The sequence below is a fragment of the Marmota monax genome, unplaced genomic scaffold (genome assembly GCF_021218885.2).
Source record: "Marmota monax isolate L192 unplaced genomic scaffold, Marmota_monax_Labrador192_F-V1.1 WCK01_AAM20220418_F8-fsc00047, whole genome shotgun sequence".
Lineage (NCBI taxonomy): Eukaryota > Metazoa > Chordata > Mammalia > Rodentia > Sciuridae > Marmota > Marmota monax.
Genome location: NW_026692072.1, coordinates 10,623,174 through 10,763,351, shown reverse-complemented (window position 1 = coordinate 10,763,351; position 140,178 = coordinate 10,623,174). Strand labels below are relative to the sequence as shown.

Here is a 140,178-nt window from a genome sequence, read left to right as displayed (position 1 = left end):
GGCGGGCGGCGGCCGGGACCTGGGGTGGTGCGAGGCGGCGGGACCGAGCAGGCACCATGGTGCTGTCGGTGCCTGTGATCGCGCTGGGCGCCACGCTGGGCACCGCCACCAGCATCCTCGCGCTGTGCGGGGTCACCTGCCTGTGCCGGCACATGCACCCCAAGAAGGGGCTGCTGCCGCGGGACCGAGAGCCGGACCCCGAGAAGGCGAGGCCGGGGGTGCTCCAGCCCGCCCAACAGGTGAGCGGCGCCTGGCCCTCCCGCGAGGCGGGGTCGCCGGGCTGCGGCGGGGACCTGGGGGCGCGGGCGGGGGCGCCGCGGCCGCGATGCTCCCTTCGCTCCCGCACTTGGCTGGGAGGGGGCCGCGGGCGTGCCCCAGGGGTCGGGGAGGCCTGGGGGGGATCGGAGGGAGCTGAAGGGCAACTGGGGGTGAGGGGTGCAGAGAGGCACGGAGAGGGATGGGGTGCCGCAGCGAGGGCTGAAGGGGAGGACAGGGGAAGGGGCCCGGGTAGCATTGGGGACCCAGGGGAGCGTAGGGACTTGGGGGCTGCGGGGGCTGCGGGGTAATGGCACTCGGAAGAGGACGTGGGAGGGAGGGGGCCGGGAGCCTGGCTGCAGGAACCGGAGGCTGAGAGGGACAGTGGGGAAGCGACAGGATGGGGACAGGAGTGGGGTCTGCGGAGGGAGGAGGGAGCTGGGCGGCCGCGGACCTGGCGCAGAAGAAAACCCAAAGGGAGCTGCGCCCCCCGCCCGCGCCTCCTCCTCCAGCGGGGACTGGGGGTGGGACAGGGCGACACCAGGAGGGGCTTCCTGTCCTCAGCTCTGCCAGCCAGGGGTCGCCGCGGCCTCCGCAGCGGTCTCTGAAGGTCCCTGGAGCAGGAGGGTGGTCCCCTGGCATCTGCTCGGTCCAGAGCTCCTTGGGGCAGGAAATGGGCTGCAGTCCCAGGGTGCCCTGCGGCAGCCGGGGGCCGGGAGGGGTCTAGTCCCCAGCCGGCTGTGACCTCCAGGGACGGAAGAGGGACGGTGACCGTCCAGGGACGGTGCCAGATGTTCCCTGGAGGACCCCAGGAGGTGCCTTGTCAGAGTGCTTTGAGGAAGGCTGGCCCTGTGCTGGGGGGTGTCTTAAATGACCTCCCAAGTCCCTCTAGATTCCTTCCGGAGCTCACAGGGCTCTGGAGTGGCACTCAACCTGGTGGCTTCCATCCTCCTTTTTCCAATCAATTATTCCAAAGCCACCGGGTCCAGGTGTGCGGAGCCTGTGCCAGTCACCATACAGTCACCGTGGAAGGGAAAGTGGTTTGAGTTCTTACAACTGAAGGAAAGTGGCATTGACTCTGGCTGAATAGGAGCTGCAGGACAGTGGGACGTCAGGCTGGAATGATCTAGAAGTGGGAGTAGCGGCTGCCCCTCAAGCTCCTCTCCTGCCCAGGGCACCTAGGGACGGCCACTGTGCTGCCTTTCAGGGGTGGCTCTCTGGGCACTGTGTCCTCCCTTCCCCGAGAGGACCCCTGGAGAAGCAGTGGGTTTAAGTGACCTCCAGGACCCCTCCAGTGCTTTGTCCTATTGACAACCAGTAGCTGGCTCCAGGGCTGATCATCTGCTAAAGACAAGGCAGGAAGTCTCAGCCCCGCCTAAGATTGTCCACACATCTCATTAGATAAGTCACAGCAAACCATGGCACAGGCTGTGTGCCAGGCACTCTTATGAGTGCTTTACATTATTAATGCATTTAACAACCCGTCAAAAGATTAGGAAACAGAGGTTCAGAGAGGGTAAGTAACTTGCCCAAGGTCACACAGAGAAATTTTAGAGCCTAGCTGTCCAGAACTGGTCTGACTTTGGAGTCCATACCTGCAGCTGCTCCACGGTGCTCCCTCGCCTGCCTGATCCAGAGTGGCTCTCTCTACAGCCCGGCTCAGGCCAGTGTCCTCTTCTTTTGCAGTCTCCGCCTCCCTGGTTTTATGATTATTCTTATAGGACACTGAGCTCTGTCCTCCCCTCTCTTCTAGCTTTTCACACAGATGGCTTCTTCTGACCCTTTAGGTTTCTTTTGTGTTTCAGTGTCACCGAGTCAGGGAGGAGAATGCCTACTGTCATGTGAAACAAGGCATCTCCACGTTACCCTCTCCCATACCATTGCTTCCAGATTCTTCCACAGCACTTGTGACAGTGCAGTGGGGTCTTTGGTTCTCGCCTCCGTGCGTAATACTTATTCCCAGCACAGAGTAGGTTCAGTGTCTGGAAACCACCTGGCGTCCAAGAAAAAAACTGTCACACACAACTGCATCCCAGGAGCCAGTTGGGGGTAGCTCTGTTAGTGCCTCCCAGGTGGGTGCATCCGCCTTGTGCTGGCTCTAGAGGGACACAATAAGCCTTTATTGACACATGACACCTGCCCATCCACAGTCCCCTTAATGGTTCCCTGGGGGACATGGGATGGGGCCACCTGGGGCTCCGTCTATAGAGTGTGGCAGGCTGAGGTCTCACAATGGCTTGGTGGCAGCCTCCTTCAGCCGCTGACCCAGATAAAGTAAATAGAGGAAAGGCCCAGGGGATTTCAAAGAAAGTCAGGCGTACGGTGTCTGCAGGGTGGCAGGTGACGTGATCTAAGTGGCAGATGTGGACAAAGAAGACACGGCCAGTGGTGCTCTCTGAAGATGCGCCTTAGAGAGAAAGGGCTGGGGGGAGGGGAACGGCGTCCGACTCCTGCCGCCTGGCAGAGGGGTGTGAGGTTGGGAAAGTCCCCCTCCCCCCTCCCCGAGAACTGGGCCGTCTGCAGGGACAGAGACGCCCCCATCCTGTTGGGGAACCCCTGGGGTTTGCAGGCCGGGCCTGGGAACCGGATTTCTGGCCCTGGAGGGCTACGTGAAGGTGAAGGTTCTTGAGATTCTGAAGAGAACTTTGACGTCTCCCAGGGGTTTTGAACCTGCTGATGGGCCCGAGGACAGAGTTTCCAGGGTCATGGGCTTGGATAGGAAGATAGAAGTGACATCTTTATTTTCATCTGCCTCCAACGGGAACAGCATCTTCTGTAAGAAGAAATAAAAACAAACCGCAGTCGTCTCACCAATCCAGGGAAAGTCATGGATGATTCCAGACACAGGTTCTTCACCACGGGACACACGCATCCCTAATTCGGAGTGTGGGACCCGCCCAGGCTCCTGCCAGTCCCTGTTGGTCAACGCATCGACAAGGAAGCGCCCGGCGTCCCTTCCACCGCCCTGCGTTCTCGGCTGTTCCCCTGAACCCCGCAGTCTTCTATTTTCTGCTTTTTCAAACATTCTTAGGATGTGTCCCTGGGCTTCTGGGGACAGCTCCAGGAATCCTAGAGGTCAGCAAGCCCTACTCAGGGGAGGGGACAGAGGGTGGAAGCGCTTGGTCACGGGTCCCCTGTAGTGCCTCCAGCCAGCCCCGGGCCACAGTTCTTCGTGGCTCTTAAACGCACGCTCTGGACCTCTCTCTTGTCCTTGTCCTCGCTCACGGCGACCGTCGGGGGATCCAAGGAATTCCGTCTCACCACTTGCTTGCTCTTGGTCTGGCAGGACCCCTGGGACCTTCCTGTCACCAGCCCAGGCTGGGAAGCTTGGTTATTATGGGTGCCGGTGGCCTGAGCAGGGAGCCCTTGGGGAGGCAGAGCTGGGACAAGGACCTCCTTCTTGCTTCCGAATGCACTTGCTGGTGGCAACGGACCCTGGTTGTCTCTGCCTCTTGTCTGTGCGGGCTGCCCCTGGGCGGCCCTGGGTCCTCTCAGAGGAAGTCCTCTGCCCTGCCTACCAACTGGAGAGCCAGCGGAGCTGCCCCTTCCCGTCACACAGGATTCAGTCCTGTCTTCAGAGAGCCTTGTCTTGGGGTCCCCTTAGCCCTTACCTTGTTGTGACCTTAAGTGGCTTTCTCAAATGCTGGAGAGGCCCTCAGGGGACCCTGATGCTGTCCCCTCAAAGCCAATGTGCAGTGGAAGGCTCAGTAAGATTACTCGGCCTCAGCAGCGGTCACTACGTAGGCCTCTTGTGTCCACACTGCCCGTTTCCCACTATCAAACTGAAAAGTCCATCCTTCCAGGGAGGCAGAGCCCGGAGGGGCTTTCTATGGACGCTAGAATATCAATTCCAAGATTTGAGGAAATAAGTGACAAATTTATATCAAACAAACAATGTGTGTACAGTGCCCCCCTTCCCCAGGCCAGGAGCGTGTCCTTCATTATTTATTTGTTTGTTTGGTATCCCTTACAACATCTGCTTGAAGTTAGGCACGTGATGAGGTATCTTTTGAACTCAGTCACCATATTGCTGTAGGAATGAACAGGACAGGGTGGTCACCGAGGGGGTGCCATCAGGGAGGCATTGACAGGAAATCTGAAGCTGGCCCTACTTATTGGTGGGGCTCCCCTGGGGGAGTGGGGCCGTGTCCAGCCTTTGGCTGCTGCCCTGCTTGGTGACATGTGCTGGTCACACAGTGTGGTCACTCTGTGACAACGTGCCCAACCCAATGCATATGACGTGTGAGCTTCTCGCTACGTCGTGAGACATTGATTTTTAATATGTCATATTAAAAACTGCCATGGAGTCACGTGACGGGTGTTTATATTAATTTAATATTTTTATGATCAGGAGGACTTTGGGGCTATACTTGAGAGGACCCTGTCTGTGGTCTGTTATAAGCTGCCTCCCAGGCCCTGTCTGCCGTTGTCCTGTGGCAGAGAGACGGCCCCTTGGCCCTGGGCCTCGGCACCATCCGTGGGCAGTGGTGCCCCTCCCACCCCTCCCTCTCCTGGCCGTAGACCCTGGGCAGCCCCCCACCCTCACCTTCCTTACCCTGGCAGAGCCCGGCGGCGGGCACAGGTGCTGCCTTTCGTGTTAATGAGCTCACTCATGGGGCAGTGGGCACTGGCGGGCACTGGCGGGCACTGGTGGGCACTGGTGGGCACTGGTGGGCAAAGGCTGCTGCAGAGCAAATACAGCCCTGCTCCTCCGGATGAGCAGGGCGGGAGAGGACGACGGGTGGGCGGTGGCCGTGACGGCGTTCTAGTGCTGCCTGGTGCACCCTTCAGGGAGCCCGGGAAAGCCTCCGCCCACACAGAGCTTCCCGCAGCTTGGGGTGATGGCCTCCCACGCGCGCCTGCCCGCCATGACCACAGGCGGCCCAGGAACTGTGACCCCACCCCGGGAACTGACTGGCCGCACACGGCTGTGAGGCCACCTCTGTGGGTCCCCGCCCTTCAGCTTTTACTTGTTTGTTATGGCTGTTTTTTGTTTGTTTTGTGTACTTTGCTTCTTGTGGCTGGAACCCAGGCAGATCGCGCGCGTCCTCCCGCTGAGCTACTCCTGTGGTTTAAAGGGTCCATTCTGAGCTCACTGTGAGCCCACGTCCTGACTGATGACCCCCTCGTCCCCACAAACACCACCAACAGCAAGAGATCCGCTCCCATAGAGCCATCCTGGTGTGAATCAGGCTTTGCCTGTGCCGGTCACTGTGCGGGTCACTGTGCGGGTCACTGTTCTAAGCACTTGGACCATATGGATGCGGACCTTCCCATTAGCACTGTGAAATGAGCGTATTTTTGTTTGCACTTTACAGATGGGAAAGTGAAACACAGAAAGCTTAGGGGCTCTTTTCAGTGGGGAGCTGGAATGGGGTCGAGGGCTCTGTCTCAGGCCCCACTTGGGATCACCTGGCTGCAGCTCAGGAGAAAAAACACACTCGGGATCTTATCTGAGCCACTGCGTCTCTGCGGACCTGTGGGCCCGGCTCTCCGCACAGCCCCAGCAGGGCAGGCTCGGGCCTTCCCCGTGGAGAGCTTTGCCTCCTGTGCGTCCCTGTGCTCCAGGCGCTGGGTGTAGCTCAGGACCCTCCAGAGACGCTGGACGCAGTGGACATGTTTGGGCTGGTTGCTTAGCAACAGGAAGACAGTATGCATTTTTCAGCAGGAAATTAGCCTTGATGGTTGCAGGGAGAGGTGCACACCCACGGAGACGGCAGGCCTTCCAGACACCCAGGCCGGGGACTCTGGGTCTGTGTCCCTCAGCCCTGTTCCCGTGGGGGCTTCCCCTTGGTGCAGCATAGAGGCCACTCAGGTGCGCGCCTCTCTCCTCGTGGAGGCCCGTTGTTCAGTCAGGCAGGACCTGGGCTTCCGATAAGGCCCAGGTCACTGTCGACTCCTGGGCGGCAGGAAGGGGGATCCAGAGGCCGCCAGACGCAGCGAGGGGCAGACCTGAGGAGAATCACATGGGGCCTAAGCAGATGGGGAGGAAGAGAAGAAACCCACCGACGGGCGAGAATCGGAGCCAGGGAGGAGGGGCCACGGCAGACACCCACCCTCAAGTCAGAGCGTGGGGGGAGTCGGTGGAGAGGAGCCCTTTCCTGTCCAATTCCCAGTGACCACCTCACTGCACCCAGTGCCCCTGGGGACCCTGCTTTGAGGACGGAGGAGGTCAGTTTCATAAGGACGTTTCCAGAGCCACGGGCTCGTATTTTGCGTATCGGAATCAACACACCCGAGCACAGAAAGGCCCCTACAGCCAACTTGATGAGAAATAATGTGTTAAGGGAACTCAAAAGGAAAACAATGAAAGGGCCATGTGCCCCCCCGCTCCTCTCCTCCCTCTTCCCCCCTCCTCCCCTTCCTCCTTGATCATGTTTATTGAGCACCTACTGCATACCAGATACAGTGCTGGAGTTGGGAATACAATGGTACCCAACAACGCAGTGACCTAGTGTCAGTTCTCATGGAACTAAAGATGTAATGGGGGAGACCAGAGTCCAAATAAGTGAAAGTGTACCACGGGGGTAAGTGATCCGAAGAGACGGTGCTGGTGCTAGGAGGGTGCAAGGTGGAAATGACCCAATCAGGGAGGTCAGGGGAGGCTTTCTTGGAGAGAGCAACGGCCTAGCTAAGAGCTGGAATTGGAGCACAGGTTAACCAGGGCCATAGGGATGGGTGTTGGGAGCACCAAAAAGAGGATTGAGCCTGTGCAAGGGTCCTGAGGCAGAGGGTCCTAGCACCGAGGAGGGCCTGGGGATGGTGGTGCACATGAAGAGTGGCCAGTGTGTGATGGGGCAGGCAGGGCCTTGTGAACCTCAGACAGCCAGCTCAGGCAGGCAGGACTCAATCATTCACTAACATCCCTACAAGGCCACTGAGCCTGTCCTGATGGTACGAAGGTCACAGTTACTTTCAAAGCTCTTTTTTCTTTTGCATTGCAGTAGAATCCATGAAAAATTAACCATTTTTAAAACATTCGAATAAGAGACAGTGGTCAGTTCACTGTTGAAAACACCACCTCCGCCTGTCCCAGGACCTTTTCATCACCCCCAAAGCAAGCCCTACCACCAGGCAGTCCCCTGCCCTCTCCCCTCCCCAGCCCCCGGTAACCGCTCCTGTTTCCGGTCTCTGTGGCTCTGCCTGTTCTGGACGTTTCCTAGGAACGGATGCAGGCCGTGTGTGTCCCTCTGTCTCTGGCTTCTTGCGCTCAGCACCCTGCGGCGCGGTCCTAACTGGGCATCGGGCTGGTCGTCACTCTTGGCCGTGTGCGTCCGCTTCAGTATCCGTGTGAGCACCGCTGTCGGCTGCTCGAGGTCCACAGCTAGGACCGACTTGCAGATCCTCCTGGAACCCTGTGTGGGACTCCTGAGGGGTGGCCCTCAGGGGCAGGTCATCGGGCTTCCACCAGCAGGATCCAGGCCCACCCACCCCCCACGCCCGCCCCCAGCGGTCCTTTCCATTCTTTTCCAGGCACAGCTGCCCTGGTGTGGCCTCTTCTAAGATTTTCATATATATATAAAATTCAAAGCCTTTTCCAAAGTTATCTTTATAGGTTTATTCTGATTTATACTCCTGATGTATTTCTTAGAAAGTCGTTATTGGAAAACTTAGCAAGTACATGAGCATATAAACAAAGATGACGTAGCAGTTAGATTCCGGATCAGCTGAATAATTGTTGATCTGTGGCATTCTCTGTAGGAGGTGGGAATTTCTTTTTCTTTTTGATCTTTTTTTTTTTTTGTATCAGGGATTGAATCCAGAGGCACTTAACCACTGAGCCACATCCCTGGTCCTTTTCTGTATTTTATTTTGAGACAGGGTCTCACTGAGTTGCTCAGAGTCTCATGACTTGCTGAGGCTGACATTTGAATCCGAGATCCTCCTTCCTCGGCCTCCCAAGTCACTGGGATTATAGGTGTGTGCCACTGTGCCCAGCCTGTTTCAACTGGAACAATAATTGTATTTATGGGCTCCCATGTGATTTCTGATCCGTGAGCACATTCTGGAGTGATCAGATGGGGGGAGCGTGCCCGTCTCTGTGCCCTCTCTCCCTCCCTCTGTGGTGGGGCACCCACAAACCTCTCTCAAGCTCTTTTGAGATTTGCACTGTTGTTGACTCTAGTGGCCCTCCTGTGCCGCCGGCCACCGGAACCAGCCGACTACAGCTTGGTCCCATTGACCAGCCTCTCCTTGTCCCCTCCCTCTCCTCGGCCTCTGTGACCGCCGTCCCACGCCGCTTCTCTTCTGTGAAGGTAGCTTTCCAGATTCCGCGTGGGAGTGACGCTGGGCGCTGTTTGTCCTCATGAATCTGGGTTGTCCACCGAGGGTGATGCCTTCCGGGTCCATCCATCCTGTCACGCAGGGCGGGCTGTCATCTGTTGGAGTGACGCTGGAGAGAGTTGCATGGTGAATCTTTTCCACACTTTTCATCCACCGTCTGTGACGGGGCCTCGGGTCGAGTCTACATTTTGCTCGTGGGAACAGGGCTGCCGTGAATGTGGGGTGCGGGTCTCAGCGTGTTCTGTCCTGTCCTGTGGCTGCACCCCCAGCACCGGGACTACCAGCTCATACGGGAGTTCCCCTTTTTATTTCTGGAGGAACTTCAAAAACATAATGGCCAAAGTGACTTAAATTCCCATCAACCATGGGTAAGGGTTCTCTTTGCCACATTCTCACCAACACTTGTTATTTTTTTTCCATTTCTTTTCGTCCTGGGGAATTAACCCAGGGGGTGCGTTGCCACGGACCACATCCCCAGCCCTTTCTATTTATTTATTTTAGTTTGAGACAGAGTCTCACCAAGTTGTCGAGGCTGGCCTCGAATTTGTGGTCCTCTTGCCTCAGCCTCCCAAGCCACTGGGATTACAGACACGTGACACAATGTCTGGCCCTTTCTCTTTCTGATAGTGGCCATCCAGCTGGAGTGAGACGAGGCCTCGCTGGGGTTTGATGTGCGTCTGCTCTAGTGGCCGGTGATGCTGAGCACGTCCTCACCTCCTGTTGGCTGTTTGTGTGTCTTCTCAATATCTAGGTGTTCTGCCCATTTTCAAATAGGATCATTGGGGTTTTGCTATTGAGTGCAAACTCTCATTTTAGAAAGATTCCTCTGTCACCGGCGAGTCTTTAGCAGCCTTTTGCTCTTGTCTAGGTGGGCACACCTGGTGGCTCCTGAGTCCCAGGGGGAAGAGGAGTGCACAGCAGTCCTGGCCCCTCTCTCAGCACACTGGCACCCGCCCTGTTCCTCAAATATGTTGCCTGTTATGTCCCCGTCACCTTCCCTGTCCCTCCCCTCACAGCTTTGGGCCCTCAGGGGTCCCAATATGCTGCATCCAGCAGGTGAAGGCTCTCGGGTCCCTAGTCCCACTGGGTGGTGTGTGCACCTTTCAACCCCCCTGCCTTTCTAATCGATGTCGCCCACTGGGCCAGGCGAGGGGGTTCGGAGCATTCTCCACGGGGCTGGTGCAATGCTCACCAGGAGCTACCTTCTACACCAGGAGCGTCTCCAGGTGCTAACTCACTAGGTAAAATGTGCTTTCATTGCTTTATATGATAAGAAAACCACGGTGTTGAAGGGCACTGCAATGATATCTTGGGACATTGATCAGGACTTTGGGTGGCCTTGGAATGCGTTATAGTTTTTCCCGTTAAAATACTGCACCAGCACTGCCTGCCTTCTGGAATGGACAGCCAGCACGTTCCCAGGAAATGGCAGAGCCCATAAGGGGTTCTTGCATCTGTGCGTATGCATTTTAAAAGCGGGGAGAAGGACCCTCCGGGAATTCTGTGCACTTGAGTCTTGTCCACCTGGCAGAGACCTTAGGACACGGTGACACATTTCCTTGACTCCTCCACCCTCACCACCTTTCCTTCCTCGAGGTAACAGGAAGCCAGGGGGAGGAGTGCATGGCAGAGAGGCCTGGTGACCAGAGGGGCAGGCGGAGGAGGAGGGGACTGTGGGACTTGGGCCAAAATTCACGTCGCAGGCTCGGAGCAGCAGGAGCGGGCACTGTGTCCCCTGGAGAAGCTCCGAGCCCACCAGGGAATGGGGGAGTTGAGGGGAGGGGGTGCGGGCAGCGTCCCTGTCCTTGGCTCCTCCCCCAGGTCCCTGTTCTCTTGGTTGACATTGGACAGAGTTTCCCAGATCGTCAGCTGCCAGCTGATGGGAGGACACCCACACTTCACTGGGAACAGCGGGGGACTTGCTGCCGAGGTGGCGTCAGGGGGAGCGGTGGACCATGAGGCAGCTGCACAGTCTGCTGCTCGGATGGGGGGCTGCTCGGGAGGAAGTGGGGTCGGGGAAGGGCTCATGGAAACAGCCACAGGCCCCCACCGCCCTGGGCAGCCCTGGGCACTGCCGCCTTCGGAAGGCTCCTCCTCTCCGTGGGCACTGCCCAGCTCCCTGCCACCCACCTTCCTCCCCACCACGGTGACTTCATGCAGAAGAAAGGGCAAGGCCACCAGGGAAGGTGTGGTGGCTTCAAGAGAAACACAGCAGGACCCGCCGGCCCCGTTGTCCATTCTCTCAAGGGCATCACCTAACGAGCTCGTCACAGGCAACAGGAGGGATCCTAGGAGCAGCAAGTGACTGTCACCCTCTGTGCCACAGCCACAGTGCAGAACCTAGAGAGGCCATCAGGGGTCCCGGCCCCAGCTGCCGGAGGGCGTTCGACTTGGGGTCCCCGGGAGTATCCGTTTTAAGTACCAGCCTGCTGCCGCGGTGGACATGCTCTGAGGGTGTCTGCCGAGGGCTTACGTGTTGGAAGCTTGGTCCCCAGAGAGGCAATGTTTAGAGGTGGTGGACCTTTAAGAGGTGGAGCCTAATAGGAAATCATTAGGTCATTAGGACATGGCCCGCCCCTAGGGGATTAATACCGTTTCATGGAACCTGTGGTTAGTTATAAAAGAGTGAGCCTGCCCCTGAATCACTCTCTGACCTCCTGTCTTGCTGTGATTTCTCCCTCTCTCACTTGCTCCCACCATAAGACCATCCACCACGAGGCCCTCACCACAGCTGGTGCTATTTGAACTTTCAGCCTCTTTTCTTTATACGTTACCCAGCCTCGGGCATCTCATTACAGTGATGGAAATGGACAAATATGCTTCCCAATAGAGAAAATTGTCTCTCAGAATGAAAATATTCATTTTATGATGAAGATGCTGAGCTATCAATCATAGGAAGCAAGTGAGACACAGAATCTTGAACTTGAATTTAGACTCCTCCATGACCTTGGCCATGCTGAATCTCACTTTTCTCATAGATGAACTGGAAATGGATAGTAATAAGGTTCTCTAAGGCAAGGTTTAGGATGGAATGAGATGACTCTCGTGAAGGCACCAGAAGCCTCGGCCCTGGCTACTCCTCAAAGCTCAGTTTAGGTGTCTCTGAATCATTTTCTTCTTTTTCCTTTGCCAAAGCAGTGGCTTGTCTCCAGGCAGGGGGAGAGACTATATTAAAAGTGTCCCAGATGTGAAAGATGAAATTCTCCTGCTGGTTTGGGGAGGGGAGCAGGAACCTCCACTTCTAGGACATTCCTTCATCCCATATGGATTTCTTGACCACCTACTGTGTGCAAGGCCCTGACTAAGCAAGCATTGGACACCACAGTCACAAAGTGAACCACATCCCTGACTCTGTGCAGTTCATGTTCCAGGGGGAGAGATGCTCGTCTTGCAGACACATCGTGGAAGTGGACAGCTGTGGAGGGTGTGGTGAGGGAGTTCAGGGGCTCCCAAGCAGTAGTTGTTGATCAGTGCTCTGACCTGCAACTGTCTTGGAGACCCCTTCATTAAAAACATTTGGGGCATATATGCCTCATATGTGCATATTTAATTCTTTGTGAAGCACGTGAATATTGATATATGTGCCCTATTATACTAATACATCATGCACATAATGAAGCACATGTAAAATAGACCTTTTTAAAAAAAATTATAGGCCAGATGCAAGTGATGCATACCTGTAATCCCAGCTACTCCAGAGGCTGAGGCAGGAGAATTGCAAATTTGAGGCCAATCGCAGCAACTTAGCAAGACCCTGACTAGAAATCAAAGGGGCTAGGATGCAGCTCAGGGTAGAGCACCTCTGGTTCCAGAGTCAGCTCCAAAAATACACTTAAAAATATGCAAACAAATAATTGCACAAAAAATGCTGTTACCTCCGTCCCGTATTCCCAGTGGACTTCCCTGCAAGGCTCTGGTACAGTGAGTGGCATTTAGTAGGTAAAGGCCTTGGGATGAGGGCCAAGATATCCCAGGGACGAGGCCCACGCAGGGGCCCCGGGGAAGAAGCAGGGTGGTTAGAAAGGACAGAGGGAGGCCGTGGAGACAGCACAGGGCAGACTGGCGGGAAGGGAGGGACAGGCCAGGCCAGCCAGGGCCATTCAGGACCTTGGGGCCACCATAGGTGCATAGCTCTTTGTCCCAGGAGCTCTGGGAACTATGGAAAGGTCTCTCTCTGGAGGTCTGACTGGTCGGCTTCGGCGGTGCACTGACCCTAACCCCCTGGTCACTGGGTGCAGAGCAGGCTGGCTGGGGAGCCCGGAAGTGAGAACCGGGGAGCGCCCTGGGTCAGACGATGGTGGCCTGCCAGGAGGTGAACTGGTTTGGAGAGATGGCACCAGGAAGAGAGGAGGAGGGCTGACCCTGAGCCTCTGCCCCTCCTGCTGGGTGGCGGCGGCACTCGGTGGGTCAGGGAGCACCGGGTCAGCCGAGGCCAGAGTTCCCTGTTGTGCAGGGGACGAGGGTCTCCGGGGTCACCGTGCCCGCTGTGCTCTAGTTCTGGAACTGGCTAGCTGGCTGGAGATGACCTGGGGGTCTTGTGCAGGGGGTGCCATCGCAGCCAGGAGCACCCTGAGAAAGAGAGGTGAGCGAGAAGGAAGACGCCCAGGGACCGTGTCTGCGGACACTGATGTTGAAGGGCAGGCACTGAGCGGCTAAGGGACGCGGGAGGGGGCAAGAGAGAACTCGGGGACGGGAGTGTCAAAAAGGACAAGGAAACATGCCTTCCAAGGGAAGGGCCATCCCAGCCAGAGACCAGTGCTGGAGGTCCTCTGTGGGACGTAGACCACGAAGGTCATCCGTGACCTTGGAGACCAATAGGGACCTCCCGCGGCTGATGGGGCCTCTGGGAATGGGCCGAGGAGTGGGCAGTCCAGGTGGTTCTGTGGCTGTGAGGGGCGGGGAGGGGGAAGGTGGTGGCTGTGTAGGGGACAGGTGGTCACTGGAATTTCAAGCACAGAGGGAAACGGTGAAGACAGAGGGAGAGAGACGGAGGGAAGTAGCCGAGGCTCCAAGGGGCTGGGTGCGCGCTCCGGTGCGGGGAGGACACTCCTGCCGCGCAGCCGGGCAGACAGGGCACAGACTGTGCGGGAGGGTGGCGGTTCCCGGTCTCCAGCAGGAGCTGAAGAGCCTCCATTCTGTGGGCTGCCTTTTTTTCTGCGGACGAAATCTGAGGGCAGAGAAAGAGAAATGCAAAATGTGGGCTCGAGGGAGGATTTTGGCAAACAGTAGGACTGCCAGGCAGGCAGAGAGCCTACTTGAGCTTGGCGACGGTGGACGCCTCTGCCCTGGTGGGTGACTGAGCACAAAGCAGGCATCAGGGTGTCCCGATGGATCCCGGCTGGAGTCCTGCAGATGGTGTTAGGGGAGGGCGCGGGCAAGGCGCTCCTTAGACTCTGAAGGGGTGGAAACCAAGCCGGAAACTGGAAAGCCAAGCAGTAGAGGGTCCTGGTGGTCTTAGTGGTGAGGGGCGAGGTCTAGTAGCGAGGGGCGTGGCCTGGTGGTGAGGGGCGTGGCCTGGTGGTGAGGGGCGTGGCCAGCTGGCTGCAACAGGGCAGATTGTGGAGGAGGGCTCCTTGCTCCTTGATGCCCTGAGCGCAATATGCCCCCCAGGTCAGAAATGCCAGAACCTTCCTTCAGCTCCCTAACAAAGCAGGTAGGGCCTGGGGGAGGGCAGGGTTGGAGTGAAGCTTGACTTCCTTACAGTTAACTCTAAGAGGAGGCCACAACAGGCAATGATGAGTCAGCAGCCTGGGAGGCCGGCTGTCCAGGTGCCAGGTGGTGCTCCTGGATCACTTTGTGTGTGTGTGGTGTTGCTGGGGATTGAACCCACGGCCTGGGCGTGTGAGGCAGCACTCTACCAACTGAGCTATACACACCCCCTTAGCAAAGCACAGCATTCCCTCTGATGAGGGAGCCCCTGGTGTCCGCGGCCCCTGAAATCCGTAGGAGGATTTCCCAACCGGCAGCTGGTGACAGGCTGTCCTGGTGGCTCAGAGTCTGGAAAAGTGGGTTGAGACCACTGCCAGGCATCTAGGCCACATCCCAGACTCCAGCGACTGTCCCTGGGCCGGGGGTCCTCACGTCCTGTGCAGGAAAAAGAAGGGTGGCTCTGGCTGCAGCTGCCATCTTTGGAAACCCAGCTCTGGGACCCCAGTGGCCTCCGTAGGGAGGCTGTGCTAATTGCAACCGTGAATGAAAGGCAATTTGACTAATAAATAGTATCAGTAATTAGTATTAGTGATTACGCTGTCATTAAAGGAGGAGGTAAAGTGATTCGACTTTACGCTCCACATGCGCAGGGAGGTGGGAGGCACCTAGGCTCTGGGCTGCAGCTCTGATGGCCCTTCTTCCACATGTGACCCCGGCTAGTGACACAACCTCTCCACACTCAGTCTGGAGTGTGTGCGAGGTCATGTTGTCATCACTGAACTGTTGTGGGAATTAAATGAGATAATACACCAAGCATCGTGCCCAGAGCACAGTAAGTGCTGGGCCTACCCTTTGTGCCCCCAAAGCCACGCTGAATCCTCCCACCTCAGCCTCAGCCTCCCCCTGCTCCCCCAACATCAGCCCTGTTGTCTGGCCCCAGTAAGTCCTGGCCCCGGAAAGCCCCCTCCTGTCAGCTGCACTGACAGACTCCCTTACCCTTTGGCATCAGGCAGAACTGGCCCAAGGGAACCCCCGAGGGAGACCTGCCTAATGACATCAGGAGAGTGGTGGGCATTTACCCCCTCTCCCTCCCTGCCAGGTTGCTAGGGGACTGCAGTGTCCCTCACCTGAAGGGCTGAGTTCCTGCCTCCTTTACCCAGCTGGTTCTGGTGACTTGCCTGCTTCTTCAGGCCTAGAGAAGTGCCCAGCTATTCCTGGCCCTGGGGCACCCACTGACTCTTGCTGGCCTCCTTAGCCCTCCACATGGTGGTGTATGTCTGTCATCCCAGCGGCTCAGGAGGCTGAGGCAGGAGGATAGTGAGTTCAAAGCCAGCCTCAGCTACTTAGCAAGCCTCTAGGCAACTCAAGAGAGACCCTGTCTCAAAATAAAATATAAAAAAAGGGCTGGGGATGTGGTTCCATGGGTAAGCCCCCGGGTTCAATCCCCAGCATGAAATAAATAAATAATCCATCTGCTCCCTGAAGCCCGCCTCCTTGCTCAGAGTGAAAGTGCCGTCTGTTCCCGCCCCTGCTCTTATCAATAGTGTGTTCAGTCCCTTCTGAGGATCCTCACCAGCCCAGCCATCGATGAGAAGAAAGGGATAGAGACAGTATGCCCACGAACACTGTCACTCAACTGGCAAAGATCAGGAGTGCAGTGACAAGACCCTCAATCTGCAGGTTGGATCTTTTAGAAGCCACTTTTATTTTCCCATTTGATCCAGCATCTGGCAGGGCACTGGGCACATTTCACACCTTTTGATAAGTTTCCCCAGAGGGACCCCCCGGGCTGGGAAGTCTGGGGCTGCTAATCTCGTCTCAGGAGCTGGCGATGAGCAAGGAGATGCCCCCCCACTGCGTGGTGAGGGAGCCCGTGCTCTAGATGCGACTGACCTGCTGTCGATCGAATCTTATTTTCGTGACAGCATTTTGCAGACTGCCCAGGGCTGGCCCGTGTGAGGTGCAGGGGAATCTGGGGGGTTTGCATCTCACTTAAAGGGATGAGCAGCCCACCTGATGGCACCGATCTGCCTTGAATCTGCCACAGTGGCGGCTGGGAGGGGAGGGGCAGAAGCAGCCTCGTCACTGGCTGTCCCCAAAGCCTCTTCCTTGTTGACTAGATGTTCAAGTCATGCAAGGAACCCATCTGCTGCAAACCCTGCTGTGGCTGCAGATGTCTGGTGATGCTTGGCCGTCTTCTCCTTGGAAAGGGAAGCCGAGAAGCCCATTCGGAAGTGCTGTGTCCTTGGTCTGCTCTCAAATCCCTCATAGGGGTGGCCTGGGTCACCCCTATCCGTCACCTGTTCCTTGGAGAAGTCCCGAGCACCGCCACTTTCTGGTTTCATCCAACCTGGTCCCTTGCTCCCTCCCCCTGCACTGGCAGCTGACAGTCCCCCAGCTTGAGATGCCTCTGTGTCCCCCATCAGTCACCTTGAATCCTGGGCAGAAGCCCCTCCTCCAGGAACCTTCTCTGATCACACCGATGGTGAAAGGCTCCTCCTTCTGTAGCACACAGTCCAGACCTTGGTCTCTTTGGACAGCTTTGGGGCTGTGGCTCAGTGGTAGAGCGAATATCTAGTATTTATGAGGCTCTGGGTTGGTCCCCAGCACTGCAAAAAAAGTAAAAAGACCACTCTTAGTACTTACTTATCTTTTTCTAAGTCTGCATCAGGAATAACCAATAGCTTCCATCTTGCATGTCCCTTCTTATCCACTGACAATGACTTTCTGGAGCCATGAGTTGAGCACACTGTGTCTGAGCTCAGCAGGAAAGTATGCTTTCATCAATTAGCTATGTCTGCCATGTGCACAGGAGAGCTGTAGTAGATCATGGAATATCTGGACCCCCACATGAGCACTGTGCTTCCCAAGGGCAGGGACTGTATCTTCCATGGGATAGAAGCTGGGTAAATACGCAAGTAGTGGGCAGCGCGTGTGAGCTGGTTTCCGTCTGACGGATTGCAATCTGATGTTTTACTACAGCTCCCCTGACTGTGCTCATGGCAGACATGACTAATCAATCAAAGTATTCTTTCCTGCTGAGCTCAGACATAGTGTTCTCAGCTCATGGCTCCAGGAAGTCGTGGATTTGGGTTTAAAGTTGAAATGTAAGGAAAATTCAGTAATAGTCCATGTCCTATTCAGAAGCCATGCTTTACAACTTGGATTTTTTTTGGGGGGGGGGTTCCTGGGTATTGGACCCAGGGGTGCTTAATCACTGAGCCTTACCCACCAATCTTTTTATCTTTTTACTTTGAGAGAGGGTCTCACTGAGTTGCTTAGGGCCTCACTAAGGTTGCCGAGGCTGGCTTTGAATTTGCAATCCTCCTGCTTCAGCCTCTCAAGCTGCTGGGATTACAGGTGTGCGGTCACCATGCCCAGCACAGCTCGGCTATTTTTGAAGCCTTCATGGTAGAAACTGACACGCTTTCCCAGTGTCTGTGCTAAGTGGATGGACGTCTTAGGTTAGTGATTCTCTGCACTTTCCTACACTGAATCGCCGTTGATGGACAATTATTACATGCTTGAAGGGTTCTGAACAATTCACCTCCTCTCTCTCCCATTAAGAAAAGCTTCTGATAATGAAAATGTGTAAAAGAAGTATGGTTACAAGCATAACCTTGAATGTACTTGAGTCAATCTTTAAACGATCAAAAATGACCAAGTTTCAGTCCTTTAACTATCATTTGCAATAAACAGGCACAATAACAGGCTTTAAGACTGTTGTCTTAGTGGATCCATCCATGACCCATCACTGCTCCGGTCCAAGATCCCAAGTGCAATGTCAAGGAACCTGACATCTCACCACGTTTTTCAGCTTTTAATATCAAAACAACTTTCTTTGGAAAAACAAATATTAAAAACATGGCTGCCACAAATGGAAGGATGAAAACGCTGTTGGGCAGACCCAGAGACCCAGGAGTCCCATGTCACAGATGTCAGCCAGGCCGTCAGCTCCTCCCCACGTCCACCAGGCAGTTGGGCCAGGAGGATTTGAGTCCCTAGGAAAGCAATATGGTGAGTGGGGGAGGGGTCCTGGTGGGAATTTCAGAAGCCAAAGTCTGGCAATGAGACCCTCACTCAGGAGGGAGGCGAGTAGCCACCAGCCCAGCTGTGGCCGCTGATGACAAGCTGGAGGCTGGGGGAGGGGGCTGTGTTTGAGACCCACAGTAGTAACGTGAGGGTTCTTAGACTATCCCAGCTTGTGACGAGGGTCTCCAGTGGCCTTGACATTGTCTTGCGCAGGTCACAAGTGAAACATGTTCTGCACAAAGACTGTCAAACCCAAATTCGGAACAGAATAGTACCCAAGCCGATGCCCAATCGTCCAGGCAGTTCCGTCAACCCCCTGCTGATGGCTGGGGAAGGAGGGCAGGTGGGGAGGAGCCTAATGACTTGGCACCAGCTGGAAAATCAGAAGCAGTGATTTGGACGTTTCTAGGCGTGGTGGTCAGTAACCAGGGCCACGGCCCCAGGGACCCACACAGGGTAGTGCAGTGGTCAGCACTGGCTCAGGGTGGACTTGGATTCCAAGCTCAGCTTGGTCACGGTAGTTGTGTGACCTTAGGCAATTTCCATTTCTCTCTCTGAGCCTCAATTTCTTCCTGTGTAGAGAAAATGATGACATTTTTTTTTTTGATTGCTGTTAGGATATGGAGAACAGAGAAGTAGTCCGCACTTACCTATAGGGGTTGGGTAAAGGTTAAAGGCGGTGACCTTGGTGTTGTGCTCTCTGTGTCCTGTGCATGGGGAGGGTCCAGCCTCTGGGGCATTGTGACGCGGCAATTCGAATCAATGCAGGCCCCACCTCTCTTGGGTCTTCAGTCCCACGAAGTCTTTTTAAAATTCTATTTTAAATTCTATTTGCTCCAGAAATATCGGGGCCCTGGCAACACTAGTACTTTTCTCTGTGGGCTGCAGACCCCTGTCCTCTGAACCCCTGCACATTTTCAGGGTGCCGTCTTGGCCTGCTGGTCTACCCCAACCTCGACACCTGTCAGACTGCAGCCAGGCTCCGGGGCGCCCAGCACAAAGTCAGGGTCCCTGTGGCTCTCCCTGTACTCCCGCTCTTGCCACCCGCCCTCCCTCTCCCAGGCAATGCTGGCTTGGATCTTACTGACCTGTCTGGCTTTCCCCTGGTCTCCATTACAGCTGTCATATTACAGGGTCCCCCACCTGCCTCTCTCCCCACCCACCACATGGTGCAGACCCTGCCCGCTGAGGGGCTGCTGTCACAGAAAACGTTCTTAACATTGAATGCTGATTGGTTGGAGGCGTGAGTGACGTCTGGGCTGGGCAGGTGGAGGTGGGCCCTCCTCCTCTTGCCCAGCGGGCTCCTCCTTCCATCTGCCTGACCCCTGAGAAGAACTGACCACTGCTTCATTGGGTTCTTGCTCCAGGTCAGGCAGAGAAGCCTACGGCCAAATTGTTGAGAACTCAGGCTCCACAGGCACCTGCCCGGGTTCCAATCCCGCTCTGCGTCTTATTAACCGCCTTAGACTTAACTCCTCTGAGCGTCAGTTCCTCTTAAGTGAAGTCAGGATGACAGTGACGTCTTCCTCGTGAAGTTGTGAGTTTTGAATGAAACTCGTGTACACCAGTAACTGACACGTGGCTAATGCCAGATGCGATATATATTGATTTTTTTTTTTCCAAATGGAAGCTTAGGGAGCCTTACCTGACACTCAGATGCTTAGGACACCACTTCTCTTCCTCTCATTCCCGCGCCCTCGGCCCTGATCTTAACAGTATTTATTCCTACCCCGAATCGCTTGCTTGGCTCTCCTGGTAGATTATTGAACTGCTGTTTCTCCATGGTGCCAGCATCTGGAGCCTGAACAATGCTAAGTGAACGGCTGAATGGTGACTAACAGCAGAGAGAGGGGCAGGTGTCACTCCTGGTTGTGTGCGGTTCTGCGTTGGGAGAGGTGCACTGACCCAGCCGACAGCTGGGCTGACCCACCCAGAGTCCCCCGTCTGTCACGTTGGGTGCCAGCCAAGGGGAGGGGTGCACCGCAGAAGTTTTTTTGTACATTTTAAAATAACTAGGAATGGAGGAGAGAATAGGAAGAGGAGAGCCCTAAGCCAAGGACTCAGGAGCGGACCGGGCAGGGGAGGGGTTGGGCCTGGACTTGGGATTCACAGAAGGGCAGCTGGTGCCGGGAGGGTTGCCTTGGAAACACTGCTTCCTGTCTGACCCAAGGACAAGCCGCTTCTTCAGAGTGAGGTTCGACCTTGAAGTAAACCCTGCCCCCCTCTGACCCCACTCTGGGATTCGCCCATAAGCGGCCGGCAGCGGAGGGGCCTGGCATTGACCGCTCCTAAGATACATGTCGGTGGGAAGCCAGAGCCCCCACCTGAGAGGCGGGCGGTGCCTGTGAGCAGTCACCCCCTCACCAGGGCACCTTTACCTGGGTGTCTGCCTCCTCCCCACCCAGGGGGGCCTCAGGTGAGGGGACCACCCACATCATGGTCCCCCCCAGCTCCCAGGCTCCACCAGACCCCCGCTGAGTCACACCTGGGGGCCTGAGAATGTGACTCGTGCCTCCCCAGGTGAGGCCAGTCCAACCTGGGAACCGCCCCGATGGACGAGTAGCAGGCCCCTGACACACCTCAGGCCCCTGTCCTCCCGACTCTCCAGGAACGGCTTTCCTGTACCTGGAAGGACAGCTTGACAGGCTTCTAGACGGACTTCCAGGGCCGGGAGGGCTGTTCCCGCTCCCAGACTCGCCTCCGAGCCCGTCCCTCCCTGGGAGCAAAGGGGTTTTCTCAGCCAGTCCAGCTTGGCCTCTGCACCTCAGGCTGCCGCCCCGCCTTAGGAGGGTGTGGGAGTGTGTGAGTGTGTGTGAGTGTGTGCGAGTGTGGATGTGTGTGTGTGAGTGTGGGTGCGTGGGTGTGTGAGTGTGTGATTGTGTGGGTGTGTGAGTGTGTGATTGTGTGGGTGTGTGAGTGTGTGTGGGTATGTGTGAGTGTGTGCGTGTGTGGGTGTGTGCGTGTGTGGGTGTGTGCGTGTGTGTGTGAGTGTGGGTGTGTGAGTGTGTGAGTGTGTGGGTGTGTGTGAGCGTTTGAGTGTGTGTGTGAGTGTGGGAGTGTGTGTGTGTGAGTGTGGGAGTGTGTGTGGGTGTGTGAATGTGTGGGTGTGTGTGCATGTGGGAGTGTGTGTGGGTGTGAGCATTTGAGTGTGTGAGTGTGTGGGTGTGTGTGTGCATGTGGGAGTGTGTGTGTGAGTGTGTATCTATCTCTCCAGATTCTTCCTGGGTACCACTTGCACACAGTGAACTACACACACCCCACAGTTACAGCCAAACCAGTTTTGACAGGACTTGTCCCCCAGGAGTGACCCACACATCTTCCCAGTCCTCCCCAGAAGCCATGGCCGTGCTGGTACCTGTCACCGCCGGTCACTTTCCGGGTTCTGAACGCCATATGAATCAGGGTTCCTCAACCTGAGCGTGGTGGACCTTCTGGGTTGGTGAGTCTTTGTTGTGGGGATTTGGGGAACAACTGTTCCTGTGTTGAAATCCTAACTCCCAGTGTGACACTGTGAGACGGTGTGAGACGGTGTGAGACGGGGGGGGGGGGGGGGGGGGGGCTCTGGGATGTGGTTAGGTCAGGAGGGTGGAGCCCTCCGAATGGGATTAGCAGCCTGATAAGAAGAGGCACAAGAGATGCTCTCTGTCCTCCACTGTGTGAGGACATGGTGAGAGGACAGCTGTCTGCGAACCAGGAAGTGGGCCCTCACCAGACCCTGGACCTGCCGGATCCTTGACCTTGACCTCCAGCCTCCAGAACTGTGAGAATTCAGCGCTGTTGTATAGGCCACCAGCCTGAGGTCATCTGTCACAGCAGCCTGAGGTGTGTCGGGGGCTTTTCTGTCCATCGCAGGACGTTTAATATCCCTGGCCTCTAACTGTGACAGCTCCTGTCCCTTACTGTGACAATAACCAATAGCATCACACCCCCCATGACAACCAAAAATGTCTCCAGACACTGCCAATGTCCCTGAGGGGCAGAATCGCCCCTGGTCGAGGTGTGACTGGTGAGTCACCTGAACTCCACCGCGTCCTGCTGGGGAGGACGACTCCGTCATAAGAACACGCCACAATGTCCTTTTCCATCCTTCTGCTGATGGGCACCTGGGCTGCCTTCTGTTAGGGACAAGTGTGATGAAGTTGCTGTCGGTGGTCACCTCTACGTCTTTCTGTGGATTCGTGTGTCATTTCTCTTGGATCAATAAGTACCACGCAGTGAAACCGCCGGTCCTGGGGCCGATGTGTGTCTAACTCTTGGAAACTTGTTTGCTGTGGCCACTTCCTCTGGACCAGCCGCGGGGAGCGCTCTGGAGGGCCTGGTCTTGGCCACTTCCAGGGTGAGTCCTCTCAATTCCAGCCATTCCCGTGGATGGAAGGTCCATTTTCGAATGTTATTGAATGATTCTGACAAGCCACTTTATCAGCTGGGTATTGCCGTGGAACAAATCAAATTTAGTGGCTTAACACAACTGATATCATCTCCTGGTGTTGAGGGTCAGGAGCCCGTCACCGCTGGGCGGGGTCCCCGGCGTGGGGACTCACAGGCTGCAGCTGAGATGCTGTGGTGGCTGTGGTCATCTCAGGCTGCCCTGGGGAAAGCTCTGCGTCTGAGCCCCCTCGTGTGCTCGCCGACGAGATCCAGGTCCTCACTCGGGCCCTCCTCGGTCCCTTGCCACGTGGTGCTGTCTCCAGGGCAGCCTCGGCCTCGTGACCTGGGTCAGCAGAAGGAACAGGTGACAGGGAACAAGGGAGGAGGAACCCTACTGGGCAGGCTGACCTCCGACGTGACGTGGGCCACGTGTGCCCACCTGATGTTGGAGCAAGGTCCAGCCACGCTCTGGGGCAGCTTGAGGGTGCGGAGGCCCCGAGAGAGGACCCTGGGGATCCCACGGCAGCCCCGCCAACCCCCACAGCCCGGGAGTGAGAACCCTGGGTCGAGACAGAGTGTCTCCACCCTCCAGTGACACGGGAACCGATTTCGTTTGGTTCTATTTTGATACACACACTCCGTGTCTCCATGTATTTCATCAAAACAAGCAAAAAATAGTTTATCAACTGGTCCAATGAGTGAGCCCCACCTTGCATAGCCCAGGCAACAGGGGCCAACCAATATCTCCAGTAGTGGACTCTGCCAGCCTCTGTGCCACACCCGCTCGACCTGGGTTGTCATATCTAACCCTCAATCCAGCCCCCGAGATGGATGGTGTTGTCAGATTCCCCTGGTTTTACAGATGAAGAAACCAGGCCCAGAGAGGTTAATTAATCAGACCCTAGATCACACAGCATGGAACTGGCAGAGCCTGAACTCCAAGCAAGACATCTGCTTTTACACCTTCAGTACCTGACCAGCAGGTACTTCAAACTCAAATTCTTACACCAGTTTAGAGGTGTGCATAATTTCCGTATTAGAGCCCAGAGTGACATCCCTTTCCCCAGGCCCAGTGTCCCCTCCGAGGGGGCTCAGCTGTGCTCCAGACCCAAGCAGCAGCAGCAGTGGCCTGTGGTTAGCACCATGTGAATTCTTTAGGCCCACATCTGTCCACTCTGCCGCCCCCTACATGGTCAAGTACAAGGGTCAAGGCTACGCCCTTTCCTGGCCAGGTCTGCTTCCCCACCTGCACTTCCTGGGTGCTGCTCTGCGACTTTGAGAGGTTGTCCCAGCACAAAACCCCAAATTAATAAACAGTGTTTAGGTGAGAAATTAATCATGTCACCAAAGAGGCTGCCCAGAGTCTCTGGTAGGGCCAAGAGTTGTTCACAGATCATTAACCACATCATTAATTTCTGCTTTCCCAACACCAGTCCTGGAGGCCCGCAGCCGCCTGGCGCTCTCCAGCGCCCCCAGCCTGGCCCCAGCCCGTGGAACCTCCGTAAATATTTGCTCATTAGATGCAGCTCGGTTCACCTGCCTGCCCAGGGCCATCTGTCTCACCTGATGGCAGAGGCACAGCCTGAGGTTTCGGGGCTGCTCTTCCTGAGGATGGAGGTCGAGGGGCCAGGGGAGGTGGGGCAGCTGCAGGAGGGAGGGGGGAGCACTAGGGCACAGTCCTGAGGGCCGCGCCACCAGCCGCTGGGTGACAGCTGGGTCTCCAGGAGTCACCTTCTGGAGACACTGGGGAAGAGCCTTTCAGGGGAAGGAGAGGAATGCGCACCTGACTTTCTGCCCGCAGGGGTCAACACCTCCCAGGGAGTTTTTGAATCAGAAGTGGGGTTTTTGTTTTTTTTTAATTATAGTAAGACACACATCACAGTCTGCCATCTGCCATCCTGGCCCAGGTGTACAGCTCGGTGGTGCCGAATCCATATAATGCTGCACAGACACACCCACCGCCAATCTCCATGGAGCTTTTGTGTTATAAAACTGAAGCTCTGTGCCCATTAAAAATTAAACTCTGTACCCAGCCCTGGCAACCACCATGCCATTTCCGGCTCTGCGATGTTGACCACTCGACACATCATCTCCCAGAGGTGGGAGCCTGTGATGTCTTCTTACAGTTAGCGGTAGCTCCCCCAGGCTCATCCATGTGGCCACAGGTGTCAGAATCCCCGCCCTTTTAGGGCTGAGTAATATTCCAGTGTATATGCCACATACTCCCAATTCAGTCATCTGTGGATAGACACCTGGATAGCTTGCACCTTTCAGTTTTTGTGAATGATGTTGCTAGGAACATGGGTGTCCAGGTATCTCCGATGTCCCTGTTTCCTGGGTACATACCAAGGAGTGAATGATCCTATGGTAATTCTATTTTTAATTTTTAAAGAAGTAGTCACACTGTTTCCTGTAGCAGCTGCACCTCTTTGATTCCCACCAGAGGCATACAGGACTCTAATTTCTCCTCATCTTCACCAACACTGGTCACTTTCTCTTTTGCTATGATAGCCATCCCGATCCTATGGAGTGGCACCGATTATGCCACTGTCATATGCAGCTTTGCCCTGATTTCCCTGATGACCACTGAGCGTCTTTTCACGGGCTCAGAGGGCACTTGTGCTTCCTCTCTGGAGAAACGTCCATTCGAGTCCTGGACTCATTTTGAGTCTCTCTGGTCGTTGCTTCCCCCAGGAAGCCCTGACTCTTTGCACACCGGGATTGCCTTTGGGTGGACGGTGTCCCTGGTGCCTCTCACCTTAGCAGCCACGGGGAAGCCCCAGGACGAGAAGCGTGACTGGGAGGCGCATGGGTGGGCCTGTCGGGCACTGTGCTGGGCCACCTGAAACTGCTCCGTGCAGAGCTGGCCACGGTGGGGGGAGCCAGTGGCCAGAGGCCCCAGAGACAGGAGAGGCTGGGGACCCCAGGGAGGCCTGCGAGGGGGCCTGCACCACGGGAGGACGCGCTTCGCCCGGCTGCTGTGGGAGCACTTGCTCAAGGCCAGTCCTTGCTGGAAACCTTCCCTGTCTTTCTGCATCCGTTTCCCAGGTCCTCTTCCCTGGGCTCAGGACAGGCGGACTCGGAATCCCTGGTCCGAAGCCCGCCTGCCCCTCCTTCACCCACAGCCAGGCTCCACAGGCTCTTTCTCTGGGGCCCTGCTCCCCGCCCCCTTCCCTCCAGATGTCCTTCCCCCAGCTACCACCCTCTCCCGGCTCTCCCTCGGCTTCCAAACCTCTGCTTCTTGGATACTGCAGCTATTTAAGGTGCATTTGAGGATGCGGTGGAATCAGGGCTTGGAAAAGCAATAAATAAGACTCCAAGAGAAGGAGCGAGAGAGGTAATCAGCTGGTGCTTTTGATCCTTGAACAGATTCATGTCACTGTGAGCAGCCCTGCTCCTGGCCTGGGCAGGGGCTGTGTGTCATCTTCAGCTGAGGGCAGCCATTGCCGCAGGAGAACATAAACAGCGAGTGAGGAGGCCTCGCCTGGAGGCAGAGAGACTCCGGAGAGGACGGAGGACCCCCAGGCTAGTTTACGCAGGGTCACGGTCTCCGTGATACTTGTCAGAATGCAATGCATGCTTGGGGGCCTGGGGCACACCTGGAATCCCAGAGGCTCAGGAGGCTGAGGCAGGAGGATCACAGGTTTGAACCCGGCCTCAGCAACTTAGTGAGGCCCTAAGCAACACAGCAAGACCCTGTCTCTAGATAAATTGGAAAAAGGGCCGAGGATGTGGCCCAGGGGTTAAGGGCCCCGGGTTCACTCGCTGGTGGAAAAGCACAGCATCCATCTAGAATGTACTTGGGCTACAAGGCACAGAACTCAGACCAGCTCAACCAACAAGAAGGACGCTGCTCACGTGACTTGAAGGGCAGGGGAGGCCCCATGAGGTCACGCTGGGGATGAAGTTCGTTCCGTCTCTGCACACGGCTGGCTACCATGCTGCCTTGGGCTAAGGCCAACTCGCCTTACAGTCCCAAGACAGAGCCCCGCGCTTCTGCCAGTTCCTCTAGGCCGCGGAATGCGTGTCCTTGGTCCTTACATTCCATGTGGGTGGGCTTCCCCAGGACAGGTGCCTCCCCACAGGCCAGAAAAAGCCACCAAGATCATGCCAAGAGCTGACAGGATCAGAACAGACAAAACTCACCCCAGGAGCTGGGGGTGGGCGGAGCCTAGACCACCCAGTGATGGTGTGGGGGAGGGGGACACAGTGGACATTATGGGCCACCGAAAAGCACCTGTCTTTTGCTCCAGGGCTGCACTCTAAGCCCCTGTAGCAGGCTTCTGAGGTTATCAGGGACACAGGAATTGAGGCCCCCTGAGGAGGAGGAAGGCAGACCCTGGGTCTCTAAAGCCTGGAGTGAACCTCACCCTGAACCGAGCCCAGCTGTGAGCGCCCCACTGAAAATGCAGGCCCAGCCCCAGGGGGTCAAGCTGGGGGTGAAGGCCAGCCCTGCCCCAAAGCCACAGGGAAGAAATAAAGACCAAACACAAAACCGCTTCCCAGACCTCCCTAAGGGCCCTCATGTGGTCCCAACAAGTGACAGGGTGACTCTGAGGCAGCAGCACAGCGGCCCAGCAGCCTCTGCGGCCCTTTCACACTGTTGAACAGTGGGGAGTGGCCTGGCTGGGACCCCCGGGTGCTGCGAGTGCCTCTTAGTTCCCAGGACTGGAGGTCCGCAGGGAAGTGACATGAAATCTGGTCACGCCATCTGGAGGCTCCATCGTCCCCAGCACTAGCAGCTGGATGACCCTGGGCGTCCCCGGGCCTCAGTTTCCCTGCTGTGAAGTGTTATAATAAATGGAAGTCAGACTTTGGTGAGATGTCCGAGGCAGACGTGACTGTGGAGGGTAAAGGACCTGGGAGCATTAGGCCTTGCTCTGGTGTCCCCTGGGGCCCTGGCTGCCTGGTGTCAGGGCACAGCCCTCCCCACCCCTCTGCCTTCCAGCTCCCTCTCCTTCAAGGTCTAGCCCCCTGGGCCCTTGCCGATGCCGCAGCCCTGACCGGCCTCCCAGGGACGGGCTGCCCTGCAGCGATGCACTCCTGCCCTCTCTCTCTGTGGTCACCTACACATGTCCCGCTGGCCCGCTGCTCTACTGTGGTCCTGAATGGCCAGAAAGACTTGGTATTTACTTCTGTCGCTTCTGATCGGTTCCCTGACTCACTTGTAAGTGGGGCGACGCGGGACGGGTACTTCGTGCATCTTTCCAGCCTGAAGAAGTGGCTCAGAACGAGGAGCGAGATAAGCAGGAAAATCACCAGTCACTTAAGTGACAGCCCAGAAAGGCAAACTGACCTGCCCAGACTGACCCAGCTCCCGTGGAGGGGTCAGGAGCCTGGCAAGGCATGGTCCCTATGCTCCCGGAATTCACATGCTGGTGCGAGAGACCCACCGACCGCTGCCCGCGACCAACACGGAGTGGGGAGGGCACAAAGCTGTGGACCAAAGGGCGGGGTGTGGTGGGGAGGGCCGCAGGCCTGAGGGCGTGGTTTACACCGGAGGGGCGTGATTTAGGCAGGAGGGGCGTGGTTAGACTGGAGGGCGTGGTTTAGACTGGAGGGGCGTGGTTTACACCGGAGGGGCGTGGTTTAGATCTGAGGACCAGGCTTCAGGTAGGAGATGGAGCCGGTGGAAGTGCAGGTAGCCAGTTTGGGGAACAAGACCCGGGACGGAAGCCTGACCAGGAGGAGGTCCATCCTGTTTGAAGAGCAGGGAGCTCGTGGCTGGAGTGAGCCAAGGTCGGGGTGGGCACGGTCCAGGCAAGCTCTTGTGGTCTCAGGGAGGAGCCCGGGTTTGTTCTGGGTGGTGGGAGCCTGCACATTCCTGAGCTACGGGGTGGGAAGGGGAGGAACGGAAGAATAAGGTAGAGATGGAGGGAGAGAGCGGGAGGCCAGGGGCACAGGCGAGAGGAGCAGAGGGAGGACCCCAGAAGGGGCCTGAGAGCACCAGGGGCAGAGCCACAGACCCACAGGCAGCCGATGGGCGGGGAAGGGGCGGATGATCCGAGCCCACATCTCAGTGGACCCTGGCGTGACCAGCGGCCTGTGGGCTCCGGTGGTATGATTTTGCAGGCTGTGCTCTTGGGAGTAGAGGGATTCCAAATCTCTCCCTGGCTCCTGTAAAGGGTCGGGTCACCACTACTTTCTTCCATGGGTGGACGCCAGGCCAGTCCCCCTGCTGGCTAACCAGAGTGATTTGTGCTGCAGTTCAACGTTAAAAAATCCACGGAGCCGGTCCAGCCTCGCCCTCTTCTCAAGTTCCCAGACATCTATGGCCCCAGGCCTGCGGTGACAGCTCCGGAAGTCATCAACTACGCAGACTACACACTGGGGACCACAGAGGAGCCTGCTGTGCCTGCCAGTCCCCCTGCCCCCAGTGACAGTCGCCTCAAGAGGCAGGTCACGGAGGAGCTGTTCATCCTTCCTCAGAATGGTAGGGATCCCCAGCCCCGCTATGTGGGCAGCGGGCAGTGGAGTCTGTCACCGGCTCTGTGGATGCCGGGCATGGCCTGCCTGTCCAAAAGCCCCAGTGTTGCTGTACTTGACAGTGGGCACAGGGCCTCTGAGTTGGCCTTTGATTCCTGCTGAATGCCTCTGTGCTATTTCCCCACAGCCTCCAGCTCTGCACTGGGAAACAGAGCGTCCCTTTCAAGTCACATGTGGGCAACTATGGAGAGGGGATAAAGAATCACAGTTAAAACCACTGGCTTCAAAGTCATGGCTTGAATCCTCTGTCCTTTTATATACTTGCTGTGTGGCATTGATCATGCTGCTAACCTCTCTGGGCCTCAGTTTCCTCCTCTATGAAAATGAGATGATATTATTTTCTTCCTGTTAGGCTGTTGTCAAGTGTGAATATGATAATGCCTCTCAGACGCTTTAATCAGGGCCTCTGCACAAAGACAGAATCGAAACACCGTTTCTGTTCCTCTTTCTGTTCTCCTTTTCATTTGTCAACATCAAGAACACAATATCTGAAGGTGGCTGTGGCTGGCACGGGCCCTGGGGTGACATATGAAGCAGAGGCCAGTCCCCATCCCAAGGGAGAGCGGAAGCTTTTTAGGGAGGAGAAGCTAAAACCAGGGGATGGCTGTCACACATGGCCTGAGTTTTGCTCTGTGAGGTCAGTGCGGGAGGTGGCGGAAGAAGAAGCAGCCTAAAGCCTTTGACACTGACCCCACCCTGATTCAACTGGACCCACACTGGCCAGTGGACAGGTGCCCCTTCCTGGCCCACCCAGAAGCACAGTGAGGAACCAGCCTGGCGTTTCAGGATCGGATCCCCGCAGCGCCCGCAGTGTGGACAGGCTATCCTGGCTGGCCTAAGCCTCCAGGGGCTAAAAGCAGACCTGCTGCAGCCTTGAGACCTCAAGGTGGGGGCGGGAGAGATTTGCAGGAAGACTCTTGGGGTGATCGGTGTAGTCATAGCCCCCTCTCCTGGGAGCCTCTGATTGCTCAAAGCTTGGATGAAGCCAGGACTGGACACTCCGCCCACGAGAGAGGGAGAGCCAAGCCAGGCCTTACTTTGCAGAATTCAGGATTCATTCATTCATTCTGCCTCCTCTTGGCTGCCCCCGAAGGCACAGCTTAGTTATGTTGCACAGAAACCTACTGAGACTCGGCTGATTGGGCAGACATTGACCAGAGGTGAAGGAGCATAGCGGGGCCACCAGATCTTTCAGCCACTGTCCCCATGATGTGCTGAGCCTATTGACTCCACCAGCCAGGCCACCCATCACCCACTGTAGAGCTCAAAGTCTCACTTCTTGAAGCCGAGTCCCCATCTGCATTTGTAGGAGGTGCTGGCTTTGTGGTCCCTGGAGGCAGGGAGGGACAGTAGTAGAGTCACCCCAGTTACTGCATCTGAACAGGACCCTGTCACCCTCAGTGGAGGCTGGTTCTGATGCCGAGGGCTGAGGCTGCCTGAGAGCTAAGAGCCCTGGGTGCTAAGGTGGCCCTACTTACACCTGTGTCTCGCTTTACACGTTGGTCACACCCTGGTCAGCTGGCTCATCCCAGAAGCACTAGGGAAATTTCTTTCTACTTGCAGGACACTAATGGGCCACTTGGGAGATTAGCAGACCTCTGCAGTTCTACCCTCTGAGTGAGTTCTGAGAACCAACTTAAACTCTGGTTTACTTAAAATAGAGTCTCCCAGAGCTACTGGGTCCTTTTAATTTTTGTATTATGTCTGACTCATGAGAATCTTCCCGATGTTAGGCTCCTGTTTAAGTAAGGGGCAGAGAGAGCAATAGTTGTGGGTTTAGGATCTTCTAGATTAAAGATACGGTTCCCTCTTCACTCATCAAACGTTTATTGGACATGCATCAAAGTCAAATCCACCACCTTTACCTTGGCCCTGATGTCTATCTCCATCTGTGAGCTCCTGGGGAGAAGGCACCCGGCTCTGTGGGAGAGGCGGAGCCAGCTGGGGGGGCGGAGCCAGGTAGGCCAGGGCTGCTCAGCCTCCCACGCGGCCACCAGGCACACAGGCTGTGCCACTTATCTTTACCGAAAGCTCACCGTGGACCAGGCGCTGGGCTAAGAACGTCCCCTGCTTTATTCCATTTAATGTGCATAGTAACTCTAGGAAAGAGAAACCCTTACCGTCCCCATCATAAAGATGAGAAACCGAGGTTCAGAGAAGTCCGGCACCTTGTCCAAGTTCACCTGGTTGTTCCGAAACAGCTCCTGTCTGACAGCAAAACCCACATCTCGGTTGCTGAACTATGACAGTCCCCTGGAACGCAAAGCCCAGGACCGACCGCCGGGGTTGCCTTGGTGCATTGAACTTTAGGAAGCTTCGGGCTGGGGTCTGTGGCTGGGGTGGCAGAGATGAGAGAGGAGTGGTGAGGGAAGGGTGCCCGTGTGGGGCAGTGACGGCCCTGACTGTCCTGCAGGCGTGGTGGAGGACGTGTGCGTCATGGAGACCTGGAACCCAGAGAAGGCTGCCAGCTGGAACCAGGCCCCCAAGCTGCACTACTGCCTGGACTACGACCAGCGCAAGGCCGAGCTGCTCGTGACCCGCCTGGAAGGTACCTGTCACCTGACTTCCTGGGCCCCCGAGGGAGGGGTCCTGGGGAGCCCACGGGGGAGGAGGAGACCCAGGGCGGGCACAGCCTCACCCGGGGTGTGGCACTCGCCACTTCTGCTCAGGCCCCGCTGGTTGGAACCCAGTCACACGCCCAGCTCACGGCAGAGGAGCCTAGGACGCGCGGCCAGCCGCTGCCCAGGCCGGGAAGTGAGCTGGGGAATCGCTGTCTCTGCCCTAGGTGCCTTGACAGGGCCCAGGGCTCCGTGCTGGATGCAGAGGGTCTTCAGGGGGTGGGAAAAGTTGCTGCACTTCAGGACCCAGCAGTGTCCCTGAGGGGCCACATGGGCTTGGTGACCCTCCCCTGAGAGTCTCCTCTGCCATCAGCAAACAATACTAAGACTTTGCCAAGAAACCAGGGCTGTCAACGGGACCAGATAAATGGGGCCTCTGTGTTTGATTTCCTTTTTTCTGTTTATCTTTCTATCACTGAGACTCAGCATCAAAGGAAGGAAGATTTACTTTGGCTCACGGTTTCAGAAGTGTCACTTGTGCTCGCTGGGCCCTGTTGCCGGGGCCTGTGGCCAGGCAGAGCACCATAGCAGGGAGCATGTGGTGGCAATACGCTGTGACCATGGCAGGAAGGCAGCAAAGACAGAGAGGAAGAGGCTGGGGTCTCAGTAGCCCCGTGAAGGGCACCCTCCCACAGCCTAGCTTCCTTCCCCTAGGCCCCCCTCCGAAAGGTCCCACCACCTCCCAGGAGCACCATCAGCTGGGGACCAACCTCCAACATCTGGTCTTTGGAGGACTTTTTAGTCAAGCCATAACAGGTTGTTTCGTTTCTCCTGCTTGAGATCAAAGCCAAGCTCCCCCAGGTACTCAGAGAGCCCTGAGCTATACCCTCAGCCCCTAGTTCCCTTTTTCTGAGCGAGTGTTTTTCCTCTTTGATGTCTTTTGGATTCTCAGCACTTTTGTATACTTTAATACATCTGGTCTTCATGACAGTCCCATTTCACAGGTTGGGAAACTGAGGTCAAGCAACCCCTATGACTTGTTCAGGAAAGTTCCTAGTAGCCAGTGGCAGAGGCAGGCCTAGCCCTCCCTGAAGGCCCAGGAGGAAGCTCTGTTAGGCTGCATCACCTTCGTTCTTCATGTTCTTATCCTGCGAAATCCGTTTCCACTTTCCAATCTCTCATGAAAGAACCAGTTATCAGAGTACCACCAGGGGGAATTTGGGGGTAAATCCACACAATTATGTATTAAAAAACATCTGCTGAGTGATTCACGGGAAGGCTGTGATTTGGATCTCAAGGGTTTTTCCCAAAGGCTGATGTGGTACAGGCTTGTTCCTCAAGGCAGCGCTGTGGGGAGAGTGGAGCATTTAGGAGGCGGGGCCTAGAGGGAGGCTTTTAGGTTATTGGGGGTAGGTTCTCAAAGAGAACTGTGGGACCCTGATACTTCCTCTTGCTCTTGTTAGCTTCCTGGCTGTGAGGTGACTCAGTTTCCTCAGCCACACGCTTCTGCCATGATGTGCTTTCTCCCCACAGGCCTAAAAGCAATGGGGTCATGGATTGGAACCTCTCAAACTGTGAGCCTGAATAAACCCTTTTTCTTTATAAGTTGACTACCTCAGGCATGTGTTATAGTAACGGAAAGCTGACATGATCACGTTGTGCAATGCATTAGAAACACCAAGGTTCAAAACATAAAACATTCATGAGGCAGCAGCCAAGTGATTCACACCACAAGCGCTTCTGTGGTAAATATTTAAAGTACAGAACAAATGAATCACAGTTTCAGCAGTAGCACTAATAAAGTCAGCCCTGGCGCCTTGGGGAAATCTCAGAATCTTGAGACCAGAAGGGCCCCAGGACGTACTGACTCTTGTCACTCTTGTCACTGTTGTCCCAGGAAGGCTAGCGTGTGCTGCCGTGGGCCTCCCCAGATGGCCTCCTTTTTCTAAATATCTTGCTGCTGGGCAGGGCTGCAGTCTCCAGGGTGGTCAGCTCCGAGGTCTTTCAGGCACCCAAGGTCATGGCCGTTACTCTGGATTCCACAGCCCTAATTAGGGCCCCGCTGCCCCCCTCCCCAGTCCCTGGTAAGTCCCAGGCCCAGGTTGCTCTGTCTTGCCTGCAGCTGTGACCAGTGACCACGACGGCGGCTGTGACTGCTATGTCCAAGGCAGTGTGGCCAACAGGACCGGCTCCGTGGAGGCCCAGACGGCCCTGAGGAAGCGGCAGCTGCTCACCACCTGGGAGGAGGGCCTGGTGCTCCCCCTGGCTGAGGAGGAGCTCCCCACGGCCACCCTGACGCTGACCCTTAGGACCTGCGACCGCTTCTCCCGCCACAGTGTGTCCGGGGAGCTCCGCCTGGGCCTGGACGGGGTGTCTGTGCCTCTGGGGGCCGCCCAGTGGGGCGAGCTGAAGACCTCGGCTAAGGTAGGGCCGCCTCAGTCGGAGGGTAGTGCTGGTCAGTGGAGCCGGGAGGGCTGAGGGCTGAGGTCTGGGCGGAGCTGATGGGACAAGCTCCAGAGACCTTCCCAGTCGGGTCTTGAACAGGGCAGCCCGATGCCCAGGGTAAAGACGCCCCTGACGTCAAGGAAAGAAAGCACAGTGTCATCCCCATTGAAATCCAGTGATGTTTCTTGAGCACCTACTATATGCCAGGCACCATGGGGAAAGGAACACAAAGGGAGGTGGGCGGACTGGCACAGACCCCTGACGATGACAAGGACAAGGATCTCTGACGTGTGTTGAATCCTGGGACATCTGGGAGGAGGCTGACCACGGTGTCTGATGGAGAGTTCTGGAAGGGCTGTGTGAAGTGGTGTTCGCGCTGGGCTGAGAGGCCAGCACCTTGCAGAGGGACTCCTGGGAGAGGAAACCATCTTCCCCACAGGCCCGGGCAGCAGGGGGTCAGGGCCGGGCAGGGCTGGGGAGCAGTGGAGGGAACTTAGGGCCCCGGGTCAAGGTCCCCACCAGGGATCTGCTGCACTGGGTAGAGACTGTGAGGCCCGCGAAGCCCCAGAGGTCACCATCGGGGCCTCCCTCGCGGGCTTGCTGCTGCGGTGCTGAATCTGGTCGTCTGGCTGCTATGTCTGAGCACCGCAGGGTCCAGGTCCCCCTCTGACCTCCCAGATCAACCAACCGAGGGATAGGGAACTGCCCGGGTCACCCAGGCAGGACCCAGCACAGCTCAGCCTCCAGCTGGGCCTTTCCAGCTGTGAATCCTGCAACGTCACCAGCCACGCGGGCACCCGACAAGCACGAGGTGTGACCCGCAGGCGCCTTCCCTGACAGACACCTGACCGCAGGCGAGAGAGCCGGGCCACTGCCACCTCCCACCCTCTCCCACCCTCTCCCGCTGACGACCCTCCTCTTTGCTCCACCTTCTTTCCTCCCAGGCTGAGGAAACTGACAGAAAGATCCCCACCACACTCTCTCAAATGGAGCGGGCTGCTTCAAGGCACTCTCTCTAATTAGCGTGTGATTTGGGACTTGTGTGGAATCACAGACGGGGCCTCAGGAGGAGATGTGACACTCCTATTTATTAAGCTAGTCGACTGCTTTCTCTGGAGACACACAGGGTCCCCCGCTGGGCTCTGAGGCTTTGTTACCGCCCCAAAGGGCTGAAAGTCAGCCGTCTAGGAGAGTCTCGGGCCCTGTCCTTTCTTCTCTCCGGTCCCCTAGAAGAGCAGTAGCTCTCATTCATGCCACAAACGCCCTGCCCTGCTCCCACAGGGCACCCTGCCCCATGCCAGGGGCCGGGGACCAGGCCATACCACAGAGGAGTCTGCTGATGCATCCGGATAATCATCACTGCTGATCATTAGAATATTCTAGAATAGTCCTCTTCGGGTGTGTGAAGCAGAGCCCCAGGCCAGGCCGGCCAGCGCCCACCCTTGCAGGTGCAGGTGCAGGGTTCTGGCTGATGAACCCAGTGGTGGAAGCCGGGGGTTGTTCCCACCCAGTTTTACTTTTCTGGGCCAGAATGGGTTAACGGAGGTGCCAGCCGCGCTCCAGGTCTGGCCGGAAGACGCGGGGCCCAGAGCGGTAGGTGCGTCATTGAGGACCTCAGTGAGTCCCACTCCAAGGGCGGCCTTGAGTGATTCATCGAGAGCCCGAGAGGAAGAGGAGGTGGAGAGACCAGGAGAGGAAGAGAGGGTCATTGTTGTCACCAGGGACTCGGGGGCAGTCTCTGATGGAGCCTCCGGCTGCAGTGCAGACGGCGGGCAGGGCCAGGCTACCTACACACCAGAAAGTAGCGCAGCTTCCCCTGGTCTTGGGGACGAGTGGGATGAAGCACCGTCACCTGGGGCTACAGCCCAGGCCACCCTGGACCCTGTAGGTGATCTTCAGTTGGGAGATCTGTCCCCAGCCCACCCTGGGAGAACTCTGCTGCCCCTGGCCAGGAGCCCACAGTCCCCGGGCCTCGCAGGGGCCGCCTGTCCACGCAGGAGGCCAGCTCTGCGGGTTTCGGGCTTGGCCTTCCCTTGCTGACCAGGCCTCCTCCGAGTCCTTGGGCTACTTCCTAGCCAGAGCCAGGCCCGCGAGCCGCCTGGCCTCGAGCACCAGGCTCTTGGGCCTGAAGCGGGACAAGATCAGCTTCCTTTGAGGGTTGTGCAGGATGGATGGGGCCTCTTCCCTTTGAAGTTTTCTTGTGACGTTTAAGTGCCAAGTGCTGGGGATGCGTGGTGACCTTAGGGCCCAGAGCACACGGGGAGGGTTTCACAAATGTTACTGGCTGAGATTCAGGTCTTTGCGAAGGTTCCCAAGTCATTTTGTCACATGACTGATCACAGTGGGGTCGTGCTGAGCGGAAAGTGTGACCCAAGACAGGGGATCTGAGTCTGCAGGTGGAGAGCTCCCCCAAGCCCAGCTGCCTCCTGTTCACCCAAAAATAAGGCTCCCCTGTTCAGCTGAGCAAGTACTGATTGCTCTTCCACAAGAATCAATGACCGCAGCCACAGCAGACAGTCCCTCGTGCGTGGTGGGTTCCAGGTGCTGCTATGAATCTGAGGGGATTAAATCTTTAAAACCTGGCTGGGGTGCTGCACATGGGGTCCCAGCGACTCAGGAGGCCGAGGCAGGAGGATCTCAAGTTCCAGGGCAGCCTCATTAGTTTAGTAAGACTTGATTTTCAAAACTTAAAAAGAAAAAGGTTGGAGATGTAGCTTGGTGGTAAAGTGCCTCTGGGTTCAGTCCCCAGCACTGAAAGAAGAAAAACAAAATCCTCCTGACACCATCAGGTAGAAATGATCCTATTTCCATTTTACTGATGAGGAAATGAAGGCCCAGCAAGGTTTAGCAACTTGCCTAAGGCCACCCAGGGAGGAAGTGGGAGGACTGGAACTCAGGCCCAGGCTGACTCTGGAGTTGTCCTCCCAGCCTCACGGAGCTTCGCTCTGGGTTGTTAAGAAGGGGAGTCTGGACAGAGGTCGTGAGAGTCATCGTTTGTGACCTTTAGTGAGGACTTGCCACACCCGTGTTCTCACTTCATCCCTGGCCCTCCTCCTCCCAGCGGCACTGGGCCCCGCCCCAGGTTACCCCCTCATCCTTCCTGCCTCCTCCCATATGAGATGCAGGCTCCCCCGAGGCTGACTGTGTTTTAATCGTGGCATTGAGAACATAGTGGGTGCTTTATGCACGCTTGCTAAACGGGCCCCGCCCCTGTGTCTCTGGCAAGGGAACCCACTTTTGGAGAAGCCAAACAACTTTCTCAGCCTCTCGCGGGTGGGTGAGTAGAGGAGCGGCTCTCTGTCATGAACCATAGGCGTGGTGTCACCTGGTGACGGGCAGCCCCTGGCTGCAGAGGTCACAGTGAGCAGAGGAGGCTGATTCCCACCCCCTGAGCCCATGTCCCGGGAGATGGCAGACGTCCCCATGTGTGCTGAGGGTGAGGGACAAGCCCAGGTGCTCTGACGGCTGCTAACCCAGCCGGTGCCTCCCTGAGCTGCCCCGAAGCTGGAGGGGAGGGGGCAGGGAGAGTCACGCCACCTGGGGTGCGTCTGGCCCCCTGTTCCCTCCCAGAACCCTCACCCCCCTCCTCTGCCTGGCAGCCGCCCTGGGGATCTTGAGGAAAGGCCACCTGCTTTCTGCTCAAATAGAGCCTTGGTGCCTGGCTGGCCCTGCCACCCCGCCCTCTCCTCCCTGCCAGCTCCCGGGCTGGCATTGTCACCACAGCCCCACCTCCTGGCAGGGGCCCTTCTTTGCTGAAATTCCCAGCAAGCCCTCCCAGGCCTTTCCCGGAGACTTGGGAAGCTGCTTTTGCAGGACCCGTGGGTTCCCATGCTTCCTGGGAGCACCTGGGTCCCCTCTGAAGTGCGTCCCTGGCCCATCGTCCCCGGGGTATTTCCCACACCATGAGCCTGGGGTCGCACTGACCTCTTTTTATTTCCCTTATGGTCTCCCGGCCTGCGGGGTCGGCTGCTGTCATCTTTTCAAATGAAGAAACGGAAGACCAACGCCCTGCTGCCCACCAGCCCCACTGTCACCGAGTGACTCTCAGACTGTGTTCCCGGGAGCCCTAAACCTTCTCCAGAGGCACCCCAGGAACTGGGGGGGGGGGCTTTGTCCCTGTGGTAGCTCTGCTCTGGGGTAGGTTGGGCCTGGACGTCGATGGAGTCGCACCTGTGGGGCACTGACTTTATGACTCACATTCCCGACCGCAGGAGAGGCTGCAGGACGCCTGTGGGATTCCAGTCCACAGTGACCCCGGCCTCTGCAGTGGTGGCTGGGCCAGAGGTCACTGCCAAGAGTGACCCCTTCCCGCATGCCCCCTTGTGTCGCAGGAGCCGTCCGCAGGAGCTGGAGAGGTCCTCCTGTCCATCAGCTACCTCCCGGCCGCCAACCGCCTCCTGGTGGTGCTGATCAAAGCCAAGAACCTGCACTCCAGCCAGGCCCGGGAGCTGCTGGGGAAGGGTAAGGCTGGGGGAGGCCGAGGCTGCCACCGGGGGTGTGTAGGTGGGGGCACCGGGGGAAATGGGGACGGAACGCAGGAAGGCAGAACAGGAGCACAGTTCTCAATTCGTTACCGTCTAGGGGTGCTGGGTACAGTGTCTTCGCTCAGCAAAGAATTGAGCAAGACGCAGAAGCCAGGCGCCGTGGCCCACGCCTGTAATCCTAGCAGCCCAGGAGGCTGAGGCAGGAGGATCGCGAGTTCAAAGCCAGCCTCTACAGATTAGTGAGGCCCTAAGCAACCAGTGAGACCTGTCTCTAAATAAAGCACAAAGCAGGGCTGGGGATGTGGCCCAGTGGTCAAGTGCCCCTGAGTTCAATCCCTGGAACCCTCCCCCCACCCCAATAAAAAGAACAGGACCCAGAGATGACGAACAAGCAGCAGGTCTATTGCAAAAGCCACAGAGACAGACTTCTCCAAAGAGAAGGGGCCCTGGAGCCGGGAGTCTGGTGTGGGAGCTTTGACCTGTTCTTTTTATGGTCTCTGGAGTGTCCTCCGGGCCAGCCTCCTCCCCTGTCCATGTGCTCCTCACTATTATTGATTGGCGCCCCCCACCCCTGTCCATGTGTCTGTCTCCGTTTTTCTTTTGGATCCCACTTAGAGGCATGAGTATGGAAGTGTCTGTCTGATTGGGTCCCCGCTTGTGTCCACAAGCACTTTCATCAATCAGGGAGGTGACCTCATCAGAAGACCCTCTCTGTGCTCCTTTGTTCCGGCCCTGCCCCCGGCCTCCTCCCTCGCCATCTTGCCCTGGCTGCCTGCATCCTCCTACATGTCCCTCCAAGTCGTCCTCAGATGTAGCCTCCACCTAAAGGGCTAACTAATTTTGAAGGACACACTTCTTGGAGTCCACATCCATTCATTCCTGGGCCCGGTAGGAGCTACCCGGGGCTCCCGACCTTGGCGATCTATCAGGACAGCAATCAGCCTCTATCCTGGGAGAGGAGCGCCTGGGCTGTCGGGAACCCAGGCCTGGCTGGACGCACCCCTGGGGCAGGTGGTGCTGTGGGGAAGGCCGGGTCCTCTGTCTCCGCCAGCCACATTGCACTCTACGCCCTCCCCAGTCTCTGTTCTCAGCCTTGGCCAGCTGTCCCCCCCACACCCGCTGAGTGTGGGCGACGGCAGAAGGTGTGTGGGTGAGGCTGAGGCCCGAGGCTTAGGGCATCTGTGCCCCACATATCCACAGAGGCCCCTTTCCAACATTTTGGAAGCCTTGTTTTTTCCCTTCTAGATACCCCAGCACAGGTCCTGAGTCTTGGGGACCAAAGTGCTGATCCCAAGCCTTAGGGACCTATCAGAGCAGGAGAGCAGCCCAGGTTAGCAGGGCATTCCTGAACTGGGATCCGAGTGCTCATAACAAGATAGAAATAAGTCTCTATTTATAGAAGGATACAAAGATAGAATTGCCACTGTGTTCTGAATCTTTGAGCAAAAGATTTTGGGCGAATAAAATCAGAAGGGTTGAGCTTGCTGGAAGATTCTGGAGCCCAAGGTCAGAGTTCAGTGCTTTGTCCTTGTCCCCTCCAGTTAGTTCTCTGCCCCCCCCCCTCTTTTATAGCTCTGTAAGAACGATTATAGCTCAGCACTTTGTCTCTGAAATCTCTCTGCTGAAATAACAAACTCACCACCTGGGGGTGATAATTACAGCCATAAATACACAGTAACAATTATTCTCACATTAGCTCCGGAACCTTGACTAATGAAATAAGGAGAGCTGTCTGGAGACCTATGGGTGGGTTCCTGGGGGACAGCGCTACTGGACAGAGCCTCGGGTGGGGGTCAGGCCATGTGCCTTCACCTTCCACAGGAAGCTGGAGTCCTCAAAGGAAGACTGGCAGAAAGCACAGGTGAGCACCCCATCAGGCAGCGGGAGCACCCCACCAGGCAGCAGGAGACCCGCTGTCTCAATAATGAACAAGATGGCTTGGAGGGACCCTCAAGGGGACAGAGACCTGGGGATAGCTTTGCTTTTCTGGTCTGAGTTTAGAATCTAGCTGAGCCATTGTTCTGGACTTGCTTTGATCTAAAGATACAAAGTTACATGGACGGGCTCAGAGCAAGTGACTTCATATCCATCTCCTGGTGGCACCTTACCAGGCCGCAATAGGGACCATCCAATGAGCAGCATCCTAAGTCATGGTATAGGTAAGCACCCGGATCCAAAGACCCAAACTACCAAGTGCTCCAAAATCTGAAACTTTAAGCACAAGTGGAAAATTCTACACCATGGAACTTGGTTCCTGCACAAAATTATTTTAAAAATTGCATAAAATTCCCTTCAGGCTGTGTGTATGAGGTGCATATGAAACTGAAATAAATTTCATGTTTAGACTTGGGTCTCATGCCCAAGATATCTAGATATGTCTATGCAAATATGACAAAATCGGAAAAGCCTCCCGGCTCTGAAACATTGGTGGGCCCGAGTGTTTTGGATAAGGAATCTTCAACCGCTATCGGCCGTTTCCCATGCTTCAGAGAAAGTTCTAGAGAGGCAGACATGTTTGCTGGATCCCCACGTCTAGACCGGTGCCCGCCATGTGGTGGGCACTTAATAGATGTTGAAGGAACTCATGACCCAGGGGGCGAGTGGAGAGGACCCCGGGAGCTCACTTGGCCTCTCTCTGTCTCTCTTTCCTCCCTGCCCCTCCTCAGATGTCTCTGTCAAGGTGACCTTGAAGCACCAGGCTCAGAAGCTGAAGAAGAAGCAGACAAAACGGGCCAAGCACAAGATCAACCCCGTGTGGAACGAGATGATCATGTTCGAGCTGCCCGACCACCTGCTGAGGGCGTCCAGCGTGGAGTTGGAGGTGCTGAGCCAGGCCGAGGCGGGCCAGAGCTGGGCCCTGGGCCACTGTAGCCTGGGCCTGCATGCCTCTGGCTCGGAGCGCAGCCACTGGGAGGAGATGCTCAAAAACCCCCGCAGGCAGATTGCCATGTGGCACCAGCTGCATCTGTAGGGCCCCCAGCCCAGCCTCCCGGGGCACAGCCCGGTCCTGCAGCCCCACGGTCCTCGGTCCTCGCCAGCTCCCCTTGTGCCCGCCCTCCTTTGTGCTCAGAAGGCAGAACAGATGTGTTTGCAAAGCCCAGGACCCTTCCCCTCTCACCGCACTCCCGTTTTTATATAAAAAAAAAAAGAATCACAAAGCCAGCCAGGCAGTGTGTGGAAATGGGACGTTAGGGCCACACTGAGCAGGCAGATCTGCTCATCTGTGTCATGGAGAGAGTCCCGCACCAGGGGCACCTCGCAGGCAGGTGTTGCAGGTGAGGTGAGCCAGGGGCGGGGAAGCTTTAGCTGAGGAATTCTGGGTGCAAAGAAGATGGTCACTTTTTAAAAATAAAGCATTTTGAAAAATAATATAAAGAAAATCGTCCCGTATCAACCCATCCATCAGGTCATCGGGGTGAGTGACACCTTCGCCAGCTCCCACCCCAGGCAGGGACCAGCGGTTCTCAGACACTGGTACATGAAGAATCACCAGCAGATCCCCGGCTGCCTGGGGGCGTCCCAGATCAGTGTCCCCGGCCACCGCCCAGGCGCCTTCACCTTCAACCAGCACCTGACTGTGCTGCAGAGATCCTTCTACAACATTCCAGACAGCTCCAGCCAGCCCTTGATGGTCCAGGGGCACCCAGATCAATGCCGGACTCCTCAACTTAGAGTGAACTTAGATATCCTCTGTTTTTAATTTATTTTAATTTTAAAATCTGTGCTTTTAAGATTCTGCTCTTGGACGGCATTGTGTGTAGTTGTTTTTTTAGCTGAAGAACTTTATTGTTTTATCTTCAGATCGGCTTATGTGATACTTGGGGAACCCTTTCCTCACAAAGTATTCATGGGATCCCCTGCGGGTCCCCTGGACTACATGTTGACTGAGTGTTAGTTGCCATGTCCACCAGCATCACCAAAGTGACCCCGTGAGACAGACCCGCCCCCTGCTCAGCCTTCCAGCCACTCCGGGAAGAAAGAACTTGATCTGTTGCACCCGGCTACACGGCTACACGAAAGTAGGGTTGGAAGACAACTTTAAAAAGGACACAAGCTCTTTTCCAGTTGTGCCTCCCTCCCTCCTTCTGTTTTGGGGACTTCCACTGTCATGGTAAATAACCAGCAGGTCGACCTGGTCATCCCCAGCAGATGTCCCATTGTTGATCCAGTCTGAACAATGCACCTGCTGAGTGGCTGTAGCTCTCACGGGGAACCGGACTCCTGGGTGCTCTGTGGACATCACTGACCTCAGAACCTCAGCGTGGCTGTCTGGAAAACAGGACCAGTGTCGTGGGAGCTGTCTGCCTGGGATGTGACAGAGGAGACGGTGTCCAAAAGCTGTTGGCTAAAAACAGATCTAGCCGTGATCTTGACGCTAGATCACTGTCTTTCACCTCGAGTTGGCAGTGGAAACCCTCAGAAAGTGCCAGAACCTCGCAGCTGTTTCCACCACCATGGATTCTGCCTCTTCTAGAGGAACTCCAGACTCTGGACTTCAGGGCTACCCCAGTTCCCTGAGCTACAGGAGGGTTTCCAGACGGAATCAGGGTCTCCTTCCTCCACGAGGCCGGCCATTCTCAACTCTCCCTGAGAATCTGAGCAAACCTGAAACCTTTGGTCATGATCTGCTCTTTCTATACAGAAACAGAAACGCATCTGAAATAGCTTCTGTTTTTCTGGAAAACCAGAAAAGCCCCTAATCCTTCTTCCATGGGCAAGTCTTTCAGATAGTGGGGAACCTTGCCCTTGCCAAGTGTTTTGAGGTGAGGCAGCATCCGTGTTTCCCTAAGGTGTGTTTCTGAGGCCCAGCGTCCACCCCACCCCGGTCTCCTTTGCTTGGAATGGCAAACAGAGTCCAGTATGTTCCCCAGGTCAGTGAGAGTTGAGCCCACTCTGTTCTTGGTAACATCTGCTACTCCAGTCTACAAAAACAAAAACAAAAGTTTAGGTTTGGACTTAAAATCAGGAAACCTGGGGTTTGTTTCCCTATACACCTACCTTGGACCCCCATCAGGACATGTGAGGGATGCTGGACAGGACCCCTGGCCCCTGGGTGTCCATCCCACCCACAGTCTTCCATGCATTTCTTTGGACCCCAAAGGTTTAGTTTTCCAGAATTCAAACTAAGGGTTGCCCCTGATGGGGAGTGGCATTCCACCACAGGACATCTCCGTGTCAGCCACCCCCCGGCCCAGCAGGGATGTACAGAAGGAAGGCCAACTCTGGGGGTTTTGTCTGGGCATTCACTAGCATCCACCACGTGCCCAGGATAGAGCTGTCCACTGGAGCTCCGGGTTTGTTGAATGAATTAATGAAGGAAGAATGGGTGGATGGGAGGAGCTGGAAAGAGACCCTGTGATTGCAGAACAGTGAGCAAACCTGGTGGAACTGTCAGCGGGAAGGACACCAGTCATCTTAGTGGACCTGCACATTCAGGACATTGATATACTCTCCAACTAAGGACGAGCCACAGCTCTCCACAGAAATGTAAGGAACAAAAGAAGACCACGGCACTGCTGTGCTCTTTCACCAAAACTCCCTCTTGGTGAATTTTAAATTATCCACAGATGTCACCTGCCAAATAAGAAGGCCGTCTTCACCCCGGCTGACTCGTACCCGGCATCTGCAGTTTACTTCCGAATGAGCGGCTGAGTCTGCGCGAGCAGGTCTGATCATTTTGGAAAGGAGCGCTTGGACCTTGCTTGGAGCATTTTCTAAGGGGGCCGTGAAGCCGAGTTGGGGATCCAGCGAGACCCTTTCAGCTGAACTGGTACCCACAGGGGGACCTGGTCCTTCCACAGAGGTGGCCTGGGGATTAAGGAATTGGGGTCAACCTCTCCGATCCGGATGGACATGTTGAGGACCTGATCGCCAAGGTCTTGCCTCCCGTCACTCCAGCCTGAGGCAGGACTTGCTGCAGGTTGGATGACAAATCGTCCTGCCGGAGCGAGGCGGAGAGAGTGAGGGGGGTTCTCCAGGGTCAATTCCTTTGGGATGTGAAGGAGTCTGGGCGGGAAGGCGGCCGCAGCCTAAGCCACACTGGGGTGGGGACCACCCCAAGAGACCTCGTCCACGTGCTGTTGATTTTGCCTTCAGTGTCTCCTGTCGTCAAATCTGTTGTGTGTGTGTGTGGCCGTCATGAATTGAAGCACAAAAAGACGCATGAGACATTGTGGTCCCACGTCTGGTGTCGCACTTTGGAGCAAAAACCTTGCAGTGATAAATAAAGACTCTCCAACAGGGTGAGCAGCTTCGTGTACCTCTTTTCTCCCCCCTTTTACTTAATATTTTAGAAGCATAAAAAAAGGCATTCAGTGAGTCCTCTTAGACCACTGCCAAGTTTAATGACGCTTAACTACAGCCAAAGCCCCCTTTATCAAGAGACCTGGATCCTGAGCTTGGCTTCCTGATCCCACGCATTCCTTTATAATTTCCACTACATACACCTGTACATCCCAAGCACCGTAGAGTACTGGGTTTTCATGGCTTTTTAAAATCACATCACACAGTTTTTGCTCACCACTGAAATTCTGAGCTTCATCTCTGCAGGCCAGTGCTATTCTAGTCATTTCCTTTTCACTGCTATATAATATTCATCGTGTGGACATATCACACCCATTCTTCTGTTGGTGGACATTTAGACACTTCCCCTTTATTCATTCATTTCCTTTTTCCTTTCTTTCCTTCCCTCCCTTTTCTCTTTCTCTTTCCCTCTTTTTTCCTCTCCTTCATTCTTCCTTTTCTCCCTCCTCCCTTCCATCTTTCTCTTTCTCTTATAGGAAATGTTGCTATGAGCAGTCCCATGGTTTCTCCTGTGCCCTCACACAAGTTTCTTTAAGTTATGCACCTAAGAGTGAGCGGAATCGCTACCACGTAGAGTACTCGTGTGTGTGTGTGTGTGTGTGTGTGTGTGTCCTTTAACATTCCCCGTGGAGCATCCAGGGTTGCCCTTGAGCTCCAGGTAGTAGGCACACAAAGGGGACTCCTGGATCCTGCCACCCTGGACCCTCCAGGTGGCCACTGCAGCTCTGGTCTCTAGAGCAAGAGGCCCTGGCCCTGAGTGAGGGGCGGACCTGAACTTTAAAGTCAGTGAGAAATGGCTCAGTGACCTGCAGTTTGAACTGAAGCTTCTCCAGTGGGAGAGATGGTTCCTAGCGCTGAGATGGCCGTGCTCTCTCCAGGTGCACCTCACTCCTCAGTTTATATTGTAGACAAACCTGATCAGATCTTAGAACCAGGATCCGCACTTCATAATGAAGCGGGGTAAGTGGGTTTTATCCCATGTACTGAAATGTCACATAAACTGTGTCCCAGGTAGTTATAAACAGGCCACCTGGGCCCCAAACTAATAGTGAGGAGTCTGGGTTTATGTGAACAAAAACAGGAAGAGGGAGGGCGAGCTTCTCAAAGGCACTCAGAGCGGATCAATCCCCTGACGTCCCTAAGACACCACGCCTGGTCGTGCGCGCACCACACACACCCTGTGAGGAGCCAAGACACTGCAGCCTGGCCTGACTCGCCCTGGCCACCATCACGCCCTGGGAAATCGCTTGGGTTTGGACGATCGGTGAGCGGTCAGCAAGGCCCCTTCTGGCTTTGACCTTGGTGATTCTGCGATCCAGACCGACAAAAACTACCTTCCCCACCTACCTCGGCCTCCAGCTCACGCAGAAAACCACCAAACCCGCGTCCTGTGTCCCTGCCCTCTCACCCACATCTGCTCATGTCCCCCCTCCGGTCCCTCCTGGGCCACCTGGTCCTCCGGACAGTCGGCAACACACCTGAGGCTCCGACGCAGCCTCTTCTCATCTGCGTCTTTGCTGAGGGCCCTGGTGATTTCCCGCCAAGAGTTTCTATATTTAGAGTCAGGCAGAAGCTCCTGCGTTTTGGGAGCTCCTGAGCCTCTGTTCTGTCCCATTCCCGGGCAGACACCTGCGGGGAAAGCCACGAGATACAGGTGGCCGGGACCGTGCCTTAGTGTTGGACCACTGCCCCCAGCTCCCCTTCCTCCTGCCTCCAGGGGAGCCCGCACGGACGGTCCCTGGCGGGGACCTGGGCAGACTTCCCGAGCCAGAGACGAAGGCGCCTACTGAGAGGAGGATGGCGGGAAGCCAGGCTGGACCTCGCCATGGAAACCGCCTGGTAGTGGCCACCATGTGACTACAGCCCGGTGGTGGCTTGTCCCTGCTGGGGTGATGGACATGCTATGCCAGTCTCCAGGGCACTTACTGCAAGTTTCTCTAAAATAGTCACACGTGCCTGTCCTTGCTGAGTACCGGGTCAAAGGGGCTACCCGCTATCAGGGATGCGAGGACTGGGTAAGGCCACCTGGGCTCTGACGTCATCCCTGAGAGGCTCAAACGACATGGAGACCCGTGGCTCCTCCTTCTTTGGCATCCCCCAAAGAAATCCTCCATCGGTGGGCTGAGAGGTCTGATGAGAAGTCTGCTCTGGACCCCAAGAGCGGAGGGAAGCCCCTGAAGGGGGTGAGGCAGACAGGATGCTGTTGACTGGATTCCTTCTTTCAAAAGATCATTCTAGAAACTGCCGCGTGGAGCCCTCAGGTCTCCTGAGCCTCCTCTCCAGGGTGAACGCAACTGTCCCCAGAGTTTGGAGGGGAGCTGGGGAGACGAGGGTGGGTGGGAGGGGAACAGACCTTGCCCTCACCACGGGCCTCATGACCCAGGGCAGGGTCTTTCCTCTTCCCTTGGCTCCCGTGATGGAACTCGGACACTTTCCAGAAATGGCTGCAGAGGTGGTGGGCCCTGGGCAGCCTGGAGAGGGCAGCAACCCCGGTCCAACTGGGCTGGTTAGTGGACAGCTGGGCCCCTTTGCTCCTTCGTCCTCTGCTCTCTTTGGAGAAGAAGAGAACTGGAACATTCCATGGGGACCATGAAATGGCTTTCACAAGAGGCCTCTAAATGACCAACAGGATGGGGGACCCTTGGGGCTGAGAGGAAAAGAGCAGACCCTAAGAAGGAGAAGGGGGAGGAAGGAAGGCCTCTGACAGGAGGCTGCTGGGAGGCTCGGGCAGGAGGGCTGGGGTCTCCAGAGCTGTCTTCACTGAGTTGACGCCCACCCTCTTCCTGAAAGAATCTGGATGGGGGCTGCAGATACAGCTCAGCTGGTAGAGAACTTGCCTTTCGCACACAAGGCCCTGAGTTCTAATCCGCAGCACCACAAAAAAAGAAAAAAGAAAAGAATCTGGGTGGAACTCCACCCATCACCCACCCCCATACCACACCACCCATCGCCCACCCAATACCACACCATCCATCATCCACCCCCATACCACAAAACTCATCACCCACCCCCATACCACAGCACCCATCACCCCCCCATGCCACACCACCCCATCACCCACCCCCACACCACAAAACTCATCACCCACCCCCATACCACAGCACCCATCGCCCACCCCATACCACACCATCCATCGCCCACCCCCATACCACACCACCCATCACCCCCCCATACCACAACACCCATCATCCACCCCCATACCACACCACCCCATCATCCACCCCCATACCACAAAACTCATCACCCACCCCCACACCACACCACCCATCACCCACCCCATACCACAACACCCATTGCCCACCCCATACCACACCACCTGTCACCCACCCCCATACCACACCACCTGTCACCCACCCCCATACCACACCACCTGTCACCCACCCCCATACCACACCACCGTGGAGGCAGATGCAGAGGAGAGACCCTCCCCCCAAACCAGGCCTGCAAGTAGAGAATCATACAAGGCATCAGAGGGCAAAACGGGTCACACTGAACCGCAATGGTGCCGTGCACGTCCTCAGAGAGTCTTCTGGGATAAGTACGTGAGGTACATTTATGTATTTCAAGTGGTTTTGGTCCCATTTCCTTAGGCCTCACTGGTGAGGGAGGCCTGCAGGTCACCTACTGGATGTGAGCTCCAATGGGGGAGAGCGACTTACGGTCCAAAAGGTGCCCAAGAGGCCTCGGCGGTCTCCTCCCAACCTGGAGCTGGCCGGCTTCCCCACCGACACCTGAGCCCCTGGGAAGGGGACCATGTGGAGCCACACAGAGACTGGGGTGGAGGCAGGGAGACAGGGATGCGACCTTCGCGAGTAAATTTAAATGCTTTTATTAACAATCATCTTACATACAAGGATAATATGACAAAAGGGACGTTTCTGCGCACATAGTATGATAAACCAACATAGCTCTATTCGTATCCAGTGTTCTAGGTCCCGGCACACAGGTACTATAAAGCGTAGTCTGCAAAATAATAACATCGAGAGGTTTTTTTTTTTTTTTTTTAAGAAAGAAAGTATTAACATATTAATATGTATGTGATAAGAGACTCCTAGGGCCCCCCCACCCCCACTTTACTTTTCCTTTGTGATTGAAATGAAATCCGTCAGCAGCGTGGGGTGGAGAGAGGGAGAGAGACGGGGCTGAAAAAGACGGAATCAGACTGCTGGTTCTTCCCGAGAAACAAAGTGAAGACCGAGGAGCGCCCGAGGGCAGCCTGGCCCGGGTCTCCTTGTCACCAGTGTTGTAACCGGCTGTCCTCCTCTGTGCAGAGGCTGGTCCCCTGGATGCCCCGGGGCGCTCTCTCTCTCTGAGGTACAGTGCATTGTGGGATTGCTACTGGGGATGCCCATCCCCTGGCCCTGGGCGACCCCCTGGAGAGGGAGGACGGCTTGGGCCAGGCCTGGACTCTCTGAGGCCAGGCACTGGAGTGTTCTGAGACCCAGTTGGCAGCAAGTGTGGCTCAGGGAGGGGGCACTGGCAGAACAGACCCGGTCCCTGACTGTGGTCCAGGGGCCTGGTGGAGACTGAGGTATGCTGGTAGGATGGTGAGGGAGTGGGCGGGAGGTGTGGGCAGGAAGGAAGTGCCTTCGTGGAGCTGAAAGGCAGAGGCAGGTCTGGTGAGCAGCAGGTAGCTGCCCTGGGTCCCCAACGGTCCCCAGACTCTCTACCTCGAGGGGAGAGAAACTGGAAGCAAAGGAGTCCTGACTCCTGTCGGGGCTGCCCAGCCCTCCGTCGGCTGCCAGGCGCACCAGGGCCCTTCTGGCTCCCAGATGCCCACCAGCTCACGATGGGCGCTGGGGACCGGCTGAGAGCGGCACCCTGCCCAAAGAAAGTGCATGGGCTGGGGTCCCCACTCAGCCTCTGCCTTGAGTCACAGAATCAGAACAGTGTATGTGAAGGAAACCTGTCACCACGGGCGGGGGAGGTCGCACCCCGTGCAGGAGGAGGGGAACAGCCTTGTCCTGAGTACAGCCGGCAGCTGCGCCGCAGAGGGGGCGGGCCAAAGCCCTGCTTCTGAACTCGAGTTGCCATTGCATTTATGAGTGGGTGGATGTGTCTCTCGCGCCGTTCCCTGTTAGCAGATGCCCCCTGCTCTGGCCAAAAAGCCCCTGGGTAGAGGGTGGCGCTGCGTGGAGACGCTCGCGCCGCCCACTTCACCTCCAGGTTCCTGGCAGACGCCAGCGCAGCGCAGGAGGCACACCCCGGCACACGGCTGTTCTTCAGAGGCGTGGCCTCTAGGGGGCAGCGGTGGCGGCTAAGGGGAGGGGCTATCTCCATCCCTGGGCACCTGTCCTATTGCCACACACGTTGCCCGTTCCCCTTGAGGGAGGGTAGGGGAAGTTTGGGCAGTGGTCCCTCCAACAGGGTCAGCGACCACACCCTATGCCAGGCATAGGCTTGGGGTGGGGGTTGGTAGGGGCACTTCAGCTGGAGCTCGGGGGGTGTCTCCTTCCAACCTCAGACCAAGCCTGTAGAAAAGGAGAGAAAGTGCACCGAGAAGGCCGGGACCCAGCTACCCTCCTCTCCCACACTCGGGGTCGGAGGCCCCACGGCCAGCAAATTGCCCAATGAGCTTACCGGCCACCCTCCTCCAAGGACCTGCCCCTCCCTTGGCACAACACAGCGACAGGCTTCCCGCTGCTCTTCCAGCTCCATAGACTCTATTTTTATATCTATTTAAAACATAGAAATGTATAAATATATAGGATATATTTATAGATATATAGACGTGATTTAATCTTCTCTGGGTGGAGACCTCGTATATGTCCATATATACAATGTACAGGTTGTCAGTATTGTACACGCACACCCCCGCTTCCACGCAGGCCTCCCGAGGGGACTGGATTGCATAGGTATTCCAGGGCGATACCACCTAGTGGATGGATGGAGGAGTGTCAGCTGGAAGAGGAGGGCCGTACCATTTTTCTCCCCAAAGGGCACTTTTTCTGGCTAACATGCAAAGACGACCTCAAAGGCTCCTTAAAACCATAGCTCCAACCACTCAACTGAGGCGCCCTGACCAACAGAGGGAAAGAGAAGGACCTCCCTCCAAGCAGAAAAGGGCTTCCCACATCTCTTGACAAACCGTCTGGAACCCAGTAGGGGGTCTGGACTCAACTGCCCCAGGCAGCCTCCATTCTTGCCTCCAGAGGCCCGCCTGCCTGCTTTGGCCAGACGTGCCTCCTGAAGGCACCCGAGGGTGTGCCTGAGTGCCAGTGTGGTAGAGCCTTCTGCCAAAGTGGGATGCATGGGCCAAGAAGCACAGGCCACTTGGAAATGAACCCATGAGACCCCAAGCCAAAAGCAGCTCTAGATACAGAGTTCCCGTGCCCAGAGCAGGAGGAGGGAAGCGCAAGAGGGTGGGGGTCTCCAGAAGAGACCCACTGGGCTGCCTCTGGAGCCCCACAGGTGCCAGCCCAAGGCCAGGCGGGGCAAATCTGTGTTCATTTCTGTCTCTCCACGACAGGTTCAGCCTTCCACACGCCCCCACCCCCGCCCACTACGTGTTTCTTGATGTCACCGCCAAATAAATGGAATTACAAAGTCCTTTCTCCAAATGAAAGGGCTCACCCAAGCAAGGCAAGAGGAGGGGCCTCAGCAGACAACTGGACTCAGAAACAAGGAGCGGGGCAGAGGGCAGAGACCCCCGGGGCCCACCGACCACAGACTCAAGGACCCAGCCCTGAACTTGGCCATTCGGGGTTCCGGAGCTTGGTCCTGTTCTCATTCCCAGGGAGGCTGGAGAAATAAGGATGTGCCCAGCATCACAAGATGTCACAGGCAGTCATTAAAAAAGAAAAAAGACTGCTGTTTCCGGTGGCCTCCCTGTTCCAACAGGCAGGCAGAACCGCCAGGGGTGTCTGACCAGGTGGGATCTGCAGACGGGGGTGAGGGGCTCCCCTTTCACAGACATTAGATGGCATTGGGTGTCTCTAAGGAAAAGCAGATTGTTTTAATCATGAGGGCCTGTGGCCCCAGGCTGTGCAGCGCAACTACCTGGCACAACTGGTCACCAACCTGGGCCTCAGTCATGACCTCACTGCCCACCCACTTCATGAGCCAAAGAAAACCTCCAACCAGCCACCTAGTGAGGATAAGTCTCAGCTCTAGACACATACTCCCTTCTCAGTCTATGGAGGTCCCTCCTAAGCCAGGGCTGAGTTCAAGGGCTCTGTCTCATCTGCAGTGACCACGCCTGGGAGGCGGGCCACCTGTCCACAGTTTTTATACCTGTTCAAGGTATTGGGCTAGTAAAGCATGTGGTTCCCTGGGTCAGACCTTGAGTGCCCCCTCACCCGGAGCCCATCTCCGGAGGGGAGGAGTGGGACAAGCCTAGGACAGAACCAAGTATCATCCCAAACAGGGTTCACGGGACGGAAGCCCTGAGCCTCCCAGGGAGCACCTGGGCAGAGAAAAGACCTCGTGTGAACTGCAGTGGCATGTCCCATGTTGTTCCCTGGTTACCCCCGTCCCAAGGCGCGGTGGCCTACAGAGAGTCCGCCACAGCCCGGGGCCTAGCTGGGTTGGTGGAAGCTGTGAGCACCTGAGTTTGAGAGGCCCCTGACAGACTGACCGCCACCTACGGGTTCAGCTGCTCAGAGCCTCAAGCCATTGCAAGGGTGTGACCTCCTACTGCCAGGTCCTGCTAGTGGCAGTGAGTTCTTCCAAGCCCTGAGCCAGGTCACTCAGGGTAGGCACTGACATGGGCTTGAGGGATCCTTCCCCCAGCTGAAGACTTGAGCTCATTCTGGCTATGGGCCCTTGGGGGAACAGTCACAGCCCTGACTCGGTGCTCAGGAGTGGTCTGACCCTCCTGGCAGAGGGTCCCCGTGCAGTGGGTCAAGGGAATGAGGGGTAAGGCAACTGTTGGCAGAGGAAAGGAGCCCACCCACTGTTTCTGCCCGGCACCTGAGGCCGCCTTGCCAACCAGCCCTGGTCTCTGCAATGTTCAGTGGCGCTCCCCAGACAGTAGTCTGTGTGCAAGAGGAGACAGGAAGTCCCCGAGCAGGAGCTGGGGAACAAGGGACCTTGTGCTTTGCAACAGAATCCCACTTGACCTTGATGGTGACCCCAGTTAGGCCCAGATGGGAGGAGCTGTGAAGGGAGATTGGGGGCAGGCGAGTGGAACCAGGGAATTTCAAGCATCTGAGAGGGGTTTGGGGCCTTTCCTGCTCTCCCCTTGCTCAGAAGAGGGTGGAGGTGTGCGGCTGGGGGGGCAGGGTGAAGGTCACCAGGCAGGGTGCATTGATTGTTGAAGAAGGCAGCATATGAGGCCCGGCAGTGGGACAGTTGGAGGAACCCAGTTTTGTTTTCTGTTTTGTTTTGTTTTAACATGCTACATCACCATTGAAAACAAACAAAAACATTTCAAAAATAATATATAATATAATATAATATAATATATATATATTTATAATGAAAAGCTATCGACTAGCAGCAATGATTCTAAAGTTATCTTAGCACCAAGACCATGGGGGTGAGAGGAAGGATCTGTGAGGGGAAGGACCGGCGGGGCCAGGAAGGGGTGGTGACGTTCAGTGTTGATGACCTTTCCACTATGGTTCTCACGGTGGCACCAGGCCGCAGACACAAGATAAACCAAGAATAAGGGAGCCACCACAGTCGCAGAGTGTCTGAGCCACGAAGGCCCAGGGCTTGGGGGGCCTTGCCTGTGGCCCGATCTCAACACCCTCCACTAATGGGGAGGGACAGCGGAGCGGGGACGCGGGGTCCAGATCCTCGTCCCTCCCCCAATACGACCTGCGTCCACCTTAGGATCTCTGCATATAAAATACGCACAAATCAGGTGTGGAGACATGAAGAGAGACTTTAACAGCTCAGCACATATCTGAAGACTCCCCTGCGAGGTATACTGTAGTTAAATGACTGAAGGAGCGCGGATCAGACTCCTCACTTACACCGCTGCTTGCCCCAGGGAGTGGGCAAGTGGCCATTTCTAAAGCTTATATTGTGGTTGTGGTGTGTGTGTGTGTGTGTGTGTGTGTCCAAGTTGATGCCTTGAGAATCTGGTCCCTCTTCCTGTTTGCTCCTTTTCTTTGGGACATCTCTACCCTGTTCAAAAAAAGGAAGCTCACAGGCCTAGAAGCACTGCCCAGTCTCCCAGGACCTTCCTGCTGGGCTGCGGAGCACAGCGCCAGCCCGGGGCCCCCTCCCTGGGGACGCTCTTGGAGTGACACGTAACCCAGGGCACAACTTGCATTGACAGCTCCTGCTCCGTAGCTACCTTGCAGGTGCTTGATTATTAAAGGAAAACAAAAATACCCCCCCAACAGTATATGATTATAAAGACAGAGTATAAATAATCCATGTCAATCCAATATATACTTTTCATTTTACTTGTTTTTAGCCAAAAATCGCCGCCCCGTTGGGGGTCTGGATTTGTTGGCTTTTCGTCTCCCAGCGGCCCTGGGTCTGAGTGGGATTCTACCATTTTATCCTCCACCATGGATAACAGGGATGCCCAAAGCCCGCCTCGCCCTTCCCCTGGATTGCAGGCTCGGCTGTAAGGCCCTTCCGCCTTCCATAGAACGGGTTCTGTCTTTCAATCCAGGGGCCTGGAAGGAGGGAATGGACAACCAGGGAGGAGAGGTGACGGGTGGGGGCGGGGTGGGTTCACAGTACGACCAACACCTGTGTTTGTGGGACAGCGAAGGAAATGAGTAAATCAAATCCATCACACTGAAGTTAGGTGGGGGAGGAGGACACCTCAACCCACAATGTGGGAGTCGGGGACCCGGTTCAGCGGGACCAGAATGTCAACGAAGAAGCCAAGAGCCACGCCCCCAAACCCCACCATTAAACCCAACAGAAAAAATGGCGAGAACATAAACCCCAAGCCCAACCCAACTCCCTCCACCCCCCAGCGGAGACAGGAACAGAGCGAGCTACCTAAAGGCCGTGACAGAGACCCGTCATTTAGCTCATGCTGTCGGTGACTGTCGGGTGGGAACACGCGGGGCCCAGCACATGCTTCTGTGAGTGGAAACGGGTCGCCACGTAGGTGCAAGCTGCCAAGTGTTGCAGACAAGCGTCGGTTTCCGACGTCATTCCTTTCTGAAAGCTCCTAGTAGCTTCCGGTGGACGTGTCACCTTGGTTTTTTAAAAATTTTCAGTGTGGGTTTTATATATATATAATATAATATAATATAATATAGATTTATATAATATATCAAAGCTTATGAGTATAGATTAAAAAAATATTCAACAGCTTCGTGGACTCTGCAGCCGGGCTCCTACATGTCTGGGTAGAACTCGGACCCGTGGTCCACGGCCTGCAGCGCCGGCTTCTGCTCCAGGGCCGACATCCTGCTGAGGACCTCGGCCGACAGCGCGTAGCTGTTGCCCGACTTCTCCTCAAACCAGCTGTCCAGGGCTCGCTTGGCATCGAAGTTGGCGATGGGCGGTCCGTTGACCGCGACGGTCAGCAAGTCGCTCAGCTGCTCCAGGGTCAGGCGGGAGCGGTGGTTCTTGCGGACCCTCTGAAGGGCGCTGCGGCCCTTCTCGCAGCAGGCGGTGGACGTGGGGAGGACCTTCAGGACCTGGATGATCTTGTTCAAGAGCGGGAACCTCTGCTTGTACTTGCAGACGTGGCTGATGAGGTCTTTGAAGCCGTTTTTGGTGTAGTAATCGGCCTTGAGCTCCCGCCACTCCATCAGCAGGCTGCCCCGCGGGTCCAGCCCCTCCTTGCCGAGGTCCCGGGAGAAGGTGGGGATGGCCTCCAGGTGGTCGAATATCTGCACCATGTCCTCCTTGCCGTAGCTCACGAGCTCCTCGCTGCTCCTGGGCCAGGCGGCCAGGTCGAACACCTGGCAGGCCTTCACGAAGATCCGGCTGCGGGAGTCGAACCTCTGGGCCAGGATGACCTGGGTCTTCTGACAGATCTTCTCCCTGATGGACTGGAACTTGGCCTCGGCCACCCTGAGGTTCTTCACGGCGATCCCGTTGAAGCTCTCCCGGAAGTTCTCCTCGAACTCCTGGAGGTACTCCCCCGGGGAGTCGGCCAGCCGGCTGATCTCCTGGATGGCCTCCTCGATCTTGTCGTCCACCTGGGACACCAGCAGGTACTCGCCCTGGAAGACGTAGGCCAGGCGCGAGAGGACGGCGATCACGTCCAGCAGGAAGTAGATGAGCTTGACCGACTGATAGTCCATGAGGAACTGCAGCAGGGCCAGGGCGATGGCCGAGGCGTCCGCCCGCTGCGTCTGGCTGCTGACGTCCTTGAGGTGGGCCACCACCTCCAGGTAGTCCTTGATGAGGGCGTTGAGGACGTTCTGCTCCCCGATGACCCAGCGCACGGCCCGGATGTCCCCCAGGAACTCGGTCTCCTCGCAGAGGGTGGCAGCCGTGGAGCGCAGCTCGCACAGGAGCCGGGGCGAGTAGCGGTAGAAGCTCAGCAGCTGCTTCAGGTTGTTCTCCAGCTCCTCCAGGCAGGGCAGCTCCTTCCCGCTGATGGCGTCCAGGATCTCCAGGTGGGGCCGGTGCACCATGAAGGGCAGGCACAGCAGCCAGGGCAGCGTCTTGCGGATGGTCATGAACATGCTGGCCCGCAGGCTGGCCGTGATGTTGGCCCCGTCCACGCCCAAGCCGACCGTGGGCTTCTCGTCCTGCAGCCGGATGCCCAGGGTGGTGAAGGCCCGGTCCAGCGCCTGGAGGTAGCTCTCTGTGCTGGAGAAGCCCAGCTCCTGCAGGGACAGGAACTCCGTGGCCGGGGGCCCGTCGCTGCTGGTGTACTGGACGTACACGGCCACCGTGTCGGCCAGCAGGTCATCGCTCTGCCCGTCCAAGATGATGCTGAGGCACGGGGACTGGCGGATGCGCTCCACCAGGTCCTCCCGCAGCGCCCGGGCGATGTGGTGGACCAGCACCTGGCAGTCGCCCTCGTTCATGTACTGGTCCACCACCTTGAGCTCGCACTTCCTCAGCAGCTCGGCCAGCGGCCGGAAGTCCAGGTAGGGCCTGCCCTCGAGGGCCAGGTGGTAGGCGGTGTTGAAGAGCAGGGTCATGTTGCGGCACATCTCCTCCGTCTTCTCGGGGTGCATGCGGAGCTTGTAGAGCTGCAGGCACTTCTTGTGCAAGTTGCTCTGACTGTGCAGCTTGATGGTGTGGATCTTGAACTGCTTGGAGCCGATGATGAAGGCCGAGGTGCGGGAGGACTGCACCGTGTACTGGCGGCACACGTGGCACCACATCTCGTTGAGGGTCGGGGAGTACCGCAGGAACCAGAACTTCTTCAGCCACTCCTGCTTGAAGCGCCGGATCCGGCGTCCGGTGGCGGAGGACATCTTGGACGGCTCGTCGGTCGTGGTCATCATATCGTTGGAGACGGATTCATCGGCCGAGTCGACCTCCTGGTCATCGTCCTCCATGATGGCGGGGCCAGAGACCATGCTCTCGGAGGCTGGAAAACAAATTCGAAAGAAGCACTTACACCCTGTGGCAAGAACGGGGGTTTCCCCGACAGCAACAGGAAACAGCGCCTAAAGGCGAGACCTCACCGCGGCCTGTGAGGGATGGAACCCCAGCCTGGAGTTCACCTCCAAGCACTCTGTTCCCCACAGGTGACGCTCCCTCTTTGGGGATGGTCCAGGTGGCCTTTGGCCACCGCCCACCATGAAGGGCAGGCACAGCAGCCAGGATGGTCATGCCCGCCCTCCGCCCACCCGTGGGTGCTCCGGAGATTGCAACGTTCCCCATCAACGGAGAAGACAAACTGGAGGAGCAAACTGTTGGGGCACCCCAAACAGCCCCAGGTCACCCGTGGAGGGCTGGGGACTTGTGTGCCCTCCACTAATGAGGTCAGAGGAGGCCTGCTGCCCCGGAATGAAGGCAGCGTGGCTCTGGCCCCGTGTGATTTCAGGGTCAGAACGCGCTTGAGCTCAGATGTGAGCTTCAGGACCTGCACCACCTCGTTGGGAACTCGGGGCGTGGCTGAGGGGCACGAGGAGCCCGTGCGCAGGCCAACCCGGCTGCAGAGGGGCACTGATGACCCGGCCTGGTTCTCAACTAGCTCCACGAGATCCAAGCACCAGCACAGAAGGGGCAAAGCCATGCAGCTGGTCACCCTGGACCCCAAAGTCCCATCCTCTGAAAACTCCAGGTGGGGAAACAGGACCATGAGGGGAAGAGCAGACCCTGGCAGAGGACAAGGCCACGTTCCAGATCTAGATTGGGGGGCGTGCGGGCTCCCCAGAGGGACACCCTGCTGGGGCATGGAGGAGAGAAGCTGGGCTTTGGGGTGGCACCCTGGTGGGGCCATCAGAGAAAGGCAAAGGTCAAGAACACAGCACACCCCCCTCCTGCAGCGGAACGGCTTTTATTGACACAGAGCAGCACGTGAAGCGTCCCAGAGCCACGACGGGCCTGCCATCGGCACCTGAGGACAGGGCGCCTGGGGTCCCCAGAGGACAGCTCCGACAGAGGCCCACGGCCCCATCCACGCAGCCCCGTGCGCTCCTCCCTCGGCAACAGTGGCGTCCACACCCGCTTACCTGTGGGGTCAGAGAACTCTGGGAGCTCCAGCACCTGGGGTGGTAACACGGGGGGCTCTGGGAGCTTCCCAGACTTCAGCATGTCCAGCTCGGCCTGAAGCTCCCGCACCTTCTTCTTGAGGCGGATACAGTTGGGGCAGAAGGAGGTGGTGGGCAGCTCGTGGGCATCGGACGCCAGGGAGGCCTCAGCGGGGCTGTCGGCCTTGAACGACGAAGGCTCCTCTTCCTCATCCTCCAGTGGGCCTGGCTCCTTGGCAACCCCCGGGGGGGTCTTCCAGTCCCCGTCCCCCTGGGTCCGGCTGACGCTCTGCATGCTGTGGGTCATGGCTGTGGCGCACCGGCCATAGGCATCGTCCTGGTACTTGGGGACTTTCCTGATGACCAGCGAGGTGCTCAGTGCCAGCTGGTGGGCCTCCACCTTGGCCGATTCCAGAGACGCCTCCAGCACGTCCTTAAAAATGAGGTCGATCTTCTTCTTCTTGGCCTGGGGGTGCACATCCCCCTCATCCAAGCCACGCTTGTAGGGACTTTTGCCCTGTCTCAACACAGGGAGCTGAATAGCACCCCTCAGGTCTTCTGGGGTGTCCAGAGCCTGCTCACACTTCTCCCTCTGCAACCTCTTCTCTCCTAGGAAGGAAAACCAGGGTGTAAGGAAGCGGGGACAGCCCCCAGCTGAGAAACCAACAGAAACAAAGCAGACCTTCTGTGGGGTCACTGGCTCGCCCTCTAAAGGAGCCTCCTGGGGCAGGCATGACAAAAACGAGTTGGTGGGCAGTGGGGACTCGTCCTAGGACCCACAGAGCAGTAAGAACTTTTTTGAAAAAGCAGTTTCAAAGAAGCCTCAGGTGTGTAAACTCTACACTTACAAGTTGGGGGAGGTCTACCGGGAGGTAACTGTGTCTTCTTTCACCCTTTCAAAGTGGGTGGGTGGGAGCACAGCCCAGAGCTGAGTGAGTACTAAGCCCCCAACCCCAGGCGCTTCCCCTCCAGCCCTCGCCATGAGAAGACGCTGCTTTGACTTGGTAAAAGGTTCACAGGCGACGCAGAGCCCCGCTCCTGCCTTCTCCGCGGCTGTCCTGGAGATGGCCCACTTAGGGGACAGTCCACCCCTCACTTCTGTCTCTTGTAACCCTCCGAGCAGTCAGAAGACTGGGAACATGTGAGCAAGTGTGACCTGTGGTTCTCACTGATGACGCAGGCTGGAGGGGGGAGGACAGGACACCCACAGTTGCTAAAGACTCCAAGTTGGCGGCCTCCAAAAAGATAAAGGACAAGGTAGTCACAATGACTGAAAGCCATCTCAAAACACAGCTGTTTCCTTACCTGACACAAGATGTCTATTTCTATCCTGTGAATTACTTCAATTCTCTCTTAATTACGTTGGGATACTTTAAGCCTTTGATGGGTTTCCCAATAGTAAGTTGTTTCAGCCTCATCCTTTACAAACAGCCAGCCGCAGGTCATACGGACACAGAAGTGCTGATGACTCCTGAAGGGGAGATGCTCAGGAAACAGAGGACCTCTTCAGTCCTCAGAAAATTCTAACAGCTGTCTGTGGAGCTTAGAAATCTTAAAGGCTTCTTAAGGCCGGGGCAGGGGCAGGGCCCTGGCTGACGTGACTAGGAAATGACTTGACCTGAATATGCACTGAAACCCGGCTTCTCGTGGCGGGGCGGCGAGAGGCTGAGGGATCTCCATTCGATGTTCCATGCTGGGGCGGGTGATATGCCCTGCCCCAGGTCCAACGCCAGGTTTCCCACAGTGACCACACAAAAAGGAGGGACCTGTCTGGATGCCCTTGTCATTCTCACATGAATGCTTAGGGAATAGCCTGTCTCCAAGGCTCCCGGGACGGGATGGCTCCCCTCAGCCTACATTTCTCTATCAGCTGGGCTACAGAGCAGAGGAGAAATGGAGAGCACTCGCTAAAGCAAGACCCAACACACCTGTCTTATGGATCAGAAAAAGCACTGGCCCTTTTGGGATATCCACACATCCAGGGCTGCCCTTCCCCCTTACCAGGGACCGGACAGCCAGCCCACAGCTGGGGAGGTGGGGAGGTCCAGGCTGCAAGCCACCAGGGACTCCTCAGGCCCTCGTGGGAGGACCAAGCCTGTGCAACATGCTAGGGCAAGCGGGAGGCTGCTCTGGACTTCAGGCCTTCATGAAAAACAATGTGAGCTTGATTCCAAGATCTCAAGGAAATATGGGGGGGCAGCCCAAACCTCAAAGTAGATCAGTAACTTGAAATCAATCAAAGAAGAACTTTTTTTGAATATGAGCATGAGATCCACCCTGTCCTTCAATGATAACCACAGGGAATAACTGAGACGCTCTTCAGGTAAGCTGCGGGTTCCAAACAGTGTCCCTGCCCGAGAAGTACTCATGACTCCTGCTCTGGCCTGACTGGCATATTGTTAGGGTCTGTAGACAAGTCAGGATGGCGCCTGGCATTTTGCCAGAGGGAGTGGTTTGTGAAGTGACGCCAGCGAGCCATTAAGTGTGGAGATTCCTTATTGGTTGACTGCTGTATCTAGTTTATGCTAATTAGATAAGCTGTGTGGAATGTATATATACCCCTCCTGTCCTACAATAAACGGCTCCCACTCCTGCTGTATCCATCTACACAAGTTGCTCACCCCCCCCCCCCCCCCCCCGGTTACTTTGCTGCAGCCGGACTGCGGCAGCATATCACTCTCAGTGACAGAGAAACCTCCTTCAGGGAGTGCTCAGAAGGGATCTCCTTCAAGAGCAGGACTAGCAAGACCAACCTAAGCCACCACTAAAGTGCCAGGATCAGCCAAAGCAAAAGCTACAAAGAGACATCTAAATGCCACCAAGCTCCATGACTGGACCCGAGGGCTTGGTTCAGGGCCGAGAACATCCACAGCTGTGGCCCTGTCCCACTGTGGCTGTCAGCGTCCTCCCCGCTCCCCACTGCTCAGCCTGGCTGGCCGGACACTGCTTGCTCCTGGAGCTCCACCCGGCTCTGGACGTCCCCCTTCAAGTCTGTCTGCCACGCTTCCTTCAAGCCACCACTCCTGAGTGGTCCCCTTGTGTCCCAGCTCTCTGAAGATGGATGTTGCAGCTTGAGGTGCTTTGGAGAGGTCACTGGGGGTGGAAAAGGACATTACACGTCCAGAAGAAGGTCCTGGCCAGGGGATGAGACCTGCATCCTCAACAGGACTTCCCTTGCTCTCCTCTTCTTTGGGTGGCGTGACTCTTTGGAAACGTCTTGATGTTGTCATTCACTTCTTCTTTTGTCCATGCAGCAAAGAGTGACTGAGGACCCACTGAGTTTCACACACTTTTACAGGAGGCATCGCCAGAGGTCAGGTGGATGCCACCGTAACCTTTCCCCCGGTTCCAAAGAGGACAAGAGGTAAGAATGACTACTGATCCCCTCTCACTGCCCACCAGGTACCTTTTACCAAGCCAGGCAGCAGCTTGCCCTCGGTTTCCAGGATCTGCATTGTTCTGACTTGTCTTTAAAGACAGCTTAACCTCAAGGAGTCACCCGACCCCTTCCCATCTGCTCCAACCATCTTCCCGATTGACAGACTTCACATACGCGGCTGGTCAGAAACACGACATGGTGGGGCTCGGGCACAGCCTGGGCTCCTGGGCCCAGATGGACTCTGGGCATTTGGATGTATGGCTTTGATGTAAGAAGGTCCCCTGGAGAGAAGGACCAGACTCGCTAGTTACCCTGGCCAGGCTGAGGGTGGAGTGAGAAGGTGCAGGGCAGGGCTGGGCAGTATTTTAAACCACATTCAAATGACTTGTTTACAGGAAGCCCGGACGACCAAGCCGCCGGCCTCCCAGGCCTGCGTCCCCTGCCCAGCCCTCCTGGACTCTCTCCGGAGCAGCTGTCCTTTTACATCAGTTCACCAGGTCAGCTGATCATGAGACCAGCAGGAAGCGGGGACGAGACTGATTTTGTCTGAGAAGCCACCAGGTTGGAACTCAGCACCTGGAGTCACAGTTGTGGGACAGAAACCCAGGCTGCCCTCCCCAGCACCTGACCCAGGGTGAGTCACCGCATGTACTGGTGCCGTTGGTGATGGGATAATCATCTACGTGGGGTTGTCACTGTTAAAGGTCTGCACTGGGGACTTCACCCTGCTCTACCCACGGTCCTCACTGGCTCCCCAGAACTCCCACCCCATGCTGGAGCGGAAGCTGCCCCAGTCGTGAGGGTTCCATGGGAGCGTGTGGAAACCCAATTAGCCCTCGGTGAGCATGTAGCAGATGTCGTCTGTCCTTGTGACTGCTGAGGTGTCGGCAGTGTGACATCTTTCCATCACTTTGAGCTGGGGAACGGGTCAGTGGATTAAGCCTCCTCCCTTGGCCGTGGGGTCCTCTCTTCCCAGTGCTCTGAACTGTGCGGTTGGGGTTTCTGAGACCACCTTGCAGGGGAGGGGACACCCTGGGCGGTCACTGCCTGGCCTGGAGCACGGCGCGGATCTGGGCCATCTGAGGTCCCGAATGGCCCCGTCTTCCCGCGGCTGGGGCTTGAATCTGCGCCTCCTTGGTGTCCTCTGGAAGGCCCGGGGGCCCGCAGAGGCCAGGGCATGGCCTCCGCACACTCACCTCTGGCCAGGTTGCGGTGGATGGTCTCCTGGGACATGCTGTGCAGGCGCCTCATGTAGTCCTGGCTGTACCAGACCCGCAGCCGCTCCCCGGGCCGGATGTCCCTGCAGGCGCGGAAGTAGATGCGCTCGCCGTGCTGGAAGGCCAGCAGGTTCCGCTCCGTCTCCTCCCGGGAGATGACCACGTACCTGGGGGCGAGGGCAACAGGTGAGAACCGCGGCCGCCCGGGGAGGGCTGGGCAGGGCTGGGCGCAGGCGCGAGCGGTTACGAGTCACAAGTGCACGGGCACCGGCGAGGCGGGTGAGGCAGCTGCCCTTCTGGGGAAGGGTCCTGTCCTGCAGGTGCCGTTCCTGGGACGTCAAGCCCATCCCTGGGCCTCTAGGAATCTGTTCCCAGGGACTGTCAACAGCCCTGCTTGCCTGCGTATTTATGGTGAATGTCAGATTTGGCAGCAGATTAGAGGTGCCTGGAACACATCGGCTCCTCCGCCAGTCACTATTTTTTTCCCCAGCGCAGGGATGTCACCCGGGGCCTGGTGCCTGTGAGGCTAGCATTCTCTCACTGAGCTGCAGCCAGCTCCTTTACCGCAGGGGTCCCTGACCCTCACAGGCTGCTGATGGGAAAGGTGGGTTCTTGGGGCTGTTTTCAGTGTCTCACAAAACCTCGCAGAAAGAACCCACAGGGCAAGGGTGCCCAGGACCACATTCAATGAATGTTAAAGATCCAAAGTCTTTACAGAGGGTCCCGTGGGGACAGAGGAGGTAGGGGACAATGAAAGGTTGGCAAACACTGCTTAATCTAATTAAATGATTCAAGGTACAGAGAGTGAGGCTCCGAGAGGCTAAGTAACTTGTCCAAGGACACACAGCCAATAAACGGGAGGTGCAGCTCGGGGGGCCTGTGCTTTCCCACCATCACTATGGCTTCCATGTGGGCACGTAAAGCACCAACGCGGCTTTAAAATCAAATAGTAAAACAATAACACGCATATTGATACAGGTAGCAAGGAAGGCATCTCCCAGAGTGGTCACCCGCACAGCCCTCCCCTCTGGGAAACAAACTGGCAACACAGACCCAAGGCAATAAGATGCCCAGCAGGCGCGCCCACCTCACAACCCACGACGCACGTGGCTCGCTATTTACAAAAGTGCAAAAGCTCAAATATCTGAATTTCAAAAGCCAGAGTAAATGAGGGTCCATTCCACGGTGGCATGTTACTCGTCCCCAGAAAAAAATGTTTGCAAAGAATCTTTTGTCACATGGCAGAACCGTGCTGAAACAACGCAGAGCAAGAATAACAGGAGGGAGGGCTATTTATGTTGTGGTTCCAATCATGCTTTAAAAACCGGCCCCTGTAAACTGCTTGCAGGACGCAGAGCCGTGTCCTAACAGTATGATCCATGATGGTTGGATTTTGTTTGTGATTTTCAGTACTTTACAGGTTTCCTCAATAAGGCGTCTGTTGTTTTTACTATTTATATCTCCCACGTAGAAAGAAAAAATATAGACAGATGCTCATTCCAGCAGCGGTGGTAGGCACAGGGGCCAGCAGCACTGAGGGTCTACACTAGAGATGACCCAGGGTCAGTGCCAGGATCTTCACGTCCATCCTGACCTCACCTAAGTCTGCCTTGGAGGTGGGCGTGGCCTTAGAAGGGGTCCACTGGGACCCAGGGAACCGTCCACTCTGGCAACGGAACGTAGCACAGAACTCAGAGGAACTAAGAACGAGACAGAGGGAAGAGAAGGAAGAGAACCCCGGCTTTGGCATCTTTCCCCTTTAGAAGCAAGTCACAAGCTCCACCCTGGAGCAAGAACTTCATCTTGTCCAGGAACTGGGCCTCAGAGCTGTGAAAACCACGTGGTTATCTCCACGCACCCAACCTTGATGGTGTGAGCCAAGAACTTAGAGCCAAGAGGATCTGGGGCCCGGAGATATCATCCCTGGTCACAGCTCCCCATCCGAATTCTCCTACGGCAGAGCTGTCCTTCTCTCCATACGTGCCCACATTTTTTCCTGAATATATAAAATAATTTCCAGTCCCCAATTTAGTTAGACTCTGCAATTTGACATCCAAAAATAATCAACCTAGTAGTTTGCACAGAACGCAACTGCAATAGCTCCAAACGTTTCCCTCCCGGCTGCATATGGAAGGCGACCCCTCCATTCATTCTTGTTCTCAAAAGTCCCTGGGATCACAGAGCACAGGGGAAGGAGACCACTGCCCCTTGTCCCCTCCTGCTGGATTCTTCAAGCTCAAAAGGATGGACTCATTTCCCCATCACTCAACTTTCCAAGGAAAAGACAACCGAGGAACAGGTAACAGGGATCAGGGTCCATTTATTCAAAAGAGCAACTTCTGGAATTTGTCATAAGGTTTAGGAAGATGTGCGTCAATCTCCCCTTCCATCCCCTGGTGCTTTTCTACCCAAGAACCAATACTTTGACAGAGCACCCCAGGTCTCTGAGTAGATCGCAAGGTATTTTCAAAGACAGACCCCAGTGTGTTCCGCATCTGGGGTTTGGTGTTAAACGTGGCATTTGAAATAAGACCTAGATGGCAGCTCTCGGTGAGTGACCACAACAAAGTCCCCTGCCGAGATCGTGTTGATATGATTTTCGAGGTAAAGCGAATCCTCTCGTTATGTCTGCCTTTTTAAGTATTCTGGGCTAATACCTAGTGGCCTGGTCCAGTCTCAGAGTCCTGCTGTCCCATCACCAGGGTGCAGGTAAGCAAGAGCCCTCCCTGCAGAGCACACGGCTTCCAGGGAGTGAAGGGTCTGCGATCTGAGCTGCCAGGTCACCCCCTTGCTGGAGAGGAGGCCTGAGAAGCAGGCAAGAGCTGCCCAGTCAGGGCTGTTGGGCAGGGCAGAGCTTACTGGCCAGCAGTCCAGATCGTACCGGAAGACTCGGGCACCTCTGAAGGGGCAGGCGGGGGTTCTGGGTGGAATCCTTCATGGGGTTAATGGGTGGTTACATTCCTGCTGGCGTTGGGTCCTGGACAGATGAGCACAGAGGCAATCCCCAGCCCTTGCCCACCATGTCTTATCAAGGGCGCATGTTTTCTAGCTGGGTCAGGAAATGCCTGTCGGTTCCCACTTGAGAAAAATGACCCACCAGGCACCCCCTTCTTTAGAGGGGACCTGCGAAGGCCAGGCTCAGACCTGCTGCCCCCTCCACGGGGCAGGCAGATCTGGCAAGGCCTGGGAGTGGGCCGGACTCTGTCTCCTTACATTAGGCCTCTGGGCTGGGAGGGACCTTAGGTCCTGCACCCGCCCTCCAGGTGGTCACCTGGCCTTGGACAGGACACCTCCCAGCCCGCCTCTGGAGGCCACCTTCATGGTTTCCCGTTGGAAGCTGGAGAAGGCCCCAGCTCACGTCCAGCACACACCGTCCGCTTCCTCTTCCTGTTCTCACGTGCTGGCCTCCCAGGCCCCACTGACGTCAAGAAACGGGTGTGGCCATCTTTTCCATCCCAAATTATCATGAGTTCCCCCTCCCTGGCCCTTTGCTCTGACCTCCATTTCAGGTTCACCGCTTCCAACTTGTCCTCTTCCTGACCCAGGGCCAGAGAGGAGCCAGCCAGTCACACTGACCGTGGGGGTGAAGGGAGACCCCAGGCCCACTTCCACAGCGTCTCTGCCCCTCCTGGAAGTGGGGAGCCTTGATCTCCACGGCACCCTGCCGAGGATGGTCGGATTCCAAAGCCAAAGGTAGTTAGGGTCATCCAGAAAGGGGATTCCGGGCCAAGACCTGGGGACTGCTGCCTGGGAGAACCTGTAGGGTGGGCAGCAGGCCAGGGCAAGGCCCAGGCCCACTCTGCCGAGGACACTCCCGGGGCAGCCAGAGGAAGCCACTTCAGCCACTTTGAGAAGCCCTGGATCTGGACGTGCAGGGCCTCACCTGCAACAGACTCACAACAGGACCAGCAGGGACATGTCCCCCCGAGGTTCAGGTCTCAGGGTCCTTAAAGTACCCTGATGCTCTGGACTCTCCTGGCAGAAAGGAGGGGATCCTCCCTGGGAACCCTAACTTTTAGGGGACACAGGACCAAATCGCTTAGCACCATCGCACTTCAAGGTGCATCCCGATGAGACATAACCAAAGGTATCATAGGTGGGTGCTCTGCCTCCCTGACCTGGCCTTCTGTCCCTGTCCCTGAAGGCCTCGCATGGGGCTGGGCACCGTCACCTGAGTGTGTGGAACCAGGGCGAGCAAGGGCCTCTGGAGCCCTCTCACCAGCAGGCTCTCCCCTGTCACCTAAGCCCTGCTCTGGGGCCTGGAAGTTTCCACAGGAAGCGAAGAAAGAGAATACACAAAGAAAGATCCTGGACCCGGGTGTGTTCAGAGTGTGACATTGATTTCTTTTTATTGCCATCTTAACAAAAATGCTCGGGAGGCAATCTTGGGGTCCAGCATGGGAGAGCAAGGCAATTCCGGGCAATGACCCAGCCCCTGGCTGTCGGGCAGAGAGCGTCCCATGTGGGGACAGGAGCCCCCAAAGGACCACAGGGTGGGGTGGGGCCGAGGGCACAGGGACGTGGCAGGCGTCCTGCACTCTCCCTGTGTGGGACGAGCTGGGTCTGGGCTCACAAGCAGTGCTCCAGGAAGGGCCTGGGCAGGCGCTGGTACAGCAAGCCTCCCAGCCCCGGCGGTGGCTCTCGGGGACAGGACGAGAGGGGGCGGGTGGGCAGAAAGAGCCGCTGGGAAAGAAGATTTCCTTCCCAGGCCAGGGAGCAGCGGGAAAGAGACAGAGCTGGGGAGCACCTGTCCCCAGCCACCTGCCCCTTCCCTCCCTAACATGAGAGCCCAGGTGTCCCCACCCCGATGGGAAGCACGAAGCCAGAGCTGTGTGGCTGGTGCGAATGCAGCCCGAGCAAGCAGAGGCGAGGCATGCTGGCACGTGGGACGGGCTCGGTCCTGCTGGAACTGGAGGCCGGGCTGCCTTCTGGCTCCCGAGACCTGGGCCTGCCTCTCCCTGGCCCCTGGCCGAGAGCATTAGGGCCAGGGTGTGTGGTAGACGTGCCTAGCACTGCCACCGCTCTCCCGACCCACCAGAGGAGACAAGGCAGGCGCAGAGGCCAGGCAAGGAGCAAGCCCCCTGCTCCCCCGACTCCAGATGTGGCCTCTGGACAGGGGAGCTGGACAAATGTACACTCCCGGCCTCCCACCAACAAGCTGTGTCACTTGTCATCTACGAATGCACATGATAAAGAGAATGACGTCCGACTTAGCTGCCTCTCAGGCTGTCCTGAGCACGCCCTGAGATCACATATATCTGCAGGTGCAGGAAGAGCATAAAGTGCTCCAAGAACGTAAGATAATCTCCCTGACATCACCCGGTCTCCACCCGACTCCACAGAAGGCAAGCACAGCAGCTGAGCACGCGCACTGCACGAGAGCAAGCCAGGGCCAAGGCAGGGCGCCCCCGGGGCTCAGAGCCCTTGTGAGGTCAGGACAGACTCACCCGCCCGTCCTCCAGCCACGCCCACTAGGAAAGCAGCAGAATCAGGGACCCGGAGGTCATGAGGTTGAGGCAGGGCCCTGAGGCTCGAAGCAGGGGTTCCCTTGGGATGCCCCCCTACACTCATGCCCGCTCCCCGCCAGGCTGGCCGCTGCCACCAGATACCGACCAGGAGGAGGAGGCGCCTCCGGGCCAAGCAAGCAGAAAGCGGGGGCTTTTCTTGGACGTTGAGCCTCTGGCAAAGAGGAGGGAGGGCCGGACACAGGCTCCCAGAGCATGGGGAGCGGCCTGCACTCGGCGACGGGGGACAGCGCCCCGGAGTCCTACAGGGGTCATGGGTCTCGAGGCCAGACGCCTCCCTCCAGCTCCTCCTGGCACAGGCTGGCCGGGCTAGAGGCTGTGCTTTCTCTTCCGAGACCTGGTAGTCCGAGTGGGGGCTGGTGCTGGGGGAGCTGGTGGGGGGTCCGGCGGGGGCACCTGGGCCGGGAGTGCAGAGCCCGTGGGGGCCGCCCCTTCTGGCCCCTGCCGTGATGCCTGGACCCCGTCCCGGATCTCTGCCAGCGTCTGGCACATCTGACCGACGCGGCTGCTCAGCTCGGCCATGGCCCGGCCGATGACGTGCATGCCGTTAGCCATGTCCTGGTGCGCGGCCACCAGCTCCTGGCAGAGCTGCCGGAACACCTCGGTCTGCTGGGCGTGGACGTGGAGGAGCTGCCAGTCGAGGCCGGGGGTGGGCGAGCCTGGGTGTGGCCGCGGGGTCCTGCAGGTGGCCTGTGCCTGGGGCGGGGTGCGGGGCAGGGCCTCCGGCTTGGGGCCCAGAGTCTCGGACTGGTCTGAGGAGGAGGAGGAGCGCAGCAGGGTGGGCCTGGCCAGGGGGGCCTCTTCCTCCGGAGACCGCTGCAGAGGCAGCCGAAGAGGCTGGTGCGAGGGCCCAGGCACCTCTTCATCTTCATCGTCTTGGGGACAGAAGCAGAGAAGGACAAATGGTTACCACAGGGAGAAAGGGGCGGCCCTGGGCGTGAAAACCCCCAGGCACCCCACCCTGGCACTCCCCCAGCCTAAACACCCACCCACGGGAAGGGCCTGGTTCCCAAGCCGCTGAGCCAAGGGCCAGGCACCCAGGGAAGGATGCCATTGCTGCCCGGGACAATAGCCGCATTCCAGGGAAAGAGTCCAGTCCCGGTGACAGCAGTCAGCCCAGTGGCTGGGGACCTCGGCCCTGTCACTTCACCTCTCTGAGATTCGCTGGCTGCAAAGTATCGCTGATGACCTCTCTGCCCACCTACTAGCCCCTGGGCCACCCGCTGGCTCCTTGAAGATGCAGGCGCTGCGTAGAGCTGAGCGTGACCTGCCAAGGGCACCATTGTGCTCCGAGGGGAGTGCCAGCCTCCTTGAGGCCATTGCTGAGTTGCTTGGGGCCACCTGGTGGCCTTGCTGAAATCTGCAGCCTTGGATCACGGCAGGGCGCCCAAGGCCCGAGGAAGGGAAGGGGAGGTAGGGGTGGGCAGAGCAAGCCGCTGCCCTGACACCCCTTCCCCCAGGGTGGCAGCCAGGTCAGGCCGACGGTGGCCCCACCCAAGATGCTCGATCATGCAGGGACCCTCAGACAGACGGCTCCCCACCGCCAGACACAGGGAGGGGACCAGCCCCTGTACATGCAGGTCTCCGCTTTCAGGTGACAAGGGCTGACTCCCATGACAGAATGAAAACATGACAGGCCGACCCTACTGTCCCCCAAACCCTCCCTGCCTGTGCCCAGGGGGCTCCATCCAGAACCAGTCCTGGGAGACAGCAGGAAGGACCGGTGGTCCGGCTGGTCCTAAGGTTGGTCCTGCTCCCAGGGGTCCCAGGGTCTCACTGGAGCCACCACAGTAAGAGCCCAGTGCCTCGTAGTCCCATCAGGTGGGACAGCAGTCACCCCCTGGAACCCTACACGGGGCGAGAGGGCATGAGACCCACAGTGGGGGGCCTCAGGCCACGGAGCCCCTGGCCAAGGAGTTACCTGCTGGTCATGGCAGGGGCGGGGGGCTCCAGGTTACTTTAGGTCTCCGGAGGGGTGAGCAGGGCAGGATTCGGGACTGGGTTTTACTGAATGTTGGGCCCCCATTTTCTCATAATTGGGTGGGATCACGCAGGACTGGGGAAGCCTGGTTCAGGGCTCTGGCAGACCCAGGTTCCAGTCCTGGGTGATGACAACTTGGGCCACCTGCATTTCCTTGTCCAGGTGACAGGGAGATTAGACCCTCTCCACATGCCTCTCCAGTCCTGAGAATCTGACTCTGTGAACGGCCACCTGTCAGGAGCCCCAGCCAAACAGGAAATGAGCAGATCCCCGTGACCAGGGGCCTGGGAAGGGGGGCGGGACTCTTGGGGACCCACCTTCCCACTGGCTGTCTGGGGCGGCCTGTTCCCGGCCTCTGAAGGACTGAGTGGGGGGGGGGGCGGGGCGGACGGTGCAGAGGCAGGGGGAAGGGTGTGCACGGAGGGGCCCCAACTAGAAAGAGCCCCACGGTCCTGGCCTTGGGGTCCACCAGACGCAGGAAGCAGAGGGGAAAGGCAGGGGGCAGAGGGAGAAGGGGGCGGGTGGGCGCAGAGGAGTGTGCCTGGGGTGGGTGCAGGAGCGAGGGTGGGAGGGGACGGTGGGCAGCAGGACGCAGAGCCAGAGAGAAGTGGACGAAGGCCGCCGGGCACAGGAGACAGGAGGGGACGGAAACAGTGCAACTGGCCCAAGCGACAGAAAGGAGCTGCCCCTCCAGGCCTGGGCCTGCCTGCGGCCGCCCAAGCCCCCACCCCACCCCTCGCTTGCGACGCTGGGGCCCCCTGGCTCCTCCGTGTTCCGGGACGGACGTGCCAAGAGCCTTCCTGATGCGCCTTGTACATGCTGTTCTCGCCAGGCCGCCCCCCCCCCACCGCCCTCACCCGGCCGGGGCTTCTTAACTCTTACGTGCCCCTCGCTGCTCAGTCCCACTGTCACTTCCTTAGGGGGCCTTCCAGCCCCATGGAGCCAGGTGCCACCGCTCCTTACCCTCAGACGGGCCAATTCATCATTTGCAGGGACAGACACACAATCAAAGGCAGGGCTGGGGGGAGGGTAAGAGCCCAACCTCAGGGAACCTGGAGCGGGGCAGCCCCTGTGCCTGCAGGCCTTGAGGTTCCCCTGTGCTCAGGGTCTCCTGGACACGACAGCCTCCGTCCCTTCCTTCCGGTCACTCCCGCAATGGTTTAACTCAAGCTGCTGAGTCCCCCATGTCCAGGAGCTGCCCGAGGGCAGGGCTCGTCCTCCTGGCTGCCAGCACAGTCCAGGCACAGAGGCGGATGCCCAGAGGGAGAGGAGGCAGGCGGAAGTGGACATGGGAAGAGTGGGCAGCCAGAGGGACGGGGAGTTCACGAGCAGCCCCCCGCTGGCCGGCGCAGGAAGGCAGAAGGGACACGATACTCACAGCTGGTCGAGGGGCTGTCGGTGCCGTCCAGTTCCGCCCTGGGGAAGCCGTGCCCGGAGTGGGCGGTGCGCAGCGCCGACTCGATGGCCCTCTCGTGGGCAGTGAGCATGAAGGCAGGGGCTCGGCCCCCAGCCCCAGGGCCCGACAGGGACTGCTGCATGAAGGCCAGCTTGTCCTTGGTCCTCCGTTTCATGTCATCCCATCTGTGCTTAATGTCCTTGATGGAGCGGGGGACCTGGCTGACGGAGGTGATTTTCCGAGCTATGCCTTCCCAAATCTTGTCCCTGTCGGCATGGGACAGCCGCATGGTCTCCCTCCCAAAGAGAACTGCTTCGTGGTGGGTCACCTCCGTGACCAGAATGTCCAGCTCCTCCTTGGAGAACTTGGGCTTCCTCTTACGCTCGGCCAGGGGCGCCACGGTCCTTGGGTTGAATATCCCACAAAGCACAATTGGGTAAATGACCGTCAAGGCGGGTGGGCCTCCTCCTTCCTAATGCCGGCCCCAGCTGGGGAGCCAGGAGGCACCTGGGACAACCCGGCCCCACGCCCTCCTCCTACTGAGAAGTCCCTTCTCCTCCTCCTCGGAGGGGGGCGGTAGGAGGCAGAGGCGCAGGTCAGGCGGTGGGAGCCCTGGGCAGATCCGCGGAGCAGGCCCGGCCTTGCCTTCGGCTAGCAGCGAGTGCCGGGGCGGTGCAAGTTCATGTACCCTTTCCCGCCTCCCTGTCCCCATCCAGAAGGGCAGTACCAACACACCAGCTCCTCAGGCTGGCTCTAAGGGGGGAGGGTATAGTGATGTAAAAACACCCTATAAAAGGAATAAAGAGTCCTCAGTGAAGTCAAGTTTAAACGGGGCCATGCAGGGACGTGAGTGGCTTGGAGGGCCACTGTCCACATGGGCTGCCGTGGCCAGGCCTCAGCTGGTGCTGCCCACCAAAGGGTGTCATCACAGAAAGCTGATTCCATCCCGTGTGGCTCACCACCCCTCCGCCATCTGCCCCCTCCCGTCCCCACTTCTGTGTGTGCAGGAACGGAGCCACCTCCCGCGGCTGCACCACCAGCTCTTGGGGTGGCTGCTGTGGCTTTCTGGTTGGATTTGAGGAGCTCATGAGCATTCACTGGGAGATGAATTGCACTCTGATGGACACCAGGGGTGACCTCAGCTTCCGTCTCCACAGGGCAGCCAGGGGCACCAGGAGGGGCTCCGCGGAGCTCTACCACCGGCTCTGCTCTTGAAACGCAGCTTCTCCACGTGTGGCTCTGCCCGCCTTTACCTGCTGCTGCAAGGTTGGAAAGGTCTACCCGAGAGGGGACCCAGGGCACAGAGGGAAACCTGGGGCCCGAGTCACTCCTCCGCCTGCAGCATCAGCTGAGAGGCCGAGGGCAGCAGCCTCACCCCCACCCTGCAGCACACCAGGCCCTGCAAGCTGCGGAGAGGCAGGCTGTGGTCCCCAGGCCAGGACAATGGCACGGCACAGGCTTGCACTGCGCAGACCTCAGACTAGAGGCTGAGTCTCCTTGGCAGCCACAGGGCCTCTGTACAACTAGGAGGACCATCCCAGGGCCACTTCCCAGGGCTGTCGGGAAGCTGTGACGTGGCTTCTTGGTCACACCACTACTGGCATTTGGGGCTACGGATATTCTTTGTTGGGGGAGGGGCTGCAAACGTAGAGTGTTACCGCCACCTTTGCCTCCTTCGGCTTCTACCCGATGCAACCAGTGGCACCCACCCAGGACGCTGCGACTGCCAGAATGACTCAGGCACTGTCCAGCGCTCCCAGAGGGGCACGCAGCCCTTGCTGAGGACCCTGCACACAGCCCCTGGCACAGGGGGCCATAGGGTCAGTGCTCCCAACCTGGACACCGGTTCCCTTCCTGTCCCACCACCTACTTTGTAGACGCCCTGCGTTCCCTCAGCCCCGCGCCCCGGGCCACCAGAGTGCAGTCCAGAGCACCCGCAGACGAAGGAGCTGCCCAACGAAGCTGACGCACAACCAACCCCAACTTGCCCTTGAGCTGAGGGCCCGCCAGGGGGACCACCAGGCACCATCTTGGTCAGGACAGGGCACAACCCATGGCAGAGCCTACCCGGCCAGGGCCCACACGGCCCAGGGAACTGGCTCAGCCTGGCTCCTTGTGTCCAGAGCCACAGCTCCAGTCCCTCTGCTAGTGACCAGTTCTGGGCCCCGGTTTGGCCGTTGTGGCGTGAAGACCGATGCGGAGCCGTGCTCTCAACCCGCGCCCTCAGAGTCCCCGCGGAGAGCCTCACCGAGGCCTGGCCAGCGTGGCCGACAAGCTCCGAGCGCCAGGCGGCGGCTGAGTTGGCTGAGGAATCCCAGGCCCAGCTGGGGGTGCAGGGGAGCAGCAGGGCTCGGCTCCGGAGGTCGGAGCTCCTGGAAGCCGGACAGTGGAGGCAGGAGGACACCTGGGCCGGAGCCCACACCCTCGCTTCCCTATTGCCTGGGGCCACTGCACTGACCGGGTGAAGAGACCTTAGAGGCAGGCCCTGCTGTCCATGGACAGCCTGTTTGAATGGCTCATGCCCCCTTGCTCACAGTGTCCCCAAAGTCCTTGCCACTTTGGAGGCCCCTTTCAGAGGCCCCCTTCTCTCTCACCTGGGCCCTAGCAGGACAGTGAGAGTCCACGCGATAGCCAGGCGTGGCACCAGGTGTGGGCCCTGGGAGGGCCACGGGGACAGGCCAGGCTGGGCCACCCCAGGTGCCCAGCGCAGGGTCCGAGGGGAAGCAGGTTCTGCATGAGGCGGGTGAAGCCCGTGTGTGTCCTGACCTGGACCCAGGGTGGGGGAAGGCAACAGTTAGGACTGCAGACCTACTTCTCGGGCCACTTTCAGGGCAATGGCTGACCAGGTCTGGGGAGGAGAGGGAGGAGAGAGCTTGTCCCCACACACAGCCTGGACGTCTGCTTATCTACGGTGACCCTGCTTCTGTACCTGGTAAGTGGCAGTAGGAGCAGCTTCCCCCCAGGAGAGGGTGAGCCCTGGGTGCTCTGGGGGAGAACGGTGGCTCTGCTGACTGGGAGTCTGACAGGAGAACAGGGTCAGTCAGGCTGTCTGGGGGGACACCAGGCCCCCAGCGTGACTCCCCAGCCCCAACTAACCTCTCATCTGCTTGTGACTGTCACAGTTTAACTACAGCACCCCCCCCACATTGGTCCCTAACTGCACCGTCCTCCTCCACCCACAAGCCTGCAGCACCCATGGGTCACCAGGTCACACAGACACAAAGAGAGGGCGCCACATCCAGGTGTAGTGGGTCCCGGGGTCCAGCCACAGAGGGCCCCTTGTTAGCCCCACCCAGACCCACATCCCTGTTCACTGTCCTGGGGTCCCAGAGAGAAGCCCCTACGGAAGTGAGAGGCCAGCCTGCTCCCCTGCCCACCACCCACGGCAAGGCCACCAAGGCCAGCGCTGAGCCCAGGGTCCCAGACGTGGCTGGGACGGCCTGGGCAGTCTCCTGCTCTCTCTGGCTAGCCTTTAGGACCTTTCTGAGTCACGCACTGGCCCAGGGTGAAACCACTCAAGCCCAGCAGCAAGCATGGTGGACATCAGGCCCAGCCCCTGCCAGGGGCCTCCTCGGCCAGGAGCACCATTGGAACAACCACTGGCCCGGCGGCTTGAGTCCCGCACCCCTGCAGCAGCAGCCTGCCCTGGGAGACAGCGTCACGGTCCCTCCCCAGGAATGCTCCCAGGAACCTGGGGCCCTTGGAGTCCCTGCAGCCTGCTGGCCTGGCCACGGTCCTCCTCGGGGCCCCCTCATGGAAGCCGGGGACCAGGAAGGTCACGGAGGCTGGACGTCTCCCATGCTCTGCACACAGCAGTCCTGGAGGCCTCGGCCTCTGGAGACCCCATGGTCCCAACACGCCACCCCGACCTCCTCTCGGGAGGCCAGTCGGCCTCCCAGAACACAGCAGAGAGGACTCACCTCATCCAGTTGGCCTTGGTCTCATCCGACCCATCTATGGACTTGTAGCGGCTGTTCTTGTCCACAATCTGCAAGACAGAGGGACAGTCTAGAAAGGCCCAGGGTCACTACCTCCCTCTGTCTGCCATCACCCCACAATGTCCCCAAAGCCACAGGACTGAAACCAAGCTAGAGTCCAGGATTCCTGCCACCTACCTACCCTCTGCCCATCCCATCCCCCTAGAGGATGGAGGACACACACACACACACACACACACATGCACACTCACAAGTACATACACATGTTCATACACACACATAAACACACACACTCACACACACATACATGCACACTTACAAGTACACATACATGTTCACACACACATGGCCACACACACACACACACACACACACTTTCAAGGTGCTGTGGATTCTGGGAAGAGACAGATGAGCCATCCCTGTCCTCTGTCTTGATGGATACCCAGTGACTCGGCCCATGAAGCCACTTCCTGTAGCCTCGTGTTACAACACAAAAGCTGAATCTGGCCTGTCTCTCTTTCCAGCTTCTGCAGGAGACGGAAGCCACCGTTGCACAACGGAGCGTCTGTAATCTGAGAGGCTCCTGCTCCCCAACCTCCAAAGACTCAGGAGCCTGGGGGTCGGAGCGGGACCCCTTCTCTTCAGTAATCTCACCATCGCTCCCAGCATCAGAGTCAGTGCAGGGTGTGGAATTCTAGGCTGACTGGTCTTATCTTCTAATCCAGGAAGATTAACAAAAGACTGCCCTGTGGTCACCTGCAACCTTCTGTTCCCCTGATGTTGGTCCTTTGTGGATGATCTGTCCATGGTAAATGTAAAGACTTTCCCTGTGTTTGTGATTTATGCCATTTTGCTCTGTGGGTTATTTTATAAAATCTTCAACTTGAGGAGCACTTTCAAACAAAGACAATATCTCTTTTGATTTTGGAAAATTCTCAGCCATTGTACTTCTGAGAACTCAACTTCTCAGTCATTTTTCCAGGCCCTTCTGGTAGAATCTACTAAACACACATGGGAGCAGCTCATTCTGTGCTCCGTGTCTTTCAACTTCCTTTTCATATTTTTTCCTCTTTATCTTTCAGGGAAGATCCCTGAGAACTCTCTTCCCATCCACTGATTCTCTCTTTGGCCGTATCCAGTCCCAGGTTCCTCTGGTCTCCTAGGTCTCCCTTCCTCCCTTGGCCTCTCTTTTTAATGGGTGCCTTTCAGTCCATGGATATCTCCCATTCGCAGGTTTTGTAATGGTTCTTGTTCAAATCCAACTTTCTCTTTCATCCTGCCTGTTTGGGTTTCATAAGGACCTGCTCCTTCCTCTTCCTCTCCCCACAGCCTGACCGAGCTGACAACCTGACGGGTGTGGCACAGGAGCCACAGCAAGGCTGGTCCCCAGGGCCTCGTGAAGCAGGGCTCACCGCAGGCCCCAACCAAGCCCGAGGCCATTCCCAGCCCCCTGCGGATTCTCCCCAGAGCCAGGGAAACTTGTGATCATCTCAAATCAGACCGGTCCCTTGCCAGCTCATGGTTTTATTCACGGCATGTGGTCACAGCCTTCAAAGCCCGAATCCCTGCCCAGCCATCTAACTGACCTGGGGATTCCTCTGCCCTACACTGCAGCCAACTTTTCTGGGGTGAACTTTAACCAGGGTCACTCCCACACCTAGAACCTCTTTTTCATACTCTTAAAAAACAACAATCAAAACATTTCCGTCATTCAAAAATGATCAAGAATAATGCAGCTGACAACCGGTGACCATCGTGAGGGCCAACAAGAGTCACACCAACTGTATTCACCTCAGATCTTTCTCTCCTTTGGATCCACGACAATCCCAAGATGCAGCTGAAGACGTTCTCTGCCTCCAAATCATCCTTCTTCCCTCCCCCCTCCAAGGGCAGCCACCAGTCCTGAAGCTGGTGGGGAGCCTTCCCATCTCTAGTTCACAAAGATTTTTCTAAGAATAATATATAGCACTGTTTTGCATGTTTGGGGATTTTACAAAAATGGCATCAAAGTGAACACACCCTTGGATAAACTTTCTCCCACCAAGCCATCCAAAGCTTGGATAAAAAGATACCAAGTCCCTTTTTATCTCTTGGGTCTCAGATTGTGTCACCTCCACAGAATAAGCCTTTCCTAATCTAACCCTGATGTAGATTTTCCCTGCACACACCCCCACCACCCCGGCTTTAGTTGCATGGCATCTCGCTACTTTTTTTAAAGCCCCAATGACAGCATTTTCATGGATGGTAGTTTATCTATCCACTGATTTGGTAAAGGACTGTCTCCTTCACCAGACCCAAGCCAAAGAGACAAAGCTCATGGCTCTCCCACTCACATGGTGACCTAGCTGGAATGGTGGGGAACGAATGAGTGAAGAGCCTTTTAAATAAAAAGCAAGTCAAAGAAAAAAATTATATACTATTAACATTTTAGTAAGAAAGAAAAGAGCCAGGCTCAGTGGCACACACCTGTCATCCCAGCGGCCCAGGAGGCTGAGGCAGGAGGATCATGACTTCAAAGCCAGCCTCAGCAACTTACAAGGTACTAAGCAACTCAGTGGAACCCTGTCTCTAAATGAAATACAAAATAGGGCTGGGGATGGGGCTCAGTGGTCCAGTGCCCCTGAGTTCAATCCCTGGGACCAAAAAAACAAAAATAAAAGAAAGAAAGAAACCAGAGTGGCAGGCGAAGTCAGCTTTCACGGACCAGTAAGGGTGGACTCCGGGAATTCTGTGAGCCACCTGTTACACGTAGCCATCATTAAAGGCTGAATGATATAAAATCACAGTTCAATAAACTACAAATTCTTTAAAGGTGATGATATTCAAATCTGACCACTTGCCTGTTGTGTTCTACATTTCCCTATTTTCCGTATCACTAGTGCTTCTTTCTGGGGTGCTACAGTCTTGGTCCCCAGCTTGGTACTGTTGGTGGAACTCTTAAGAGGCGGCACCTCGTGGGAGGTCTTCAGTCCCCTGGGGTGCACCCAGAGGGGCAATGTGGGACCCTGGTCTCTTCCTCTCTTTGCCTCTGGCCACCATGAGGACAGCAGCTCGCTCCACCATGGGCTCCATATCCTGAGGTGTTTCCTCACCACAAGCCCAGAAGTGATGGTTTCCAACGCCCACAGACCAAAACCTCCAAACTCATCAGCCACAACAAACCCTTCCTTCCACAGCGCTAGCTCACCGCTGTCCTCTCACTTCCTTTAAAGCCCTAACTCCAGTGAGCATTTTCAATGATGATGGTGTTTATCATCTTTCTGTTGATTTGGAAACAGACTGTCTCCCTCACCAGATAAGTTGATGATCTCAGGCATCAACTTATCAGTTTGTTACAGTCACAGAAAGCTGACTGACACATATGCTCCTTAGAAGGGCACGAATACCGTCTCTGTACTGGGGGAATACGGTCTGTTAGTTCTGCTGCACATTCCTTCCTGACTCCATGTTTAGCAAGTTCATGTTGCATAGCTGAAAATTCACCACACCAGGAGCATGCACACCACGAAAATCGACACCTATGTCCCCACCATCACCAGCAGGTTGTCAGACATTTTCCAGCACACCATAATGCACACATATACATGTGCACGACACACACACACATCTGTTTGCAGTGCAGAGGATTGAACCCAGGGCCTCACACATGCTAGGAAAGTGCTACCACTGAGCCGCACCCCAGCCCAGATCCCTGTGTTTGCACGAGCACCAACAGGAGGAGGGGGAAAGGGGGTGTTGCTCTGTTTGTGACACTGAACTGCCTTGTATTATAAAATCTCAGAAAGACAGAGGGGCAAGACGTGGAGCTCTGGCTCCCCTCCTCCACAATCTCCCCAGACACATGCTAGTCTGCAGAACCCTCCTGAGGGGTCCCACGGAACCCTGTCCTTTGCCCTCACATTGACCACCCTACGTTGTCATTTTCGGGTCACCTCTCCCATCTGGGAGAAGAGAAGCATCTTTATCTGCCATAGCCCGCAGGGGGAGCAGCTGGCGTAGCGAGAGCCTGGAGCCCGGGGCAGCAGCTAGAACCTCAGCTTCAGCACTCAGGAGCCCAGTGGCCTTGTCCAGGGGCTTCCCTGGCCCTCGGTTTCCTCACCTGCATCGTGGGGTAAAAGCCATCCCTGCAGCATTACTGCCACCACTGACGTGGAAGGCACCCTGGAATCTCGATGCCAGTACTGATGCAAGGATCGCGTTGGACACTGTTAATTCTGGGTGGGGGAGGCCTGGGGGTCTGTGACCACTGAGGTGGAATCTGCCTCTGCAGCTCTGCCCTGAGAGGGGCTGAGAGGGACACGGCGGCTGCCTTGGGCCTGTCCCTGGTTCGGGCTGAGGCTTCCTGAAGCTGTTTCTTGGCTTATCTTTGTCACCAATCAGGGGTTCCTCTAACGTCATGTCCTGTCACTCCACGGAGTGTTGAGAGCCACAGCCGAAGGGGCCCCAGCAAACTTTCAGACTGCCAGCTGATGATTGGTGCTGATAATGCCAAGGTCGCGGGTTCGTTCCCGTACAGGCCACCAAATGCCGCAGTCTGGCTGGGCACAATTCAGGAGCCACTTGTCAAAAGAAACTAACTTTATTTTTAGAACCACACATGCCAAACAAAACCACTCCTCAGGAAAAACCCTCAGAGCCCAACTGCCACCACCAGCTTCCCACAAGCCTCTCTTTCAACCACAAGCCTCTCCACCTCCCACAATCCTCCTGCTCTTGAGGCCGATTGGCTGGGTCGCGTGGGCGGAGCCAAAAAAGTCCCCCAATGAGCAGCTCCGTGGTCTGAAAGGGCAGGGAAACAGCCCAATGAGCATCACAGCAGAGGAACCAATCAGCTAGATGTTGCTGGGGCCACTGTGAGCCAATCATCAGCTGGCAGTCTGAAAGGGCGGGGAAACAGCTCAATGAGCATCACCGCAGAGGAGCCAATCAGCTAGATGTTGCTGGGGCGCTGTGAGCCAATCATCAGCTGGCAGTCTGAAAGTTTGCTGGGGCCCCTTCGGCTGTGGCTCTCAACAACGGAGACCTCCGGGACAGCAGCTGAAGGCTCTGGGGATAAATGGTCTCCAGGAAGAAGTGTCCCTGCCTTCACAGTCCACAGTCCAGTGGGACACCAGAGACAGGCCACTGAGGCACTGCAAGGTCAGGAATCACGAGGAGGGAGATGTGGGTTGTGAGAACCCCGAGGGAGCCCTGGCCTGAGAGTCAGCCAGGACCCTCCTGAGGGGCACGGAGTCTCCACGAGACCCTGGAGAAGGGGGGGTGAGGGTATGCCGAGTACAGGGTCACGGTCCTGCAGGCTGAAGACCACTTGGATGCTCAAGGACAAGTCCAGGCCCCACCGAGTCAGGAGTGGGCTGGGGTCTCCAGTCCGGTGACAAAGCCAGGACCAGCAAGGGCCTCACAGGGCCCTGGAAGGCGGGCTCCCAGCACCCTCTGCCTAAAGGACCTCAAGATGCCACCTAAATCTAAGATGGGTGATTCCAGGTGCCCAGATGAGCAGAAAGACAAGGACCGTGGCCTCCTGGGTCAAAACGGGTCCAGGAGGTCCGAAAGCTACTTCTCACCACAGCGACAGCTAAAAACCACGACCAGGATGAAGGTCCCTGCAGCAGCCACTCCTGAGCACCCTCTCTGTGTCCAGTGCTGCCACACTTAGCCTCCGCCTAACTCAAGTGGCCACAGGCTGTCCTCACGCTACAGATCAGGAGGCTGAGGTTCAAGCCATCAGGGAACCTGCCCAAGGTCACAGAGGAAAGACACAGGGACGCTGGGACTGAAAACCAGGTTCCCAATGTCCTGGGTCCACAGCGCTGATCCACTGTGTGGGGTGCTGGGCGTGTGGGGTCCTGAGTGAGGCCCCCACAGATCTCCTAACCACCAGGGCTCTGGAGCCCCATCTGAACTTCCAGCGCGGCCTCTGGTTTGGGTGACCTTGGGAGCAGAGGCTGACACTGTGCCGTGGAGGAGAGCCTGCTCTGCAGACAGTGTCTCCTCGGACAGGGGGTCGCCGTCCGGCTCCTCCGAGTGGTGCCTTAACCAGATGTTGCAGCAGTGGATTTTCAGAACCTGATTGCTGCAACTTTCAGGAGCCGCTGAGTCCACAAAGCGAATCCACAAAGCGTTCTGCGCTCAGCCCCGCACCTCCTCACAGAGCAAGGCGGTCACAAAAGTGATTTGTGAAGCCACTTGCAATTGGCAACGTGCTTTGGCGGACCTCAGAGCTTCTCCCACAATCCCCCGGAGGCGGGTGGCCTCCCCTCTGTTCTGCAGCCACTCCCCAGCTGGGCAGACCCAAGACCGGGGAGATAAGAGCTGCCCTGGACTTGAACTTGAGCTCTGGCTTCTTCTATGCCCAGACACATGGAGGGAAGAACACACAGGCTGGACAGAGAGACTATCCAGACCTAGGCTCCTGCGCCGGGCACAGCATTTTGTGAATATTAGCATTTTGTGTGTATTTGACTTTTTGAGTGACCTAAGAAACTAAGCTTGTGTGAACCAGAATCTAACTGTCCACCCTAATTGAATGATAAGGAGATCATCGCTTCTTTGTATTGATCTAAATGAACTTTTATCAAATTTCTTTTTTTAAAAACCACCGTATTGAGGTGTGACGGAAACACTCAACGCTGTACGGTTAATGTCCACACTGAGGGGTTGGAGAGACGTCTACGCCCCGGAGCCCTCGGCACGACCTCACCTCCAAGAGCTTCCTTCCTGCTTTTTAAATGCATTGATTATTGCTGTTGTCATGGTGATCACAAGATCTCCGCTCCTGGGGAGGGCTCAGGTGTACCTCACAGGATGGCTCACTGTAGGCTCCAAGCACAGCTCTGGGACTTACTTTCATTCTGGAACTTTCTACCCTTTGACTAACACCTCACTTCCCCCTTCCCCATCCCCAGCACTACCGTCCAACTCTTCATTCTGTGAGTTTGACTATTTCGGATTCTTCCTGTAAGGGTGTGCGTGTTTGGATAAGTGTCCCCCAGAGGCCATGTGTTACTGGCTTGGTCCCCAGCCCCTGGCCCCGTTGGAGGCGGTGAACCTTTAGGGCTGGGACCTGGAGGGAGGTCCTTAAGTCACTGGTGGTGTGCCCTCGAAGGAGACTCTGGGACACTGGCTCCTTCTTCACTATCTTGCTTCCTGGCCACAAGGTATGGTTTGCTCCACCAGATGCCCCTGGGCAGTACTGTCCACCACGCCCACCAGGGGCCCCAACCCATGGCTCTGCCTGATCCTGGACTGGAACTCACAAAACTATAAGCCAAAATAACCTTTTCCCCCTTATAAGTTCATCGTCTCAGGTTTTTTGTTACAGGGAGGGAGAGCTGACTAATAGAAGTGGTCTCAGGGAGTGTCCATCCTGTGCCTGGCGCACTTCACTTAGCATGATGTTCTCCAGGTCTGCCCAGGTTTCATAAATGGCCGGACTGCCTTCTTTTTTAATGCTTAACAAAAGCCCTGGAGTCCTGGTAAATGCAGCCAGTTTGCACACAATCCCAAATTCCATGCGTGGGTTTCACCTGTTCACGCCTCGCCCCGCCCTAGCCTTCCCTGAAGCCAATGGGAAGGTACCTAGAGATAATCCTGGCCAGACCCGCTCATCACTGCCAGGTGCTGGCCTGAGCGAGCAGAGTACCCCAGCAAGTCCCAGAGGCGTGTCCCCTAAGATCACGCTCCCTATTTTATGGACAAAACCCAGAGCTCAGAGAGAACAGGAGACAACCCAAAGACACTTCCAGCCAATGGGGGAGCCAGGATCGGAGCCCAGGGACCTGTGAGTCCAGAGCCTGTGGCCAACTCAGGGGACCTTCCCTTCACAAGTCTCTTGGCTCTGCTTTGGGAACTGGCCTCAGGACCAACTACCCCCAACCACCTGCACGCGGCCCCAGTGTTCTTCTTGGCAAGGAATGTCTCCTGGTGAAGGTCAAGGGCATCCTTAGGTCCTGAAGGGGAACCACAGGGAGCAGCCAGCATGGAGACTGGCCTGAGGCCCGCCTCCTCGCTATGCCTAGCAGCAGGGGTCTGGACAGGGTGGGAAAAACAAACTTCAGATTTCATTCTGGAACTTTCTACCCTTTGACCAAGTAGGAATGGGAGAGGGCAACCGCTGTTGTTCAGTACACAACTTGAACATCTACCAGGTGCAGCACTTCCTCAATAAACAGTGTGATTCCTTAAATGCCTAACCATGGAGCTACCATGTGGCCCAGCACATCCCTGCTACAGTGTCACACACAAGACAAAGGAAGACCTCAATGCACAGGTGTGGTCACGGCTGCCACAGGTAGGAGCAGCCCCTGTCCACAGTGGATGACAGATGAACAAATACGGTCTATCCCCACCATGGAATGTGGCCCAGCTGTGAAGGGGATGGCCAGGCTGTGACACGGAGAACCTTGGGAACACCACGCGGAGGGCACCTGCTGTGCGATCTCATTCATGTTCAGAACAGGAAATCTACCACCAGAAAGTAGGTCGGTGGTTACTTAGGGCTGTGGGGAGGGCAGAGGGGAATGGCAGCTGAAGGACACGGGACTTTTCAAAGTCACAAAATTCACCTGCAGCAATGGCCACACTTATCTGTGACGTACTGAGAACTGCTCAATAATACACCTTAGGGAAGTCATATGGCATGTAAATCATATCTGATCAAGTTCCTTTAAAACTAGTATCTGCCAAAGATTCAGCAGCTGTGATCAAACACTGAGAAACAACCTTGTTCCATATGCTTGGGAAGGAGTCCCCAAAGATACGAGGCTTCCGCTGAGGGGGAAGACGGCATCGGATATTCACACCGGGGGGCCGGGGCTTTGAACTTGAGCTGACCCCGACATGAGCAGCACAGCCTCCAAGCCAGGATTCCCGGTCTGTACAAGGGAGCGGAGTCCCACCCACAGGCCTGTGGTGAGAGTCAAAGGGCCAAGACTCAGAACCAAACATCACTCAGCGGCTGCCACTGATGCCGCGGTCACTGGGTCTCACTGCACAACCAGCCCAAGCAGTGTCTGCTGAGGGCCCTGGGTCTCAGGTGCTGAATTAGCTCAGGGGGCGTGGGTCAGACCCCCCCTCTGCCCAGGCGACTCCGTGTCCCCCACCGTCAAGGTCAGGAAGTCTCCCAGGAGTTGATGCTTCTCAAACCAGAGTCTTTGGATATGATCTCAGGATCCAAACATCCTCAAAGAGTTTTTAATTCAATGTTTTCATTTTTAAAAAAATCAATAGATAGGAATCACCAGGAGATGTCCACACCCACAGGAAATGCAGGGCTTAGGACAGGGGCGGCCCCAGGTCCTCACCCACCCCGTTGCTGGGCCTTGTGACTCTGCCCTAGATGGAGTACAGGTGGCCTTCTCTGGCCCCTGCCCTGGGGTTTAGCCCTGTGTCTGAACGTGTGGTCACATTAACCAGCAAGTGGCAAGGGGCTTGGGAGGTAGAAGGACTCCCTGGGTAGCGGCCACTGGCCACAGGAACCAGAGCAGCAGGGCACACAGGGGACACTCCCCTGCAGGCCGTGTAACCCAACAAGACGGCCGAGCTGCAGGGGACCCCCAGGCGCAGGACACAGAGGAGGCACTGCAGCCCAGCGGCGGGGACCCCAGCTAGAAGGTTCTTTGCCAGGTGTCAGCAGTGATGTCCTCCTGACGTCCTCCTGCTTCTGCGTGGCCTGACGACCAAGAACGGCTCGTATTTTTTTTAACTGTTTGGAGAGGAACCAGGGGCAGAGGTCAGAGCTCAGTGGAGAGCACTTGCCTCCCATGCATGAGGTCCTGGGGTCCGTCCAACCCCTAGCACCGCAAAAAAAAATGTAAAAGTAATCATAACTTAATCAAAAGAAAAGCAATATGTCACGAAACAAGAATTATCCGGAACTCCGATTTCAGTACCAGTGAGTTTGGTGTTTGCCTTTTTCTGTGGCTGCCTTTGTGCCACGTGACAGAATGGAGGACAGATGTTTCCGGACTTATGATCTTTCTACTTTGTGATGCTTTGGAAGCTATATTCATTCCGTAGAAACCATACTTTGGACATTGATCTTTTCCCAGGCCAGTCATCTGCGGGAGGAGCCTCTCTGTGGTGCCAGGCAGCACCACGGTGCCCGGGCAGCCCAGAAACCACGGGGGTGGGGGGGCACCACCATCGCTGTACCACGTACCGTGTGGCTAAGGCAGGACGTGCGGTAGGGTAGGAGAGGGTGCAGCTTCGACCTACGATGCTTCAGCATACGATGAATGCAATGGGACCCAGCCCGTCGTAAGTGGAGGAACACCTGTACTTGCAACAGACAGCGTGGAGTCCACAGGGCCCAGACCATGTGACCCTTGACAGGAAGATGCCCCTGAATGCCGGGATGGCTTGCTTCACAGTGAGAGTCGACTCTGCGACACCAGTTATCACCACGAGCCAAGAAAAAAGAGCAGCTACAAACTCCACATGCAAACATTGCATTGCAAAAAGCAGGTCGAAGCACAGGACCTGGGGCCAACAGAAGATTTCCCAGTGTTTCAAACAGGGTCAAACCATGGGAAAATAACCACACTCCCCAGCTTGCAGGACTGCAGACGTTCTAGACACCGAAGAACCCGTGAGGAGCCCCACGACGTGCTCACCTTACAAACAGCCGTGTAGGATGACGCAAGATAACACCATCCATCACGTTAAAATGCTGCCGTTAATGTGAGTGATGTTGGGATTTGGGGAGTTCTGGTCATTTTACATTTCTGAACTTGTTATAGTTGTTTAATAAGTATAAAAAAATTTGTGTTTTCCCAGTTTCACGAACAGACTTTTCTAAGTAGCATTAAAATAAAATCAATGTGACTCCATGCACCTCGAGTCACCTGACTATCACACAAGGAGACACATCACTAGGGTAAAATGTGCTAAGGAACCAAGGAGCAGAGAAGGTCAGGTGGGCTTCTGACCTATAATGGAAACGGTGGACCAGTCCAGGATGAGTTTTTATGGCTCTATTTTTTTTCTCCAGTAACGAGATGGAAGCCAGGCCTCAGACATACCAGGCCACCACCCTCCTGATGAGTCGCATCCCCAGCCCTTTATTTTTTATTTTGAGACAGGGTCTCACCAAGTTGCCCAGGCTGGCCTTGAACCTGCCATCCTCCTGCCTCAGCCTCCCAAGTCACTGGGATTACAGGTGCGCGCCGTCACACCTGCACACACTCTACTTCTGTTCCAATGTCAGATTTTGAGAGTTACTGACCCTGCTGGCTCACAGGATGTGTGTCGGGGGAGGGGCGGGGGTCCTGTGGTTTGGTGTGTGACAGCCCAGTGACCAGCCTTGGTGGAACAGCTGCACCAGCTGACTCTTCAGTGCCTCTGATGTTAAGAGGATCCTAAGATTGAGGGGCGCAGTTACTCCTGGGGGTGCCCAGACTGTCCCTTAGTTCACAGCACCTGAGACAGGGCGGCCTTTCTCCCAGCCTCACCCCCACTGGTCCTTCCAGGTGCAGCCTGCACTTCAGCTCCACCCCCACCTCGGCACCACCCAGTGCCACTGGCTGTGACCCCGTTTCCCTCAGACTCTGACCTGAAGGCCACTTCAAACTGACCCTCAAATGCCCTGCGGGCCTAGAAGCGAAGGTACCCAGGGCAACTGCTCACCAGGTGCCTGAGACCTTGGCTTCTCCACACCATCTCCTGCTAAGAAACCAGAACTCCTTGGAGCCAGGGCCGGGACCTTTTTGTGGCAGGAGGTGCTAAAGCAACGATGAGGCTGTGTCAAAAGAGCAAGAAGCCGGTCTGAAGGGGCTCCCAGGGGCCAATAATGACAGGGATGCCCTGTGGGAAGGACAGGAGGGACCCCAGACCTCAGATGACAAAATTAGTCTCTAAGGGGAAGATGGGGGCGGGAGAGAAGGAGGAACTTTTTTTAAAAAAACAAAAGGAATGTCAAGTATTAAATGTAGAAGGAATGGAAGAAAAAGAAAAGTCATTTGACACCAGAATAATAACTGGTGCCGACAAGAGTCATGGACAATCCCTAAAACTAGTGACTGAAAGACAAAACTCACAGAGATCACGTGTCTCCAAGAGCTGACAGGGGACAGACTCAGGACTGCCAGGCCAGAGGGGTGACCTAGGGCGAGCGTGAGGAAACCATCATAGACCTCAATGTGGAGCATCGGGCAAATGACCAGCCGGAACCTTCCACACCATGGCCACACGTGAAGGAGAAAGGCACGCAGCGCAGGCTGATGAACACACACGCTGTGGGTCCCGAGTGGGCTCTGGGTGGGGGGCCCAGCGCACCTGGGAAGGAAGGCGGTATAGCAGTCCTGTAGCCGCGCTGCGAGTCCTGGCTGTAATGGTGACGCCGCGGCTCTGTAAGACAGGCACCAGCCAGCTCCCCAGGTTGGTCAGCCCCAGCACCCCCAGCCCAAAATACCCAGCCTGTGGGCTGTGCGGCTCCTTGCTTCTCTGAGTCCCCCTAAACTTGGCAAACCAGCCTGCTCCTGCCACATCTCGCGGCACGGCAAGGGACACTGTCCTTCTGTCAGCCCAGCACTGGGCCCCTCTCTGCTGGGAGGTGCGTCACGAGCTTTCCCACGTCAAGTTCAAGTCTTAACAGATTTCCCCATTTTACGAAGGCAGCTGAGATGGAAGCGCCCACTTCACACCTGCAGCCCCCCGAGGGCAGGAGTTCAGCAGGCCGGGGGCCCATGGGGTGACCCCCTCCCTCCTGTCCTGCTCAAGAGGGAGGCCGGCTGGTCCATCCAGCACCAGTGCCTGAAGGGCGGACGGGCTTCCCGGCACGTCTTGCGTCAGGGACAGGACGCGCTGGGGACTCCCCTTTGCCCGTGGCCGCCTGATGTGGACCCAGACACCAGCAGAACACACGCAGGGCCATCAGGTGGGCACTTTCAGCCTCAGTGCTGGCTCCTAGCTCCGTGCAGGGTCTCCCCCTTTTCCGTCCTGTACGCATCCTGCCCGGCTGCGCAGATCCCTTCGGGAACAGGTGGGAACCTGTTCAACAGGAACCCTGAGCTTCCTAGCTTCCTTCCTTCCTTCCTTCCTTCCCTCCCTCCCTCCTTCCTTCCTTCCTGGAGTGAATCCAAGGGCACCTGACCACTGAGCCCCATCCCCAGCCCTATTTTGTACTTTATTTAGAGACAGGGTCTCACTGAGTTGCTCAGCACCTTGTCATTGCTGAGGCTGGCTTTGAACCTCTGATCCTCCTGCCTCAGCCTCCAGAGCCTCTGGGATTACAGACGTGTGCCCCGTGCGGCTGCCTCCTCTGTCCCCGGCCTCGTTAGCAGACCACATGGCTGTGTGGCAGCCCCAGCGCCTCACCCTGTAGCCTGTCCTGGGCCTGCAGTGTTGGCAGGGGAGGTGGCCCGGGCAACCTCGGCGATGACTTATGGTGTTTCTAAATTCCAGGGGGACGAGGAAGCACAGGAAGGAGAACTCCTTTCCTAAATGGTCAGAAGTGATCCCAGAACTCCTGGCCCAGGAGGTCAGGCCACCAAGGAGACAGGCGGAGTGAAAAGGGCTGCGGGTCCGTGGGAGCCCAGGCCCCTCCTGGGCACTCTGCGCACAGTGGGACCAGCTCGTACAGGAGGAGGGAGCCAGGGAGGGCCCTTGTGCTGTGCAGGAAGAAGAAGCAGAGTCCACAAGAGCAGCAGGTGGGAAGAGGCGGCTGAGGAAGACAAGACACAGCCCAGGGAGGCCCGGGGCCCAGCGCGGCTACTCCCCAGCTGGTCACCACGTCCCACGGCCGCCAGGCCTCAGTTCCCTCTCCCGTGCATTGGATAGAGTAATCGGTGCTGCAGGAGCACCGCAGGATCACGTGTGATGGTGGCAGACCCAGACGCGTAGAAAGTGCTCAATACACATTAACACCAAGGCTCCCCATGGTCACCGTCACTGCTCCCACCGGAGGGAGGTGTCCAGATTGCTGAGGGGCTGGCACAGGAATGGGTCTGATGCATGGTGCCAGGGCTTGTGAAGCCAAGCAGAAGGTCAAGACAAGATAACGCAAGGAGGGCTGGGGACAGGGTGTGACCCATGAGTGCAGTTTCTGTGGGACGTGCATTTCCCAGATCCCAGCCTCAGTCAGGCCACGGCTCAGCCCCTGCTCCTTCCTCCACGGCCCGTCACCCGGGCAGGCAGAGCTGCTCCTGAGGCCTGCAGTCCCCAGCGGGGCCGGGACGCTGGCTTCCAGCACAGACGTGACACATACTCGCACGGTCCCAGCCTCTGCCTTCTCGGGTCATTTTGAGCATCTGTTCTCGGCAGGCCTTCAGTGTCCCTTGCCTCTCAGGTCACAAAGGTCAAAGCCTCCTTATGCTCCTGCCTGCCACCCCCCACCCCCCATGAGTTTGCTGTACCCAATCTCTGCCGTTACTGTAACAAAATGCACACACAGTCCCCGAAAGCAACACAGCATTATTCTCCTACAGCTCTGGAGGCCGGGGGTCTCAAAGAAGGTGTGGGTAGCTGCACCTTACGAGAGGCTCCAGGAGAGCAGCTGCCTGGCTCCATTCCTTCTCCAGCCTCTACAGGCCCTGCCTCCCCTGCCCCTGGCTCCCTCCTCCACCTTCAAGGCCAGCAGGACCATCTTCTAATCTCTCTCTGCCTCCGATCTCCTTGCAGACAGGCCAGGAGACACCCCGTCTCAAGATGTCACTCAGTCACACCTGCCAACTCCTTTCGCCGTATAAGTTGACGTATTCACAGGTTCCAGGGTTAGGCATGGACTCTTTGCGGGGTCATTATCTGGCCTACTCCACCTCCCTCCCTCCCCCTGCTCCAGTCCTCTGCGCTGTCCCTCCAGTGGCAGGAAGATGCTGACCCACCCCTCCCCTGTCCAGCAGGTCCACTGTAAAAGCCCAGGGAGAGGCTTCCCCCTGTGTCGCCCTTTCTCATGCAGAGCACCTGCTGGCTTCTGAGGGACAGTGGTGCCACCTCTCCCAGCTCACACCGCCCTGGCCCCAGCCTGACTCTCATATCTCTGTCCCCCAGTTCTGATCTCCTCTCCCCCAGGCTTCTGAGAAGAGATGATTCTGGTCACCTCCACGCTAACCAGGGTCCACCCACGACTCCCCTGCTGGTCCTGCAGATAACTCCACTGGAGGGGAGGTGACTGTCCCTGCTGCCAACTGTTTGCCACGGAGGCCCACCTTCTAGGAGGGTGCCCGGGTGGACGTCCCCGCTGCTCTCGCTAAATGCACCGCTGACCGCGCTGTGCAGACCCAGAGAACGCTTCTCAGCCCTTCTCACTGTGGCTTCCAGGCAGAATTCGACGCCGTTGGCCACTGTGGTCCTCATGAACCTCGATTCCCCCTGGACTTCCGGGACACCTGCCCTCCCAGTCCCCTCCTCCCTCTCAGGCCACTCTTAGTCCATCTTCTCAGACTCCAGCTCCCTGGAACTCAAGGTGGCAGTTCCCCAGAGTGGAGTCCCAGGCCCCTCCACCTCTGTCGGCCCCTCAGGGCTGCCCTCGTGCCCCACACCCCACAGACCACCTGTGAACAGGGGACTCGCAGGTGACACCCCAACCTCCTCTCCATATGCCTACTGGACATCGGCAGGTGGACATCTTGGCGAGACTCCAAACCCAAGTCCAAAACCGAACCACCATCTTCCCCAGCCCCTCCTCCTCCGGCACCCCCATTTTGCACCTGCAGTGACCTGTTGGAGGGGGACCCCCTTGACTCTCCCGCTCCCCACAGAGATCGGCTGGGGACAGAGTTCCCAGTCCTTTCACTTGTCTTCTCATCTCCGCCCACAGAGAGGAGCCGGTCTGGGGGCTGAAACCCAGGGTGCCCCAGCCACGTCCCAGTCCTTTTCATTTACTTTGAAACAGGGTCTTGCTAAGTTGGTTAGAGACTTGCTAAGTTGCTGAGGCTGGCCTTGAACTTCAATCTTCCTGCCTCAGCCTCCCCGGGAGACTTCATTCCTGACCACTGCTCCACCCTCTGCACCCAATCAGTTCTCCAGGCTGCAGCCACAGTTGCCTTTTCAAACATAAACGTGCTCAGGTCACTCTTCTTACCCCCAACTTCAAACAAAATGAAGGCTTCTCACTGTCTTTAAAGAGCAAGCAGACTCATTTGGTCCACTGGGCCCCACTGGGTCAATTTCCTTCCCTCCTCTAGGTCTCTGTGTTTGCCGCTCTCCAGGAACAACTAACCAGTTGCTTGAATATACTGCCCTCTCCTCCTGCCCCGGGGCCTTTGTGCATGCCACTCCAGCCATCTGATGCCCCTCCCCAGCCCTCACTTGGAAGCCATTCTCTTCCTTCAGTCGCAGCTCAGGAAGCCTTGTCTGATCTCTGGCCATGCTAATTCCCCAGGCTGTTCACTTTCTCTGGGCCCCACTATCTCACCATTAGCTATCAGATTTGGAATTTTATGCGTATTTATCGTGTTCTTCAATTAATTCCATCTCCTGCACAGTGAGCTCCATGAGGACAGGGCTATGCCTGACCTGGCCCACCACTGTGTTCACAGGGCCAGCCAGGCTGGGCATGGAGAAGACGCTCAGAAGAGAAGCGTTCAAATGGTGAGCCGGCTTGCTGTCTCCTCGCCGGCCCTTCTCCCGTAGCTGCTCTCCCGTAGCTGTTCAGTGGCTCAGGTTTGACTCAGTCTTGGAAACTCCTCTTCCTCCTTTCACATCCCCCCACCAACAAATCCCAGGGACTCTCCCTCCCAAATCTCTTTCAAATAACCCCACCTCTAGCACCCAAGCTCAAGGTGCCACCTAGTTTTTACAGAAACCCTGCCCCCGTCTCCTAGCGGGAACCTGGAGTCCACAGCCTAGGGCACCTCTCTGCCTGGCCACACAGTGGAGCCCTGGCCTGGGGATGCAGGTCGCTCCCTGGCTCAGGCACACTGGCCCGGCCGCCCTGCCTGCTGACTTTCTGCCACTCTGGTCCTCAGCCATCGCTGCCTCTGCTCAGGCTGCTCTCGCCGCCTCATGAGCATCTCTGCTCACTCGGAGCACTTTCTCACCCCCTCCAAGACTGACCGCCACGGGTTCTTCAAGTTCCCACCGCATCTAGGTCAAGAACAACAATAACAGCAGCCGGTATTGGGCCAGCGTGACCTAAGGCACTGCACCACGACCCGTTCCTCTTCAGCGAGGCTGTTATCAACCTCAGACTGAAACGGTCTCAGAGAAGTCCATGACTCGTCCAAGGTCACACTGGAGGGTAAACAGCGAAGCTGGCTGACATGACGAACCGGGGCTCCAGGCCCCAAGGTCTTGGGGACTATGAGCATGCATGGCCCTCTGTGCTGTGTTCCCAGAGCGCCCTGCATTCCCCTTTAGGTCACAGTGGTCACACGTACACAGTGCATTGACTCCATGCGCGCCTCCAGCGCTGGCCCTGCCCTCACGTGACTGCCTTCTAAGATGAACATCGTGCTCTGCATCCCCTCAGTCCCCAGGTCCGTGTGGAAGAGGGGTGGCTGAGCCTTTTGTAAATGCCACCGAATGGCCTGACAGGCACGCACGTGAGGACTTGTAGGAACACTGCCCTCAGCTCTGGCCGACGACTTCCTGCTCTGCTTATGACCGCCAGGTGGGCTCTCTCAGGATGGCCCTTGGAAAGCGAGGAACACAGCCACTGGGTTGGGGATGGGGACAGCATCCATCATCCGCATGTCCAGTGGCACATGCAGAAAAGCCCTTGGGCCAGCATATGGCGCCCCCTGCTGGTTTCCTTCCATGTCCCTCGACAACCTCTCCCGCTGAACAGCCCAGGGGACACTCACCAGCCATGAGAAGAAGCCCGCCGATTTGTCCTGAGTGGAGATCTGCCCCTCATAGGGGCCAAAGATGTGGCCCTTGGGTATGACCTCACTTATGCACCGCACATCGCTCTGTCCGCTGGCTTCCTTGACCACCTCCATGCCCTGCGGGATGGTGAGGGCAGCCCGGTCCGGGATGCCCACGGGCACCGGTGTGTCTGACACAAATACGGGGGGACCATGGTTGGGGCACTCGTCCACAAAGTACTCCTGGCAGGACTCGCAGACTGCAGGAATGGAAAGAGGAGGAAGGGTCTCAGTGGTGGTGGGGAGATAGGACCCCTAGGGAGGAGGCCGAGGGCTGAGAGGAGGCCACCCAAGGACAGTGCAGGCAGCAGAGAGCACAGTGCATTGACTCCCAGCCACAGGCCCCAGGGTCATCAGGACAGTCACCCAGTGCAATACCTGGTTACCCTCCCGAGGCCTCCAAGATGAAGCCGCCAACTCAAGGGAGCCACTAGTTCCTTTTGTCTCAAGTTTGAAAAAGGAGGAGAGAGCATGGCTTCAGAGCCTGATGGCTCTGAACTGCGACTGTCCATCTGTGAGCCGTGGGACCCGGCACTGGGCACTTAGCTCTTGGCAAGCCTCAGGGTCCTCACCTGGAAGATGGGGCCAACCACAGCCCCCTCTGCAGCTATCGATGAGGACCACCGGAGCATGGACCAGTGCCTGGTCCACGGGGCACAGGTGGACTTCACTAGTACTCCTGCTGCACGTCCCCAGCCCAGGAGAGGGGGTGGGGGGAGGGAGGTGCAGGCCAGGGCCGCGAGCCCCACTTACACCAGAAGTCAACTTGCTGGAAGCTCTTGGGCACCATGAGGTCTCGCTTCCCCTTCAGTTTCTTGGGCTCGACTTCCATGGCCGAAGGCTCGGGTCTCCTAGAGCTGCCCAGGACAAGGGTCAGACAAAGAAAGCAAAGCAGCCGTCAGAGTGAGAGTCTGACAGGGAGAGGACGGGGACCCGGCCAGGAGGTCCAGGGGACACGGGTGGGCATAGAAGCCCCAGGTGGCCTGCTGTTCCTGGGCCACTGCTCAAGCCCTTCTAGAGCCTGCGCTCACCCCTGACCCCAGAAGCTGCCCCAGCAAGGTTAAGGAAGGTGGGCAGGGTCCCCAGCCCACCCAGTCCAGCCACCCTCCTGCCCGCTCTGGGTCCCCACACAGGCCTCACCAGGGCTGGCCATACTCCTGGTCGCGGAGGGGCGAGCAGACCTCTGTCTTCACCACTGTCACCATGTCCCCCACAGCCGCCTTGGTCTGGGCCAAGCACTCCTTCATGTTCTCAGTCATTCTGTCCTGGGACGCAGGAGCAGGAGCAGGCCAGGAAGAGGATCAAAGAAAGGGGGAAGAGGGGTGAGTGGCGCAGAGGGCAAGCAGGGGTCCCGCGGAGTCTGGTTACCCGCCTGCCATCCCAGAGGAAGCTCAGAACACAGACAACAAAAACAGCTGCAGCCCGGCCAAGAGGAAATGCCATTTCTATCCCGGGCTGGTCCTGGGGACGACTGGAGCCACCAGCCCCATGGGGTCAGGCACCAGGGGCAGCTCAGGCCAGGGCAGGCCTGGGAAGCACAGCCGGGACCCCAAGACCAACGGGCAAAGGACACGAGGAACCCACATGGGCTTGGGGACAACTCTGCGCAGGGGCTCAAGGAGGGAACAACTCAAGTCCAACTGTGGCCAAGGGGGTGGGCGGGACGATACGGGCCCTCAGTGCCTGGCGCGTGAGGGGCTGCCCGAGCGGCCAGGCCGGGTGCCAGCTCCGGCAGGTACCGGCGGGCGGCGGCCACTCAAGCCCCACCCCCAGGGGCGTCCTCCACCGCTTACCGCCCTGCACCAGCGCCGGGCTTCGGCCGTCCCTCGGCACCCCGGGGTCCTCATGCCAGGCCCGGGGACACTCTTCGGGCCGGGACAGCGCGGCTGGGGCTGGGGCGGCGCGGGGCCCGGGCTGGGCGAGCGGCGTGTGACTCACCACCCGGGGCCCCGCTGGCCACTCCCCTGCTCCTCGCTCACCAGCCCGCTCCCCACCGGGGCCCCAGAGCCGCGGGCGGGAGGGTGTGGGGAACGCGGCCGGCCCCCTCCTCCAGCCGGCGGGGCCGGGGGCGCGCGGCGGGGACCTGGCTGGGGCCGCCCCGCCCCCGGCCCGGGCACCCGCCCCCGGCGCCCGCGTGAGTGGGCGCGGGCCGGGCGGCGGGCAGCGGGCGGCTCACCCACCTTCCCCGCGGGGCGCTCCCGGCCCGGCCCTGCCCAGCGCCGCCCCGCCGCCCTGCGCCCGGCATTCCTTGCGGGGGCATGTGGCTTCTTGCCGGCCCCGGGGGCACGCAGTTGGCTGGCGGCCGGCGGGGAGGGGGGCGGCGGGGAGGGATCCTGCGCCTCCCGGCCTCGGCCCCACTGCCGCGGCGCTGGGGCTCGGGCGGGCGTCTAGTGGGTGGCAGCGCCCCAGAGGCCGGGCGAGGGCGCAGGGCCCTGAAAGGCGCCCCGCAGCCTCGGAGCCCACCCGGCCTGCGCCGCCCCGGGGGGTGCGGGGGAGCCCCGCGCCTGCGGCTGGCCGGCTTCCGCGCTGGGCACCTCGCCCACCCCACAGCCCTTGGATCCCCGTGAGAGGGCAGGGTCGCAGGTCAGCGGGGCAGGAGCCGGGGCTGCAAGATGGCAAGAGACTTGCCCAAGGTCACGCAGACCAGTCCTGATGAAGTCTGCCCTGGAGGCTGGGGCGCAGCTCAGAACACGAGAAGGGGAACCCCTCTCCTTCCATGGTCATGTTCAGGCCCTGGGTGTGTCCAGGCCGTGTCCTCAGCCTCGTCCTTTTGTGGAATGATCACTGGGATCACCCAGTGGTGGGTTTGGGCCTTAGCTCATGGGCCAGCGCCACATGGGGGCAAGGTGCTGTGGATTTGCAAAGCTGAGGAGCAGGTCTCCCTTGGAGGAGCAATGGTCACACACAAGCCATCAAAGGCAGTGGATCCTGGTAATTAGCAACCCAGGCTCTGGAGAGGAGCAGCCCCAGTTCCCGACAGACCTACAAAGCTACTGTGTGCCCTGGGCAAGTGTCAGAGGTGGAATGTTTGAGCCCCACCCTACTCCACCACCCATTCCTATGTTGAAACCCTAAGCCCCATTGTGACTATATATGGAATAGCACTGTGGGGAGGTGACAAGATGAAGTGAGGTCTTGAGGGTCAGGTGTCCTAAGAGGAAGGGGTCCCGAGTTGTCTCCATGGTGTGACACATAGCCTGAAGAGGGCCCTCTGCTGGGTGGAGAGCATCACCTGGAGCTGGGTGGCCTGGCCCTTGACTTTGGACTTCCCAGCTCCAGAACTGTGAGAAATCAGTGTGTCATTTAAGCTGTGATAGTCTGCTGTGGCAGCTTGAGCTGACGGACACAGCAAGATGTCTAAACTCTGTGCTCCCATTTCTTCATCTGGAAAATGTGGCTAATAATAGATTCCATCCCAGAAGCTCTGTATGACATGGACGGAGTTTAGGGAGTGGGCACAGTCCTCGCGTCCCGCACAGAAAGGCAATAAGGAGGATGGAGAGGAGCAGCCCCACGAAGGGGTGGCTTGGAATCCTCTCCACTGGACTGTAGGTCCACCGCCTGCAAACTTGGGCACTTTATTAGAACCGCGTCTCAGGACTAATTTGCATGGGGGTCCCCTCCCCTGGCCCGGGTGCCTCCACCAAGACCACCTGCACGCCATGCTCAATCCCATCACAAGGCCTATGACCTGGCTGGGTCCCCATCTGTCCTTCAGCCCTCCCCTCATGATACCCTCTACTGGCCCCAAGTCACACTTCATGGCACTTGTCACATTTACAAAGGTCCTCTACTGGCACATCACGTTTCCTATAATAGGCAGAGCTCCCCGAGGACAGAGGCTCTTTGCTGACCACTGGCTTCTCAGCACCTGTTACAGGGCCTGGCCCCAGGGAGGCTGGGAAAGGGGAGCAGGTGCTAGGGTCCCGACAGCAAGGAGCACTCACTCTCGGAACCACACATTTGCAGGACCGACCGGTGACAATGAAGGCCTCCCTAAATAAATGTGCAGCCAAGTGCCTTAACCAGCACAGAGCCCATTTCTGAATCAATATTTGCCAAATGAATAAACGATCTGATAATCTAAGTCAAGACTGTCCCTATCTAATATGTCCCATGGGCACAGTAGAGAATCTCAACTCCATAGAGACCTTGGAAGGAGAGAAAGTGGGTGGTTGTGGTTTTGGTGCTGGGGACTGAACCAGGTCTTAACCACCTCACCATCCCAGCCGGTTTTGTCTTTTCCCTTTCCAAGACAGGTTCTAGCTCATTGTCCCAATCTAGCCTTGAACTTTTGGTCCTCCTGCCTCAGCCTCCCAAGTCACTGGGATTACAGATGGACAAACTCGTGCCACCAAAAGCAGCTGGGTCACGGCTTTGAATCCTCCTCCCCCTGCACTCCCTCCTGGTGATCTCTGCCTTGGGGCGAGGTGTGCAGGAGGCACAGTGGGCTGGGGAGGCCCGGAGCTTGATTCTGATAACCTGGCATGCTGGGTGGGGATGGGACACATCCTGCCGGGTTTCCCCAGGAGGGACAAAAGGAGACCGAAGCCAGGGCAGGGTTCGGAAGAGCCCAGGGCTGCGGGTTTATGGAGAATATTAACATCACGGTGGCTGCCCAGAGGAAAGGGTGTAGGGGAGGGACAGGAGAGGAGAGAGGGCAGAAGGACGGGGAGCGGCGAAGGAGGAAATGGGCAGTAGTAAGAGAATAAAGGATGGAGAGGAAGAGAGGAGAGAAAAGACGGAGGAAAGAAAATAGAGAAAGTGGGGCAGGGGACTGAGGGAAAGAGGCACACAAATGTTGTGAGTCTCCAACGGTCCCCAGAACACAGTCCCCTTTGATGAAAGCATTGGTCTGTCTCCAAGCAGAGACCCTCGGGTCTTCTTCCTCTTCCACACCCTGGCCCTCGCCCACTCTCTTTCTTGTAATGAGGTGAGGACCAAGCCCTGCTTCTGTGACCGATGTGCAGCCTTTTGTAACACAAGCACGGGCAGGTGGAGTGTCCCTTGTCCAGAGTGCTTCAGAACAGAAGGCTTCAGATTGGGGACTTCTCCAGATTTTGGAATAGTTGCGTAGCCTTTACCGGTGGAGCATCCCAAATGTAAAATCCAAAATTCTCCAAAATTTGAAAGTTCTGACATCGGTGTCAGTGCTCAAAAAAGGTTCAGAATTTGAAGCATTTGGGATTTGGGATTTTGGGATTAGGGATGCTTGGGCTGTACTAACTACGATGGTTAAGAAACAGCTGGAGAACAGGAGGGGAGGGAAGGGGAAGACGACACGAGGGAATGAGATTGATCAAATTATGTTACTCCCAGCAGCTTGGGAGGCTGAAGCAGGAGGATCATGGGTTCAAAGCCAGCCTTAGCAATGGCAAGGCACTAAGCAACTCAGTGAGACCCTGTCTCTAAATAAAAGACAAAATAGGGCTGGGGATGTGGCTCAGGGGTCAAGGTCCCCGAATTCAATCCCCAGTACCAAAAAAAAAAAATATGTGACAATGAAAAATGAATCCCACTATTATGTAGGATTATAAGCACCAACAAATTTTTTTTTAAAAAGGCAGAAACAACCATAGGGTGTCAGAGACCTCACAGAGAAAGAATGGAACCAATTATACAAAGAATCCATTAGAAGATTGAACTTTCCATTCAGTTCTGGGCCTCCTGACAGCCAAAGCAAAAAGAGAAATATGATGAGTTATAGCATTCTCATTATTCAACACTGATTTATTGACTGTATGCACCATTAAGTTCTCTCCATTCTTGGAAGAATCCAGCCACCTGGAGTACAAGGACCAATCCTCACTTTTGTGACAGGTGTGCCTAACCCTGAAGTGCACCACAAGCTCAGACACCTCTACCTGGAAATAGAGGTAGACCTTCTGTGTCTGCATTGAAGGCTGCAGAGCCAGGGAAGGGGAGATGGGGTGTCAAATGCACTTCCACTGGGGTGACAGTCAGCCCATGCGACCTGGCCAGGGGAAGCACCGCAGCCTTTTCTGCAGACAGCTCTGGCCCCACTTGCCCAGCAAGGGCCCAGGGAGGGGCGGTGGGCCTCCTGCAGGAGCCTGGCTGCTGGCGGTGCTCCCTCCCAGCTGGCTCCGCGGAGTCTGCACAGGCAGAGATTAAGCCTGCTGCAAACCCAGCCAGGAGACGCAAGCCCAGGAGGAGGGGCAGAGGGGCCCAGCGGCTGTTCACCCTCAGCAGGGTGCCAGGACCCTGGGGTGCCCAGCAGCCGTGCCCCCCGGGGCCTCGAGTCTCTGCCCACTGGTTTCCCTGGAGCTTAGCACCATGAGAACCTGGAGCCTCTGCCCTGGTACCCACACAGCATCCGTTATCATCCATTCTAATGCCAAAGGGACATAAAGATGGGGGTTGGCCCACGTCCCACACAGACCCGGGCTGGGTACTTGACCCTGGGTCTCAGTCCGCTTGTGACATAAATAAACTACCTTCAAAAGTTCCTGCCTGGCGTTAAGCCTTAGTTTCCCCTTCCTGAAAAATTAAAGACTCAACTAACAGTCCTTAACGGTAACCACGGCTGAGGGGATGGGCAGGGCTTGGAATTGTGAAAGGGAGCAGTTGGATTTATAGACTCGGCCAACACTGCCTTTGGAGACAATGAAGTACGTGCCTCATCTGTGAGACAGTTTTGCAATGTATGTAGACACCTTTGTGATTAGCAAAAGACAAATTTATCCAAAAATGCTATTGAATTCGTGGAACCCCATGTCTCTTATTTTTATTTAGCTGACATTCTTTTCCCACGAGTAGGGTTGTGTATACAGCATCATGCCTGGCCTATAAGAAGCACTCTACAGAACTCGTTATCATTATCATTCACTTTATTAGTATTTTAAAGTATAATAGATATTGGGTGTGGTCGGTGAAAATTCGTTGATTTGAAAAGATAGGCTCCAGCCAGGGGTAAAGAACTTGCCTAGTCTAGAGGAGGCTTGGTGTTCCATCCTCAGCACCATATTAAAAAAGAAAAGAAAGAGGTGTGTGTGGGGGGGGTCTTACCAAGCACTTATGACCCCAACAGATAACACTTTATCAGCAGGGCGCAGCAGCGCTCACCATTAATCCCAGCAGCTCAGAGGCTGAGGCAGGAGGAGCGCAAGTCCCAAGCCAGCCTCAGCAACTGAGGGAGGCCCTAAGTAACTTAGTGAGACCCTGCCCCAAAATAAAAGGGGCTGGGATGTGGCTCGGTGTTTAAATGTTCCTCGGTTCAATCCCTGGTACCAAACAGACAAATAAAACCCCAAAAGAATTTTTAACCCTACTAAGACTCAGATAAATGAAATTAAATAAGCATCCTGCCTTCTCTACTGAATTGGCAAAATCTTAAAAACCTCAATGGTCCAGAGAGTTGGCAAGAGCATGGAGAAGCCCCTCCGTCAGACCCTCCCTTGCGCCTGGAATCCCCCGCACCCTCGCTGGAGGCCACACGGCAACTACTATCCAAGGCCCAGCCCTTTGCAGGAGCAATCGCACATCCGGGAATTCACCCTGGGGATGCCAGGAGGTGACCTGCACAGCCGTCCTCCCCCAGGTGATCGGCAGCAAAAAGGGTAAACAATTCAAACCTCCCAAGTGGGAGAGAGGTTGACATGTTGCATACGATGAAATATCAGGCAGCCATCCACAAAGCTGCAGATTGTTAAATGCTGGGCATATTATTGAATGAAAATGGAAGTCACGGCTGAGTGAAAGAAACTGATCTGAGAAGGCTACATACTGTCCCACTGCAACTGTGTGACACCCAGGGGAAGGGAAACCAGGGAGACAACAGAAAGACCAGCCGGGCAAGAGGGACAAAGAGGCAGGACAGAGGGTTTGGAGGAGGGTGAAAGTGCTCTGTGAGATGCTGGGGTGATAAACACATGTCACCATGCATGTGCCAAAGCCTTAGACCTTCCATACTAATGAGGAGACCTAAGAGGGTCTTTGGTTCTAACAATGTGTCGCTAGAGGTTGACCAAGTGTAACAAGTATGTGCCTCACTGGTGGGCGGGAGGCAGGGGAACTCGCTTATTTTGAGTCTAAAAGGACTCTTAAAAAAAAAAAAAATGAAGTCTAGCTGGTCCTGGTGACGCAGGCCAATAATCCCAGGGGCTCAGGAGGCTGAGGCAGGAGGATCACGAGTTCAAAGCCAGCCTCAGCAAAAGTGAGGCACTAAGCAACTCAGTGAGGCCCTGTCTCTAAATTTAAAAATACAAAATAGGGCTGGGGATGGGGCTCAGTGGTTAAGTGTCCTGGATTAGATTCCCAGTACAACGGGGGGAAAAAAAAGGATCTATTTTCTAAAAGTAAAAACTATAGAAAGAGAGATACAAACTAATCCCATTGAAATCTATACAGAATGATGTGGATTTGCACACACAGGTCTGGGAGCATAGAGTCGCGGGTGCTTAGCAGTTAGCTTGGGGTGGGGGGTTGTGTGTTTCTGACTTCTTTTTGCTTATGAGGAAAAAGTGTCACCAAAAAATACTGGGTATAGCTCAGTGGCAGAGCACTTGCCTATCATGTGGGGGTCCCTGGGTTCATCCCTGGCACTGAAGAAAGAAGTCTTTAAAGGAGCTCTTCATACTCATGAGGGTTAGAAATTGCTGGAGAAGATAACTGCAAAGGTCCTTCCACCTTTACCCATTTGTCACGAGATGAGATCAACAACTGGATGGAGGAAGGAGGAGTCCAAATTAGAGATGGGAGTGGGGCGGGTGAGTGGCACTCCACACGCACTAGTAAGTGAATCCAGGGGCAGTGAGGCCCCGATATTTCTACCACGAAGCATCTATGGTTGAACTCAGGGGCACTCGACCACTGAGCCCCATCCCCAGCCCTTTTTTGCATTTTATTCAGAGACAGAGTCTCACTCAGTTGCTCAGAGCCTTGCTTTTGCTGAGGCTGGCCTTGAACTTGCCATCCTCCTGCCTCAGCCTCCTAAGCTGCTGGGACGACAGGCATGCGCCATCAGGACTGGCTGCATCTCTGTTTTGACTTGTCTTCATCATTCTGTTTGGGGAATGCGTTAGGCGATGGTTTACCGGCCTCCCTGGGCCTCCATCCTCAGAACACACAGGCTCTGTGACTGTAAGGGTCAGCACACTGGTTAGCCGCTGTCATCCGAAGCCAAAGCAAAGAAACTGTGCGTGTCCTGAGCGATCACAGGGCACCATGCAACAGTCGCTAAGCTCCTTTATGTTTAAAATCGGCTTGGCAGGTGGAATACGATGTCGGAATGAGAATGAACAAACGCGACTCCATGATGCAGTTCACATAAAGTTAAAAAATGAAACAATCAGGCACAACAATGGCGTTAGAGGTCAAATTCAGGGTTATCCTTGGGATTAACCAGAAAGGGGCGGGAAAGAGAGTCCTGGGGTGCTGGCCGTGTTCTGTTTCTCCCTCTGGGTGCTGGCCCAGGGTGTGCTGGGTTGGGAGGGTCTCCTGGGCCTTGCTCTCTCCCGTAGTCACTTATACTGTTAGGAAACACACCCGAAAACATGTGCAAGAGCCCTGAGGGCCAGGGGCCACCTCCATCCTGACCCCGACTCTGCAGCTCAAGGACTGGGCCCAGCCAGCAGAGCCTCCTGCCAGGGTCAAGGCAGATGGGGTCCGGGTCTTCCTCCACTGAGCAGTTCCAATGAGCCTCAGCAGGGCCGCTGGCGGGGGCAGGGGAGAGTCTCCCACGCGGGTCCTCCTGCAGTGCTCTTAACATGCCATCTGTGGACTCCACCGTTGACAAGGCTGATACCAGGGGGCCAGAGGATGCCAGGTAAAGGCCTGTGAGCTGTGAAGCTCTGCCTCTCCCGTGGGCCCTGCCGGGGGCCTCCGCTCTCAGGACAGCCTGGGGTCCAGGCGCAGCCGGGCCTCCCCCAGTTCAGGAGGTCAGAATAAACCACCTCCCTCTGCAGTGACTGCATCAGGAACGTGGCCTTCAACCAGTCAGCACAGGGACCCCTCCAAGGGCAGGCACAAGACCTGCTTAGACCCAGCAGAGGGAGGTAAGGGCTTGTGTGACTTCACTGAGACAGCGCAGGCGGCCACCCCACAGAGGCCTCGGCAGCAGGCACCCTTAAGATGGCCATCAGAGCAGGGGGCTTGGGAGGGGCAAAGATAGGAATCATATTTGGTCTTTCTGGGTCTTGAAACAGGGCTCCCCAAACCCTTGGAGTTACCTAGCGATCGGTGCGATGCCATCGGGAGGCTCTGGGAGCACACCTGAGTTTATGCTAATGCGGTGACTGAGGCTGGGGCTCCAGGTAGCTCCAGGGTGGGACTGGTCACCAGCCCCACCCACTGACCTCTGGGTAGGTGAGGAGGGACTGGAGATGAAGCTCCATAAAATCTCACGGACGGCTTCAGACCCCACTGGATGGTGCTGGACGGCAGCACCCCACCCGGCCTGTGACCTCTCCCATTTGGCTGCTCCCAAGTGTATCCTTTATGTAGCCAAGAAGAGTAGGTAAAGCATCGCCCTCGTTCTGCGGGTCATCCCAGTGGGGAGGGGTGGTGGGAACCCCGATGCGTATCAGCGAGAAGTACCGGTGACCGGGATTTGAGGCTAGCGTCTGAGGGGGGACGGTCTTGCATCACCGAGCCCTGAACCTATGGGTTCTGTGCTGACTCTGGTGGGTCCGAGTCAGAGTCGAACTGAATTTGCTGGACACGACTGGGGCCTGAGGATCAGAGAACCGGTGGGTTCTGGGAACATCTCTGAGGCCAGACTCACCCCCGGGGTGCAGCGGGGGATCCGCAGGTCCTAAGGTTGCCCTGCCTCTGCGCCAGGCCTGCAGTGACTGCAGCCACGAGCCACAGGCTCCAGTTCCACCAAAGGCCCCCTCCAGCTGGCCCCGTGTCAGCCCCGTGGTACCCTGGCCTCTGAGGGGGCAGGCTGGGGTGGCAGCAGCTTCCAGACCAGCCACCCACCACCAAGGGCCTGCCACTCTCTGAGTGAAACCTGCGACCTCAAGGGACAGCAGTTTGGCACTGGGGGCTTTCTAAAAACTGCTCCTAAGCTTCAATCCTGCCATTTTGCTTGTAGAACTTTCTCCACTCTGTGCAAGAGTGGTCATTGCAACATCGACTGGGATGGCCGGAGGGGAAGCAACCGACGGGTCCAATGTGTCCATCAGGGTGTGGGGGCGGTGTGTCCAAGCAGGAAGCCCCAGAACAAACCCAAGCCCCTTCCCCACCCTGGCCCCAGCTGCCATGGCCTCTCTCTTGCTCAAGGGTGTGACCCACTCCACTGTCCACTCCTTGCCCCTCCCCCACCAGGGTGAACTTGAACCTGTTACAGCATAAGACAGATCAGGGCCCCCCCCCCCCCCCGCACCTGCTCGAAATCCCCAGGGTGCATCGTCCACACAGCAAACGTCTAAACTGCAGTGCTCGGCCAGCAGGGCCAGCTCCATGGCCTCTGCGTCTCTTCCTGCCCCCACCCTGCACCACTCCCCCAAGCCACAGGGGCTGCCCGGCCCCATCTCCAGCAAGAGCCTTGCCCTGCCTGTTCCCTCCTCCAGAACGTGCACGGCCGGCAGCCTCCCACAGCATTCATTTCTGTCATTAGCTGCCTGGGTCCCAGTTAGGATGTCCACTCTGGGGGGGCGACGAGGCCCTTTCACTTCCTTCACTGCTGCATCCTGGCCGCCAGAGCAGCGCCTGCTACGAAGCAGACACCAAGAACGGTGGTGGCGTGGACGACGCTAGTGGTGGCAAAAACAAAATCCAAGTCAGGAATGGACGCCTAATTTGAGAGGCAGCAGACCCTGGTGCCGAAGGACATGGATTCTGGAGCTGGGCTGCCTGGTCCAACTTCCAGCTGTGTCATTTACCATCTGTGTGATGCTGGGGGAATTGCTTGACCTCTCTGTGCCTGGGGGCATTAATAGCACCTACAAGTAAGATCAGGTTATGAGAAATAAAAGAGATATCTGTAACATACTTAGAGCTGTGTCTAGCACAGAGCAAGTTATAGAAAAGAAAATCAACACATCCTGGCTGCATCAAATATGAAAGGACAGGGCAGGGGTGTGGCATGGTGGCAGAGTGCTTGGTCTAGCAAGAATGTGCCCCTGGGCTCTGTCCCTAGCACCACAAAAATAAAAAGAATGCACATTTCTAGGGATTCGTATATGCTCCAAGTAGCTCTAGGCAGTGACATTGTCTGCTCATGCCAGGGAAAGAGAGTAACTTCCCATCAGACACTTCTGACTTAAAAAATACACTAGTGATGCCCAGGAGTGATTAATGATTGAGGATGGGTGACATACGGGGAAGTTGACTGTCTCTTCTATCTTTTTTACATAATAAAAAACTTATTAGCACTACCAGTTTTAAAAACAAGTCCCAACTGGGTGTGGCTAATCCCAGCGGCTCGGGAGGCTGAGACAGGAGGATTGCAAGTTCAAAGCCAGCCTCAGCATCAGGGAGGCGCTAGGCAACTCAGTGAGACCCTGTCCCTAAATAGGGATGGGGATGTGGCTCAGTGGTCCAGTGCCCCTGAGTTCAATCCCTGGTACAAAAAAAAAAAAAACAAGTCCCAGGCTCCTCCTGCCCCTGACGGTGTCATGCCAGCAGTGTGTGTGTATGTGGGGGGCGGGGGTCTTTCAACCACCTGCTATTCCTGTGAGGGGACCCTGATGTCCAAACAAATTCCCTGATGACCACCTGACCCCAGAATCCTAAGCACCAGATCAGCCACAACCAACTCAGAATCGGGAGCAGGGGGTGTGGCCTGTGGAGGGTCAGAGGCAGGCTGCAGGGTGGAGGGCGTCTGGGCTGAGGCTGCCTGGGGCCCAGGGAGGCCACATTTGCGGAGGGCAGGAGGGTTACAACTAATCCAGGTCTGGACACATGGGTTCATGAGAGGATCATCCCAACTATCTCCTGGCCACTCTTGGGCTTGCGTATGTCCTCCGGGTGATCCAGCTCCTTACCCCGTACTGCTAAGGAGGAAGGAGAGCCTCAGCCATCTCCAGGCTCCCAGTCACTCCTGGGCTCCTAGGGGACAAGGAGGGCTTGGGGCTGGAGGAAACGTGAGCTCTGACCCCTTGCTTCTCAAAGTGTGGTCCCTGGACCCGCAGCGCCGGCACTGCAGGGAGGGTGTGGGAACACAGCATCCTGAGCTGGGCCCAGTGAGTCAGGGATTCACAGGCACATAAAAGTTTGAGGAGCTGGCCTAAATCACAAGCTGCTGGCGGCCACATCCCCAAGGACATCAACACCTGTCAGGCAGGCAGCCCACCACCAGGTGTGTGGGGTGGGAGAGAAGGGGACAGCCTGCCATGCGTCCTGAGCAGCACAGCAGCCCTGGCTGGGCAGATCAAACTGTAAGTCCTCTCCATCTTCTGAGCCGCTTCCGCTGCTAGTTACCTCGTAACTAAGCAGGCCAAGTGACTGCAGTGTGACCATCACAACTGCTGAGTTCCTGGAGAAGGGGCGTCGGTCTGATCTCTGCTTGCTACAAAAGGTGTGGAGCCCTTCGCCCTGAGTTCTCCCGGGGTCTCGCAACCCACTGTATGCAGAGCACTGATGGGTCCCCTCGCGTCCTCCCCTGAGACTTGGGGATGGGGCAACCTTTGAATGTTAACCACGTTGGCACCCACCCGGGGATCCCTCGGTGATTCCTACGTGCACGCACACGCACAGGGTCATTCATTAGGCACCATCCCGTATGCATGGCCAGGCTCGCGCGGTGCAACCAACCCAGACCTTGACTGGAACCTGCACGGCCCTCTGCGCTCTTCTCTCCCCTGCGACCCTTTCTACAGCTGAGGGAACGAGTCTCAAGAGACCGAGCAGCAGCCTGACCAATGGGCCCCAAGCGCTGGAGGACGAAACCGCGCGGGAGGAGTCCTGTGAACACGGGGTGACGTGGTCCTAATGGTTATAACCCCCAAAGCCACATCTGGGAACACAGTTCTGGGGCTTCTTCAGCCGAGGTGACAACCCCAACATGGAGGAGGCTCTGCAGAGTGCCCACATGGCCCAGGAGGTGACCTGTGCTCCAGGAAGGAGGTAGGCGTGGCTGGGAGGGTGGGCGGGGTTTGAGGGAGATGGGCATGGCTGGGTGGGCGGGTCGGGGCGTGGTTGGGAGAGGTGGGCGGGGTTTGAGGGAGATGGGCATGGCTGGGGGTGGGCGGGGGCCGGGTGGGCAGGCGTGGTTGGGATGGTGGGCGGGGTTTGAGGGAGATGGGCATGGCTGGGGTGGGCGGGGCTGGGGTGGGCGGGGCTGGGGTGGGCGGGGCTCGAAAGAGGGGGCGGGCCAAGGCCACACCAGGCTGTGTGTGGCATCCAAGCACCACGTGTGTCCCAGTTCTATGAGTGCCAACCTCAGTGCTGGGCACCCTGGTGACCAAGGTCCCTGCTCTCCTGGATCTTGCAGCCATGGTAGAACGTCTCTGGGTTTGTCGGCTGGCACCCATTGCCCCTTCCTGCATCAAGGCCCCTGTTGTCCCTGGGGAGCCCGCATGGTCCCCCGCAGGGGTGGATGCGGGACTGCAGCCAACCCATCACAGCTTGTACCCGCAGACACCATAGCGACTGGTTCGGGGAGGGTGGGAGGCCTACTAACTGATGGGGGAATCTACTGAGAGAAAAATCCCCTTCTACAGGGACTGCTGAAAGAATAGGACATAGGATGGATCTGCTTGCAGTCGGCCATGTGCCACCACCCTCGACAGCATGCCAAGGAAGGGGCCATACAGAGGAACGCAGAGTAGGATGGACGGACTGAGTCCTGATGAGGGGGTACGAGCCTCTGAATCCAACTGTGCCTGAAGCTCTCAAGAGCCTCCTGGACTTGTGCTGAATCCATAAATTCCTTTTTTTTTTTTTTTTTTTTTGGCCTAATTCTGCTTGACCTGAGTTCTGTCAAACTGTATTTCATCCTGTCAACAACCTGGCAAGTACAGTTTTTGCTTTGTTTTTTCAGATAGGAAATGGAGGCTCAGAGAGGCTAAGTGAGTTTAACAAGGCTACACAGCAGCTATCTAGAACCTGCCCAGCTCAGAGCCTCCACTCTTGCCACTACTGGCAATCTGGTGTGGTGGGTGACAAACTGGACAGGAAGAAAGAGTTCTTCGGGGCAGGGAGTGTGGGGTTCCTGTGTGGGGACCCTGAGGGATAATCACAATGAGAGCTGGCTCGAGCTGAGACACCCGTGAGAGGCGCAGAGCAGGGAAGCGCGGGTGGCGCAGCGGCTGTTCTTTTCTCCAGTTTTTATTTTTGCCGATTTTGAAGAAACAGAAGATTTCATGTGAAAATGTGGCTGTTTGGCTTTGGGTGGCAGCTCCTTGCAGGCACCAGAGCAGAGGGACAGTTTGCTGGGTGGTGGCCTGCTCAGGCGGCGAGGCACCCACTCTCCAGGTCTCCAGGAGCTGTCATTCCTGTGTGTCCCCTGCCCGGGCTGGCCATTTGTGCTGGTGACCCGAGTGGCAGTGCTGCACAGGTGCTGTCCCCTGAGAGGCTGGCCGCAGGTGACATGCTGGTGCCATCTTGGGTCTCAGTGCCTCCTTGACTGTCCCTATTCTGCTGCTCCTCAGCCCCCAGGACCTGGCAGGGCTCAGGACAGACGGGTGAGTTGGAGTCTTCAGGTGCAGCTCAGCCGCAGCCTGGAGACTCCCTCCCCGAGGGAATGGGGCAGGTGAGGGCAGGAGCAAAGGCAGCCCAGGCATCCACAGCAAGACGCAGCTCTGCATAGAGGTCGGGAAATGCAGGTCCGCGGCTCCTGGGTGCAAACCCAGCTCTACCACTTCTGACTGGAATACAGGGAAGTTTTCACTTCCTGTGCCTTCAGTTGCCCCTCCATAAAAGGGAGATAATGTGGGTCAGGTTGGGTTATCAGAAGTAAAGAGTGAGCCATCAGCAAATGAATATCAGTCTGACCTCTTCCACTGATGCACTGACCTTGTAAATCCTTTTCCCTCTGAGCCTCAGTTTACCCATCTGTCCAGTGGGGTGTCAGGCTTGGGTTTCCATTAGGCCCCGCTGGCCCTGGTGTTCTGTGACTACAAACTATAATCTTCATGTAATCTCTTGGGGCTGGGCCAAAGGGGCCCGGGCCTTCTCTGCCAACCCTTCCACCCTGGGGTCTAAACAGACTCTAAGGACCACCAGGGTGGAGCCATCGATTCCCACTTCCTTAGACTCAGTCCAGGCGCCACCCCCAGGATCTGAGGTGGCTCATTATGTCAAGTCATGCCAACCTGGAGGCACCGGTCGGGCTGGAAGGAGCCAGCCCTTGGGGCCTCTGGCCCTCACGCCCTGCTCTGCAGAGGGCCCTGCAGAAGGTACTCGAGCAGGCCGGGCGCGGGCGATCCACTGTGGCGGGCGCTGGGCACCAGCTGGCAGAGCCATCTCCCTGCTCTCATTCGCCCCCGGATGGGAAATGATTCATGAAAACCAAGGAGGTAAAATTAGCCCCAAGGCCACCAAGTGATTGATGCCGACAGGATCCCGGAGGGAGGGCCGCGCTGCCAGCTCGCGGCCCCGGGGCTGCAGGGCAGCCTGGCCATCTGGGGCCTCCGACTCGGGCCTTCTATTTCTGGACTTGGCTTCCAGGCTGTGGCCGCCTGCAGGAGCTTCCCAGGCTCCCGAGCAGCCCTGGGACCTGCCACCAGCCTGGCCCTCCTCCCCCGACCCTGGGAGGAAGGCTCCACTAGCCCGTTTACCAGATGGGGAAACTGAGCCCCAAGAGGCCAGAGCACAGCCAAAGGAGGCAGTGCCGGGTTCAGACCCAGCCTCCTGGCCCCAGACGGCACCAGGGGGTGGACCCCGCAGCCACCCTTGGTGTGTGTTCTCCAGTCTCAGGACCCTTAGCACCAGAGCCTGCTCTTGACTCCATGCCCAAATACCCCGACAGGCGGGGCGGAGGGTGCCCAGCATCCAGGTATCTTCAAAAGGTGCCAAGAAAGTGTCTGTCTGGCCCTGAGACCTCATTGCAACCCCGTGCAGGAGGGAGAGAATGGTGGGGACCACCAAGCCCCCGTGGCCTCCTATTACAGGGTGGTACACCAAGGCCAGAGAGGGAGAGAGACTCACTCAAAGCCACACAGCGAACCTGCGGCTGAGCCTAGGCTGGGACTGTCCCATTGCAGAGCGCCTGCTGTCAGGGCCGTTTATAAAGAGCAAACCTGGGTGGGGACCGGGGTCCCCTGCATGGAGGGGCAGCTGAGGTAGGTCGCTCCCTGAGACCAACAGGTCCCCCCTCATCTGATGCTGTCCACGACACCTGCCCCCATTTTGGAATCTGCAGGAGACATGTGGCCACTGTGGAGGGGACAAGGCACCCCATTAAAGATGAGCTCAACTTCCCAAGCAGACTCGTGTGTCCCTGCGAGGGCCCCTGCCTGCCCTCGGCCCCCTGCCTCCCTGGCTTCCCCCAGAGGAAGCCCGAGACTGGCCAGCACAGGGGGCGCTCCACACCACCCACACAGAAAACACCCCACCTCGCCCCAGGGCCAGCGACTGAGCCTGGTGGACAGCTGGGGGCAGCACCGGCCACTCCCCAGGGCACGGTCAGCGCAGTTCAGGGGCACTGTCTCCACAGTGACCTCAGCTGCCGTCGCCAAGTCCCAGGCAGAGCATCTTCAGATAGCATCACGCTAAACCCTCCCTCCAAACCCACATCCAGAGGTCCAGGGAGACGTCGAGGCCCAGAGTCCCCCTCACCAGCTCCTCGCGGGCAACCGTTTATTAACAGGTCAACAGAGCACCGGTCAGGGCGGACGGCAGGAGCCACAGGAACACGCCACCCTCCCGGCCTCCAGGGGAGCCAAGCGGCTCCCACAAGCTCAGCAAGCACGATGCCATGATTAGTGTCCCTGCTCCATCCTGCATGACCTCGGGAGGTCACTTAGCCTTCCTGGGACTCAGTTTCTCCAGCTCTAAGATGAACGGTGATAATGGCATCTGTCTCACCAGGTTACTCTGAGGACTGAGTGAAACGCCCAGGACGTGGAATGGCACGTAGTAAGTGCTCAGGAAACACCAACGGTTGTTATGGAGCCAGACCCAGCGCACAGCCTCTGACAGCTGGTCAGGCCGAGGTCTTCCCCGCAAGCCAGCAGCAGCAGGTGGGCGAGGCCCTCAGGACAGTTGAGTGGCCCCTGCCGCCCACCAGCACGGACAGCTCCTGGCCTTGTGTGACCCACTTTCTCAGTTTAAAATGGGCCCTGGGATGGCTGCTGTCCTGCCTTGCAAGGAAGGCCCTGGAGTCCCCGGGGGGCTGCGGCCTCTTCCCACACCAGAGCATGGGCTCGGCAGCCAGGGCCTCCCAGCAGGGCGGATGGGCCTCGGCCGAGGCAGCTGCTCTCCGCCGGCCACCTCGGCCACCGAGAGGGCCTGTGGCTGGGGCTGGGCAGGGGCTGGGCCTGGCCAGCAGGCACTTCTCGCCTCTTAGGAACTAAACCCGCCCTCATGCTCCCTGACCACACGCCACAGCAAGAGGCCAGCAGGGCTGCCCGGCCAGCCGCCTCTGCCAAGACCAGCACTCGGGGAGCCAGATGGCAGGGGCCTTTCCCAGCCTGCCAGCGGCTACCTGTGTGGCCTGGGGAGTCTGTCCACCTCCTAGACCTCAGACTCTGCCCCTGCCTGTGTCACAGGGGCGGCGAGGCGCTCCTTGACCAAGGCGGACGGTGTCCTGGAACCCGGGGGGACGAGTAGGGTGGATTGGATACGCAGTGTCCCCCGAAAGCTTCTGGGCTGGCAGGGGTGCGTCCAGAGGTGAAGAGTCTGGAGTGGCAGAGCTGTCCTTGCGGAACCAGCCGGGACCCACCAACCCGGGGGGATGTAGGGAGGCGGGGCGGGCGGAGGTGGGTCACCAGGGCTGGGGGGTGCGTCTTCCCGTGGCCCCCCTCTGAACCCCTGTTTCCTTTCCTGTAGGCTGCCTCACCTGGGGCTCCAGCCATGGACTGGCCATCTAGGGACGGAGACCTCTGACACACGACCCAAATAACCTTCCCTGCTCTGAGTCGCTCCGGCAGGGAATTTTGGCCACGAAAACAAAAAAGCTCCTGAACTGCAGCTTTAAGTAAGTAACCAGCTGCAGCCGTGGCCCCGAGGCCGAGCGGCAGACCCACAGCTGGGCCACCCGAGCGGCCCAGGGACACCCCGGCTCCGGGAGAGGCTGACCCCAGGCTGCTGTCTTCTCCTGCCCATCCTGCAGGCCAAGGGAGATCAGATCCACAGCCACAAGGGCCCATGGAGAGCCGGTCCACCTTCCCGGTGTGGGGTTACGTGACCAGGCTCCTGGCCACCTCGCCTGAGCAAACGGTTGGGATGACCTCTTTCCCTCCGCGTGGGCCCCGGGCCAGACCCGTCAGGGCCAAGCAGGGTGGAAATCCGATCGCCCACCGCATTCTGGGCAGCAGCCTCCTGTGGGATGCCAGGGGACAGCAGGACGAAGCTGTCACAAAGCCCTGGGCCAAGAGGCGGCCAACGGACTGTCCCAGTGAGGTGGGGACGGGTGGTACAGAGAAGAGAGCCTGGGAGGGGGCCCGGCACTGGGTGCTATATGGGTGCTGCCTCCCACGGCAGCCCTGGGACAGGGCTCCACGCCACAGAGAGGTCGTGTCACTTTCCCAGACACACAGTCAGGGAGCAGCTGAGCCAGGATTGGACCAAGGCCTTCTGATTCCAGGGTCCCCCTCCCCAGAACAGTGGCTTTAAGCAAGGACAGAAAACCCCAGAGTGGGGGAGAGAGGGCTCCAGGGCCACTGTTTCCCACCTCGTAGGGAGGGGCGGGGGAGGGGCAAGCAGTGGGGACAGCAGAGCTTCTCTGGCTCTAAAGGGGCCTCCAGGAGTCACGGGGACCCACGGAAGGCGTTTGGCTCTGGGGAAACTCTCAGGTGACAAATTTTAAATATTGCACAATATTTTAAAAACTGTAACTGGCTCCTGAAACCAAGCAGTAGCAACTCCAGACATGTCCAAGGAGGCGCTCGGAAAAAATCACAACTAACCTACATGTCCAGCAGGAGGGGAACGGCTGAATGATGAGTCACTCCAAAACCAGCTTGTATCAGTAAAGAAACTAATCATGGTTGCTCTTTACGCAAAACCCTAGTTAGATTCTCTTGCCATGGAAAGGGAATGCTAAGTAAGAAAAGCAATTTTCAGAATAACCTGGATGACATGAAACCATTTGTCCACACACACACACACACACACACACACACACAGGAACATTACTCCTTTAGGTCATGCGTGTCAGTGCACAGAAAAAGATCTCGAGGATATACCCAAGTAATGACAATGAGGTTTCACTCCATGAGGTCATCTCGGTGTCGTGGTGGCCAAGGAAGGCTTTGTTAAAATTTGATTTTTTTATGTGTGGCAAAAACATACTTGTGTAGGGCTGGGGATGCGGCTCAGTAAGCAGAGTGCTGGCCTCACATGCAGCAGGCCCGGGTCCCCTTCGTGGCACAGCAGTAATAATGGTAAATACACACACACGGACACGTACGTGTCCATACACACACACACACACACACACACGTGCGTGCACTAGTTTCTTCTTTGGATAACTAAAACTTAGTGCAACAAGATTAAAGAGACCAGAGCTGCTGGGGAAGCCGATCTATATTGGAGTTGGGGATCAGAGAAATTCAGTCACTGCGGGGACAGGGACTCCGGGCCCTGCTGAGCCTCAGGAGTGTTGCTGGGGAGACAGGGGCGACCCTCATTCCAACCCATGGATAGGGGAGAAGGGGGGGCAGCACGAGGTCCCCCCGTGACTCAAAGGGAGTGTCTTGGGCCGTCAGAGGTGCCCAGGCAGCCACCCCCGTCCAGCCTCCCCAGGGACCCCAGCACCCCCCTGGTCCCTGGACGAATGCCCAGCTCCAGGGGTGCTCCTGGCCCGGGCCGCGTCTCCAGGGGGACTCTGCACAGAGGCAGGAACCAGGGAGGAGGCGGAAGAAAGGGGACAGGGACAGGGACAGGAAGTGCTCCCAGGCTGCCTCCCCGCAGTGGCCCAGCTGTGACAAGCCCAGACCCCGACTCAGGCAGAACCCGTGAGTCCCACAGACCTGACCCCAGTCGGGAACTGGCCCTGACCACGTCACGGGCAGAGGTCAGCGACGTCACTGCACCCAGACAGCTGCAGGGTCAGGAGTGAGCCCACCCCGCCCTGACTCCCTCGAGACCTTGCCAAGGTCACTGTGCTCACTGCCAACGGGCCTGGGGAGGCCCCTGCCCGCCCCGTGAGGACACAGCGAGCAACACCTGCGTGGCCTCCTGTGGACCGTGCCGCTGTCCCCGCACGACAGGCCCTGCCGTTCTTCGCACCCGGGGCACTGAGGCGAGGCGGCGGCAAGGGCGGAGCCCCACACTGGCCGCAGGTCCAGGGCCCAGGGCGGCCGGGAAGACCTGCTTCTGGCCGAGGCCGCAGGCCAAGGAACTCTCAGGCAGAGGAAGGGCCAGGGAGACGGGGTGAGCCCAAGGGCAGTGCAGACTTTCTTGGCCGCTGGCCTGGACCCAGGGCGGGCACTCAGGGAGGGCAAGGGAACCGCTGGCAGGTGCCACCAAAGAGTCTGATTTCTACCTGAAACTGGGGGAGGGGCCTCTGGAAGCCAGCCAGCCAGCCGGGATCTGGGGCAGGAGCAGGGCACAGAACTGGGAAGGCGCCGGAGGAGAGGAAGGACTCAGTCACCAGGAGCAGCAGAGACAGGCTGTGACAACAGCAAACCGTGGACGGTGCCCTTGAACTCTGGACACGGCCTCGGGGGATTCAATCAGATGTGTCCCTAAGAAGGGAGCCTGAGCCACACCCACAGGCTCATGGTGTCCTCTGGGGAGAGGGGCCACCAAGAAGTAAGCAGGTCCCCTGGCACTCGTGAGGAAAAGTGCCAGCCTGGGGGACCCTGAGACGGGCTCGGAGCCGGCCTGACCCACAGCCAGCTCTGAGTCCTGAGTGGACCCACGGGCACAGAGGGTGGAGGGCTCAAGCTGCCAGTCACCACGCACCACCGGGGCCACAGTCAAAGCCCAGGCTTCTCGGCGACTCCTACCCGGCTGGCCATGAAGCCAGGGCCAGGACCGGCAAGGAATGGCTGCCAGTCCTGTGGTGCAGAACCTCGCCCCAGAGCCCCTGCTGAACAGCAGCCAGCCCGCCGCCTGCCCAGAGCTGCAGGGGGACAAGGCTGGGCCACCCAGATGGGCCCCAGGGGAGGCGGCGCAGGTGGGGCTGCAGAGTGCTCCCCGGCTCCCCGCAGGCCCCACTCTCTGTGGACTTGTGGCCACACGCAGGTCCAGCCACACCTTGGTCTGTCCCCAGGAGCCTGGGGACAGGGCGTGCTGGCTCCTGGGGGGCAGGGGGCAAGGGCCTTGGCGCCCAGAGGCTGCCCTGCTGCTCCATGGCTGGCCCAGGCTGGACAAGAACCGTCCTCACTGCCCCACCAGGGGCTTGCTGACCTCTGAGGCCACTCACGCAGATCCCAGCCCTAGCCCCTGGAGGGACCTTGAAGGAAGCCGACAGAGGCTACCAGCCACCACTCACCTCCCACACAGACCCCCTGCCACTGGAGAGCAGTGCTTGGCCAAGCCCCTGACCTTAGGCCCTGACCACAGCCCCCCCTCCTCCTGCCACACCAGCATGGCTCCGATGTGCCCAGACTGCAACGGGACACCTGCTGGCAGCACCCAGTCCACGCTCCTGCAGCCCTGGCAGGATGGGACAGATGGGCTGCTGTGGCCAGCTCACCACCCAGGTGTCAACTCGTGGCTGGGACAGCCTGGAAGCTGCCTGGCCCACCCCAGAGGCCGCCTGCCTGTGCAGCCAGCACTGACTCACCGGACAGGAAGGGACCTCTCACCAGCAATCATCCACTGGCTCAAGAAGCATCCCTCTGACGGCGCCCTGAGGGACACCAACCTGGCCCCTTTGGTCCTTTAGATCACCATGTTTCCCACCCTGAGCGTGATGCTGCTATCCGGACAGAATTCCCAAACCTAGCCATCTCTCTCCCCTGCTTAGGAAGTATCCATGGCTTCCCAGGGCCTCCAAGGCAGAGTCCCATCCTCACCTAGTGGCACCCAAGGCCCTCCCAGTGTGGCCTAAGCCGCCTTTCCTGGACCCGCGGCACCTGCTCTCCTCCAAACTCCCGCCATTCCCAGAGCCTCGTCCTGGCTGCCTGCCTTTGGACCACTGTCCCCAGACGCCTTCCCTCCCCCCCAGCCACCTGTCCTCCTCCTCACAGCAGGCGGCTCCTCCTGCTCCTCTGGGAGGGCACCTCGCCCTCCTACCTCCCCACCTCCGTGCCCTGGTAGGTGCCCTGCTCCCTGCCCCCCCCCCATGGCCAGCAGCATCGGGGCAAGGGCTGCTCGAACTGCTTGTGGTGGAGACTGTTTTAAGTTCTCGGATCTGTTGCCCACGGATGCTTTGTGAAACACAATAAAACTGACGGCTGACGTCAAGCAGGAGCTCCTCGACCGACGCTCGCTCCCTCGGCGTCTGCACCTGTCTCGGGGCGCAGCTCGCAGGGGGCCTGGAGCAAGCTCTCTGCTCTCCTGGGCGCTGGAGGCCCCATGCTCCTGGCACCCAGAGGAGCCTGAGTGTGGGCACACGTCCCGGAGACGCTCCACTAACACCTTCACCCCAACACTGGGCAGGAAGGTCCCTACCAGCCTGGAGCACAGCCTGTGCTGGGCGCCCATTCTCAGGCGTGCACACCTAGAGACACAGGGGCACCGGCTGGAGGCACGCGGGCCCACATCCTGCACTTCCTCTGTATGGCCCAGCACCCCAGGGGCAGAAGTCGGGGTGCTGCAACTTCTCCAGTCCACACTCCAGCAGCACGGGTGCCGCGTGGTGCTGCTCACTGTTGGCGGTAAGAGGCAGCAACCTGGCTCGGTCCTCCAGGGCTGTGCAACCTTGGGAAAGTCACTTCACTTCTCTGGGCCTCGATTTCGCCTCTGTAGAAAGGTTACCAGACGCGGTCGGGCAGGGTCATGGCACCTGTGAGCCTCCTTGACGCCGGGGTGTCACCAACGTCTCTTAGAGGCCGGGGAGCCCGTGTGGGGACTCCTCCTGGGCCCCCTTCCTCACGCCTTCTCCCCAAGACCCCACTCTTGTCTTGGGTGGATCTGGGCTGGGCCAGGCGGGCTGGCTTCCTCTGAGGACTTGGCCTCCTCGCGCAGAGTATGGGGCTTCTCCTTCCTCTCCCTGTCCCCTCCCTGGGACACCTTGAGCCTCCGCAAATGCCAGCCCTGATGGCTGCCCTTCCCTCTGCAACCAGCTGGCCTGAGGGGCACCTTGCTTGTGCACGGGAGTACACGCACACGCGCACACACTTACACACACGTGCACATGCGCACACGCTCAACGCCACCTGCTGGGTTGGTCGGAGCAGTGAGGGGCAGCGTAGGTCAGGAGGGCCCACGCCCCCTGCAGCCCTCCCTCTGTACCTTGGGTGGTGACAATGCGGAGTCCAGCCTGCGGGGTCCCAGGTCCTGGCCCCATGAAAGGGTCTCTCCCTGCCGGGGCCAGGGGTCTGGTGGGCTGCTCCTCCGCCCCTGCGTCCTGGCCCCTCCGTCCTGGCCGCTCCCTCCCTGGGCAGCAGGCGGCCGATCCTCCAGGCTCTCACTCCTTCCCTTGGGGAAAGTGAGATGGTGGAGAAGTCACCCTGGGAGAGCTGGCACTGTGGGGGCGGCTCCATATTTACTGCTCAGTGACGTCCACAGCAGCCCAGCTTGATGACCCAGGCAGTCTGCCGCTCTGGCCTCCAACCGCCTGAGTGTGGGACCGCGGCCTCCTGGTGGCCACCCCAGCTCCTCCCTGAGCTCCTTCCAGCCCCACGGCGGGGGCTGCTGCCATCACCCCGCAGGCTGAGCGCCAGCCAGACACCTGTCTGGAGACGGGACAGACACAAAGCCAAAGGCCCTGCAGGTCCCCACGGGGCTCTGCTTGCAGGAGGAGCTGGACTCGGGAGCAGAGGAAGGGACGCTAGACACGGGGCCGGGACTTTGGCTTGTGCACGCTCTGCACATATGGCCCCCAGCAAGTCCCCTCTCTCCAGCCTCAGTTTCCTCAGCTGTGCGATGGGGTCATGGGAGGGGCTGCCTGCCGGACTCCAGGCTCAGGATGCGGGTTCTGGCAGAAGCTGGAGGACTCTCCTGAAGTGCCTTATGGGTCAGCTGGGGCGGGAGGGAGAAGCAGGAAGGAGAGGCCTCAGGAGACTCGGCAGGTCTCGAGGCCCAGGTGTGCCCCAGGCCTCTGCAGCCAGCCCTGCTCAGAGGCCAGCGCTGGGCAACAAGTGGCCGGCAGCCTCCGCCCCCACTGCCACTCCCCTCCCCTGGTACCATCCCCTGGAGGCTCCTGGTCTGTCCAAACGTGCCGCCAAGTTTTGACCTCCCAGCTTCCGGTGTGGAAAGGGCCTTGAAATCCTCTGTGTAAATTAAGACCCAATAAATCACAGGCCATTTTCAAAACACCTAGAAACCTGGTGGGAACTCTGGAACACAGGAAGGTGTCCCCCAGGGCTGCTTTACAAATGTGGCTTTCTTAACGTGACCACAAAGATTAGAATATGGCTGTGGGACCTTGAAGGTCACCTAACCTCTCTGAGCCCGAGATTCCTTTTCCCTAAAATGATGCAGAAGCGATTTGTGGGGCTGTTGTCAAGGACCTGGGGCTGATTCCTGCTCCTTCCGGCTTTTCACACCCCAGAGACAGCAGTGTCTGAAACGGGGTCCTAAAACCCTTCCCAGACTGTGGGCAGGACGGACAGACTGTCTCCATTTACAGAAGAGGAAACTGAGGCCTAAGGAGGTTGAATGGCTGGCCTTGATCTCAGGCCAGTGGAGAGGGAGGAGGTGTGGCCAGGTCACCTTTAAGCAAGGCTGGGGGTCTCTGGGGACCGCCGTGCAGCCCTGAGCTGACACTGTCTTTAGGGGCAGCCACCAGGAGGGCACCTCTCATCCGGGCACCCGGGGCCAAGAGCAGAAGCAGGGTGGAGCCTCAGGCCCACCCCCTCTGCAAGGCACAGCGCTGACCCCTCCAAACCATTCCCTGGCCCCTTCTCAGTCCCACGTCCCCCCAGAGGACCAGCCCAAGGCACTCTGCCAGACCTTACTTGGGGTTCCCCAGCCACTGGGAAACAGAAGCCAGGCACACTCTGGGAAATTTGTGGCCCCCCGACTGAGCCCCACCCCATTCATTCTGTCCGTCAGAGTGGAGAGCCAAGTCCCCTGCACATTGCTCTCTGTTAAAAGGGGCCACTCCCAGATTCTCATTCTCGTATTCTACCCCTACTATTGCATTAGCCTCCTAACTGACCTCCCTGCCTCCAGGCTCACTCCTAGGCTGCTGTGGCAGCTTTCTGGAATGTGAATCTATTTCTACATCTGCTTCCTCCTTATAAAACCCTCTGAGGCTCAAGTGGGTTATTTGGCTGGAGAGTGTGTGTGAAGGGAGACAGAGGGAGAGGAGCCTGGAAAGACTACAGTGGAGTAAAACATGAGCAGCAAGTTCATCCTGGTCCTACCCCAGGGCCTTTGCACTGGTTGCTCCCTCTCCCTGGGACACTCATCAGGTTACCTGCATGACCTTTCTCACGGGCCCTCCCCTTGCTTCCTGCCTCTTCCTCCTCCTCAGTATAGCACATACGTAACGTGCCTGCGTTTTACTTGTTTTGAATTTTCTGTCTCCCTTTGTTGTAATGTAACTGGGCTGTTTGTCAGTTTTGTCACTCTCATGTGAACAGTGCACAGGACCCAGCAGGCGGAGCCCCCAGCACATGTGCAACAGGGTAACGAGCTGGTGGCTCCCTGCACACGACGCCTTCAGGGTGCTCACTTTTCACCTGCGCAGCAGCGTCCACGTGGGGACCACACGGCCTCCTTCTCCACTTAGGCCACCGAGGCTCAGGAGGTGGCACGACTGGACTTGGAATCAGCGGCGTCTCCCTGCACCCCCTGCGTGACCCGGACCTGTCTGGACAAGGGCGCGTGGTGGCCTATCGTGGGGGCCTGTGAGCGAGGACTGGGCTGCAGGGGCCTGACTGGCGACTGCACAGGTGCACGGCCACCTGGGGAAGGCGTGAGGGACAGGATGACACCGGCCCAGCCCCAGGCCCCTCCTGCAGGGCCTCTGCCCGGGGTGCTGCGCCCCTCTCCACCAGGTGCATCTGCAAGAGGGAGGAGGCTCCAAAACTGACAGCAGTTTCCTTTTTCTTTATGGCTTTCTCTCTCTCTCTCTCTCTCTCCCCCTCTCTTTCTTTCTGCACAGCTTGTTTTCCCGTATGGCCCTGGGCCAACCCCGGAAGCCCCTCCCAGGCCCACTCTGAGCACAGGCCCCCCCCCGCCCGGGACTCCTGCAGGGAGGAGGGGTGCACCCTTGGCTTTGGACCAGCTCTGTCCCCAGGGCCCCAGAGCCTCAGAGCCCGGAGCCCCTCTGCTGGAAGCCCAGTGTCCGGTTGACCACAGAGGACTTTCAGCCCCACACCATCCCAAAGGGCCTCTCCCCAGGGGCTCTGGGTGCTCTGCCCCACTGCAGGAGGGCGTCCCTCAGGAGGTCACATCAGAGAGCCAAGGTTCCAGTGCTGACTGTGCTGCTGGCCCTGGGCCCTCACCTCACCTCTTGGAGCCTCCGTTCCCACATCTGCCTCCTCGCACACTGGTGTCCACAGAGGGCGTGTGCTGGGGGGCTCTGGTTTGAACATGTCCCGCCCCCATGGGCCCATTTGTTGAAAGCCTGGTCCTCCATGGGGCAGTGACCTGAAGAGGTAGCGGTCACTGGGGCACTGAGGGCACTGTCCCTGGAAGGAACGGATGTGATTCTCGAGGGACCTGGTTAGTTATTTTGAGAGACAAGAGTTCTAATTGTGACAAGAGCTAGCCTGGCCCTTCACGCTCTGGCTCCCTGTCTTGCTGTGTGGCCTCCTGCTCTCCCACGCCCTTGCCACGTTGCCGTCTGCCATGAGATGATGCAGCCAAGGAAGCCCTCACCATAGGGCCATGCCAGGCTCCAAAACTACGAACTAAATAAACCTCTTTTCTCTACAAAGCACCCAGTCTCTGGTATTTTGTTATTAAATGACTAATATGGTCCGTGACATGCTTAGTACCGGATCTAACCACAAAAGCCCTCGATAAACAGGATCTGCCATCACCATTGTCTTCACCCCGGGTCTCCTGCTCCACAGACCTTCCTCTGAATCCTAGAATCTCCAGATCAGCAGAGACCGTAAGGGCCATTAAATCTCACCCTGTCACCCTCCTGGAACTTCCACACCTGTAAGGAGGGGGAGCTTATCATCGTTACTCTACAAGCCAATGACTTGGTCTGCGTCGTCCGACACCAGCCCGCAGAGGGAAGTGGCTGCCACTCTTCCATCCCAAACCCCAGCACAGGGGGAGTCCCCCGTCCACGGGGGTATTCACAGAGGCGCCGTCAGATCAGAACTCTGCATGGCTCGAGCCAACTGTCACAGAGCTAGGACCTGATGAGGAACAGGACTGCAACCAAACAGCCTCACCAAGAAAGGGAAGATTCCCCAGAGACGGGTGTTCAAAGGAGAGGGGGCGAGCCCGGCAGAGGAGGAACTGGGGGCCAGCCATCAGAGGCTTCCCTGAAGTGAGTGGAGAGGGAAGGGGAGGCCTCATCAGGACAGTGGTGGAATGTGACAGGACAGAGGGGACAGCAAGGAATGTAGGCTGAGCATGGCAAAGGGGAGGTCGCAAGGCAGTGTCCCCACAGGGACTGGAGGGCACAGCAAGGACTCTGTCTTCCTCCTCGTGGCAGCCACAGTCCTTAAAGGTCTTTGGGCAGGAATCGATAGGCTCAGTTTTGTACATTAAAAAGGCCCCACGGCTGCTTCCCAGTCACTGTCCTTCCTTCTATTCATGAACAGCACGGGCACTACCTGTCACTCGGCCTAGACTGCTAGCTAGTCCCCGTAGAAGTCAGGAGAGGACAGGTTGTGCCACAATAACAAAAACCCCCAGATCTCAGCGGTTCAAAACAACAAAGGTCTATTGCCACTCACACTGTGGGGCCACCGTGGGCCATCAGGACTCACTCAGGGACAAGGCAAGGACACAGCCTGGCAGAAGCAGACACATCCCGCCCACTACCAGTTGCCATGCCCAGGGAAAGAGCACCCCAGAGGTTCTCACGCCAGCAGTACATGCTTTAGCCCAAGTCCCAGTATCACTGTAGCTCATGGCCCCTCGAGCCAGCCGTCTGCCATGAGATGATGCCACTTGGTCCTGCGAGCTAGGGGAACCTTGCTCCACCCCTGCTATGAATCTGGAAAATCTGGAAATATCTAGAGGAAAGCATGAAGGGCCTCCAGACACCCCTCTCCGGCCCCAGTTCGCCCTTCCCTGGTCCCCAATCATTCACAGGTGGCAGCTGAGCCAGGATTCCAAGAGGTGGGGCCAGTGGGGGCAGGAGCAATCTTGGTAGGATCAGAGGGGTCCAGGAAGGGTAGGAGATGAGGCGGGGAAAGGTGGGGGCCATTCAGCTCAGAGGCTTTTAAGTCACGGTGACAGGTACTGGGAAAGCTTCAGCTGTTTTAAGCAGAAACTGGGAGGCCCCTCGGATCCTACTTGGAACACGCTGCTGGCTGCAGGGGCCGGCCGGAGGGGGAGGGTGCAGGTGGCCTCAGCAGGCTCTTGCTGTTGTCCTGCGGAGAGACAGCTGTGGCTCTGGAGGGGGAACTGGCGAGAGGTGGATGATTCGCTTGAGAGGACAAAGTTCTCTGGTCTTGCAGATGGCATGGACTGGGGTGAGGGAGAGACCTGTGGTCTCTGCTGGAAGGACCAGGAGGGTGACCTGGCCTGGGTCAAGACCAGCACCCTGGGGGAGGTCAGGAAGGAAGATTAAAGACAGCTCGGAAACTGACGTGTTTGTCACCACCCTGAAACAGCTTAGAGGGCAGGCCAGGTAGGTGGCTAAGGGAACAGGTGACCCCTGGGCTGGGCTATCGCCCAGTTGGTAGAGGGCTGGCCTTGCATGCACAAGGCCCTGGGTTCGATCCCCAGCACCACAAAAAGAAAAGAAAGAAACAGGTGACTCCTGACCTCTTGCCCAGTGCCCCAACCAATGACCCAGAACCAGGGAAGTGCAAGAGAAGAAAGTTCTAGAGGATAGAATCTTACTGGACACCAAGGAGAGCAAATTTCAAAAACTTCTCAAACTGAGGGGTCCAGTAACTCAGGTCCAAATCACACGTAAGCAGAGGTGACAGCTGTGGTGGCTGATCAGGGCTCGGGGGACAAGTGATAAAAGACCCTCATCTTTGAGAATGTTACCAGAGAAGGGAACCAGCCGCTGCTACCAGCTGCTCCTTGAGGGTCCTGTCAATGAGGAACTGGATGGAGCAGGGTGGGGCAGTTCCGATATTCCCAGGGCAGCACACTCTGCGATGCCCAGGCTCAGAGAGCGACTCTTGTTCACCATGAACCATCGCCTGGGCTACCTCAGGTACTTGATCTCTGCTATCTCATTTCATCTCCCCACTGCCTTGCTAGGTCAATTTTTGGTGGCCCCACTTTAGGGAAAGAGAAAGAGGTTCAGAGAGGTCAAAAGGAACATAACAAAGCCCTAAGTCACACAGCTGTTGAGAAAGGGCTCTGATGGAGAAACCCTTTCCACCAAGCTAAATAAAGCAAGGGGCCTGGGCTGTGTTCCCAGAAGGGAAACTTTGTAGACACAGCCCACCTTTTGGAGACCATGCCCCACTCCCAAGGGAAGGAGGCCACAGCTCCTTACTTTGGGCCCACAGACCCCACACCCCCAACCACCACCCCAGGAAAGTCCCCAGCTTCCTTCCTCTGGAGGAGACATGTGGGCAAAGGCCACAGGCATCATGCTCCAGCTCAAAAGAATGGAAAATTCTTTTGCTGCGGCACAGACAAACCCCCAAAGTTTACAGGCATTAAGAGCACTCTGGCCTCGCTGCCTCCTGTCCCCCCACACACAAACGACTGGGCGTGTTTCCTTGCCGCCACCCTAAATTATGTACCGCGGCTTTTCTCCCCACGAAGGAACCGGCCAAGAAGAGAGGCTGGACATTTTCCTCCCAAGTCCCAGCCCATCCTGGGCGTCTGACCCCGCTCTCCCACCCGGGTCCAGACTCCAGCAACTTTCCGCCAGCCTGGCCCATCCATCGCCCACGACCACTCGGGTCTCCCTGCAGCCACCCGCCTAGGGCACGCTGGCCTTGACGGAGGAAGGTCATTGGCCACCAAGTTTCTGCAGTTTCTGCAGCTCAGAGTGCCTCGGGGACTGCGAGCGGGGGGTGGAGGCTGCCGAGGAGTCCCCACCGCAACTCTGCTTCACAATGCCCTCCACCAACGCCCTGCGGCGCGGCCACGCGGCGCGGGAACCCGAGCGCCGCGCTGCGGGACACCCCCTCCCCGGGCCCGGCACCTGGCGGCCGAGCCGCCCCCGAGAACTAGGCCAGCGGCCGCGGCGAGCCCCCGGGCGCCCCGCCCCCCGTGTCACCGCGTTCTCATTCCGAACGCTCGCGCGGGCGGCCGCTCCCATTGGTCGGCGGCCACGTCCGTCAGCGGCGGAACGAACGCGGAGAGAAAAGGCTACATTGTAACAAGGCGAGCGCGCCGCGAGCCGGGGAGGGCGGCCAGGGCGGCCCGCGTCCCGCGGCGGCGGCGGCGGCTACCTGCCGAGGGTTAACCCACCTCGGGGCCGAGCGGCCGCCCTCCGCCCCCCGCCCGCCCGCGCCCCGCCGCCGCCCGCCCGCCGCCCCGGCCCGGCGCCCGCGCTCGCTGGCGAACTGCCGAGCGCTCTCCGAAGCCATTTTCAATGGCCACAGTGGCTACCGGGCTGACTCACCTTCCCGGGAACGCTGCGGCGGCCGCGGGGCCGGGCGGGCGGGCGGCCCGGAGGGCGGCTCGGCGGAGGCGGCGCGGCCCGGGCTGGCGGCCCCGCGGCGGGAGCGGCCGCGCTGCGGGCGCGCGGGTCCCCGCGAGGCAAAGTTTCAGCGCCAGCCTCGGCGCGGCGGCGGCGGCGACTCGCTGCTGCTCTCCTCCCCTGCTTTGACCACCATCTTATTAGTACAGGAAATGACATGGAAAACGGAAGAAAGCGGCGTTTGGGGCAGACGCGGACCCCCCAATTCAGGGGCCGGAGCCGGGACTCGGCCGCCGCGTCCCAGCCCGGCCCCGGCGAGGACTCCCGGGGCCCCTCGGCCCCCGCCCCGCGCCCGGGGGCGACGCGGCCGCTCGGACCCGCGAGGAGAGGGCGAGGGTTATAATCCAGCCGCGGAGGAAGGGAGAAAAAAATAAAAATAAACGAAAACGAGAAGGTCGAGCCAACTTTCCAGCCGGGACACTTTGGGGGGTCGGAATGGAAAGTTGGAGGATTGGGAGGCCCCAGCCCGAGGGGGCCCGGCCTCGCCCCGGCCCCGGCAGCCCCGGGGAGGCCGGGAGTCGGGGGCGACAAATGCGCTTAGATTTTTAACCCTTTCCGGGCTCCGAAGCCCGTCTGCGCCCGGCCCCCCCCCCCCCCGTAACCCTTGGGATGCCCGGCGGCTCGGAGGTGCAAGCTCAAGGTGTGACACCTGGGCGTCCCGTGGAAGGCTGAGGGCGACGCTGGGGGCTCCTTCCAAATAGTCACTGTTGCGGACGCGCTGGTTTCCAGGTCCCCAGCCGCACGTGTTCAGCTCCAAACGCGTGCGAGATCGAGACGCGGAAATTGGACGCGCTGGCCATTGGCTGGCTGGCAAGAGATGGCTAAGCCACGCTCCGTCGCCCGGCCCCTCAGTTTCTCTGTCTGTGAAATGGGACTCAGCATCACCGCGAGGGAAGATGTGTCCGAAAGGCTGAAATGCCACCCTTGGCGCCTGGAAAGCCCCATGGTTGTGACCAGGCTGGGACCTTTGGAGGAGGCCCTTCCACCAGGGGTGGCGTCACCAGGACAACCCTTCTCCAAACAAACCCCTGTTCCTAGCCTCGCCTGCGAGGCTGGATGGGTCGCCAGGTCTGACCTTCCAGGAGGTGTGCTGCTGGCCCCAAGACCCTGCTAAAACCCAGCTGCAGGTTGCCAGAGGGATTCCACCCCGGGCAAGGCCCTTCCCCCAGATGTCCACAGAAGCCTGCAAGAACTGGCCCAGGAGCTCCCTGTCCTGCTGCTGGCCACCCAGGGCACACTCGTGGCTCCCAGAATCTAGGGTGGGGCTGGGGGGGAGGGAGGCACCCTGTGTCCCGCCTCCTTCTTCCCTTGACTTCTTGGAATCCCATGCCTCTTATGGTCTGTGTGATCTGGAGTAAGTGAGCACCTCTCTGAGCCTGTTTCCTCCTATGCAAAGTAGGGCACAGTCGTCCCTTCATGGCTCCGTGAGGAGCAATGAGGCTGTTTCAAGAGCTCAGCACTCTGCTGCTCACAGTCAATGCCGAAGACACAGCAGCAGCGCCATCATTATTGGAGTAGAATGACAGGTTCCCTGAGAGTGACTCTGCTGAGTGCCAGGCAGAGCATTGGGCCCAGGAAAGATCGTGATGAGTGTCCTCAAGGGGGCCTCAGACTGGCCTGGAGACAGGCCCTCAGGGCCACCTAAGGTTCACAGAGTAGCTGCACATCCATGACACCAAGCAGAGCATCACACTGGGGCTTTGGGCAGGGGAAGGGGTGCTGAGGATCAGCCCCATGTGCCTTTGGAGGGGAAGAGTTCACCAAGCAGGGGCCATCAGGCAGGGATGGATGTCACCTTGGGAAAGGTGGCATTCCAGGAAGGCAAACAGCAGTAGCAAAGACATAGAAGTGTCAGAGTGCCCAGGGTGGCTGTGGCTGCAGGGACTGCAGCGAGGGGGGCCAGAAAGAGGAGGAGGTCAGAAAGGGTGCAGGGCGGCAGGAGATGGGCAGGTGGCGGGCTCTCCTCCAGTGGGGCTCTGTCCAGACCTCCAGCCACTTGGCCCTGGGGATTTCCCTCTGCCAGGAACATCTGCTGGGTCGTATGACATGTAGCAAGTAGCTCTCCCCCTAGGCACCAGGTTCGTCCTGCATGGCTTAGGGCATTGCCACCAGGGGGACCTACCCTGCCCTCAAGGCGCTGTCCCTTTAGCCCCAGAGTCCCGTGCCAGGCTCAGGAGGTCCTCTGGAACTCGGCTGGGAGGTTGCTAGGACATCTGGGAAGATTGTGTGGCCTCCTGTGGGTTGTGTGGGTGGAAGGCAGCCCCCGGGGCGGAATGCAGAGCAGCCACAGCAGACTGGGTGACTCTCCCAGGAGCCAAGAAGGGAACTGAAGTGACATTCCCTTCAAGGGCATCTACCGTTTGACCTCTTAAGGATCCAAGGCAGATGTCATCATCATCACTTTTACAGACAGGCAGCATGCTCAGAGAGGCTGAGAGAGATTTGCCAGAGGTCACACAGCTAGTTAGAGGTAGGGTGCGGTTCAAATCCAGGACTGCTGGACTCCATTGCTTGGCATCCTCCACTCTCTGTCATTTCTGATTCATCACCCTTGTCCAAAATGTGGACAAGTGGTTTGTGAGTGTTTCTCTAATTTTCTTTTCCGAGCATCACACAGAGGGAGCTGATCAGAACCTTCTGATGTGGAGTCAGGGATTTTATGATCTGCCCTTGCAAAAAAAAAAAAAAATGTGCTAGTGATCCCAGCCACTTTGGGTTCCTGTGAGGACATTGCAAGGGTCTCAGTGAATGGAGCCTGGCTCTTTGGAAGGAAAAGTCAGCCTCCTCCCCACTCCCCACTGCTAATGATAATGATAATAACCAAGCAATATCCAAGTTGAGTGCCCCCGGGGCTCTGGAAGGAATAGTCACAGGAGAGTCACTTCCACATTTCCACACAGCAAGGACTTTTATTCCATCAATTAATAATCCCTCCTAAAGCCTCAAGGGAGAAGTCTCATTCAGGATTTACGTACTGCCTGGGAAAAACACTAAAACTGAAATAAACTACGTCTCCCCAGAGAAAGCGGCAAGCATCTTTCTTGCTAATAAGAGGAGCTCTGTAGCTGATCAGGCTTCCCTCTTTGCACGGGCTGCCAGGAAGCTCAGAGCCAAATTCCACCCTGGTTTCCAACAACTTTGGCAGTTGCTTCCTTCTCATTCCTGCTGTCCCGCTTCTAATCCTACTGGCTCAGCCTTGGTTTTGCTGCCTTTTATTAATGACGTCCCCCCTTTTAATGGCAAGAAATAAATCCTTCAAATAAATCCACATTTAAAAGAGTTGTTGAGGGGACCTGGATTCCAGTGGCCTCGCGTTAAGCCAGGCATGGTTCCGCTCTGGTCTTGTCCACTTGCCCAACAGCTGAGGGATCCCTCTCTTGGAAGGAAGGAGGGACTGGCTTAGGACCAAGTGGTTGCTCACCCAGCTGTCAGCAATGGCTAAGATCAAAATGCCCTGGGGCCAGTTCATAGTGGCTATTTTTTTGCTTTGCTGACAATCATCCCACCTCTCTCCTGCCAGCTCCCCGGGAGGCGTAAACCACCATCTCCTACCCTTCCCTGGCTACCCTTCCCCTGCCGGAAAAAATATCCCTATTAGTCCCTCCGGTGGGGCATGGCAGGGAACTGGACGGTCCTCCCTAAGGAGCCATGGCCTGTGGGAGACAAGATGAGGTCCTGGGCGGGGGAGGGGAGGCAAAGACACTGGGAAGAGTGGCCAGGGCAAGTCCTTCCTGGGGAGTGCGCGCCTGGCAGTGAACCCTCAGGGGCATTGATGGAGGTTGGTCCCACAGAGTTGGGGGTCATGGAGCAGGGCTGGGTGCTGGGGGGCCTGCTGGTCAGAGCTGGGAGCAGTGTCCTCTCATACCCCGTTCTCAGGTATGATCTTGACTGGGTGCCCCCAGCACCTGCCTCTCCAGCCTTTCAGAACCCTTCCCCTGGTTCCTCTTCTGCTTGAGTCAGTGCAATAGTTACCTCTCGCTGTGTAACAAAGGACCCCAGCACTTCACGGTGAAGGCAAGAAACATCTATTATCCCACCGTCTGTGAGGGTCCAAGATTTGTTTTATAAACAAATCTCAGAAGTGACACGCCTTCAGTTCCCCGATTGGGTCATACTGACCAACCCTGCACAGAATAGGAAAGGACAGAACAAGGCATGATACCAGGAGGAGGGATCACGACTGGCGGTCACCTTGGAGACTCTTCCTGTTACATGCAAGGTTGAAACCTCGGAAACTGCACTAGAGGCCTTACGTGTGCATCTCCAGGGGACCCACCACAGAAAGCCCCTGACCTCAGTTGGAGAGCCTGCCCTGCTCGCTGCCCTCTGTGGCAGACAGGGCGGTGGCAGATCGGTGGTCAGAGAAGTGGCCAACATCAGCCTGAGCGCTGAGGTACAACACGGCTTCTGAACTGGACCCTGGGCGTCTCCCTCTGTCCTGAGCCCCTGGTGGTGTTGAAATCGATGGCCTCTCCCACACCTTTTCCAGGTCTCAGTCTCCTCCTCTGTACACTGGCTGGCAAGGTTGGATTCGGTTGTCACTCAAAGGATGAAGTGATTCTGATGTTGCTCAGCCCCTCTTGACCCTGCAGGATGAGGAAAGGAGGGAGTGGGGTGGGACTGTCTCCCAGTCCCAGGAGCCTCCAGGATTGCCCCCGAATGCCCCTCGGGCCCGAACCCCCAGGAGCCTCACACCCATGGGGGAGCAGACTTAGGACCTCGGGTGGAGCCACACGGAGGGAGACAGAATTGCCGAAGAAATGGGGCCCCTGACCGCAGAAGGGACTTGCGCTGTAAGTGCTGAGCTTCTGGGTACTGGGGTGCCATCGGGGCTTGGGGCTCTTCCAGAGATCATCTGCGCCCAGGTCAGGTGTTGGTCTAGGACAGCCAGCACAGCCGGAGGCGGGGAGCACCGTCGGGAGGGACCAGCGCTCTGGTCCGAGCCCCGCGATGTGGCCCCCCGGGGTGCAGCAGGTCCTCCCTGTGCTGGGGGCTTCAGTCTCTTCCTTCAGAAAGTGAGGGGCCAGCCCCGCCTGCCCCCCACAGCCCCCGGTTGGTTCTTGGAAGGTGGCGATCCTGAAGCATTGGAGCCTCGGGATTTTCCTTTTCTCCTTCCCTTCCCTCTGCCTTTCTTCCTCTTTGCCCTCAGTTCTGGGGTGCAGCGGGCTGCGGTGCTCTGCCCCTGGTGGCCATTCCTGTCACAGAGCTGTCTGCTCGTGTCCCTTTCATTCCGCGGGAGGTCTCCCCACTCTTCAGGTGGTCGCCCCTTCAGGGTGTGTGGGCTCCCAGTGACCTGGCAAAACGAACAGTTGTCAAGCCCATGGGCGGTCCCCGTTATTTTGTCATTTATATTGGTACAAGAAATTAAGAAGTCTGGGGGTCCCTGAACCAAACGATTCCGAATAATCTCCAGCTGCGTTTCTCCTTCTTCACCCCACTCACCGGTCACCCCTGCAGCATCTACAGAAAACGCGGCTCTCGGGAGCCACTGAGCCGGGGCTACCCTGCAGGCCCTTCCTGTGTGAGACCAGCAGGGGCCAGGAGGACCCTCGAGGGGTCTCACCTCAACAGGCTGGGGCTGTGTCTCCATCACAAAAAGCTCGAGTACAGGACCTTGCCCGTATCTTTTGTGTTTATCATTTTTTATTATTTATTATATTATTATTATTTTATCATTATTTATTATTATGTGCTTATTATTTTTGTGTGCTTATTATTCCCTTAGGATAAATTCTAACAGTGAAATTGCAGGGTCACAAGATATGTCCAGCTTTATATCCCAAAACATTTTGCCCAATTACCCTGCAAAATGGTCTCCACGTGGGTTCTCGTTGACTTTGTATGAGGATGTGTGTCTCTGCACACTCTTACGCTGAGCACCACCCATCACTCTGCTTAACCTTCAACACTGATATACACATATCTCATCAGGGTTGTTTTGAATCATGCGATGCCATCAGCAAGATGAGCACATTTTCATATGTGTACCCATCTTTTGTACTTCTTTTGCAAATTGCTTGATTACATGTTTTGTTCATTTCAAACTGGAGGCTTTGTGTTTTTCTTATCGATTTGTAAATGTAGTTTACATATTAAGGATACCAAAAGGCTTTGTTTGAAATACAAAATGCAGTTTCTCCACGCAGCCGTTTTTGTGACTTTATTTATGATGTCTATCACTCTATGAAATTTAGATGTCTTCTCTTTCTCCCTAGGGCTTGTGATCCTAGATAGAAAGGCCTCCTTCATAAAACTGTGAAAACGTTCTCTCAGATTTTCTTCTACTTTTCCTTTTTAATTTAATTTTTTGTTAAACAGTCAATCCATCTGGAATTTATTTGGGTGCAGAACGTAGCAAAGCGATCTATTTTCTTCCTTAGTGGATAGTTGTCCCAATACCAATTCTAGAATGATCCATGTCTTTGATATGGCAAGATCCCTCATTTCCTGAAGGCCGATTTCCGCAGTCGGATGGCTTATCGACGAGTGCAGTACCATTTTAGTTGCTGTGGGCTTTCTGTACATTTACTGTGAAGCAGGACGGACCCCTGGCTTCCTCTTACCGTCTTAGGGTAATCAGTTGGTCTGCTTCCTGAGGCAGCAGCTCTAACCCTTTGCTGCCTGGCTTCCATATTTAAATCGCCTGCTCAGGCTGCAGCTCCTCACTCACCAGCCTGCTGCCACCTGATGATCCCCACGGGGGCAAATGGGTGTCAACCACCTGGGCTCTCTCTTCCTGGCCCTCCTTTCACCCAACCCAGAGTGTTCCCTGACAATGACCGTGGAAATGTTGTGAGCGACTGGGCCAAAGTTGCCCTGTCCCTCAAGTTCCTTCCATTGACACCTTTTGTTTTGTTTTGTTTTCCTAGAGGTGATAGTAGGTGCATTCTTCACATTTGCTTAGCTGTTTGGTTTTTGTTTTTTTAACACCAAACATTTTATATTTCCTAAAACCCCGTGAAACGCCCTTTACCACCATTTCAGCACCCGCCAGCCTGTTGGTTCTAGACCAGAATCGCTTCTCCCCCAGGACCTTTTCTTACAGCAGAGACCTGCAAACTTTCAGAGAAGAGCCAGAGAGTAAATCACACCCCAGGCTCTCTCCCTCCACCCCTCCCCTCCCCTCCCCTCCCCCTCCTCCTGTGGTCATTGCTATTTTGTCTTTTTTTTTTTTAACAACGTGTTTGCTCAGCATGTCTTGAGATTCATTCATGTTGTCACTTGAGCCAACAGTCTGTTCATTTTTAGCACCGGGTGGCATTCCTTTCTGTGGATGAACATCATTTCTGCCTTTTTTAGACTTCATGGGAGATTTCTGTGACCTTATCTTTTAATATTTAAATGTTTCAACATTCAAAAGTATTTTTTTTTTATTTCTCATACTTGAAGTTCCATTAAGACACGATATTTCTCATTTTCTTCCCTCTCTCTCTCCCCCGCCCCTTCTCTTTCTTTCTCTTTCTCTGAGGTCGGTCTCACTATGTTGCCTGGGCTCTAGTCTCAAACTCCTGTGGCTCAAGGGACTTTCCTTTCTCAGCGTCCAGGGTAGCTGGGAATGCAGACAGGTGCCACCACCCCCACTTTTCACTGTCTCTCAACCACTGAGCCACACCCCCAGCCCTATTTTGTATTTCATTTAGAGACAGGGTCTCCCTGAGTGGCTTAGCCCCTCACTGTTGCTGAGGCTGGCTCGGAACTCATGATCTTCCTGTCTCCCCCTCCTGAGCGGCTGGGATGACAGGTGTGTGCCTCCGAGGCGCCTGGCGTCACTGTTTGAGTTTCTCTTTTTTAATGGATGCACTATTTTCCCTAGAGTGTCTCCCCCCTTCTGTCCTCAGTCTGGCTGTCTCCATTCGAGTTCTTTCCCCCATTCATCGTGGTCTTCCAGGTGGACTCTCTTCAGCGCTGTGCAGAGCAGGCCTGATCATGGGACAGGTGTGAGGTGCAGCTGCACCTCCCTGGGTGTGACAGTCCAGAGAGGGGCCAGGCTCTTTCTTTCTCTTACAAAGACGGCTCTGCCCTCTTCTGGCTGTTGGGGTGGGGGGTGGGAGCTGGGAATGAGGGTCTAGTAGGGTCTGATGTCAAAGTGACTCCAGGTCAGAAGGGACCTTTGGCTTGGACCCCGCAGGGAGGCCGTGGGGCTCAGCGGCTCCTCACTCTCCTCAGGGCTGAGGTGAGCCAACTCATGTCCATTTCTCCAGGAAGGCTTCTCTGGTGTCCTACAGGGACAGAAGGTGCCTGCTCCATGCTGGGGGTGGGGGCAGTTTGGGGCCTCTTATTTTCAGCCCCAGGCCTCATACCAACCCCCCAGGCCTTGGTCACTCCCGTCCCTGGACCTTCCCTGTGGTTCCTGGGGGACGTGACTTTCCCTTTTCCCATGGCCTCCTGGGATGCTCAAGTTTCATCCTCCAGCGGCCTCCCAGCTCTTAGCCTAGAGCCTAGTGTTAGAGTTGCCTCCTCATTTTGTCCAAGGTGGGTATCCTAAGGTGTCTTTTGATCTTGTCTGAGGACAATTTTTCAAGAGAAAGGGATGTGGGAACCTCTTGCTTCACCTTAACCTAGCAGGTACCATTAATGGTCAAATGAAAATTTTGATCATGATCCAGTATTCTTCAGAGTTAAATTTAAAATAGTGTCTAAGAGTCCCCTTCTTCTCTCACTTTCCACCATAAGAAAAAAATCTACAATGAGATTTTAAAAATAATAAAAAAAAAAAGACTTCTTTGTTTTAAACCATTTCTTAACGACTTTACAGAAAACCGGTGAACAAGCTTGTCTTAACATTCGACGTTAGTGTGGTACCTCTGCTACAATTAACAAGCCAACATTGCTGCGTTATCATCAACCCAAGTTCATAGTCCATTCATATTTCCTTAGTTTTTACCCGAAGTCCCTTTTCTGATCTGGGACTCTGCATCCCACTCAGTCCTCGTCCCTCCTTGGGTTCCCTCGGGGATGGCAATTTCTGTGACTTCCCTCGTCCCTTCTTCACCCTAGAGGAGAGGTGACCGGGTGTTTTGCAAAATGTGCTTCTGTTGTACCTCCTCTGAGGTCTCCTCAGGTTGGATGAGGGTGTGGGCTTCGTGGAAGGAGTCCTGGGGAGTTTGATGGGAAAGCCGTTAAACCGATAGGATCCCTCGAGGAAAAGTGAGATTCCCACACCATCAAGTTCTGGGACTCGGCACAGCTCCCCGTGGACTCAGGCTTCTGTGCTCTTCATGTGTGTGGTTTGCTTCTCGTGGACTCATAGCTTCACTTCGGGGTCTCTCGCAGTCCTGCTGTTGTGGGGTCTTCCTCGGTCACACTCATGTTCTGAATTGTCCTTGCCTCACACCAACCCCTGGAAAACTGTCTTTATCAAGATCAAAGTCTTTACTAATCGAGATCCTGACCATCTTTCTTACTCAATTCACACATTGTTTCCATTGGCTCTGAGTTGACTCCTTGAACTTTTGGGGTCGATGACAGTGTCTCATGCAGATAATGATGGTGTCCCTTCCTTTTGAATGTGGACGAACCTCCGTTAATTTTCTTATATTACTGCATTAATCAGGACAACGGTGACTCAAGTGGAGACAGCCACCATTCTTGTTGATTTCTAGCTCAGCTTTCCCCCATTTTTATAACAGTGGCCACAGGGTTCTGATAATTGTTTTATTATGTTTCAGAAATGTCCTTCAATTTCAGTGGGAGTTTGTAGATTTAGGAATTAAAACTGAATTTTATTAATGCTGGTTTTGGTCTCCATTAACACCAGCACCTCTTTTCCCACATTAAGCTTTAAATGCAATGATTACTGCTCCGCCATCATCTGCAAAATGTGGTGCATTGAGAATTATTCAGCCATCTTTGAATGCTTAGCATACGACATGTCCAGGTGAGTTCTCTCTTTACTGTATGGCTGCTTTCGGATTGCTGAGGCAATGGCCGCTTCACATCAGTCTCAGTAACTTTCCGGTTCCATTTGTAACAGTCTGAGGTTGTCTGTCCCTGCGGGATGCTCAGCTGTCCAGGAGCAGGGCAGCTGGGAGAGTTGCACTTTTCTTCTGTTTCCTGCATGAGCTCTATTTCAGAGAGTGCTATTTGGTCTGATTATTAGGCAACGGGTGGCCCTCGCGGGTCCAGAGAGTTTTCACGGCTGCGCCGTGTCTTAACAGGGACCCAGAGTAGCTTCCCCCATCTCTTAGTTTTTACATAGCTGATTTTTATACACTGGCTTTTACCCAAACAAAGAGAAATTTCAGTGGTTAATGGGGGAGGACAGCAGATTGGAATAAGTTAGGGGAAAATGGGAGAAGAGGAATTAGAAAAAGGAGGTGTAGTTGGTTTGGGGTATTTTTTGTTGTTTGTTTATTTGTTTTTATTTTTATTTTGCACGATTTAGGTGATGAGATGGAGAAAGAAGGCAGAATCAAAGGTTCTTAATTGTTTAAGGGATGGGGGGAAATTGAGCACATTTCCAGCCCATGAGGATGGAGCCGGAGAAGGAGGCAAGGTCAGTGAGAGGTGGCGGGAGAGATGGGACTTCTGCTTTAGTTTGGAGCTGGGGGTCAGGGTATGTGACATTCCTGCCCTGGCTGCTCCTGTGCTGTGGTCTGAACATTTGTGACATCTCTATCTCCCAAATTTACAAACTGAGACCTAATCGCAGTGTGACAGTGTTGGAGATGGGCCTCTGGGAGGCGATTAGATCCTGTCCCTGGGGCCCTCGTGAATGGGATAGGACCCTTACAAGAGAGGCCGGGGAGCTTGGGTGCCCCCAGCTGCCCTGTGAGGACTCAGTGACAATACACGTGTAATGAACCAGAGAGTGACTCCCCTCCCCTGACATCTCGGACTTCTTAGCCTCTGGACTGTAAGAAATCAATTGTTGTGGACAAAAGCCACCCAGTGCACCTCGTTTTGTCCCATTGGCCCAAACAGGCGAAAGAATCTTCTCTCCCCAGCGACACCCCCAGGGCTTTGGTATCTCCTGGCCCCTGCCCAGCCTGGGTGGCCTCTGGGTTGGCTGCAGAACCACACAGGAGGGCGTTTCTCGGAGGTTCCCAAAGCACCCATCCATCCTGGATCCAGGTGCTTGTCCCTAATTGGTGGAGTGACCTCGAGTCAGATGGTGGCCTGGGCTTTAGGTGAGTCTTAGAAGACTCATGTTCTTAGACGTCTCCGACTTCCGAGTCCAACTTTGAGCAGCCCAGGGACAGAAAGGAGGACAGTGGGACACAACAGAAATACCAGGAGGAGGAAGGAGAAGCCTGTGGCTCCCGGACGTCATTCGGCCTTTTAGGAACATGTCCTTTCAGTCTGCGAGTTGTAGGGATGCACTTGGACTTCAAGTCCCCTTCATTTATAAACCACTCAAGTGGCACTGAGACCTTTTTTATTACAAAAATAAAAGAACAAAACACTAAAATAAAAAGACGATAGTTTTACCACCCAAAGGCTCACGCCAAGCCGAGGCTCGCTGCTCCATGCTGTCTCTCCCCTCCTCTTCCTTGCTGACGGGCAGATGGCTGGTTTGGGGTCAGCGTTCGACCTCCACGTGGCCAAGGCGAGACCTCCAGGTGCCACCTCTGAAGGCAGCTCCAGGGGATCCAGTTGTCATGGGTCAAAGATATGACAGGGTCCTGCTTCCCTCTTCTGTGATGGGTTTAGACACTGACCCGTGACACAGTGAGGTGCAGGGGCCCGCGGGGGACGTTTTCCTCGCTCGCTCGTGGAGACCTCTGGGAGCTCTGGGCCTCTTTCTGGCACTCAGCCTGGCTGCGTGGTGGGGGGTTAGGCAGGTGCTCGGCCACCCACCAGCGAGGAAGGATGGGCTGAAATGAGAGCCAACACCGAGGAGGGAAAGCAGGTCCTGGGTGACACCGTGGAGCCACCCCCCTGAGCCACTGCAACTGCCCTGCCCGGGTGGGAGGTGATAGGCGGCCTGCGCTGGGCCTGCTTTAGCGGGAGGTCTGTGATGGCGGCTGGAGTCATTCTACCTGTCGCAGTAGGATCCTGTGAGTCTGCCCTTTCCGGCCCCAGTGTCCCAAGGTAGTTTACAAGGAGTTTTTAAAGCTCCGTAGGGTTTGTAATGGTGGCATTGTTTACAGCACGTTTGAGACATCTACGTGTTGCCAGCCCAAAGGCTCGGTGGCCTGGTGACATCCCTGTGCACACACATCTTGGCTCATTCGCCCACGTCTAGGGGTGACTTTCTGAGAACACAGTGTGATGTTCCGGACTTCTCCTTAACTTGATCTGGGAGGCTTCACGGTAATTTGTCATTCTGTCGGCAGAGTCTGTGTATGTCCTTTTCCTCCTGTCCTTGTCACTAACTTTCTTTAAGAGCAATTTTCACTGAGGTGTGACACACACAGAAATCGCACACAGTGTGCCTCCTCCTCCTGAACTGAGCAGCCCTGTCTCACCCACATGGGAGTCAGGCCACAGAAGTCCCAGAAGGACCCCCTGCCTCCTCCCTGCCTCCTCCCTAGGGGGCTCCCAGAGGAACCTCCAGGCAGATGCCGCAGCCGCGGGTCCCCTGTGCCCCTCCTGGAACTTCATACCTGGGAAGCGCCGCTGGGCAGGGTTTTCTGTTTCCTCCTCTGGCTCACGGCCACATCGATGTGATCCCACCGTGTTATGGAGACTGCGAAGTGTGTCCCCTTACTGTCACATGGTGCTCCACTGTTCCAATACGCCAGTGTCCACGTCACCCTGACCGACGCAGGAGTTATGTCTAATTCTTGGCTCTTTTTTTGAACAAGCTGCTGTACACATTTTGTACGTGGTTTTTGATACCATCATCTCTTGGAGAGTTACCTGGACTCGGGTGGTTTGTGGGGAGGGCAGGTGAATGAGCAACTTCATACAGAATTCCTGAACCATTTTTTGCAAATAGCTGTATTGATTTATGCTCTCAGAAACAATAGGTGAGAAAGTTCCAGGTGTTCCGTATCCTTGGCAACACTTACTATTCTCAGCCTTTTCGTTTATTTATTTTTGCTTTTTAAAATTTGGTCCTGGGGATCCAACCTAGAAGTGCTTTACCACTAAACGTCATCAGAAGCCCTTTTATGTATATTTTATTTTGAGACAGGGTCTCCCTAAGTTGCCCAGGCTGGCCTTGAATTTGTGATCCTCCTGTCTCAGCCTCCCAAGTCACTGGAATTATGGGCATGTGTGACCAAGGCTAGCTCGCTCGATTTACTTATTTATATGTATTCTTTCTGGAGAACTTGCAGGGAAATCTCACTGTGGCTTCAACTAGCTTTCTCCTGATAAGTGCTGATGAGCACCTTCTTGTATGTTGATCAGACATTTGAACTCCCTCTCCTATGACACACTAAAGGTTTTTGCCCAGTGTTTAATTGAGTTGTTTCATTGATTCATTAGATAGATATATTGCTGAGACCATCTCCCAGTATGTGGCTTGTTGCCGCAGTCTGGCTGGGCACAGATGCCGCAGTCTGGCTGGGCACACAATCACGAGCCACCACACAGCTTGTAGATTCAAACAGCAACTCTTTATTCCCGAACTCACACCGGCCGTCTACAATCACGTTCTGGGGAAATCCACGTTCTCTGCCCCAATCCACATCCACTGGGCTTCTATCTCTCAAAACATACTGTCTGAATCCCGTGAGAACTCAAGGGGAACTCAGGCAGCAGGATACGCCCTATTCCCAGCAGGAATAATCTTAAACCTTAAACCTGGAACCTAAACTGGGAACGCCCTAAACACGATTATCTTAAACCGGGAACACCCTAATCCGCCTTGGTCCTTGAGCAAGGTCACCTACATTCAATGTCACTGCAACATGTCAGCAACATGGGGTACGCTGGCAAGGAAATTGTCATACCTACTTGGCTAATGGCTCCCAGCATCTCCCCCCTTCTGATTAATTAAACAACAAGCAATGTGGCTTAAGGACCGTGCCTGGTAGGTTGTCCAATTCAACATATGGTTCTTACCCGTCATCGGAAAACTGACCTTTAGGCGTCAGCCTCCTGTCTTAGGTTGATACCACTGCAATTGAATCATACCCGTCACTGACTACCGGTCCAGCATACAGCCATACTTGTGGATAGGTCTATGCACCAGTGGGGGGGTGAGGTTCTTTGCCTCACCTCTGTTGGCCCCCAAATTTGGCCTTGGTGCCAGTGGGGGAGTGAGGTTAATGTGGCTTAAGGACCGTGCCTGGTAGGTTGTCCAATTCAACATATGGTTCTTACCCGTCATCGGAAAACTGACCTTTAGGTGTCAGCCTCCTGTCTTAGGTTGATACCACTGCAATTGGATCATACCCGTCACTGACTACCGGTCCAGCATAAGCCATTGGCCCCCAAATTTTAGACCATCACTAGCAGAAGGGAGGAGGATACAGAAATGCCACGACACCAAGCCAATTGAGGGCTCCTTGGGAAAAATTGCATCACTGGTGACACCATCAGCAAAGATATGCCAGCATTACCACAATTCACTGCACCAAACGATAGTTACATAGTCCAGGCAAGTTTTGCAAGCAGTTCAAAGCGGAGGAATCTATCAATATGTCCATTTCCTCCCAAAATCCGTTTCCTCCCAAAGTAAGTTGACTCCTTGATTGAGCATCACTTGTTGAGTTATATTCATTGATGCGTCAGTTTATACAGTTTACTGTGATAGCTATCATAGAA

General features: G+C 57.0%; 2 protein-coding genes across 7 annotated transcripts in view; one reads left to right on the top strand and one right to left on the bottom strand.

Annotated features, from left to right (window-relative positions):
- The window catches only part of Syt13 (synaptotagmin 13), a 44,851-nt gene extending 48 nt beyond the window's left edge, over positions 1-44,803 (top strand). Inside the window, exons 1-6 of the mRNA XM_046456570.2 lie at positions 1-239; positions 28,795-29,020; positions 31,487-31,621; positions 33,754-34,055; positions 38,408-38,537; positions 41,227-44,803. The exon at positions 1-239 is cut by the window's left edge and continues 48 nt beyond it. Coding sequence (XP_046312526.1) covers positions 57-239; positions 28,795-29,020; positions 31,487-31,621; positions 33,754-34,055; positions 38,408-38,537; positions 41,227-41,531 — 1,281 coding nt within the window. The 5' untranslated portion in view covers positions 1-56 and the 3' untranslated portion in view covers positions 41,532-44,803. The remainder of the gene's footprint in view (positions 240-28,794; positions 29,021-31,486; positions 31,622-33,753; positions 34,056-38,407; positions 38,538-41,226) is intronic.
- A 3,873-nt stretch (positions 44,804-48,676) lies between these two features.
- On the bottom strand, positions 48,677-125,529 carry Prdm11 (PR/SET domain 11). 6 transcript variants are annotated; one of them, XM_046456555.2, is made up of 8 exons: positions 125,440-125,529; positions 94,773-94,897; positions 94,386-94,489; positions 93,570-93,832; positions 75,811-75,878; positions 62,968-63,155; positions 58,375-59,001; positions 48,677-57,284 (listed from the first exon to the last, which is right to left on the bottom strand). In XM_046456555.2, exons 2-8 carry the CDS (start codon positions 94,889-94,891, stop codon positions 55,120-55,122), a joined length of 3,534 nt encoding a protein of 1,177 aa, XP_046312511.1. In that variant the 5' UTR covers positions 94,892-94,897; positions 125,440-125,529; the 3' UTR covers positions 48,677-55,119. The 6 variants fall into 6 exon arrangements, with proteins under 6 accessions (XP_046312511.1, XP_046312520.1, XP_046312506.1 ...); XM_046456564.2 differs by lacking the exon at positions 125,440-125,529 and adding an exon at positions 118,047-120,813; XM_046456550.2 differs by lacking the exon at positions 125,440-125,529 and adding an exon at positions 95,426-95,638.
- Between the last annotated feature and the right edge of the window lie 14,649 nt (positions 125,530-140,178).

Excerpts from the sequence above, each read along its gene's own strand:
- Prdm11 (XM_046456550.2), bottom strand. The coding sequence starts at position 95,479 with ATGAGGACCCCGGGGTGCCGAGGGACGGCCGAAGCCCGGCGCTGGTGC. Across the intron at positions 94,490-94,772 it reads CAGGAGTATGGCCAGCCCTG|CTCTAGGAGACCCGAGCCTT; the intron begins GTGAGGCCTGTG and ends TGTCCTGGGCAG. Across the intron at positions 93,833-94,385 it reads CCAGCAAGTTGACTTCTGGT|TCTGCGAGTCCTGCCAGGAG; the intron begins GTAAGTGGGGCT and ends CCATTCCTGCAG.